Raw genomic sequence first — 142,223 nt, forward strand, 5'->3', positions numbered from 1 at the left:
TCAAGCCCTATAGAGCACTTAGAAGGATATCCAAAAGTGTCATGCATGACCGTCTCGTATCCATAGATATATACACCGACATTCTCGAAGCTGTTAGACAATTCAAATTCTTTCTTTGAATACCAAATCGTATGAGATCTGGGCACGCTTCTCTGCAAAAAGATTTCCAAGCACTAGCTTCTGATCCACCCCCGTCACCTTCTCTCTTTTTCATAAAGTGCCCGAATCCACCTCCACCATTTACTAGCTCTACCCTCTATATGGAAACTGGGAGCATTGGACTTCACAAAGATTGGCACATTTCAGGTTCTCTGTCCTTCTTAGATTCCCCAAGCGATGCCTAGATAGAATCCAGAAGCACATGAGTTACAGGATTCTTCAATGTTAATGCATCACAGTAGCAGCAGTAGTAACAACCTGAGTCAGTCAGATGCAAATACTTGAGTTCCCTAGGATCCCACTTGACGCTTTCCCACTTGAGTCGAAGACAGATGATTCCAGCATATAAACATAGGAGGAAAAATGATGCATAAAACCTTAGGAAAGATGTCGTAAAATCAGCACAATCCGATCTTGTATTTTTCATTTTTCTGATTCGTTAACTGCATCTGAGAAAGCAAAATGCCCTCCATGAGATTCGCAACTCTTTTCCTGATAGGCTCCAGCTTACGAACCTAACGGATTTTCTAAGTTCGGGTCGGGCCTTAGGTTAGAAATTCAAAATTTTTCAAAAATCAAATGAATTAGGTTAGGTCTGATCAGATCCAAATTTAGTAAATCCAAACTTGTCTAAAAAATAAAATGGGTCCAATCTTAAAATCCGACCCGACTCCATAAGTTCTTTAATATGAGTCGATTCGGGTCTAAATAGGTTGGATCAGATCGGGTCAACATGTTCCATTTGTAGCTTTGACGGGTCTCAATAATGGGATCATCAAAAAGTCTCCGTGTGGTCTACACGAAAAGTCGGCTCCCATGTATCAAAGATTAGATCGGTTCTCCGTAGCAGCAACTCGCACGCCTGATGACGAAACCTCGGAGATTTCTGGAGACCCTCGTCAGGCCCTGGTTGCATCATGAAGACAGAGGTAGGTCATGGTTTTAGAGATCTCATCGCATTTTTGGCTTGTAAATTAATTAGTTAATTATTTACTTCCAATTTGGATATATATATATATTTTTTAATGGCGTTATGGAAGAGGTTTTTGATCTGGATCGAGTATTATAAAGCAGTGGTGAAAGAGGAGGAGGACTTGGAGGCGATCGCCGCGGAGAAGAAGGTGTTCAAGTACGGGACGCTGGCGGCTGCCACCCATAATTTCCACCCTAAGAAGAAGCTCGGGGAGGGCGGATTCGGGCCAGTTTTTAAGGTACGTAAGAAGGTACGTGATGACGGAAAGGTGTTCGAGAGAAGAAATATTAAATGGAATTGGATCGGGCGGTCACTGGTTTCCAGGGACGGCTGGAGGACGGGCGAAAGGTGGCGGTGAAGAGGCTGGGGAGGGGGTCGATGCAGGGGGTGAAGGAGTTCACGAACGAGGCGAAGCTGCTCTCGCGGGTGAACCATAAGAACGTCGTCAACCTCTACGGCTACTGCGCCCACGCCGATGTCAAACTCCTCGTCTACGAGTACGTCCCCAACGAGAGCCTCGACAAGCTCCTCTTCTCCCCCCGTAAGTTCCCCTCCTTCCTTCTCCTCCTCGATCTCCCAAGGCTCCACCATTTCTTTTTCTCCTTTTTCTCACCCTACCTTCGCTTTAGTTTCAATTCATCTGGATAGGTTGGTTCTGGGTGATTAATTCTCTCGACTGTAAGGCTTGTCCGAGGGGTTACGGACTCTTTCCGACGTTCTTCCGGTCTCTCTGCGTACTCGGTACGCGTTTACCGTAGCGGAGGATCGAAGGAAGCGCACGAGAAATAAGGAGGAGAGTAAAGTGGTCATAAGATATTGCGTTTTTGCGTGTACGGGGAAATCCATGGCTATTTATTTTATTAATTTCTTCCACACGTTTCGCTTATTGTATTAACCCATGCCTAAGCCTGCTAATGGGTCGGATTGACCCATGAACCAACTCGACCTTTTTTAGGGAATTCATGAGACCGGATCGGATTTTAAAATTAGACCCATTTCATTTTTTGAATCGGATCTGGATTTACTGAATTTAGACCCGATCTAGTTCGACCCGTATGAATTTTGGTTATTAATAAGTTATTGCTGCTTTTTAACAATCTCAATATGATAGCACACTACCGCCACTTGAACCAAAAAGTCTTGAGGTATGAGCAATAATAGATATGCGCAACTTTATCATTTTGTTTTTGTCCCTGCCCGAATTTTATTAAGAATGGAACACATTAATATATTGCAAATTAACAGTTTAAGCCTTTTAAAAAATCACCAACAAAAAAAAAGTACAACAGATTGATTCGGAGGAAGACAGTTTTGGAATAGTTGCGTACAATAATTTGATACTGCAAGAATGGGTCTATTCTTTTGGAAGATCTTAGCTTTCTTGGATGTCATTGGCTTTCCAAAGAGAAACAAGGAGAGGTGATTTAACTCTGCCGTCATTATAGAATTTATATATGTTGCTGGTGAGAAGCTTCAGAATGGACTTGGATTCCCCCAATACTACATCTGTGGTGGTCCACAACATGGAATTTAAGAGGAGGGCAACTAGTTGAGTTTGCTCTAATTAAACTTGAAATGTTGTTGGTCCTCCGAGTTTGAACTGCCAACTTTCCATGCCAACATGGTATAGTCAACGCTTAGACAACCAGGCCGTATAGAACATCTGAGCTATAGGTTTTAAAAAGAAAAATATGGTTTTCACTGTGATGATTTGTTTATTCTATTGTATATAGTTTATTTTTCTACTTTGTAAATCCTGCAATAGATTCCAATGTTCTAACCCGAACCGGACCCTACTCGAACCTAATTTTTTTGGGTTGGGACCGGATTATACATGAACCTGACCCGACACGAATGACCCACTGAGTCAGAAATTTTAACAATGGATCCGACCCGATATTCTATTGAATTGGGTCTAGGTCCAACATTAAGACTCGAATAAGAAACCGGATTGAGTCAGGATCACTCATGACCCAGTCCAACCCGATCCATTTGCACCCCGACCCATACCCACTTCCACCGACTGTTATGATCCCCTTGTAGGATTAAGACAGTCAAACTAGTAATCTTCCATCTTTCTAACTAATTAATGCCACTTGGAACCTCAAACAGCCATCCAATTATTCGACAAGTACAATGAATTAATAAGCTCGGTATAAGGTTGAAAGTGGATGAACCTATTTTCGTATTCGAATATGATAGGAGAAATATTGGATATCTTGACCTCGACTTAGATCAATCTCTTTGACCTCGGCATTAACCGAGGTGAACAACTTCGGTGACAGTCGAGGTGCCCCTCTATTTGTGCTAATAAAAACTAGTAGTTATAGTAACACTACAGTCAATGCATAATCGGCATAATTGCCGCCGTATGCTACTCACGTTGGACGGTTACCACGTTGTGAACATGCAGTCGACCGTTACCATACAATTAAACTACGTTGCGCTAAATTAGGTAACGGATCAGTATACTACCCTATATAAAGGGGTGGCCCGAAAATCCTTAGGTAAATTCATTTTGGAGATTCCATTCGATGAATTTTCTCTCTTTCACATTGTTGCTCTACTATTTTAACCTAAGCAGCCAGAAACCTTCTAGCAAGCGGACTTTCTGCAAGTTGGTCTCGGCGACATTCAACTTATTTTCACATCGGCCACATCTGACCTTACTTCTCTTCAGTTGACACCAACTCTAAAGCAAGCCAAGCAACTGCCAGCCTCGGTGTCGAATTTAGAGGCAACATATTGGCGTTAGAGGAAGGGCTTTGCACCGACATCTAAGAAGAGGAGAAATTATCATCATGAGGTCACGAAGGAGTCGTGAGCACCCAATGCCTTGCAATGTTGAGCTTCGACCTCATGAGGTTCACTGCAGAGCCAGGAACACACCCCGTCGACACAACCCGCTGCACTGAGCATTTTAATCTGCTTGTATAATAGGTGCATGCCTTGACTGCAGCAGTTCAGGGCTTATAGCAAACAGCAACATAGCCAGCACCAACCCGGCCAGAACTTGTTCAGCCCAATCACCATTCTCAACAACCAATGTGCCATACATGCCAAATTAGCCACCATCCAAGGCCCCGAAGTCCTAAGCGGTCTTAACAGAGTCGGCACACCCGTCATAGGAGTCCTGTTCAGGATGAGAAGTGGCATACTCCATGCCTCCATTCCAACAAAGATTCCACTCTGGGTCATTCATCTTCCCATCGGATGGAGTTCCAGCCCCGATGAGATGCCGACCTTGATCAAAAGATCTAGGAGATGGGTCGCCAGATTCCAGCACTTGAGGGGCAGTCTTTGAGGTCAAATAATGACCTCAACTTCTCTATGGAACCTCCTTTTTCCGACAGATCATGAAGGAGCCATCCCATCTCGATTCAAAATGCCTTAGGTGGAGCCATACGATGACACATCTGATCCTATGGATCATTTAGAGAGATTCAAGGCTCTATGTTGCATGGAGCCACCGACGCTATACTATGCAAGGCCTTTTCTACTACTCTTCATAAAACAGCTAGGTTCTAGTTATGAGGCATCAGTCTGGATCGATTCATTCTTTTGAGCAGCTCAGATGCCACTTTATAGTGCACTTCATCTTTAGTCAAAGACAGCATCATGGTTCTGATGCATTGCTCGATGTGAAAAATAGGGAAGGAGAGTCCCTCAGGAATTACGTCAATGGCTTCAATGCGGCGATGTTGGAAGTCCGCGACCTAGATCAATCGATCATGATTTCGGCGATGAAGGCCATTTAAGACCGTTCCGCTTCATTTTCTCTTTGGAGAAATGCTATCCTATATACTTCGCCGAGATGTTGGCGTGGGTAGAAAAGTATGCCAATGCTGAGAAAGCTATCGTCTCCCATCGCAAGTCGGCAAGGAGACAACCCAGCCAAGGAGGTTGCCGATCTGACTAAAGCCATATATGTCGAAGTTCTGAAGATGCCAAGCATCAAGGAACCCAAGTTCATGATGAACACCACAGTCAAGCTGAGCTGGATGGATCCTCTAATCGACTATTTAAAGGACGAAAAATTGCCTACAGGTCGGACTGGAGCCCGCTGGATAAAGCATCAAGCTTCCATTATGTCCTTCTAGATGGCAAGCTATATTGGAGATCATTCTCATTTCCACCTCTCGAGTGCCTCCATCCAACCAAGAAAGATTATGCACTTCGAAAAGTATATGAAGGAATCTATGGCAATCATCTGGAGGGTAGATCTTTGGCCTACAAAATTCCGCAACAAGAATATTACTAGCCGACCTTACAGTAGGATGCAGCCAACTTCGTCAAGAAATGCAATTGATGTCAACACCACACTAGCATTCAACGAAGACTAGTGGTACCATTAATACCAATCAATGCCTCTTGGTTGTTTTCACAATGGGGAATTGACATCTTCAGACCTTTTTCAGTGGCAACCAGACAACACAAGTTTTCCATCATAGCAATAAATTACTTCACCAAATGGGAGAAAGTTGAACCGATAGCTCAGATTACCAAGGTAAAAACTTGAGACTTTGTTTGCAAGGCTACAATTTGCATGTTTTGACTTCCTCAAGTAAACATTATAAATAATGGGCGTCAATTTGACAATGCTTGGTTCAAGAACTTCTGTCCTCAGCATTGATCACTAGTTTACTTTGGTAGCGCATCTCTAAATCAATGAAGATACCAAAGTGACCAATCGGCCGGTTCTGCAAGTTTCAAAGCAAAAGTGGACCAAGCAAAAGAACTATGGACCGAAGAATTATACACTGTCTTATGGGCATACCGAACAATATATCGACTTCCTACAGAGGAGACGCCCTTCAACCTTGTGTATGAAATAGAAGCAATAATTCTAGTGGAGATTGGGCTACCATCACTTTGGGTGGAATGCTTTAACGACCGCACAAATTTAGATCAACTTCGAGCTAATCTTGATCTTCTAGTAGAGATTAGAGAACGAGCTCAAATTCGTATGGCAATATATCAACGAAAGATAGCTCAGTATTATAATTCAAATGTCAAGGGAAAGCTCTTCCAATCTAGCAACCTCATCCTAAGAAAGATTGAAGCGTCACAACCAAAAAAAACTCTAAAAATTGGCCCCAAATTGGGAAGTACTGTACCAAGTAATCGAAGCAATACGACCAGGGACGTCTAAGTTGGAGCATCTCAGCGATCGGTCAACTATGACTAATATGTCTAACTCAATAAGATCAGGGATATCCTAGGAATGCTTGGGCTCCGACCTAAGACTTTCGAGGTAAAGGAGAGCTCAATAATGAAACCAGCTACTCTTGTGGAGACACCTCGGACATATCAGGGACCTTCGTAGGATGAGATCACTTGGAATTTGATTTGGGGATGAACTCCGAAAACTCATATGAGGATAACCCAAGATTGGCTGAAGATCCTTGCTGATCCTCTGATTGGAATTAAGCCTAAGAAAAGGCATCAAAAGAAAGAAGTTTAGTACAATAAATCAAACTCAAGCAAAACAAACTGTGCAAACCAAATTCAAGTATAGAGAAATTTCATTTTTCTTGACTTGGAAGAGTTTGTAGAAAAATCTCAGAATACCCAAGCCAAAACAAGATACAATGAGCTCGGCAAATCCAAGTGAAAACAAAAAAGGAAAAAGCTTGACTCCTCATCGCCATCCTTAACTTCATCATGCTCATCACCGAGGTCGATGTGAAGACTGTTGAAGTCCATCTCTGGATAAAGTCGAAGGACTTGAGCTCGAAAATCTTCGAAAACTTTGGCGAAGGCATTGGTGGCATTTTCAACGGACTCTGCCTTGAATATGTCCGAAGAGAGAAAATTATTAACCGCTTTAGCAGTTCTCTCCCCTACCCTACTTTCCATCTCCTTGGACTCAGCAGCCTCCTCAGCTTGAGCAATTTTCGCAGATAGCTCTACTACTCACTATTTAAATGCCAAGAAAGCCTCCTTAGCCTCAGAAAGATGATTATCGGAAATCATCGTGCAAGTCCAAATGGATGGGGCTTAAGCTTCTACCGACTTGATCTTTTCCTCAGCCTTCCTCGCCCTCTCCTCAACTAGCCGAGCATGCTCCTCTGTCCACTCGAGATTGGCCCTCGATTCACCTCAACCTCCGCAACTTTTCGCTCGGCAGCCTTCCAGTTCGCCTCGAAGTTTGAGACATGACACCTAAGCATCATAACAGCCTTGTACATAAAGTAAGCTTCATGGGCATGCTGCAGAAAAGAAGTGATTAGTATTCAAAGTAAAACACTATGAAATTTGGCATAAAGATACTTACCCAAATGACCAAAGTGAAGGTCCCGTCGATCAGTTCGTTGACATGAACATCCCTTACAATGCTTTTCTTGGCCTGCAATTATATAGCACGAACAATAACTTTGGCCACCTGAGGAGATGTCAAGGCCGAGTTAGTGGCTTTCACCGACCACCTTGGAATGTAAGACTCGAAGGTAGGAGGAGCAGAAGAACTTGGGGCAAAGGATGAGCTCGAGTCAGCCAAAGCTGAAGTAGTTGCCTCGAATGAGGACGAACAAGAGGTCAGAGCAGTGGATGATGGCTGATCGAGGACAATCCCCTCTGGAGGAGCCGACCTGATGGGTGACATGATCTCGACCTTAGGGTCACTCTCCACACTTTTTGTCCAAGGTTCCTGCAACTCGGAAACAAAGGCCTCAACTGTAGCTTCAAGAGGAGCCGAGGTAGATCCTCCCTTTGTCTTCTTTTTCTTCTTCTTCTTCTTCTTAGGGCCTTCACCCCCAGACACTGCAGCTACTCTCTTGTGCATAGCTTTTCGGATCGATGTCATCACCACATTAATAGCGCCTCAAAAAAACTCCAAAATAATGACATCTCGGGTAGCCCCGATATGATGGTGCTTCGAGAAAATCAATCAACACATTAAAACTTCCTTCTAGATGTTTTATCCTCGATCAAGATGACGATACAACTTCCGTCACTCGAACTAAGATTTAGTTCAGTCTCAGAAGTTGAGAGCAAGTGATGGAGAAGACATTAGATATCTTGACCTTGGCTTGATGACCTTTTTGACCTCAGTATTAACAGATGTGAACAACTTTGGTAAAAATCGAGGTGCCACTCTACTTGTACTAATAAAGATCAACAGTTATGGCGACACTGCATTCAATGCATGATCAGCGTAATAGCTGCCTCGTGCTGCTCACACTCGGTTACCACGTTGTTAACATGCAGCCGACCGTTAACATACAGTTAAGGCACGTTGCACCAAATCAAATAACAGATCAATATACTACCCTATATGAAGAGGTGGTCCGGAGATCCTCAGGTAAGTTTATTTTTGAGATTCCATTTGATGGATTTTCTCTTATCCACATTGTTGCTCTACTATTCTTGCTTAAGTATTAGAGAGCTCCTCACCAGAAACCTTCCGGCGAGTGGACTTCCTCTAGGTTAGCCTCGACGGCATGCAGCTTATTTTCACCTTGGCCATATCCAACCTCACTTCTCTTCGATTCACACCGACCCCAAAGCAAGCCAAGCAACTACCGACCTCGGTGCAGAATTTAGCGGCAACAGAATCTGCCCGAATATTGATAGAAATATGAGCATCCACTTAATATCAGCATCTGTATCCATTTCCGTCAAAGAAAAATGGATACAGATAAACAACTATCCGATCCGTATCCAAATATCTGATTCTATTTATAATCTTATTTAATTTTATATAAAATTTATTAACTTTCAAGAAAAATATATAACCATATTAACACGCTATTTATTTAATTTACCATCCACTTAGTAATATTTTTGATTTTGTGGTTTAATTATCCAACCTATATCCGTGCGTGTGTATATATATAGCTCCAATATCGAATTTATATCCGTATCCGTTTAAAATAAATATAGATATTAATTTTTGCATCTGATTATTATCTATATTTTTATTTGTATTCATCAAATAAAATAAATACACTACAAAAGAAAGGAAATCTCCCGACGCTTTTTTTGGTCTATACCGACGCTTATAAGCGTCGGCGAATTCCAAGCCCACGCTTCGCAAAGCGTGGCTCAGACGTCGGGCAGGTGGGCGTGGGTCGGGTTTAACCCGACGCGTTTAAAAGCGTCGTTGGTCTATGCCGACGCTTTTAAGCGTCGTTCCTTTTATCAAACGCCGACGCTTATAAGCGTCGGCGAAAGTGGTTGCTTTTCCCGACGCTTTTAAGCGTCGTTTCTTCTACCAGACTCCGGGGAGAAGGGTTGGTCACTACGAGTTTAGGCCGACGCTTAAAAGCGTCGTTACAGGCTTGCTTTTACCGACGCTTGTAAGCGTCGTTTATTCTATCATACTCCGACGCTTATAGGTGTCGGGGAGAATCGTTGGTTACAGCGGGTTTAGGCCGACGCTTAAAAGCGTCGGCAAAGGCGTGCCATTAGCTTTTTCCTGTTGCATTTCCCGACGCTTATAAGCGTCGGCATTAAATTTTTTTTTAAAAAAAAATTTGTAACAGTAATTTTTAAATACTCTGTGTACATTAAATTCTTACAAAACAATAGAAACAAATACACTGAATCACATATATAACAAAATATGAGTCACAAACAAGAACTTTGATTGCATTCATATTATCATATTTGATTACATTGTACTTCAAAAACATTCTAAAAACATACAAGTCAAATTCCTAAGTACACAATCTACAATATGTATCAAGGGTCGGCATCATCATCTCTACAATATTGTCATTAAGCTTGGGGCGAGCCCAGTCAACCAAGCTCTACTCCTTGCTCGGGCGAGTCTTGTCCACAGACCGGCGTCCTGTTAAGAGCTTAAGAAGGGCACACCGACGAGTTGTGTGGTCTGAGATGGTCAGGAGCTGGGGATTTGCTGGCCAGTGGTGGCAATGACAATCTTGTTCATGTCTAGGAATCTTCAAGCATGGGATCCTCCAAATACCTGCATAAGTTTACTGATCACTGTGCAGCTGTAAGGGCCCTTGCTTGGTGCCCATTTCAGTCAAATATACTAGCATCTGGTGGCGGCACTGCTGATCGATGCATTAAGATTTGGAATGCCCGGACAGGGAAGTGTACAAAAAGCATCGACAGTGTTTCCAAAATGGGATAGTGTTTCCAAAATGGACTGCTCATCACCTGCATCGATTTTGGAGTTCTGGTGTACACAAGCAAGACAAACTTAAGGCCGTGCAAAGCAGAAGAAGACAGTGCATAATCCAAATTCAACAAGGGCCAAGACATGCGCAAACAGTTTCCAGCAACTGCTAAATTAGTTCCATCCTGATAAACAAAAAATGGCTCTGCCATACACAGCACAGCCACCTTAGCAAAAAAACATGGAATTGCACACCTTTTCATGCAGCCTGGGTAACTCTGGAACAGAGTAACCCCCAGCTGCTGAGAATCCACCATGGCTTGAAGAAGTATCGGACATGTCGTCGAACTTGATAAACTGACTCAGCTGCGTCGCCGCTAGGTGGGCATAGCAAACGGGTGCAACTGGGAGAAATGCAACACTTCGGGTGTGAAAATTTTGAAACCAATCATGCATTCATATATTAAGACATTTTTTCAAAAAAAGGTAATGTACGACAAATATGTAAGCCACAGAGATCAGTAATCTCTGTGCCTGTACATTGAAAAAGAAAGCAAAATGTAAGTGTATCATGTTTCAAGGATCTTGGAGGTTTCAACCACTGAAAACTCAAAAGTATATTATGAAATTAAATACTACAGTTCAAGCTTAAATAGGCATACCAGGTGGAACATTCTCTTGAGGGTTATTAGCTTGGAAAAACTTTGTGTGATGATTTTTCTGAGCAATTATCACAGTGAACTTAGGAGACCACTGTTCATCAAGATTCTTGCAAGCCTTAAATAATAAAACAGAAAATGACAACATAAGGACCTTTGAAAAAAATCAAGGTAAATCTGACATAGTTTGCCCTGCAAAAGAAAACAAGTTGTGCAACTATGTACCTCAATAATTTGATCCAGCTCGATGTTTAAGACCTGATTAAACTGCGACTCACTTACTCCATCCCTAAAATCCAACTACTGATTTCAGGTAGAATTAAGTGGACAACAATGGAACCAAGCACATTTATGGTGAAAAAAAGATATAATTGCAAAGGTGCAACCACAACCACATATAATCAAGAAAAAGTAGAACTGGAAAAATCAGCTAAAATTTTCTGCAAATCTGATTTACAATAATTATGCAAGAAAACCAAAACGCAATGCTCTCACTTTACACCAAATGTCACCTTGACCATCTTTTACAACTTAGGAGTTAAATTAGTAGTTCTTGCAAATCAGTGAAAAGATGACATGATAGATCCATCAGAACAAAGCAAGAAAGGTTACTATAGGTAGCAATCAACAGAGATAAACAAATGATATCCATAAAATGATAGTAAAATTCAATGATCATAACATTGCATTCAACCAGGTTAAAAAAAAGACAGGACTTTGGGACGACCTCGGCAAAAAAGCATACCTGAAAATAATAATTTGTCCAGGCTTTCTTTTCGCAGAACTGGTGTAAAAATCAATCAGCAGTTCCCTTTAGTTATCAAATGAAATCAAGTGAGCAATCGAATAAATCATGTCAGCAGATAATACTGATGTAAAATTTAAAAAAAAATTGAAAGACAGATAATGGGCATCATGTTTCGTATAGGATATTTTTTTTAACATCAAGGCAACAAATTAGATTTCATAAATAAAAATCACAGACATCTGAAACTCAACAGCCTACAAGAAAAGACATAAGCCATCTGAAATTCCTAAGTACACAATCTACAATATGTATCAAGGGTCGGCATCATCATCTCTACGAGTAGATGAAGTATCATCAACCTACAAGAAAAAAAAATATTTTAGAAACTAAAAATACGAAAGTCATCACGCTCATACAAGAATACATTATAATTACATAAAATATTCAAATAGATTTAGTTATGTACCGGAGGAGCAAATCTCTGCAAAAAGGATGAAATATGGTCAAGCTGGTCCTGCAAAGATTGTATCTTCAACTCTTGGCTTTGCTTCAACTCCGCCATATCAGTCATATGACTCTGCCTCATCTCCTCTATCCTTGTCTCATATGACTGCTTTATCTGTGCCATCTCTGTCTTCAAACTACTTACCTCATATAAAATGCACCACGATATAAAATGCAGTCATTCGGACAACTGTGTATCTTCTCATATCCAAGGTCCAACTCTTTTATCAGTTTTTTGGCTTCGTATGAAGATGATGGCAGAGTAACACCTTCCGGAAATGCATCCTTTAATAATTGAAGAAGCATGGTAAAAGACTTGCTGGACCACCCATTCAAATATTTCAAATGTAATAAATGCAGAAGAAAAGAAATCTTCGTAAAATTCTTACAACCCGGATACAGTTCTTGATCACAATCTTTCACCAAGTTATCATAATGAGCTGTGTCATCAGCATGTATAGATTCCTCAACATGCATGGACTGATCAATAACTACACGCTCATCTTCTCCTACAGTTCTGATATTATGTCCAAGAGCATCTCTAAGTAGGCCCCTTATATCATCTTCTTCTACAGAATTTTGTTCCGTGTCACTACATCCAAAATTGAAGGTGTCTTCTAGATCGGAGGGTTGGTTACATGAAGGTATGAACTCTCCATGGAGTACCCATTCAGTATAACCCTTTAGAAAACCATTCCATACCAAATGTTCTTCAACAATTTTTGGATCAAGAGCAGAACCGTTTACACATTTTTGACATGGACATAAAATCTTCCCGTTCATATTAGATTTCTCAAAAGCAAACTTAATGAAATTCTGAACTCCATCCAAATATTCAGTACTAGATCTTAACTTATTTATCCAACTTTTGTCCATTCTATTAGAATACCGATTGAACTGCAGTTTTTAAAAAAAAAGATAAACAAAATTAAGTAAAATGCAACAGAAGAAGTATATTATGCAGCTGAATGGAATGAGAATGAGAAAGAGAAAGGTTACCACTCAGCAAGCTTAAAAAGTTTACAGATAACAGTGTCGGTGAAAGGGGTGAAAGAGAGGGCTCTTCACCTACAATCCCTGTGGATGTACCAACACAAGCATGAACACATGAAATTTATTTAAGAATGTCAACAACAACCAGTTCGAGAAACATCAACTCACCTACTGTTTGATTTCTTATCCTTGCAAGTTGTTGATATGTTTAAATGTCCGAATATGTTGTCTGGAATGAAGATAATGCTTCTCAGAAGAGCATGTATTTTCGTATTTCATGATGCTCTATTTGAGATGCCAATGTCGTAGCTCTTAAAAAAAACTCATAGCTGGTATCCTAAACTACTGGGATACCAGCTATGATAGTTAAAGCAGAGATAGTAGCTAGACAGGCAGAAAAAGTTTTGCCAGAATATTTAATTCAAAATCATGTTCTCAAGAAGAAAGCTACATTAAATATAATATAAAGTATATTCGATGATATTGATACAACAAGAATGTCTCCCTGCATCTACTGAACAACTAGAATATAAGATTCCTTTTTTGGTCTAAACTTTGCACTTATCCTACTCTAATTAAATAAAGAAACTATCTATTATATTTCTTCACAAGAAAAATAGAATTGGTGAGAACTAACCATAAATAGTAGCAAAAACAAGACCACCAGTAACAACATATAGCATCATTAATTTGTAAGGCATCAAAGTTTTTGAATCAGTCATGGGCAATTCATGAGTAAATCATAAAATCTATGATAATTGACATGATTTATCCTTCTTAGACTTCTGCTAAAATACTATTATTGTCAGTCAAATATACTGAATTAATGCAAACATTGAAGTGGCCTAAAGCAAACTAAATGTTTCAAAAATATTTTTATGTTAACATACAAACATACATAAAGAAAGAGAGAGGTGAATTTATACATTCTAATCAAAGAAGAACAAGTAAGAATCTGTTTTACAAAACAAACACCATGCTTAGAAATTAAACAATACGTACACATTGTCAATTATAGGCAACAAAGTGGAAGGCAAATTTGAAAATAACTGCAAAAGAACTTTAATTAATCAAGGACATGTACAGGTGTACCAGATGTCACAGAGCCACCAGGTGAATTAATGAACAACTTTATGTCCTTCCTTTGGTCTTCCGCATCTAGAAATAAGAGCTGGCTGATAATCAGATCAGCAGTCATAGATTTACTCATAGAAGAAATAAATTGATAATGATTTAAGAGAACATAAATATGTGATGAAGGATAGTGTATACATGTATCAAATGCACACATATAGACACACACATATTCACATGTGCATGGTTGTGCGTGTGTCGAGGGAAAGTTGGACTCCACAATAAACTTTAATTTTTTTAAAAAAAATATTTAATGATTCAAAACCAATGGTAGGCCACCCAAAGTGAAGATCCAAATCATTGAACATGACCTACACCAAAAAAAAAAGATAAGGAAAAAGAAAAAAAATCCTAAAAATAAAAAATCATGTGTTTTGTTGTCTTTAACCTAAGCATCAAGTGGCTGAAAATGGATGGTTTTAACAACATGATATTATAGGTTGATATGTTCTAATCACAAAAACCTATTGAATTTAAATTTATCCATGTTCAAATGTATAAAATCATGATCAATGAAGTGGATTTTGAATTATGTGTCCTATCATGTATTTTAGCATACTAGCTCAGTAAACGTGTAGGTTTTATTCAAGGCATTTTTAGAGATGAAGATCAATATCAATTGCATGGAGCTTCAATTTGGATATCCCATCATGGATTTTGAAATGTAGTCCAGCCAATATACAAAATCACACACAAACACACAATATATAAGAGAGAGAAAGAGAGGGAGACTTCCATAACAATGCCAATGCATGCAGCTGCAGTAAAAGTTTCTCAAACAAAAAGAACTAATCCTCTTTGCAACAATAGCAGACAACAAGAAAATATAATGTTTTCTCAAGAAATCTGACATAGCTTGTGTGAAGTAAATATCAGAAGAATACATAACATAAAAACAGAAGCTCTGCAGTGATCACTACTAACTAATAATAGACGTACCTTAAGAACTTGCAGTGCTGTCAGTGCCTGCCCCTGAACCTGGTCAACTACTGCAGGAACTAAAACTTTTCCAGGAGGCACCTGTAGAGCTGCAGGGATAAGAGATGGAGCAGGTATACCAGCATGGGACCAAGATAGTGGAGAAAATATAATTAAGCACTATGCATTCTGCAAAGGCCATACCAAACACAAAGAAGAAAATCTAATATAGTGGAGAAAAAAATCATGAGAAGTGATCCAAGAATCTCAGCCTTCTTACCGAATGAAGCTATTGAAAAGATGATTTTCACATAACATAGTCTCTCCAATCCCCCTATCTTTCTTCCCGATGGCCCAGCTGGATCAGGAGTAACGTGAGGGAAGGAAAACCAAGACCAAAACCAAAAAGGTGAAGTAATCCCCCTATCTTTCTCCCCTCTGTTTCTCTCCACCCAAAACAAAACTATACCGTCCCCAAATCCCTCGCCGCTCTCTCTCCCTGCCGGCCCAAGAAAACACCCGACGAAGGAGGAGAAGCCCCCGACGACCCCCGGCGACCCTCGACGACCCCCACGACCTCGGCGAAGGAAGAGAAGCCCCCGACGACCCCCGACGACCCTCGGCGACCCCGGCGAAGGAGGAGAAGCCCCCGACGACCCCCAGCCACCTCTCCCTCTTCCTCTCCCTCTCCCTCCCGGCCTCTGCTAAATTCCTGGGTTTTTGCCTTCTCCCGGCTGGCCTCCAAATTTCCCGATAACCCCCGACGACCCCCGGCCACCTCTCCCTCTCCCTCTCGGTCTTTGCTAAATAAATGGGTTTCTTCTTCTCCCGGCTCGCCTCTAAATTTCCCAACAACCCCGACGAGCCTCGGCCACCTCCACCTCTCCCTCTCCCTCTCCCTCCCAGCCTCTGCTAAATCAAATTCCAGGACATACCTTGGACGTTGACGCCGAAGAGTTGAGCGAACGAACGAAATGGCGAAGCGACGTGCCGGAGAGGAGGTAGCGCCGGAGACGAGGAATGGGGGCTAAGGCAGCGCCGGAGACGAGGAATGGGGGCTAAGGCAGCGCCGGGACGAGGAAGATGAGCTTGAGAGGAATGGGGGCTAGGGCAATTTTGCGGGCTCGGGGTCGGCCGCTGGGTATTAAGTGGGCTTCGGCGACGCTTATAAGCGTCGTTTTGTGTTAGGTCCGCGACGACGCTTTTAAGCGTCGTTGATTGCTTCAAATTTCCAACGCTCCAACAAAGCGTTGGAAAGAGTGGGCGCGGGAGCGGGATTTGCCGACGCTTTTTCCTAGCGTCGGCAGATAAGCGTCGGCGTTTTATTCTTTTACTGTAGTGATATTAATATGGATATACCGTTATTCGATCTGTATCCGATTTCAGCCCTACCTCAGTATAAAAATAAAAATAAAAAAAAGTAAGCCAGTGGACATGAACAAGAATGACCCAGAAGCCTTTTAATAATAATAATGATAGTCTTCCTTTTTGAAAAAAAAATCAAATTCAATGACATTATGTATACGTGTGGCAGGAGGAAGAGGAGACAATCCGGAGGTTGGCCTGAAGCGGGCGGAGCCGCTGGACTGGAAGCGGCGGTTCGAGGTGATGCGGGGGGTGGCGCGGGGGCTGCTGTACCTGCACGAGGGCGCGCACACGCCCATCGTCCACCGGGATATCAAGCCCGGCAACATCCTGCTCGACGAGCGGTGGGCCCCCAAGATCGCAGACTTCGGCCTATCCCGCCTCTTCCCGAAGGACCTCACCCACGTCAACACCCGCGTCACCGGCACCAACGGCTACATGGCTCCCGAGTACATCATGCATGGCTCCCTCTCCACCAAGGCCGACGTCTTCAGCTTCGGTGTCCTCGTCCTCGAGCTCATCTCCGGCCAGAAGAATTCCTCCTTCATCCCCAAACCCGAAGCTGAGAGCCTCCTCGAATGGGTATGTGAAGCTCCTTCTCTTTCGTGCTTCTTCTTCCCCCTCGTTAGCTCAAGTTAGCTGCCATGGAGATTTGGATTTAAAATATATTATTTTATCGACATTGTAAGTTTTTCTTTTTCCTTTCTTATAAAATATTCAACTGGTTGAATCTTCCGAGGGTTAGAAGCTAGGAAATTTCCAAGGAAGTACGATGTCGGGCATTGATTAGTTGACAACTTTAATGTTTATCTTTGGAGTGGGAAACATTTGAAGTGTCTGAATGGGTACTGATCATCAGGCTTATGCACCCTCTGGACCAGGTTTCAGTATTCCTTACATTTTGAGGTGCAGCTTTAATTATGAGACTTCCATGAGCAAGAAGATAGATAATACGATATTGTCATGTTTGACCATTAATCAACTAGGCCAGAAAAAACTTCAAATACCTGTATAAAAGAGATCACGTCTGTCCAACTTGGAATGATCTTCCTTTTTTTATGCATTAAATGCGGAACTAACTTCACCGTCTGCTTTTGTGCCGCCTAGCTGATAGTTAGAAAATTGAGAGGAGTCCATGTGCAAAAGGTATTTTAGGGTTTGTTTGGCGTAGTTGTTTTTATATTTTTGTTTCTATGCAAATTAGTGAAATACAGCATAGAGATTGATGTTGAAGATAGAACTTGCACAAAACTTTTGTTGTTTTTTGATTCTATTTTCACTCTTTTCTAAAAGCAACAAATATATGTGACTATAAAACACTTAATCTTCATTTTTAATGTTTGATAGCACCATAAAACACTACAGTTTTTCGAGCTTTCAAGAAGATTGTAACAACTCAGGATCTCACCCAAAAAGGCTAGCTGAAAGGTATTATTTAGGTTCTGCTAAGGGTTCAAATTCATTTAATTCTAATCACAAGCATCAGAGAAAATACTCTTATTTAGAGAAAACCTTTCACTAGGGGATCAATCCAGATGACTATATCAATGTTAGAGAATATACATAGCATGGTAATCCGTTGAAATACAGAGTCAAGGTGGTAACCGCATACACCCTTTCGTCTAAAAGCTAAAAAGGATCGAGAAGAGGAACAACAAAGGGGGATCCTCCATAGGGTATGCATGTCAAGAATGACGATCTTGGTGCCAGCAGCCTTCACAAGGGGCAAGAAGGTGTCCTTGTTGACATCAGTCACCTACCTGACGGCCGACGCCACCGTCTCCAGGCTCAACAAACTCACCATCAGTGCCCCCCTTGCCTGGCAGCGCCCTTCGACAACCCCAAGGCAGCCACTCCCGTAGCTCTCCGGTTGGCCCATTTGAAAGCCGGGTTGAGACAAAGAGACAAAGATGAAGGAGGAAGAGGAGGAGAAGGAGAAGGAGAAGGAGAGCATCAGGGAGCAGGAGAAGAAGAGAGAGAGAGAGATCTGAAGAGCCATCATAGTATCAAAGATCTTCGGGGCTAAAACTATGGAGAGAGCCATCATACTCGACACAAACCTCGTCGGGGGCCTCCTTTTGGAGCACCACCTCTGCCCGCCGCCTCTTGAGGCATACCACCCCGATTGGAAGGGGGTGAAAATGGGGATGATAGCAGTTGGGTTGGAAGGGGTTAGGGATTTATTGGGAGGCGATTAGGCCTCCAACGACACTTATAAGTATCATCTTAGTGCAGTCTAAAACAACGCTTATAAGCATCATCTTAATGCATTAAGGCTTCCGACGATGCTTTCTAAAGCGTCGTTTTAGCTTAGGTTTCCGACAATGCTTATAAGGGCCGTCAGACCTTACCCTCCCCCACTTCTGACGATGAAAGCGTCATCTTAGCCTAGGCTTCCCACGATGCTTTTAGCAAGTATCGTATTAGCTTAGGCTTCTGACGATGTTTATAAGTGTCGTCGTAGCTCTCTTCCTACTCCCAACACTTTTAAGCGCCACAATATACCAATGCTACTCACTCACGTCGGCAAAATTTGGCATGGTGACTAAATTAGCAATGCTTCTTTATAACATCGGCGGATCACGGTCGGAAAACCTTCATTTTCTTGTAGTGTGCCCTTTGGAAGCTGAAATTTAAATATAGGAGATTAAACGAGAATCTTCTAATTAACCAAGCTGATTTACTGTAGGATTTACCTCTTGAAAGTTTACTTGTGTGATTTAGAAGGACGGCTTCATACATATAGGATACAACATTCTAATTGCAAAATTTGGATCTTGTTATACTATCATTTTAAGAAGCCCATGCTACTGGCCTTTATTATAAATAATGATCATGGAGACCTCTCAATTACATTATTCAGGTTTTGCCTCTTCATTCTCTAATTTAATTATATAAGGGCATGAAACTACATTTTTTTAGGAGATAATGAAACCTGACATAATCTAATTGATAGGTTCATTGCATAGCAAAAAAATCAGAATCAATTTTTCATCTCTCTTTCTTATATAATCAAAATCACTATTCGGGCTTTCATGTTTTATCTGATGATAAACAAGAGACATAACATCGCATAAAGTTCTAAACATGCTATGTTTACATAAATATCTTGAAATCATGTAATATCATAAGATGACAACCTATTGAAAAGAACAACATGATCATGGCAAAGCCTTCCAAAGAGATTGTGCTGAACATAAATTCTAGAGGTTTTTTGTGTTTACGCTTATAAATATTTCAATTTGTTTATAAAGTGGATACCCTAACCAATTTACTAGTTATTTGTATCGTCATATTTTTTTAATGTCTACCCTTATAAATATCTAAAATTACATTACTAATCAAGACGAAAAGCTAAGGTCAGAATTTGCATAGAGATGATAGGTGCTTATTGTGGAGCTCGATAGTTTCTTTTAAAATCGCTACCGATTCTTGTGTTAATTCGTATAAATTATTTCTTTTGGCATTTATACCTATATTTTGGAGCCCAACAAAAGAAATAAAGGGAATGAGATAGGGGACAAGAAGCACACCTTATTTAGACTTGGATCTTCCTTCAATCACACTGAATCAATATAATTCTGCAAATTGAGGAAATGAGGAGTTAGGAGACCTCTAAACATTACAAAGAATAAATGTTGGAAGGCCTCAAGCCTTCCCAACATTTTCTTTTAACAAAAGAAGGAGAGAGGGAGGGGGCCCAATTCCGAACCGTCCAAAGAAGCTGACTTTGGACGGAACTGGCCGATTCGGTCTAGTTTCGGCCTTTTTCGATTGATTCAAGCCGGTCCTAATTTTAATAGGCGAACCGACCTGGTCCCTCACCGAGTCAGCTTGGTTTGGGCTAAACTGAGCGGTTCGGTCCGGTTCGGCCGACCTTAAACCCAAATATTGATGTGGAGTCGTTACTCCAACAACTAAAAATGATATAGCTAGCATGTTGTTGTCACCAAGTTCAAACTTCAGTTGACAACAAACAATGACATGGATATATCCAAAATTTTGACCGAACAATATGAATTCTTGTGTATTTGTATCCAAATTTCTCTCGCCATCTGTCTTTTGTGGCTGCCATTTATGTATTGATAGTGTTGCCTTTACTTTATGTTTTAAGTGGTGCATTGGAACTATCTCAGGCTTGGAAGCTCTACAAGAAAGGACAGAGCCTGGAGATGATGGATCCTGCACTGAGATCCACTGCAGTTCCAGAACAAGTAGCAATGTGTGTGCACATAGGGCTCCTTTGCACTCAGGCTGATCGCAAGCTGAGGCCTGACATGAAGCGGGTGGTGGTGATTCTGTCCAAAAGGCGAAGCACATTAGAAGAGCCCATCCGGCCTGGCATCCTTGGGTCCAGGTACCAGAGAAGAGCTTATGGATCCCGAGGTTCCAACCTCGCCTTGGGTGAATCCTCAACGGGCACGACCAATGCCTCCAACTTTGCTTCTACCTTTGTCTCCACCTCCATAGCAAACAGCAGGACTACAACCTCGACTACTACCACCAATGCAAGAACCCAGACACCATCTTTCTATCAAGAACAACACTCGACACAACACAAGCATTATGCTTATTTCTTATTCTTTCTTGTATTATATTAGTAGGTGGTAGTTTTATTTAGTTATCTAGTTTTGCATGTAAATTTTTTTTATCGAGATTGCTTGGTTTGAGTCTAGATGAAGATGCAGGAAGTGAATACTCTTTTGCTCAAGAAAAATATTGATGCTAAAACTTCTTGTTATTTTATCTGTTTTCATCAAGGAATGTATGTGCAACACCTATAGCTCTGCAAGGTTGGGCAAATGGCATGAAATGGATGCGTTTATGCCAACAATCGACTATCATAAATCCTTTACTGAAGCAGGTTGCCTTTAAATTTAGTGTACAAAAAATTTTATTGTATCCATATCTTGGTTGGTATTGGCACATGGCTCTAGAAATCCTAGAGAAGCCACAGTTTCTTGTCTATTTCTTTGACAAACATTACATTCAGAGATATGGTTAAAAACATCATTTCCCTTTCAATAAAAGGACTATGCAAACATTTGATGACATTGTGCACTCTTGAATGCCCTTCAACCAGATTGTTTTAGATTTTTTTTCGAAAATGCAGACCTGTGGGGAGGTCATAGATCCCGCCACTAATTGGCCTTTACAGCAGAATTCTCTGGAGAATCTGAAGTATCAAGGTTGGATTTTTGAGTCAACATAAATCCGCTCAATAGTTAAGAGCCTCACAGTTCCCTCTTCCCTTGTTCTCTCCACTTCCTCTCTCTAATTTCTCTCTTCTCTCTCCACTTCTCTCTCTGCTTTCTCTCTCTAGAATGTTCAAGAAACTCAGAGTTGGGTCATGTCGACCTGATCTGCGAACTCAAGTTAATCCCTAAAAAAAGGCCTTGAACTGCCTAGGTGCCTAGGGTCGCCTACTCGACCAATCACCTAACCTTGTCAAGGTCCATGGAACCCACTAATGATGAAGGCCTAGTGAAGTTTGACGATTTAAGACGAGAGGTAAGTAGATCTTGCACTCCTTATTAGTTTTCAAATGATCATATTTTCTATGCATAAATTTTGCTTATGGAAATATCATATTTTTCTAAAAATTATAGATCAGCATATATATTATGAAAATCAGTTTTATTATGAAAAATAGTTTCATGAATATTTTGATGAAAATAGATTTGTTATGAAATATAAATCTGATCATGCCATTTAGTGTTTTTTACCTATTTATGTGTATGTTTTAAGAAAAAAATAAGAGCTTTCTAAAGGCTCTCAGATTGCTATGACCGCCTCTATAAATAGGGGTCAATTGACATCCTGGAGCTAGCATCTAATGAAAACGACCCTTTGCCAACGGGTTAAAATTGGTAACGAATATAAACTATAATATTTTGTCGATTACGAAAATGACCCTGTCACGAGTTATAGTGACTATAGCACAAATATCTATGAGCAATATTTTGATCAATGATAGAAGTACATGACATAAAGAACGATTTATAAATTTAATTGCAGTATAAACTTGGCACTGTGTTTATGAAAGATGGATGATTTGTTCATGCATGATTTACTTTATAACCTCTTTTTAATATATTGCATTATCAAATACTTGTTTTAGAATATCTGTTATTTTTCTTAAATGATGCATTAGCATAAAAACTTATGCTTAATCCAGTAAGGTAGTGTCGCTCATATACCTCTATTTTTTTTTCTCTCCAAGCAAATAGGATCAGCAGAGACGAAGGTTGGTCCAGGCTTAGAGTTCGTGCTAACAAGCTTGACAATTTTGTAGAAGAATTTTAGTATTGACCATAAATTTGTAGCTAATGATTTTTTTGAATGTTGAAGGTGATGGGTTTGGGTATTGATGTAGGATTTAGATGCTCTGAACTAATATTAATTTTATTTAATGGATGATGAAATTAGATATTTAATTATTATATTTTATTGTAATGGATTTGAAAGCTAAAAGTAATGTTGGCACGTCATGTTCTGGATCTGGGGTACAACAGAGACCGGTTCATTGATCAAGATTCCTCCCCAAGTCCTTCTAATGCTCCCTTCCTCCCCCACTCCCCACTGCCAAAAGAAACGCCAGAGCTTCTCTCTCTAATAGCTATCTGTGTAATGTTCTCTACTAGAGTTGTACAATGAAAATTTTGAGGCATTAATTTGGGAGAGAGGGGTATCGAATGGGAGAAGAGGGAAGGGGAAGGATTGATGGGGAATGGAAGAAGGGAGCTGGGGAGAGTTGGAAGGGAGTGATGTTTTGGTTTGGGCTGGTCTTTGGTTGGTGCTTGTGACATCATGGATTCTGATGAGTGCCCCCTCTTTTAGTACGGTCGTGCTCCATGGCTTCCTTCCGATTGGTAACCCTCAACAAAAATTAACGGTATTTTAATCATTTCACTTTTAACCTTTACAGTTTTAAGCAGATGATTGGGCTACATTATAATAATTTTGAAGCTCTAGAAAATTTAATCGACACTTTTTTTAACTTTTGGGACCTAAATATATTCGACCCAAAATTGGAAGGATGCCTCTGTAGTTTACCAAAGAAGATGGTGGTCCAAGATGGTAGTAATCAGCATTTACCTCGATTTAAGTAGTTAACTTCAAAATTATATTTCTTTCACCGAAAAATGACTGGATTAATTTTACTAAAAAAATGACTAATTGCTTTCATATGACATGGATGATTCAATCTTAATTTCAATTTTCTTAGGAACAAGACTTAACAATTGACAAGTGAAGAACAGAGCATTAATAAAAATCTTATGCAGCAGACCTAAGATTGTCATTCTCAGCATGCACCTTGATTTGAATTTTTAACTTCCCAATTGGATTAATTTACTTCTTTGTTTTGTTTTTTTCAGATATAAGAACTATTTTCTTTCACATCACATGCAGGTCTGATCACAATATCAATTAGATATAGCATGTGTTTGGTGACATTTACAATGATGTTAAGACCAAAGATTACTCCTCGGTATGTACCTCAATTTAATTTCTTCACTTAAAAATTAGGTTTCTTTTACTAAATAATTACTTTGGATTGTTTTACTATAAGATTAGGTTATAACATGTCTAGTACTGACCTTCAGTTGCAAGTAACTTGATCTTAATGCATCTGCATGAAACCAAACAACCTATAAAACGAAGCAGCTATTTATAATCGATGCAAACATAATTTTACTTATGGTCCTCAAATCTATTAGAATGAAAGAAAAAAATTGATATAGCCAACCTAACTAGTGTGAAATTAAGACTTAATTAAATCAGTTTTTTTTTTTTTTTGTTAAAACGGTTGACTTACACAAATCTAGTATGAATATATTTCTATTCTAAAAATCAGAAAATAAAATATTTCAAAAAAAGAATAACAAGACAGCATCACCCATTCATAATATAACCTATTCTACTACTTCCCTCACAGTAAATATGTCTCGCACATGCAATCAAACTTTTATGCGAGTCTGAATTTTGCCTCGCAGTAAATATGACTCGCACTTGCAAGCATTAGATACCATGCACCTAGTCCAAAAGTGAAACTTTCCCTTGCAAGCACGTGCAATCCAGCTTTTTCTGCGAGTCCGAATTTAGCATCGATTTCTTGACTCGCACTTGCAATCTCTAGCATTAGGTGCAATGCACCTAGGCCAAAAGTGAATATTTCCCTTGCAAGTGCGAATTTAGTATCGATTCGTTCGCTCCGTGATGCCCGTTGAGGAAAGGCAGGGGACCACAGTCGCCTTAAAAGAATCCAACCATCCCCCAATCGTACGGATAGAGGGATAAGCGTATCTAATGGTATTTTTTAACCTACATTCCCACTCGCCGACAACACCCACGTGTCGACGAAGCAAGTTGGCACGTACCATACGAAATCGGGCCCCGCTTGCCAGGTGGAAAGCGCGCAGTGGGGGCACGCGTTACTACCTGTTCAACGGCCAACACGTATTCAATAAAGCAGCGAAACGAGCGCACCGGGTCCGCTTCTCCACCTCGATTATAATACTCCGCAGGAACCCTCCATCATCATGGCATCGCCCAGATATTTTCCCACAGCTCGATCCCCTCCCTCGGGAGATGGACCACGTGGAAGGCATCCAGTACACCAGCTGTCACCCTGCATCGCTCCTGGGTAACACTTTATCGATTCCGTGGATAAAATACCTTGAAGTGTGCACCATTTCCGTTTCAAAACTTTCGAGGGTTATAAAGAAATAGAGGCGGCGATGTGGATGGAGATCGACCGCTGCTCTCCTCCATTTATTTATACCCTTGGGAGCACATGACCCCCCGAGATATTTTGGCGTCCCTTCGGCTTTCCCTCTCCATTCTCTTCCGGTTTTTGGATCCAATCTCTCTCTCTCTCGGCATTCTTGTAGAACGTTTGATACGTCGTTGCTCTGGCTTTCGCTTCTTGTTGGATCGGTTGTCGCGGTTATGCGTGAATTTGCTGTCGGATTGTGGCCGGAGGGTCGATCAGTTTGAGTCTGAGAAATGGAAGAGAGAGAGAGAGAGGGAGAGGGAGAGTTATCGAGAGGATCTGAGGGTGGAAGTCTTTAGCCTCGGGAGGGGATCTCAGGTAAAGAGGATTTCATATATATGTTGACTTCAGATGTGCTAGTGCGAGATTAAAATTCGGTTCTTGAATATGTTATGTGTTTCGTTGTTATTGATTTGATTTATTCTCGTTCGCTTCTTTTGGTTGTGATTTTGGTGTGGCTTGAGTTAATGCATCAACCCCCTTTTCCCCTCTCGAAAGGAATAATGGCTGAACTTGCTTTCTTTATTTCTTCTTCTTTTATCCCTCTTGCATGTATATAGGATCAACCAATTCCGTCATGTTACCCTTTGAAGAGTTTCCAATTCCGTGACAAGCTAATCTCCTTCAACCCCTATATTACTACTTTCTCTCTCTCTGTGTGTGTGTTACACGCACGCACAAAAAATTCTTTTGCTTTATCTGTTGTTAATCTAATACTATTAGTGTTATCTGTGCACCACAATGTTGAGCAACCAACTAGAGTACATTAATAGATGTATTATGGGCTGATTGCTGTGTTCTTGATAGAATTCTTTAGCCATAGATTGGCTTTTGTGAGCTAGTATATTGGCATAAATTTCATTGAGTGGGTAGTTCCATGTGCTTATTTTTTGCTTTAATTAAATTTACTTTGAAACCTGATTTTACTTAAGCATGCAAGTTTTAGTGAGTATCAGTTACCAGTACTGTTATGGAGTGATTTTAAGACTTGGCTGTATGGATTAATTAAAGATGACCTCATAGAAAACTATTGCCACTTTGAGAGCTAGTTGTAAACATATTTGGACTTTGATGGGTCATACCTTGATTTAGAAAGCCAAACCTTTTAGATTAGATATTGCCTTTTTCTTAGGACATGTACTGTCGGACACTCTTCTTGTAATGTTCTCTAAAGCAACACTAAATTTATTTGTTCATTTCATACATAACCGTCCATAGGTTACATGCATGACATCATTGCATGTCAATGTCACACTCAATAGTCATGTTCACACACTAAAATTGGTGGGTAACCCCTTTTACTAACACTTAGTAGTAGCATGGCTATTGTCAGATTGCTGAGTAACTCCTGGCAATTGTTGTTTGGATAAAATTTCTGTTTCATTATTTTATAGATGTACTCACATTGAAGCAAGAATATTACAGCAAGAGATGCACATTTAGGATCTTGTTGACCACAGCTAGCAAAATCTTAACGTACTAACCATGTTGGCCTAAAATTTGGATTTGTATCTAACATTCATCATGCATAGTACGGCGCAATGACAACTTTAAAACACATATTTTGTCAAGATGGGGAGCAAAAGATAAATCAATTTGTAATGCAGTTTTTTGTAAGTGATGGAGGAGGAGGAGGAGGCCAGTAATGCCTTCCATCCTGAGGGATAAGGATAATTTCTTGTCTACACATTCAAAAGGATAAGTTATGGTCAGTAATCCTCCATTATGTATGTTTTGCCTAATCTATAAAATGAGTCAAGGTTCAATGGTGAATTAGATCTAAATTAGTATGTTATACATGTTTTGGCTAGAGCTGATCATGGACCGGGCTTGGACACAAGAAATATCAAATTTTACATAAGCTTAGCCCGAAGCCCGATTAAAAATGAATAGAGTTTAGATCCGAGGACCAGCCCATGATCAGCTCTAATTTTGGCTAATCCATAAAATGTGTAAAGGCTCAAAGTGAATTAGGTACAAACTAGTTATATATTTCAATATTTCTATATGTTGTTGTGTCTGAACTTGAAAAACTGGCAGATTTATCAATCTTTTGTGTCTAATAATCATGGTCAGTCGACAGAACTAAGCAAGGTTAATCAAGAAGGTATATGTTTAAAAGATTTCATTTCAAATTGTTCTACTGTGAAACACCAAATATTTTGTTGGTTATACTGAGATAGAAGAGACACATTAATTGCCTATGATATAACTGAATAACTTTGATGGTGTCAAATTCTGATATATTATTTATGAGGTAGACGGAAATTGACATGTCAAAAATAGGAAACATCATACTCTTCTCAAGAAGGTGCCTCAACACAGTGGGAAGAATCTAGTCTACCTTCATCGTTAACTTAGGCATCTTACTCTTGGACCAGCCAGAGCTACTATTATTTTGAATCCTTGCTTGGTGGAATGAGAAATGAATTTAAAAATGGTGCATAAACTGAATTCAGAAACACTTAATGTAATAAAACTTTGAAGAAAGATACACGAATCTAAGAAGCAACTGTGTGGAAATGAGACATGGTTCAATAGCTTTTCTTTTGAAAAAAAAAATCATAATTAATTAATCATGATAAAAACCTCAGAAACTCATCTAATATGACAATGTTGGTCTAATATAAGGGCAATTTCTCGTATCATATCTCATGCAAGTCTTGGATTTAAGAAAGGGATGACTCACAATATCAATTGTTAGGTTATATGATGTGTTGGCCTTATGCTTTGAAAATGGATGTTCTCATTATATTCATTAAACCTTGATAGAGATACCATAATAGATTATAGACGTTCAATCAAACAATATGTTCTCATGCTTGGCATGCCAATCTTAAAATAGAGCCATTTTTTGAATGTTGAAGCTTGTTCCATTTCAATTTATAGCTCAGATTGAATGATGCGTAGATCTACAAATTGAAGATGGTAGTGAATTGTTATTTGTTTTGAATCTGATTTGGTTGTCATTTGAATTCAACATGAATTAGTCAAACTATATAATTTTAAGGGACTAGGAATCATTATATGCATCCATGAATAACCCCAATTACTCATCTTTTCTCATACAATCAATCTTATTCAAGTTCTCTTCTATTCTTGTGTGTGGTGTGTCATTGTGAGACAACTCAGAATGGTAGTCTGTGGAAGGAAAACTTGGTGAGGGGCAAAGTCTTTAACTGAAGTCCCACGAAGACTAACAATGTGAGGTTGAGTGTTGATAGCACAGAGGATGTGCAAGACCTTCATCCTTGTTGGTATAACTTAACCTTTAATTGCTATATATTATTATCCTTGACTTTATTGTTGTTTTGCTTGTGTGATTGTTTTTACTTTAATCTTTATAGGAAGAGAAATCTACCTGAACTTTCATGAGATTGCTATTAAAGGAAGTTGTTCTTGGTTGTTATCTCACTATTGCAACCAATCTTTCTACCTCTATTTGTGTGGTAGGACGAGGGCTTCTTGGATTCCAAGCATAGTTAAATCTTGGCTTTGTCTTACTTGCTAGCAACTGTCATGCATGAACATTGGCCTGAAATAGCAGACCTTTGCATTTGTTGCATGACAAAAAAATTTGCTTGATTGTTTTTTCAAAGCATTTTTGCTTGCTTCAAATTAGATTCCTTTCTAAATAATATATTTAAATAGGAAATTGTAATTGTGACCTAGTAACATTTGATTCCTCTAACACAGTTATCTTGTCCTTGTATCCTCAAAGAGTGAAAGCAGGCTTTGAGTTAAAGTTGAATTGGATTTTAAATTTCTAATATTTTGTAATCCAGTCCTTCATAAATGTCTTTTGTAAACAATGTCAAATTGGAATTGTTGGATGAAAGGCGATAGCATTTGATCATAAAGGAATAGAGGGGATTGGTTGTAGTGAAACCCTATTTGATGCTTAATAGAGGGGATTGGTTGTAGTGAAACCCTATTTGATGCCTAATATCTAGACATTTGATGCATTGGACATGTCAGCCGTGCAATATACAGAAGACACTGCAATTAGAAGCGGTAATTTGAGTTAACGTCCATCTTTTGGACACTTTTAATCTTTAGATGCGAGGCTTTCACTATTCTATTTTGCCCCATTTTATGTAACCATGAATGACCCTATTGAAGATCTCAGAGCATTGTGTATTGTGAATTTGAGAAGTATGTTGAATATACGGCTTGCAAAAATGCACTAAATAGTGGTATCCTTTTGGAAATTGATTTTAATTTTTCAAGAGCTTCAAGCTATCAGCTCGGCCACTAGTATCAAACAACCACTTGATATCCAATGTTTGACATAGTTTTGGAGTCAAATGAAGTTAATTCTAACCTCAATCTAAATTTGAGATGACTAGCTTTGATTTCCTAGTGACGAAGGGAAATATGCTTAATCATTTCCATTTAAGGTCTCTAACCTAGGTGTTGATGCTTTTACTAAATTGCTAGTAGAAATAAAAGATTGTTTATCTAGATACAAGATGACATGATCCTTGGTGTGGTTCATCCAGTGAGAACATTATGCCAATTGATATGTTGAGAACATCACTATCAAAATGTTAGGAGGTTCAGATATATTTTCACCCCCAATTATAGAAACAAGTTGGAGAACAACTCTAATCAAAACAAGGACCATCAACCATAGTGGATTAAATCGAGTGGTTGACCTTATAAAAATATGTAACATCTTAGATATAGGGGAGCTTCATAGCTCGTTACTGACATGGAGTGTGTCTAGAGATAAAGGTGGAATTTCCCTCTTTAACCCAATCCTCACTGATGGAAATTCTGACAAGGCCATGCAGTTGGTGGAGGCGATTTTCCTTTAGATAGCTAGGAAGCCAAGTTCTTGAGTCAGGCAGTTCTCAAATAGATTGTTGTCTACTTGCCAACCTTCTATGAAGATTGTTACTCACACCACTCATGTCTAATGCACAGAAACTAAACATGGTCAAAAAAATTAATTAAGTTGTACATGAATTAGTGGTGGTTATTGGTCAAGGTGGCAACTGCATAACTTGCAAGAAATTCAATAAAGAACTTAATGGAGTTTACAGTTTTATTTGCATGGTAATTATTTGTCAAGTTGAATCTATACTTTCGTTGGACTAAACTATTGATTGTTTTCACCAGTCAATGCAGGTGGACGTAACAAGCTCGAGGCGGCAACTGCATAACTTGCTAGAAATTCAATGGTACATCTATTTTCCTTGAAGGCCTTAACATGCTAGTCCATTAAATACAATAATTAGAATCAGGATATTTCTATCGTGACCTACAAATGTCAAAACTTTTGAACTTTTTGGTAAAAGAGTATGTCTAGGGCACTCGATGGTACCTCTCAATTTGGTTCAAGCCTATGGTTGAAAATTGTTCAAGGTTACCTTGCTAAAACCATTCAGAAATTTTAATTGATAGAATAATATGATCAATTTGAAATGTATGAGAATGTATGATTACTAAATGAAGATTCAATACTTTGTTATCTCAACGATTATGTTTTCAAAAACCAACTGGTTTGGTGTCTACATTGTGAGCTGGAAATTTGATTTCATGGTCAACATTTTCAAATATATGCCATGAAAATGAACCATTCATTAACTTTAGCATGGTTGACCACATGCAGCTATATGCACTATTATTTAAATTATTACATTAGTTTCTTATGTTATCGTGGCGAAAATAAGTTGAGGGATGCCAAATACTTATGCCAGGAATCATTTAATGGAAATTGCTTATTTTTTTTCTTTTGGGTGAGCTAATGAAAAGTTTCATAAAAATATTAACATTGATAAGCACATTGTTGTTCACAAATCTCTCTTTGTACAACTAAGAAAGTTATGGATGGCTTTGAGCAGATGGCATAGAGCGAGAACTGTATAAAGCAGATTATTGTTGATGTATGCGAGATAAACACAACTTGACATGGAAAAGTGAATTAAGTTTTTCAGTATGAGGAATTCTTTTTTATTTTTGTTTTTTTTTTGGGCGGTTTTTTGCCTTCTTATTTAAAATGAATTTTTGATGTTAGGAGATAATTCTTTGGAAAAGTTAGCTGATATATGTTGACAAGGTACGTCGTACCTGTCCAAACCGGATGGTACAGGGCGTACCAACACTTGGTGCGCCAAAAAAGCCCTATACCATACAATACCGACACTGTGCTAGGGTGGCACCGGTACGGGCTCCAGTACCGAGATGGCGAATCTTATTTTTGACTTATGATGGTTTTTCTTATTATAATATTTTGTGGCATCTTTATTAGGCTGCAAACTGCTTCATGAATCAACCCTTCTTTGTGATGTTGGTGGCATCGTTTTGTATCTCCACCTGCTAATCTGATGCATTCAAATGAATGTCCTGACTCCACCTATTCTTTCTAGATGCGGAAGTAAACATTGTGGTATTTATGTTGTTTATCAGTTGTATACACTTGTATTAATGAATTTCAAATGTGTTAGATGCATGAAAAATTTGATATTTCTGGTTCCCCATGACTTTCATAAAGCTGTATGTTTGGTAGCAATAAGCATAAAAACCATCAATCTCTAAAGGTTTCATGGTCATTTGGTCTTTTTTTTTCCCCTTCCCCTCTGCTTCTGTCTAAACTTTTGAACCCAAAGTTTTTCTTTTGTGATGTGATGTTTGCACCTTGAAATGTCACTTTAGTCTTCTGTTTCTTAGAATCTCTTTTCTAATTCCTACCCATGTCCTCTCTTTTTTTCTTTGCTTTACCTATTTTGTCCATCCTCATGTTTAGTGGATAACGTTTGGATTTTGATCAGCCATTTGTGCTTTTTCAGATATTATAGCCTGCTTAAAGAGTACACATGTTATATGCTGCTATTTGTTGTTTGCATATTTCTCATGGGAATACCTTCTTTGTAGATCTATCTTATTTTGCTCTTTCTGATCCTATTTTCTCCTATTGTTATCAGTCTTATATTGCTTTGACATGCTGTTTCCTTGTTGATCTTCCATTATATAAGACTGCATATGTACCTGTTTATGAACACTTATGCCATTAATACTGCATGGTTCTCTGTTTTCTCTACAGCTGAGGAGCCCAGCTCTCTGGTAACTCCTACTGGGCATGACTATCTCGTGATTCGAGACTCATATACCAACTTTCACCTATTTTTATTTTTATTTTTTTGTAGTCATCCACAAGCTGGGATTACTCATCAGTACCATGATATGGCTAATAAACTTGTTCATTATTGCACCCCGAGACATGTGATGTTGTTCCCTTCTCATGGGAAATCCTATCTCCTGCAAAATAGGTCTACTAAACTATATTTGAATTGGTAATTCATATTTGGTCTGAGAACTATGTTATAGATTAATGAGACTTTGCTCCTGTTTCCTGGATGATTATTTTGTGGTTCTGGATAGTTGTTGCAGCTCTGCAACCAGATCTTTTATTACCAAGATATAAGTGATAAATCTCTTCATGATAAATGTTCAAGTCGAGTTTCATATGCTTCCTCCTTATGGTCTTCTACATCCTCAACATGTTTACAGTTCTTGTTTGGCAATCTAGGTGATTATTGTGGTAAGACTATTCTATAGTAAGCATGACAATGATATGTTTATCCACTTTTCTACCTAAGGTGAGACTGGAAGGCATTATATCTTCATTGGTAGTTTGATGAGAATGATCTTGGTCAACTTCCTTTCTTGCTTGGCCTTGAGTAGGCCTGTATTTGAAGGACATTTTGTGGATGGAAGTCATAAATATGAGAATGTCCTGTTGAAGATCACCAATACAAACTACTCGGGGTTTAAATGAAAACTCTATCAAAGTTACAAGAGATTTAAGGTTGAGAATACATCAAGACATAGTCAGATTTGGCATCAATTATATCCTAATTTCTTAAGAATCTTAAGAATCAGACTGATGGCTCAGTTGGCCTTTTTATGAGAGATGCCTAAAATTGATTTTTGCCATCGAGAAAGGACCTAAGGACAAAGTTGGATTTTGTGTTTTTTTGGTAATTAAATGAAATTTTGGTTTATTGGATTATTGGTTGTTATCAATGGTTAGAATTGATGCTTTGTTTAGTTTATAAAGTTCCTTGTTGACTACAGAAACAATCTTACATTGGCCTTTTGTTGTAGAGATGATTGCTGAGAGTTAAGTATTTAGTGAAGTTTTGAGTGTTCTGGACTGGAACTTTTCCATGTTTGTTTTCTTCTGTCCTCATTCCTTCTCTTATTCTTTTCCACCTTAATTTCCTTGAAGAGCTGTCTCCTGTTCATGTTGAATTTGCTTAGGGATATCTGCTTTCTTGTCAGTAATCCTTTTGAGATCACTGCTTGTGCTCACTTGACGGACGAAAGTTTATAAGACTGCATGATTAGGAGTGCCTTCTAGCTTGTTGAAGCGCTGGGTATTTAGAATTATGTTGTTCATTTTCCATTCTAGTTTTTTGTTACAAAAAGGGATGATCATTACTCTATATGGTCGTTTGCATCTTCTGTTTTTCAGTAGCACCATTGTTGAAGTCCTTTTGTCTCATCCTTCACTACATCTCCATGCCTAGTCATATGTTGATTGTGTTAGGGATGTGATTGATTGTGTTACTGCATCTTCTTAGAGACTTTTATCTTCTATACAGTACAGAAGCAAGCTTTGAGTGGATGCTTGAGATATGGATAGAGTGTTGCACTACAGTTGAATCCTCTTTAGAGATGTCTACTGCTGGTACTTTCTTGTTGAAGTAGGCTTTTATTGGCACATCTACCAGTATTTATTGCAAGGACTAGTGTTATTGAGATGGAAAGAAATGCAAGATATCATTACATGCTTTGCTAGTATTCTCCTCTTATGTTGCTCAAACAGTATTTGCTGCTATTATAAATTATTCATTATCTTTTGTTGCTTTACTGGTTGTGTGAACCTTTGCCAAAATGGTTTTTGTTTTGGGCACACAACCCGACATTATTACAAGAAATCCAAGATTTCATGAACATTCTATCCAGTTATCAGTGCAGACCTCTTATCTTCCTTCTGGTAGGAGGCATTATTGTGTAATAGTAATTGTCTTTTGTTGCTTGCTTTACACTTCCTAAATAAGCACCAGTAGTCATGTGCCCTTGAAATTTATGTGTACCACCATGTTTTATGTTCAGGATTCCAATTTTATATGGTTCGTTTCTATGTTTTGCATCAAGGTGTAGTGAACCGTGCCGAACCAGCTGGTTCGAGGCGTATTGAATTGGACTGATCAGTTACTGCATGGTTCAGGGGTTCTCGTCAAAATGATAACCTCCTCCCCCTCCAGATGCTTCAAACCCTTGCCTCCCCTCTCTTTTGAATTTCAATCAGGTCATGTGGTTACATAAAAAAAATTGTTTTCTAGGAAGGCCCCTTCTTTTATGCTTTATAGTAAGGCAAATTCTGCAGGAAGAAATCTGCTGCTTCTGTTATCGTTTTATATATTCATGAGAGAGATTTATTGGTATGGCTGCATGACCGTGTTGCTCCTTATCAGCATATTCTAGAAGGGAGAGTAAATCAAGCATTTAAGGAAGTTCATTTGAAGGGCGCGACATTTTCTTATGTATAACCTACTAACTTGAATTCAGATGGAGTTGGTTTTATAATTTCAGCAAAATGATTTAGCTTGCTTGTATATAACTCTGTTGGGCTGGAGAGTAGGGATGCCTTTCCACCTTATTCTTTCACTAATGGTGAATAAAATAGTTTGTGCAGATTGTCGTGGTTGCATAATTCTCATGATTTTTGGTACGTGACAAGTGAAAAACTTGTTTTCAGCATACAGTCCATCTCTAGGCATCAATCCTCTCAATGTAAGCATCATTAAGGCAGTGATAATCCCATATGCCTGCAATGTAACTTGGGAGTTTCTTGATCATATGGCTTAATGACTAACTTAAAACATGGTAATACACTTCTAAATAGGCAAATCATTGATGTTTGAAGCTCTTAAACTGAAATTCCTGGCGCAGTCATCACCTTTTTATAGTAACACAGATTTACAGAGTAATTAGTTATTCTGATTATTTTACACCATTTTTGGGAAGTAGATCCTTATCTTCCTTGTACACCACAGGTTATCATTAATAACATGCTGTGGTGACCCTTAGAACTACACTGACAAAAGATCACAAGGAACAACCCATGATTTGTGCATCGTCTTGTCTATGCAATTGAAGTCGGCTGCAACATTCAGCGAAATATTCTATGATTAAACTAGTAATTAAAAAATATTATTCAGTTTGAGTTTAGGAAAGAAAAATTACCCTGGCTTTGGTGCTGCTGCTTGCGCTCCATCTGTTTGCAATTGTGGCTGGCTTAGTTCGAGATGAATGGGTATATTTACATCCTCTGTGGCATTAAAACCATATGGAGTAATTGGACCTTTATCAATGCCATTTACGCCCCTTGTTGCATAAACCTGAGATGCAAGATTTAATGCTTAGCTTGTGCTATACCTGCAACTTACATAATTTACCATGGTCGAAAGGATTTCATTACAGAAGTCTCTGTATGGATGTATCAAGTCTATTCGTTCTCTTATTCAGTACCTTCTTCTGTAATTCCATGTTTTCTTGACGAATGAGGTTTACCTTCTTGTATAGTTCCATATTTTCTTCGTGAATAAGGATCCCCTGTTATGAACCAGTTAAATGTTAAGCAGTTGATATTCATCACCTAAAACTTAGAAGAGGAGATGTGGTAAACACGTGTTTTCCAACCTTTCGGTTTAGATCTTGAATTTCATCGATCAAAAGTTGGTCCTGTAGAAGCAAAAAATTAATACGTTGAAAATGGCTATTGTTAGAAAGGACAGCAAATCAATATTGAATGAGGCAAAGATGACCAAGACCTTCTTCATTCGGATACCACGTAAGCTCATTTCAAGTTGGTTCTCTAGATTTTGTAGATCTTTGACACTTAGGCCAGAAAGCTCTTCTCCCAACAACTGCCTGCAATCATTGAAATGTTGTTGTGTATGCCTTGCTATGCCAGTTATATATTTCTATTTAAGGTATGTTTCAAATGATTTCTCTCAATTTGATATTAAGCACTTATTTGAGCTTTGCTTACACAGAGACATAACCATGAGTTCAGTTTGGGTTTTGGTGCATGATGGACTTAATCTTCTTATGGTTGGACATTAAATGTTGTCAATTGTAAATATGAGAGTTTAGGATCTAGATGGATATTGTATATGTAGTATCGTCTTTAGAACTCTTTTCTTGTCATAGTGTCTGGTATATTGAGTGCACCGAGTATCGCTTGGGATACAAGTGGGAACTAAAGACTCATGGTTATTTTGTTGCGATTTCATCAGTCACTACTTACTATTGCTATAGACCTAGCCATCAGATAAGGTTTTTTGGAGACCTTTGTTTGTGTTTCTAAAGCTAGTCAATAGCTAATTTCTCTGATGAAGACCTTAGTCGCTCTAGGTGGACAACATTGGGGATGTATTTTGGTGTGGGAGTGGAAACAGACAACTAAGAAAATCTAGGATGTCAAACTTCCTAGGATGCATCTTTGTAAAATAATTTGAGATACTACAAAATAAATCTAACCATTTCTTTGTATTTTAAAGAAATACAAGTTTTGATCAAAAAATTAATACAGTTATCCATATGAGATTAAACTATAGTTTTTTTTTTTTAAAAAAATAAAGAATGCAGAAGTACAAGGTGCTTAATTGAAGAGAATGGAGTGGAACATTATTTGGATCTTTTCAGAAAAGTGATTTTCTAAAGGTGATATGCATTTACAAAATAATGGTGTTTACCAAAAGTAGAAGTTACAAAAAAGAAAGCAGCAGCAGAAGAAAGAAAAGAAAGAGACTATAAAGAGATGAAGAGATGCACTATGGAAGATTAGAAGGGATATGAGCCCCTCCTAAATGGGGTTCTGTTATTTTGGTTTTGCACAAATCCCTACCATCTAAACTAGTTTAATCACTTTATTCTCAATTATGCTACTTCACCTCCACTAATATACTTTTTTTTTAATCAGTTGTTGTTTCCCAGGCATATGTGGACACCTAGACCAAGAAGCATCTCTTTGTTTTGTTACACTGGCTCTAACCTTATTAGAAATATTTTCTTTTTCTTCATTGTTATCAAAACTGAGAACTTGGCAATGTTCATGCACTTTGATTAAGATGTTGTTGCTGTTATTTCAATGAATTTGTGCTTCTTTCATTATCATTTCTGTTGATGTTGCTCTACAGTCTCTATTTTTGTCCTATGGGTTTCTAGAAATGTCTAATTATATTCATCTGCTGTATTTAAGATACCTCATTGTTTTTGAATTGCGGAATAATAAAGTGAGATAGAAATTCTACAATTATAGAGAAAATGCTTTTACTATATTTCATAGACATAGTCTTATGGTCTTAAGAACTGATTTTTGGAGCGGTACGTGTGATGTGTGAACCAATCCCCTTCGTTTTTCTTGTGCTGGAATGATACATTTTCTTCTACTACATTTGCTTCATATAAGCTTTTCTTTTTCTTTTTCTTTTTTTTTTTTGATACGATAGGTGAGAAGACTGCTAATTATCTAGTTCATTCTAAAGTTACCCACAAACTTGAAATTGTTATCTAGACTTCAATAATACTCTCTTTTAAGTATTAGATCTTAGTATGTTAGATATTTAAGTAATTTATTGTTGGAGACATTTTATCCGTCTGCCATTGGCATTTCTGATACTATTAATCAGCTTGACTCTTAGGGCATGTGATATGCTAGTGCCTCTGAAGTGGAATATGTCATTTCTAGTGTCACATTAAAATAGTATTATATATGTTACAAGATGATGAATAATTTTTAGCCTCCATATGTCATGTCACAACTTCCTGAATTTAAACCACTTGGCAGAAGTAACAATATGCTTATTTTGAGATGAACGCCTTCTGAGAAATAATGCCTAAAAAAATCTTATTTTATGCAGGGTGAAGTGAGCATACCTATGACTTTCTTGCAAGTTATGCAGTTGCTGCCTCAAGCTTGCTGCCTCCCTTTGCCAGAACTAGTGAGTACAGTGGATAAAGTTTAGCCTATGCAACAGATTCTTTTAAAATACTATATTACTGCTATGGAGTGATTATGTATTACAGTAACCAGGTTCAATAAAGAAACATTCTGTTAGATCACTTATAATCTGAAGTTTGTTCCTCCAGTTTTTCATCAAATCTATTACAAATCCAGTTTCAAAGCATCAAGGTTAAATACTTCTGAACCTCTACTAGATGACTTACTGCTGATGTAAACTACAATTTCTCAACTATAACTTTTTGAATCCTTATTGTTATGCATGCATGCTGTAGTGATCTTTGAATGCTCCTGTTTAAATAGTTGATGAGCTATTCTGATACTTTTGGTGCTTTGCCTAACATCTGTTGCATAACCACCCACCCAGTCCCCAACAAAAAAAGAAAAAAAGAAAAAGAAAAATCAACACACAAAAGAAAAAAGGAAAATAATATATTTGATAAGGAGACTGTTGACAGGAAGAGGGGAGGAGGATAAGATTTGCATTTAAATTATTTGTATGATTTATTCATGTTGCGTGACTAATAAATGGTGTAATTTCCGCATCATTATTATGGAATGTAGAGGCAACATTCAAAAGCTTCGGTATCTGGTTTTACGTTTGTTGAATATTTAAACATTACATGATTTCTGATTATAGATTCAACATTTTGATTGCACTGCATTAATCTTTCTAAACAATCTAAATTTTCTTAATTACATCACAGAAAGAAGTCTCAGGATCAAGTTCTTCAAAAAGTGGATCCTAAGCTTGTACTCAGCACCACATGACAGCAGGTTCTGTAATACTTTTCTTTATTAATGGGCTCAAACCATAGTATGCTGTACCGTATTGAACCAAACGATACCGGATGCACCGTACCGTACCAATTCGGTACCCGTACCGGTACTAGTGGCGTACCGACATTCGGTATGCCAAATAAACTGCATACCATACCGTACCGACGCTATATTAGTGTGGCATCGATACGGGGTCCGGTACCGAGATGGCGAACTTGGCTCAAACACAACTATCCCTAAAGATATGCAAAAAGTTATAGCAAGCAAAAGAGATACAAGCAAGCACGAGAAATAGCAATAAAATATTTATTTTACATGGCTACCTCCAAATTATGCATCTAAATCAAAAACATATTAAATTTCTTCACTAGAAATGCCATGACCATTTATAATGGGAAGGCAATTCCTTTCTCTTGGATGGAAGCATCCTGCACCTCCTAGGAAATTGCTACTCCACGTGAAAGCTGCATTTGGTTGTGGTTTGTGGAATAAGTCAACCTAGATGAAATTGGTTTAGTTGGTCCTGACCCTCGTTCTTCCAAAATAAAATACTCCACACTATAATGTGCAATATTTTTCTTTGCTTAGGTGGGAAAATGGCTTTACAAACTTTTTAAAAATACTTGTTTTGATTTCCAAATAAATGGTCATTTTTTTACCATTTGACAAGTTAAAATGGAACAAATGGGCTAATGGGACCTTTGTTCCATTTACTCTTCTTTAACCCGCAACCTGTTGTAGACTAAGAGAACCATATGAGAACCTAACTCAAGAGAAACCTCAAGATGGACATGAAGTTGCAATGCATAGTTTGTTAACCTTGACAAAAAACAATGAGAGAATGCCTTCATCTAACCTCCCATAACCATTTCTTCATTTCCCACGTCATTTGCTTTGTAATCTTACCTCCGCTTATCTCACAATCCTAAATCTACATTCTTTTATTTCTCTCATTTTGATCAGTCATTCCTATGTCGTGAAACATATTCCATAGTGGGAGTTACTCATTGGCACCATTAATTGGATCAAGTACTCCATATGCAAAGATTAGTTTGCCAAAGGTATTTTACACCACAGGTTCTAATTAATATAGATCAAAGGGAACATATGCCACATGGCTTTTCCATAATATACAGAAATACCACAGATGCTTTTTTCAGGGCAGATGTATGGACAAAATGCAACCAGCAAATCAACATGGAGAAGTGTAGGATGACTTATTGAAAGAGGGAGAGGCACGATGCCTTCATGTTGACATGCTGTAACTACATTCTTCCTTGGACAAGAAGCAGGTATGATCGAAAAATAAAGGTATTGAAAATCTGCCTTCTTGATTCTTCCTTCTTTTGGTGTTGTAATGTTGGAAAGTACGAGTTTTTGGATAATTCTGAATATGTTCTATGATGTCAGATAGCTTGGATTCCATTGACTATCATCATAATTCATAAGACCTTCATGAGGTGGAAGATCACATGGATGACGAAGACAATGATTGGGACTTCTAAGGCCATCAGAGGTACTTTGATATTTTGAAGAGGTTTTATGTTTTACTGCATATATTCAGAGAAAAGAGAATAATGATTACAATTTTTTATGCTTGCAAATTGTTAATCGATAACTTCGTCTAATTTTGAGACACTTGTACTTATCATTGAAAATTGGAGATTCAAGATTGAAGTGCTCCAATGACATCTTAATTATCCAAATCATAGGTTGTCATATATGATGATCGAGAGCTTGGATTTAGTTTCTGAAGATCTTCTATGAAAGTTCACTCTGAAGAGCTATAGATACTGGCTCCATTTATTTGTAAATAAGAAAATTTTCTCATCAAGCTACCTTGGTTATTCTTATTAAAATTTCATAAACAAATGTCCTGATTTTGTTGTTCTAAATGAGACTTAAGCAATAGCATATCATAGGGAAATTGCCCTCCCCCGCTACTCATCTTGTTAATGATATGGTTCCTAAGGGAGCTTGGAACCTAAAAGTTCCCACAAGTTTCTCATTTGCAAATAAAATGAGTAAAATTTGTAAAAAAGATAACAAGAGGATGAAAACTACAATAACAGATCAACCATATAATCGATTGGTCTTTATAAGCTACGACTTAGTTTTTTTTTAATTTATTTCTTTTTTTTTGTGAGAAACATGGTGGCAATGACACCATCTGCTTCAAACACAGGACTTCTATCAAGGAGGAGAGAGGTGTCAAGCAGCTGACTCAAGTCTAGCAAATTCAACTGCAAAATGTTGTCAATTTAATTTACAAAATTTGGATTTATTGCCATTTCTTGTGGTCTCCATGTGATGTTCTTTTCCTAAGAATATTCATTGCCAATCCAAGGAATGTACTAACCTAATTAATTGTATTTGTTGATTTAACACAGTTTGAATACTAATATTGGAATTCATTTTGAGGTCTAAATGACTAAGAGATACATAAAACTCATGGGGCAAAAAGCAAAACAAGATTGCAAATTCCATGCATTAGAGAATTCTTTAAAGATGAAAATGAGTTTACCATCAATGGTAACTTACCATTTAAGGCAAGGTTTGCCATACCAGTTGGTACTAGTGCATGCCAACCGTACCGTACCATACTAGTATCGAACCAATACGTTGTACAAAGGGTGCACTTGGTATACCAAACTGGCTCCTATACCAGAGTACCAACACTATAATAGAATGGTACCGAGGGGATGTCTGGTACCGAGATAGCGAACCGTGATTTAAGGGTTGGAGAATCACACTAAATGATGATAAAAGTTCGATTAGTTTTAAGCTATGTCAATGAACTGCACCATCAAGATTTGATTAATCACGTGAGGCCAGAGGAACATATGGATGCAAGTTGAGAAGGGTTGCCAAAATAATAAGAGAATAAAATAATTTGCGATACAGAAAAGAACTAATCAAAGTGATGAGGAAGGGGGAGAGTAGCAATATAGATCCATGTGTTTCAAAGCCTTTTTTGCTCTTGAAAATCAAGTGGCCTTTAGAAACTTGCTCGTTAGCTCCTTAAAAATTCACCAAAGCCTCCTTTGAGCTTCTTTTGATCCAACACAGGGTTGACAAAGAATTTGTCATGCAAAAGCTGACAAATAATATAGTGGTAAATTTGATTGTATAATGAATAAGTTTCATTAACTTGTAATTTGAAGAACTGGGGATTAGAAAGATAGATCTCAGACCTCCACACTGACCTAGGACTCTTTGAGACCTGAGAAATTCTTTAAAAAGACATTAAAAATTATTGAAAACAACTCAAGATTTTGTTAAAATGATGATCTATATTGATGGAATTACTAAACCCCAATTGGTGAAAGAACCATATCTCCTCCACATAGTATCAATATTCTCCAAGCTATTGAAAAATTTTCAAATTTCTCTTACTATTCCATATTTGAACTGTTTTCCATACTATTCCCTGTAGACAAACAAGTTCATAATTAATCAATTGTTCTCAATTTTACATAAATTTTATGATTTATTGATGAGTTAATCTTGATTACTTTAAAATTCTGTGTTACAGACTAAAGATACAATCTATCATTGGGGATGGTGTTAGTTTGCTACCATTTATTATTCTCTCCTTCTAGTCCTTGTTTCTACATAATGAAAATTAAATATTTTAGAAATCTCACATTTATTTTATTTTTTTATATATGTTCCAGATTTTTGGTTATCCACACTCTTTCCTAATTTTGGTGAATTTGCCAGATATAGCCAAATTTTTCTCAATGCTGAACTTTTGACCATTGGCCCTCCATTTATTATTTTATTCATTTCTTACACCATTAAAATTTCTATTTGATAAACCTTAGTGCACTTTGTTGTATCTTTGTTATTGCTTGTTTGAAACCAGCTTGAACTTACATTTCTACCTACCACAAGGAGTCATGACTAGTTATGAATTTATGATATAAAATAAAATAACAAGTAAATTATGATAAATTTTAAAGGACAAGAGCTGATACTTGGGCATCTCTACACTTAGCCTTTTAATGTATTCGAGTCATTCATGATCTCACGAGCAATTCTTGTCACTTCTCATGAGCATCTACAAGCATTAAAGTTGTCTACTTGTCTCTTTTGCCGTGTCATCCGCCCCAGCATGAGCAATGTGACTTTTAGCAATTGAAGCTAGGTTGAACTTTATAGGCTTCCAATTTTCCTCTAAATAATGTATGACATCTTGAAGTCACGCAACTCTTGTACATCTCTTAGCTCTTCCACCAGTTTATTATTAATTTCTGTTTGTCATGCATTCTTTTAGCTATAGCCTGTATCATACCATGATTGCTATTAAGCTTATAAGTTGGACCAAGGCTTTAGATTAACAATCCAAATGTCTATTAAGATTGATGAACTAGTGCAACATGATAGAAAATAATTAATAAATTATAACTAAATTAAGACTTGAATTAGTAATTTAGCATCTTCGCGCATAGCTCCAAGCATGCTTCAAGATATCGGTACTAAGCCCTGTACCGATTTTGGCCGAGTTGGGATGATATCAAGACACTACCATCTTAACTCTTAGGATGGTTTGGTGTCCCAGTACCATACTATTATGTCAAATTTTTTGTTCAATTTTTATTTTTTTGTCCTAAATGAGTATTTGAATGATTATTGATATGGTTTTGAATCAACGAGTGCTGGCACCGGTGCCAATACCTCAAGGGTAGGTGGATCTTTCCTCCTAGTCGACTCATGCTTGGTACCGGCTGAATCGGTCTTGGTACTGGCTGATCCTGACTAGTTTGAACCAAGACGAGCAGGATGTCTCAGCCCATAAATAGATCGGTGTCCCACAGATGTCCTGGGTCCTGATTTCCAGTAACGGTATGGTACCAACCCTGCTGTCTCATTTCAGCAAGTCATACATCCTTGGCTCAAAGCTATCTCCAATTTGACAGGTAGTCCTCAATCAATGACCAATGCCCATACGTAGGCCTAGGGAAACGTTATGTATATTGAGTAACTATTGTGTTATACAATTGACTCTACATGAGAAGAAGTAGTACAATCCTTTTCTATAGGGAAAGTGAGCAAAATCCTAACCTAAATTGAAAACTGATTTTGAACCATGGATTATTAGGCCTTTGGAAAACAAAAATCACCACCATCAACTTTGCACCATGTTCACTCAATATTTATCAAAGGAAAACTCAATTATGGATTTTACACTTGTAAGTCCTGTCAATTGCCAAGTCCCAATTCTTGGTAGTTAATAGCTCTTGTAAAATTGTCATGGTTCTTCATCACAAGCTCTTGTTTATAGATTTTTAAGCTGTGGGTTGGGGTTATAGGAATGCATTGGAATGAGGTAGATGCTTTCATAGCATTTCCAATTCAAGGTCATCATTTCCTGGATATTAGACAGACCAACTCACTTCAAATTAGTATGGCCAACAATTACGCACCAAATTTGTGAAAGCCTGATGAGGCCTCAACCTTTGCTCTCTCCTAACAAGACTTGGGAAGATCAACTCATAGTGAAAGCAGCCCGGTCTTCCCGTCAGTTTCCACCCTTTGAATAAGATGGTCGAATTTACCTACATAGCAGTTAATAGTATACTAATTTTTTATGGTGAGTCAATGGTTCAAATCTCCAGTAGTAGGCAAAACTGGTTGACTGCCCATGCAAACATGTCTGGTCATGATTTTTCAGTGGCCTTATGTCTCCTGGAATAATCCTAATGTGGTCTTATTTCACTAGTTGCCTTTTTTCAATCTTGACTACTCAGTGGTTGTTAGGATTGCTTTGTTTTGCTTCTATAACTCTTCAACTTATAATTTAGGACACCTGAATGCATCTCCAAATCATTGCCAACAGATCGGTGTAGATTCTAGCCGTATAACTCTGGATGACCACTGTTGATGACTACAGAGTAACATTTTTATCAAGGATGATGAATAGCTCACCATCAAACATACTAAGAGAGAACATTTTACCACAAAAATGTCCTTATTCACTTTACTAACTAAATTCCCTATTTAGGGGATGATCTAGAATTCTTCCCCTCGACTTGTGAACAAGTGGGAGCCATTGGATGGTATGATACTTGACTCTGAAATACAGAAGCAGAAGCAGTGGTGTGATCATCCAACTGAAAAGCTGCTAGCCAACACTAGTAATGATTGAGATTACTGGCTATTGGTAATTATCCATGATCATAACTAGCAATCAGCAATTAACTATACCAACCGACAAGTAGCAATCTTGTAGTAATTAAGTGTGACAATCAAGCAACTAGCAGTACCGCCCACTTAATGGTTGATGGTAATGGCTACTATATGGTTGAAAAAAAAATGATCAAGCTTCCAATATTAAAGTGAATTAAAAAGGAATCAGTTTGAAATAGCTAGCACCATAGCAGCATCAAAAAGTGAGAAATCACATCTGAGAAGACATAGAATGACCATATGCAAACATGCACATAGTTTGGTTCACAAACCACCATGCTACTTTCAGAGCTAAGAAAGTAACAAAAATTACTTAGGGATGTAAAATTTATAATGAGATTGAGGGTATAAAACATGTATAAGTAGAACTCTTGCAAGTAGATAAATCATTGTTAAAATTATGTTATCTTCATCTCTTGCTTCTTGCAATCATAGTGTCTAGATATCAGACTTAGTTGTGAATTAGTTTAGTGTTCTGCTTTGTATTTTAGTCCATGTAGCTTAGCTTTAGACTACTTTGATTTAGGAACTACACATAGTACTCACATTTTACCCAATATAACCAACAACTATAGATTTTTTCCTTCAATTCTAGGTAATTCTCCATTTTCTCCACTTTGTTTATTCTATTTTGACATCAAGATCCTATTTCAAATATTTTGATCAATTAAAAATTGATTCATAGACTATTTGGTTTGAAATCATGAAGGTAGACTTGTAGTTAAGCATGAAAGATGTCTGTCACTAATCTTAGGCCTCATTACTCTTGACCTTGCAATTATGTAGCATAGCTATGAGCAGGGATCTTGTGAAAGCTCTTATTAGTGACCAAAATTGTTTGGGTAAAGGAGGAAGACTCCATCTATGCCAATCTATGACTCATAGTCGGACCTGGATAAACTAAATTTTCATATGCCAAGAATGATACTTAGAGTGAACTAATTCTCCACTCCATAAATAGACTTTTTCAAGGTGGTGATCTAAAACAATTATGTTTGATACTTTAAAGCTAGAAAAATTGTTAAGATTATTCTAATATGTGAAGATCTGTCTATTACAACCATCCAAAAAAATATACCTTGGTATGCTTAAAAAAAAAAGTCAGATAATATGTATTTTTAAAAAATCTGTATTTGGTTTCCTTATTGAATGATTACTTAATTAATTATTGTAAACATAGCCCCTTTTTTTCATGTTATTTGCTTGAGCTATGAATGAAATTAAGAGGACATTTTAGGGTGTGATATTTTCAGAAGAGAAGTATATAAATTTGAGCAACAAAAAGAAACTTGAGCCTAAGCAGTGCATGTTCGAGCTATTTAGTTGCATTTTTGCTTGAAAATAGTGGGAGAACCATAAAAGTCAAGAATCTAATGTCAAGTGGTTGTATTGGCTAATTGTAAAAGCATGAGTTAGAGAAAAGATTACAACTTTAAACTATTTAGGGGATGTAACAAAATATACTTGTGCTTAAAATGTACCTTAGCCTCTGAACTAGCATTCATAACTAGATGATGCTCCTCTCGGGTCTTGTTGTAGCGTTCTATCACTGACTTCATGCTAACAATAAAAGGTTTGTTAGTTTATTATTTCAAAATCACAAGAATCGAGATAAGTATGAATGAAGATAATCATATCATTATCATTGTGAAAAGATAAATGAATGGTTACCTTCTATATCAAAATGACAAAGATGAAACGAATATTACAGAAAGGAAATCTCTATGACCTTTTTGTTTTTAACACATAGAAGTAACTTTTTTCCCAACATAATGCTTTTTCATGTAAAAAATGCTGGCATAAAAGGAAAATTGTAAAAAAAAACACTAGGATGGTGTATAATGTTATATTTTATCAAATTGATTAGAGCACAAAGATAAAGTTAAATACAAGTATTAGGTCTCACTCAATATTGGCTCATACATAGTGTCCTATATCGGACTGGTGCTCAACCAAGTCCTAGGATGGGTTTATGACTCTGAGCCATAAAAATAAGTGTTCTTGGTGCCGAGCTGATCGGCTACCAAGTGGGATAGGAAACTTATTTCATCCAAGACTAACCAGAACGTAGTTAGGTGACTCCTTATTGTTTTTTTCTTTCCTCTTTTATTGCATTGGATCATGGGGAGGAAGAGGAAGGGAGAAAAAGAGGAAGAAGAAGAAAACTAGATAACAAATTTGTACTAGGACTCGCACAATGTCATAAACCCAACCATAGGCTTAAAAACTCACCTAAGCCTAAAGAAACATTTGAAAAAAAAATAAAAAAAAATATCAAACCAAAAAAGAAAGACAAGAAAGGAAAAAAATTGAAATTCTAATATAGTATTGCTATTCCCTACTTGAGGATTTCTATGTATGATAAACATACAAATATCATTTATGATCATACAAGTTGTAATCTAAAATGTATTTAAAAGATATATGTATTAAAATTTGCAATTGAAATGCAATTAGGCGAAGAAAAATATATTTCAAATGCTATTTAGAAGTAGTGAAACTTGCAATTCAAAATCACTTTTAGCTTTTCAAAATTTGTATAGCTTGCCTAAAGTGCAAAGACATTACATGCATCTTTTTGGAGCATTTACCATATTTCTTTTGATACAACTTATCTTTTTTCTTCCTATGATTTCAAAATATGTTTTAAACATTTATACATAATTTAAAATAAATAATTTTTTTATGAAAATACACTACCTATCATGGAAAATAGTATTTAATAATCTAACTTTAGAGCTATGTTTCAACTTATTAAATTTTAAATATCTTGTAATTAATTCTAAAATAATTTAAAAAGTTTAAAATTATACTAGAAGTTATTATTTTATTTAGGGCTTTTATAGATTGGCCCCATGTGCACAACATGTAAAAAAATCAATCTCAAATTAATGTCTTTTTGTTGGATTGATTAAAAATTGTGAGGGCCTCGAAACTAGCGGAACCTAAGCATGTCCAGGTTGCATTCATTGTACCCCAAATTTTGGTAGCATGCGCACATTATTGGTGTAAGCATGATATCTTTCCTCTAGAAATTATAATTTTAAATATAAATTAACTTCTAGAAAATTCTGTTTTTAAATAGATAGCCTAAAGAATATTTTGGTAGCTTTCTAGATAGGACCTTTCTTGTCTGCATTTTCTGAAAATCTTCTTTAGCAAATGCATAGCTTGGGTTATTTTCTAATTTACATAATTTGGGTTTTGGGGGTCAATCTAAAATCCCAAAATTCATTAATTTTGAACTTGGATTCATACTTTGGGCATCGAGCAAGTGAACTGAGAAGGTTTAATCTCAGCTTTATGGAGGTTTTCCTTAATTTTACCGACTACTCTTGAATTAGTGTTTGGATAATTGATGAAATATAAAAAAGATAAAATTAAGAAAATTATCTAGCTGGAATTAGTTTCTAGCTCAAAAAAAAAAAAATGGTTATGGTTTTGTCAATCCGATATGGTACTTACCTGGTGGTTTGCCCTAGACTACTTGTTACTTCGACTCTTTATGGTAATAGGTATGATCAAAGTTAAAATTCTATTAGCATGCATATTAGACTTGTCCAAATCAGGCCAAGTTTCTCAATTTTCTCTGCAAATCTAGTGGATAAGGACATTTAACAATGGCAAAATAATAACTTCCAGTGATAAAGCTTGAAGCCATTACTTTTGATTCATGAATGTTTGGTGAATAAGTCCTGAATAAATTATAAACATTTAATAGTTCTTTTTAAATTAACATAATGCATAGTATCTGTCAGCCAAAGAAAAAGTTGAGTGGTTTTAAAATTCATAATACTTTGACAAAATATTGTTACTATGTTGCTAATGAAGTTGCCCATGTTTTGATTGTAGGAATGCTTATAACTTACGAGTGCCTAGATTATTGCCTGGGAATTGTAAATAATACTTCATATATTCCTCCATATTAAGTATAAGCTTCATCTAAATATAACTGATGATTTTCTTGTGCAGGTTTACGAGTTCATGAGATGCAAGTCAAATAATATGCCGGGATAAATTTTTAAAGATCGGTTTATTGCCTTTTAGAATGGGTGTCTCTAATTCCCAAGTTCTTCTTCAAGTTACTACCTCAATTCGGCTTAAGCATAATATCTTAGTCTCCTGAACATGTGTAGGATTGGATAACTGGTTTGTTCTAACAGGGACCAAGTCAAATCAATGATATTGCATTAATGTATTTGTTCAATTTTTGAGACATTCTCCGCACATTAATTCTATAGTGTGGGAAATCAAGGTTCTTTATTGAAATGAAACAATTTCTTTCATATTTGATTGGATAATTTATGCTTGACAAGGTTCCGAGTTATTTTTCTGACTCATACTCACTTAATCAGAAGCATCTAGGCCTTCCAAGCATGCATAACATTATGTATTTATTAACAAATATCAGCTGTTTTTTTTCTAATAATAATTCCAATCAAACATGAACTAGAGTCATTAAGTTATATGCTTTTCTTTCCTGTTGCTTCTATGGCACCTTAAGCCCAATAATATAGCTAATGTTATTGGAAATGAGGTAGCTTGTCACTTGCCCTAACCTTATCACCTTGGCCTGATTTCAGTCTATGATAAACTGAATTACCTTTAGATGATGGGCATACTATCTTGCAAGGGAAAGACTTGATAGAATCCTTTCTTCTCTTGATTGGTGCATGAAGTACTCAAAAGGCACAAGCAAAACATTTTTCAGATCATACCCAAATTTTAATAATATCCCAGGCTGAACACCATGGTCATCAAAGAAGGAAAAGGAAAATGTTTAAATTTGATAGGTCCAGACTTACGAAGTGCTGCGTGAGAGCCGGAACATGAGTCAAGGAATGGAAAGAGTTACGGAGAAACTTAAGATAACAAAACAGGAACTCAAGGTTTGAAACCGAAACAGATTTGGCCTTGCTTATGAAATGCGTTACTTACATGACTTATTCTATTCTCATTAAAAGGAAAGCAAACAGATTATTTTTTCCATCAAAAGGTCTCAGAAGGGGGAGCCTATTCTCATTACTTTTCGCTGATGATTATCTTCTTCTGGCCAGGGCGCGGGTTCTTGATGCACGGATCCTCCACAGAATGGTGGCGGGCTACTGTGCGGCATCCGGTCAGAGAGTAAACTTTCTGAAGTCAGTTATCCATTTCAGCCCGAGTACGGAGAGCAGAGTCAGATAGAAGATCCGGAAGATTCTGCAGATACCAGAGCAGAAAGGGACACTGACCTACTTGGGAGTCCCCATCACTGGTTGGAGACTACGGGTGGCAGAGTGTTCCGATCTGGTGCAGCGGGTCCAGAGCAGGTTGGAGGGCGTCCTTCCTATCCATGATGAGGAGATTGACACTGATCAGCTCAGTGTTGGGATCCATGCTGGTATATCTCATGGCCAACACTGTGGTACCGAAAACGACTTTACTGATGATCGAGCGACTCCTTTAGTGCTTCTTATGGGGGTCACACGGTGGAGGCCACAGGGTGCATTTGGTGGTCTGGGAGCAGGTCTGCCGTCCCACCAGTGAGGGCAGTCTAGGGGTGCAGTCCCTCCTGGAGCGACGTGAGGCTTTCATTGCTCGGCATGCTGTTCGGTTTCTGTTAGAGCCACACGGGCTCTGGAATCAGATGATGGCAGTCAGATATGGTCGAGGGGGCTCAGAGGTGGCACGGAGTGGTCGTCGAGTCTCCTTCATGTGGTGCGAGATCGGAAGGTACTTGCCGATTGTGTCGGCAACCACCAGGTGGTTGATAAGCGATGGGCGGAGCATCGAGATGACTGTTGACCCATGGATGGATATCCTTCTCCTGAGGTGCTGGCCGACCATGGTTGATACTGAAGCAATGGAGGGGCTACGGGTGTGCGACCTCTTAGCCCCAGGAGGGGCAGCGTAGGATGAGGCCAAACTACGACAGTTGTTCGGGGTACACCTAGCTGAGAGGATCCGATCTCTTCCGATACTAGGATATGCGTGGCCAGATGTCAGGGTTTGGGGCACCTCGTGCAGGGCCAGTGTCAGATTGAGAGACCTCTTCTGTGTCATCCAACAAGAGCATGAGCCGAGGTAGGACTACACTTGGATCTGGATGTCGGGGCTTCATCCGAGGGCAGCACTCTTCTTATGGAATGTGATGTGGGACCGCCTTGCGACGAAAATAGTGCTGAATAGGCATAGCTGGGGGATCCCCGCGGAGTGCAGGATATGTGATGCTGAGGAGTCAGTGAATCATGTACTATTCCAGTGTACATTGGCGAGGTTGGCATGGCAGTGGACAGGGATCTTGCAGGAGGCCTAGAGTAAGAGGCTTCAGTTTCTATAGGTAATACGGCAGTGGTTGGCCATCCCCCAGAAATATTAGGAGGCCATCAAAGCGACTTGCATAGCACATCAGATCCAGCTGGTGAAGAACGCCCGCACTTTTGGTGAGCGCGGAATGTCACCGAGGTTTGTTGCGGAGTTCGCTCGAGCACAGACGATGGAGATCAGACCCACTCTCTCTTCAGATAGATCTTTAACAGCTCGGGACATTCAGGGTTCCCTCTCTGCTCAGGCAGCTCCTCAGATGGTGTTTTTCACTTGGGAGCTCCCATCCCCGAGTTTTCTCAAGGTCAACTTCGACGGATCGGTATTGGATGGAGGAACGCGGGGTGGTGCGGGGTTTGTTATATGGGACCCGCACTCCAGGATGGTGGCAGTGGGTGGCTACCAGTTGTTTGACACGTCAGTTCCGGAGGCAGAGCTGCGAGCCTCCTGGGCTGGTCTTCGACATGTGCGGCAGGTGCTGCAGGCCAGCTCGATCATTCTGGTGGGCGATTCGGCCACGATTGTCGGGCGAATTTAAGGGAGACCGAGGGGTGAGAGCACGGACCACCCCCTGATCCGAGACATAGGGATAATGATGAGGGATGGGGTGGCCTTTTAGACCAAACATGTATTCAGAGAAGCCAATGGGGTGGCCGACTGGGCAGCTGCCTATGCGGCTTACCACTTTGGGTACACCCTCTGGTCAGGGAAAGAGGAGCTGCTACAGGCACTCTACGAGTTGGTGTTTTTTGACTTAATTGGATGTATTCGTACACGTATTGTATGAAGAACCCGCTTAAGCCACAAAAAAAAAAAAAAAAGGGGTCTTATGAAAGTAATGGAAAGAAGTCCTTGGAATTTCTATTATCAAAAGAGGGCTAAAAATATCTTATCTTCTCTTTGCAAAGACCATTCTACTATTTGCAAATGCCAATAATGAAGAGGGAAGAAATGTTGAGTATTATGTATTGTATGTAGTGTATATATTGTATGCATGTAACCTTGATGGTAAGCTCACTTCATAGTTATTTTAACCATCATCTTTATATGATTCTCATCTTTTTTTGGTAATTCTAATACAATACCAATAGATAGAATGAGAGGTCTTCATAGCCCATGCTCTTAGCTTCATGCACCTCTAAAATAAGCTTTCCTCACATTTTTGGAAATGAGCTTCAAGACAAAGCCTCGTAATACTGCTTGAAGATTTTGACATTATCAAACTTTGCTGGCCGCAGACTCAATCTTGGGCTCTCTAATTCTTTGGAATTTTCAGTTCCACCATTCATCTCCGATGGTTCGCTATCTTGCTAAAGCTTTGGGACATCCAAGTCTTTATCCATAGATCCCTATGTTATGCTCAATACTGCACCCACCAGCTACTCGATAATTGGTCCAAACCACCCAAGCATAATATCAGCCTGCGGCCATCTAAAAGTCATCAGCCCATGTTGGCATGTGAACTAAAGTAAGTTCTGCTGAATTATTCTTGGATCTCTATTGGAGCTGATCCATGCCTTGTTCCAAATATCTCCAAGGCACCTGGACCAGCCAACACCTAGAATAATTGCGCATTTGCTCTTTTCATGGTTTCCATGGTCTTCCATAGACAAGCTCTCATGTTTATGAATATCTGAATGAGCTGCTATAACATTGCATTTCAGTGACAGCAACTGCAGATTACATGTTTGATGATTTGCCTCAAATTAACTGCTACAGCCTACAATCATACATTTGCTTGACATTGTTAGAAGCTGCCACTGCAAGCCATTTGTTAGCAGTCACTCCAAGGGCAAAAGCCACCTAAGGTATCATGAATCAACAACCAACTTCTTTAGCTCCTTTGGGCACTCCTTCAAGTTCGTCTTCAGGAGTTCTAGGAGCCTCCTCACCTCCAGCTGTGAGATCTTCAACCAATTCCACCATCACTCTAGACATTCAATTAGATAGTTATGCCACCTAAAAGTTGTGGGCCGTATCTATTCAACTTCAACTATTTGCTCATCAGCTATGGGGCCATATTGATGGGACTACGCCTTGTCTGCCAGCTGGCTCGGACCCTAATCTTTTATTTACATGGACAATGGCTGATCGTCGTGTCATTGCTGCAATTTCTTAAAGAGTCACATATGCCATTAGGCTTCAAATTCTACATCTGATGGAAGGCCAGGATATTACAACCAAAGACTTGTGGGATTATCTTCGCTAATCAAGCTCGTACATACTTTATATTTCAAGAGCCCTCTACTGCTCATCAACAGGACTACTCTATATTGGAGTTCTACAATTACATGCAGGAATTGTGGCATCATCAACTTCACTCGGTTCAGCATCATTTATGCTCTACTTGGTCAATCTGCACTTGCTTTAATGAGCAACGCAAGGCTCTTGATCAGCAACATTTTTTTCAGATTCTTATGGGTCTCCGATTTGAGTTTGAGACCATCCATAGTCAATTGCTCTATTGTGCGCCACTTTCTACTTTGGATGCTGCTTTATCTGACTTGATAGCTGAGGGGACCCATCTTCGTATCCTACAATCTCAGATTGGCGAGCCTACTTCTATTTTGGCTGCCCATAGTATGCAGCCTACTAGCATTGGCTCTTGTCCCACTTTCCTTCCTTCTTCTGATGCTATGAAAAAGAGGAAGAAGTTGTGCCGTTACTGCAAACGCACTGGACACATCATTGAGGAGTGCAGTATTCGACCACCACGCTACAAACAAGCTCTAGGCGCTACTCCTAAAGAACCAGTTGTTGCCGCGCCTGCCATGGATTCTTCATTTGATGCAAGCTCTAGGTCTCTCATGGCAAGTTCATTGACAACTTCATAGCACTGATGCTTTACCCTCCGGTCATGCATCTTCAGCCTTTTCTACAGATAGATCCTGTTTCACTTGGATCTTGGACTCTGATGCATCCTTTCCCCACATGCTTCTCTTCTTGTTTCCTGTTCACCGCCTATGTAGCTTCATATTGTTACAGGTGATGGCACCCAATTACACACATCTCAGCAGGGTGATCTTAAGACCATCCATTTTACTGTTCCTTCCATCCTCAATATTCCTCAATTATCTGTTAATTTACTATCTGTTAGTCAACTCATACTACAGCAAATCTGAGTTTTCTCGACGCTAGAGGGAAGCATCGGGAAAGTTTAGCTCAGCGCCAACCTTTGCCGACGCTTCCCCGTAGCGCCGATAAAGCTTAAGAAACGACGAGGCTTAAAAGCGTCGTTAAAAGTTTAAGAAACGATGATGCTTAAAAGCGTCGTTAAAAAACTAAACATAAACCCACCAGCTTCGAGCGACCGCGCGTCCGCAACCTCCTCTTCTCCTCCCTCCTCTGCGGCGCCGACCGGGAGAGCCCTAGAGGTATTATGTTCTTCCCCTTTTTCGATTCCCATCTTCTCTCCTTCCTCTTCCCCTTTTTTGTTCGCGGTGATCCCTTGACTTCGTTCGGTTTGATCAGATTCACTACATTATATGCTGCTGCTAAGATACTATTCATGCATTACTCAAATTATTAGGTGCTTGTGTGTCTTGCGAGCAAAAATCATGTGTTTATTGCTCCAGAAAATGCAAAAGGGAAGGAGATAATAAAGATCATTGAAATGTTCTTGTAAAGTTAGTTTTCCTGTAGTGTCACTAATCATGGTTGCCTTGTCTCCTTTGATGCATCCTCTTGCTTTGTGATGGATCAACAAATCGATCGTCTGATTGGTGTTGGCCATCGCCATAATGGAGTGTATCTGATGGACCACCCACATGTGCCCAATTCTCCTGCCTCTACCCTGGTAGATGTTTCCACTTCTACTTTCGAGATCTATCATTGTCGTCTTGACCATCTTTAGGGTTCCCATCTTACCACATTAATTCATAGTGGTGTCATAGGCTCTATATCTAAGGTTGTGTTCTTGGAAAGCATGTGAGACTTCCATTTCACTCTAGTAATTCTATAGCTATTTCACTTTTTGGTTTAGTTCACCCAGATGTCTAGAGTTATTCCCCTTCTATTTCTAAAGATGGAAACTGCTATTATGTCATATTCATTGTTGATTATTCTCGCGTTACATGGGTTTATTTTATGCAGTCTCACTCTCAACTATGCCAAATTTATAAAAAGTTTGCTACAAGAATTCAAACTCAATATCCATTATGGCCATTTGGTGTGCTGGGTAGATGTCTTTTATTTTCTTTTTTTGGTGTGCTGGGCAGCTATCTTCTTACCCTTCATGTCACTCGCTGCCTATTTATTCTATTTGTCACTCTCTGCTTGCTTATCCTTCGTGATCCTGTCTGTCTAGCTATGTTGGGAGGATGTATGTCACCCTCCTGACCGAGTCGATCGAGTAGCATAGTGGCCTCGTCTAAACATCTCTCGATTATATCTCTAAGAGGATGTCTTGAACAAAGAGTCATATGGTGACCGGCTCCTCTATGGTTGTGGCTAATCGGCTGAAGGATGCATAAAATATTGCTCTCTCCCCATTGTCCTGCATCAACCCTAGCCTCACTGGCTATGAAGCTGGCTGGTTGCGGAGGCAATCCTCGCTTATCAAGCTCTGGCTCCTGCTACTGGCCCACAAGCCATTCGATCATAGGATCATCCACATCATCAACAAAAGCACTATAGATTCAATTTCTATACTTTAGCTCCACTTTCTCTTGAATGTACTTCAGTGTCAACCTCAGATTATAGAAATATATACAAGATTACTGAAACACTTCTATGTCAAACGGTTTCTCTGCTTGTTATGGATAAGGGCAAAGGTTAACTAGTTGCGCTCACAGTTACTCGAGGAGACCGTTTGGAAAAATATTTGAATAGCGAACTGCTTGAGATTTTTTGCGGACAAACCAAAATGGATCCACCGTTCGACTGTAAAAATATTGAAAAAAATTGTATATAAGATATTGTTATATTAGTAACCATCTATGGCCAGGTAAAAATTCTCCCGATGTGTAATATATCTAGATTCATACTTTTCTTACATACGGCAGCTGTCGAAACTCCAAAGCTATCAGTGCTCCCTCTCAATATTTTGGTCTATAAAAAAGAATTGTATTGTAATATGTTAATAATTAAAAATACTAGTTAACTTATACATGTCACTTAAATTAACTTACCTCTTTTAGACATAGGGCGGCGACTTTTGGATCATGCTCCATCTTATAAATCGCATTATGCAGAGCGGCCAGAAGTTCATCATTTATATCGATTCCAGCTATGGCATACTAAAACTGAGGGTTCAAGTAGTATGTTGCACATAGAGTTCGTTATTGTCTAGTAAAATTGTATAAGTACAGGAGCAGTCTAATTTTCAATGTTCCTACTTACTTGTTACATGCAAGTCCCTACCCATTTAATAGACCCATCGCCGCTCAATGATGTCGATGTACTCGTAAGCATACATCGGATCTGCCTCCATGATATGAATTTTTGCTCTCACCATCGCCCATCTGGGGGTATCTCTCGTTGTCTAGAACCCGAAGCACTTCATACAATAGTCTGATAACCTTCACTATTGCAGTGCTTGTTGCCAGAATGTCTGCCTCATCACCAAGTCCTTAATAATGCTCTAGCATATCTACTTTTCTACCACTCGAAATTGAACAAACATTTGACGTAGGACCGCTTTCTTCTCAAGAAAGCTATCAAGTGCAACGTAGTTGGTAGCAAACCATATGACTCTTAGTCTCAAGATCTCTCACCCTGCATACCTCCTCATTAGTGAAAGAACCCACGTATGGTTAGAAATATATCTGGTGATACTTTGAGCTGTCTCCACTGTCTGCTGCACCCTATGAATCTTCACAATATTTGTCAACATGATGTCGATACAATGTGTAGCACATGGCGTCCAAAAAATATATGACCGTCGCTCCATCAAGATCTTTCCGGCGGCGTTATATTATGGCTCATTATCAGTGATGACCTGCACGACATTCTTCTCTCCTACCTGATCAATCACCTCTTCTATCAGTTTAAGGATGTACGTAGCGTCGTGCACCTGATCAGAAGTATGAATTGACTTGTAGAAGAAAGTCTTTGTATCAGAATATATCGGAAAGTTAATAATGCTCCACTTGGTAGGACCGGTCCAACCATCACACATAATTGTCAGTCCATATGTGGGTCACTTATTCTTATGTGAGGCAACCCATATCTCTAGCTCCTCTTTATTATTGTCAAAACGCTCACCGTAGATGTTCTTCGGGCCTGGAGGATTTACACCGGGACTGACAGCCTATATGGAGGAAATAGCAGACCTATAGTACATGTTGTTTGCCACATACGCTAGGATGTGGCTGAAGTAGAATCAGGATCAAATAGCTCGCCACATATCTTTCTTGTTATCCTTCTTCAGCATTGTGTCAATCCTTCACTGCTTTGAATCTCTACGGGCGAAGGCATATGGATCTAAATCATGGATTAATACTTCTGATGGAATCTCTCTGGATGATTTGTTTTTGCTACCAAAAGCTTCCAACATAGATGCAATATGCCATCGCCTCTATTGACGGCCTCTTTAACTGAGGAGGCCTTGAACTCTAGATTTGCCCTGCTGATCGTAGAACCAGAGCCTGACTCGTAGTATGAGGGCCCTAATAAAGCCCTTTGCCTGGCTATCGCATCCTGCTGTCACTGTCATCCAGGATCGCCTGCATGACAGCTTAGATCTATGCCTCCTCGTCATCTAGAGCGGATGTCTTCTCTAACTTCCTAGAGTAATAGAAAAGTGGCTCTGCTGCTCGGAGTCCACCTCTGCCTTCTTCTTAGAAACTCTCTCCTTCGCTGCTCTGAAATCGGCAAAGTGCTTCTTCATCCGCTACCAAACCTTCTGACGGCATTTTCGGCACATAGATACGTCGAGGTAACCACCAGCTAAGTGCTGCTTCAACATGATTATTCCTCCTTTAAACTCTATGTTGCACCAGTTGCACTTTCAATGATGCCGACCTAAGAACATTTGCCCATGATTCCAACCAATATCATACTCTGGCTCCTTTTTTCTTAATGGTTCTATTTCTGTGAGTTTATCATGTATGTTAGTTTTCAATTATTTAAAAATACCAAAATTTTGTTACGATAAAGATAATTTTTTACCTCAGAAAATACATGTAGTTTATCTAATACATAATATGAATATTTCATATTTTTTATTAATCATCCCAAAATCTTTCGGTCAGGGCAGGCATATGCCAAACATGAATACCCCCTTTTATATATTTATAACAATGTTTAAATTTAAAATATGTTTAAATATCATAAATTCAGAAAAATATGTTTTCTACTTCATAAATTACTTCCAATGTACTACCAATTTTTCATAAGTTTTGGTATAATTATATATTTTTAATTATTTTTTAAATTTAAAAATAATTTTAAATGTAAATATTTTAAAAAAATAATTTCAACTCAGATCTACGTAGAATCCAATAATAGATGCTACATATATTTTTCTAGGCATGTAGGCATGCATTTTTTTTTTGGTGTAATGGCGTGTCACTACATAAGGCCGTGAGCACGCCCTGAATAGTCACACTGCAAAATACACTCTAGTGCCAAATAGGCATGCATTAAAGGCTACTTATTTCTTAAATTTTTTTCAAATTTAGGCCTCGGCTACTATGCGCGAGATCGCATCAACTTGAATAAATAGACACAAAATATAGCCGAAGAGTAGCTTACATGCTCCTAAATATACTTCTGATTTTTTATTTTTTTTATTTTTTATGTTTTAATCCAAAAGTATATTTTTAATTTTTAAAAATTATATATAATCCAAAAATTAAAAATTTTTATGTCATCGTGTAGATCATCTATAGATCTACAATATTTAATAAAATCAATGCCAAATCAAAAATTTTGGCAAGATCTTTTCTTATTTTATAATTTTTGAGCTATTTTTTCAAAAAAATAGAGAAAATGAGATGGAGAAGAGGAAGCACATCTTATTTAGGCTTGAATCTTTCTTCAATCATACTAAATCAGTGTGATTTCATAGATTGGTAAAAAAAGGGAGTCGTTTAGAACGAACTTTCAAAATAAACTATTGGAAAGGCCGAAACAATTATTTTTAACAAAAAAAGGAGAGGGGCAGGGCCCAGTTCCGAACCGGATTGACGCGGTGCGAAGCGGATGGTTCGCACCAAGTTCGAACGGAATTGGCTGGTTCCAAACGGTTCCGACCGATTCAGATCAGTTTCGGCCAATTCAGTCCAGTTTGAGTCTTTTTCGGTCGAGTCAAGACATGTTCCGGCCTGTTCGGGGCCAAAACCGATTTCTATAGACGAACCGACCCAGTTTCTCACCGGGTTGGCTCGGTATAGGCCGAACTAAATAGTTCGATCTAGTTTGGCCTACCTTGATCATGATCCTACCACATTTGTCAATTCTTCTTCACGTGGTCAGACTTTTTTTACTGCTTTGTGTCGATAATATAATTATGACCGTGGATGACCTAAAGCATATTGCATTTGTTATGCAGTATTTTAGTCAGCAACTTGCAATGACCACTTCGGGATTTCTTGGACCTTGAGGTTGCATATAGCTCTAAGAGCTACCTCTTATTCCAATAGAAATACAATGCCGACCTTCTTTCTAGAGCTGGTCGATTGCCACACTGCTAATACTCCATTGGTGCTCCATCATAACTTTAAGCCTAGAGTTGGTGCACCTCTTTCTAATCGTACTCTCTATCAATATCTCATAAGTAGTCTCATTTATCTCATTATTTCCAGGCTAGATATTGTTCATGCTGTGCATGTTTTGAGCCAATTTGTTTCAGCCTCCACAACAATTCTCTATTTCCATCTCTTGTACGTGTTGTGTTTTCTTCAAGGTACCATTTCACAAGCTTTGCTTTTATCCAATTCTTCCTAGCTTCAGCTTTATAATTTTTCCAATGCTCCTTGGGCAAGTGATCCATGCAATTTTTCAAGGCTGCTTTTTCCAATGTATTTTTTCTTGGCACTTCAGTAAATGATCATCTACTAAAGCTGTACTCTGCGCTATGGCTACTCCTACTGCTGAGATCATTTGGCTTCATTAGCTTCTTGCAAATATGAGTGCTATCCTTTCTGAGGCGACTCCTCTCTACTATGGTAATACCAGTGCCATTCAAATTGCTACCAACCCCACCAACCATGAGCTCACCAAGCAAATTGGTGTTGATGTCTTCTTTACCCATGATCATCATCTTGCAGGGACACTCTCTCTTCATTATCTTCCGAGGCTCAGCCTGCTGATTTACTTACTAATTAAGCCTCAGACGAAAGCTCGAACATCTTATCTTCTTTCCAAACTCATGGTCTACAACCCACCATGAGTTTGAGAGGGGTGTAATTAGAGTATTAGGTATTGTATATAGGGTATACATTACATGCATGTAACCTTGGTGGTAAGTTCACCTCATGTTTTTGTACCACCATGTATATATGATTCTCTCCTAATACAATGCTAAAAGATATAATGAGAGTTCTTCACAACCCATTCTCTTGGCTTAATCCTAACGAGAAACATATTGAACTTGTTATAGAGATATGAGAAGGCTTTGGGGCAAATGATCAACTTGGATAAGTCAGCCATCACATTCAGCAGAAGATACCACGAGATGTAAAGGAAGAAATTAGCAATTTAATAGGAGTGAAATTATTTAGGGCTTCCAACTATGATGGGGAAATCAAAGAGAAAATTATTTATTGAAGATGATCACACAAGCACTTCCAACATATGTAGTGAGTTGTTTTCTTGTTCCCAAACAAGCATGCAAGGAGTTAAATTTATTACTGGCAAAGTTTTGGTAGGGGCAAAAGAAAAGTGCATGAGAAGGTTCATTGGATAAACTAGAATGATAAACTGGAATAATTTTGTTTAGTAAAAGAGAAAGGAGATGTGGCTTCAGAGAATTACAAGCTCTCAATAGAGCACTACTAGCAAAAAAAGAATGGAGATTTCTACGGTGGTTGAACTCTATGTTGTTTCAAATATAGAAAACCGTTGCCTGAAGCAGGTGTATGCTCACAAATTGAACATGAGAATAGGGTAAAAATTTGGAAGTATAAATGGCTATCGGTGAAAACAGCCTTCCAAGTGGCCTGTTAGCATCTTGAGCCCTAAAGCTACAGTCGGTATTTTGATGGGCAAGGATAGAGGGTGCTATAACGAGACAGTTATTAATCAGGTATTCTTTGCACAGAACATTCTTAAAATCCTAATTAGTGATAGATTAACAGATCATAGATCGATATGACATGATACAAAAAATAGAATTTTCACTGTTAAGAGTGCTTTTCACTTGATACTGGAGCAAGAAGATTTAAAGAAGGCAAGTAGTTTTAATTTTCATAGTTCTGGTAGAGAATAGTAATTTTTGGAAGCTACATAATCCAGAAAAATCAATTTTTTTATGTGATATGCTCGCAAAATTAAATATCCTTCCAATAAAAGCAAATTTGAGTAAAAGGAAAATCAAGTTGTAGGATGAATTATGTGAACTATATTACGAACAGAATGATACATGAGTGGAATTTTTTGATATTATTAGTTTGCACTACAAGTTTGGAGTCTTGCATCTCTCCAGATGAGAACCAAGGGAAGCAAAGCTGAAAGCATTTGGGTTAGGTATAAGAGCTTTAACAAATTGGAAATGGAAATGGAAGGATTAACTACATTTGCTATTATTGCTTGGGCAATTTGGAAAAGCATAAATGACTTCATTTTTGGAGGATAAAAGCTCAAGCCATGGAAAATAGTTAATAAAGCTTGTTGGCTATTATAAGAATTCCAAAGTAGTCAAGAGATTAATACTAGTATAAAAGTTCAAATACAAGAAAGATGGTCTACCCTGCCAAAAGGTGTATATAAATCAATGCTGATGGTGTATTTTTTGCAGATGGAAAAGCTGATACTGGATGTGTAGTTTGAGATAGCAAAGGGGAGCTTATTGGAGCTAGGACAATAGCAGAATGTATCAAAGCATTTACAACCAGGGAATGTTCTATATGGGCCGGGTCGCATTGGGACTTCACGATGTCATATTAGAAGGAGACTTAATCAGCATCATGAATTCATAATGCAGTGGACACTATATGATTCCTTGCTTGCATCCTTCATTCTTGAGGATGCAAAAGCTTTAAGGATTTTTTTTTTTCAAAATGCATATTTTGTCATGTTAGAAGATAAAGCATTTGAACAGCGCATAAACCAACAAAGCATCTTCATTCTTGAATTGAAGATTCACCAGATTTTATTACTGATACATGGAAGCAAGTAACAAACTACCCTTCTTGATTAGAATGATTATCCTTTCTATCAAAAAAAATATGCAAAACCCATAGAATATGAAAAACAAAGAGAATCTAGTTATTATCATGTCCACTAACTCTTCTAGACATATCTCAACAATATATGTTGTATCATTATTCATGATCATGTAGGAAGAATGCTTGTGGCACATTCCAAACAGCTCTTCACCTGCTCAATCCCATTGGTTAAACTTTGAGAATAGGAAAGCTATAAATATATCGATAATGTCTTACATACTTAGGATGTTTAAATTGAAGCAAATTCAGCAATCATCTTTTCTAGATCACGGATGGAGGCTTTTCATCTTGTAGTTTGAACTAGATATAGACTTTCACATTTGCAAAGAAAGTAACTAAACCACTGATTGCTTAGTTAACTATATATGCTACCAAAGTTGCTCAAATGGTAATTTTTTTATTACACTTTTCCTATACCAAGTTGAATATGGCTTGGGTTTATTCTCCTTCTCTTGTCTTTTGAAGGTAGTTTTAGATTGTATTTTCCTTTCAACAATCAAAAGGAGAGACAGAAAAGTATATATCAAGAGGAAGTTCCAAGGTTCACGCAATATGTAGGCGATTTTTTTCCATCAAGAGCATGCATCTGAATGATGCTACAAGACGAAATAAATTAGTTTAACTCTTCAGTCATAATGAAGGCAACCTTTCAGACCCAAAAAATAATGATGGTAACCTATACCTTACAAACTAACAAATTTCTCCAATTAGAATCTAATAATTAACCTTAAAATGATACTGTTTCCTCTCAATTGATCCTAACGACACTTTTTCGTTTGTTTTATCTTGAAACTCTAAACAGCTACTTATAGACTGCTTTGTGAAGTTATAATGTATGACTACCTAGTTTTATGTAATGTTACATCAACATCACATACAGAAAATTGTGTAGGCAGTACTTCTCGAAGGAGGTTTTATTGCGCACTTTCATATATTCTGAATGTTATCGGATCTGATAGTGAGATGGATGCAAGGGAAGTATGATGCATTAGACTATACATTAGACTATTTAATCTTCCAATATGGTTCCCGCTACACATCCCACTTTAGAGTAAGCTAGATCAGGACGACTCAAGCCATTAACTTGTTCCCAAGTTTCATATACTGATGGCATAACTTGTAGCGGTTATTGCATCAAATGATCAAATAGTCCAAGGCACGTCAGACCTGCCCCACTCCCACGTTCAGTACCATCATTGGTTGTCTCTCTTCCTTGGACAAAACCATATCTGTATAAATAGGATGCATTCACAAAAACAATGATAATCCAGCTACGGCTTAGCAATTGCGGTGCATGCCTTTGGAGGATAGCCATATATATATCCAAGCTTCTAACCCTCAGCATCCCTTCCACTTCTGAATCTAAAAGTTCAGCTTTATTAAAATAACATTTCACACACTTCAAAAAATACATGCGTCCTCATGTTCGTTGCCTACAGTAATAATGTGAGAAGTAAAATATTTAATTCTAGTAGTTTTACCCTGGACTTCGTCCTTGTTATTCTCGATATATGTTCAGCGCTACCCTAACTTCACAAATGCGCACGTGAATGGATGATTATTTATCTTCCTTAACAGTGCCCCTTCGTCACATCCAACAGTGTTCTGAAGCAGAAGATGGTATGATCAGTGGCTTTGGTTAAAGATGAACGTGCATGGAGCATTTATCATTTGATAATTTTTGGATTGATTGGGGAAAATCAGAAACTTGGAAAGATGAGAAGTGTCAGATGCATGAGAAACTGCCACATTCTTATATTGTTTTTTTTTTCCCTATCCCACTTCAGTGTTCTTACAGACTCGAAAAAACCTTCAGGCACCTAACAGGCTTACAACTGACATTCCTTGGATCAACTTGCAATTTTTTTTGATTTAGTACTCTAGGAAGCAATATCATGCCTTATAACATGTAAGTATAGAAGACAAGAAAATAAATCCACCAAATACACTCTTGAATATCCGAGAAATGAAGTAGAATGGAGTGGGGAGCGAGAGAGAGAGAGGGAGAGAGTTTGTCTAATGAAAATCTATGCGGAGAGAACAGAAATTGGAAGAGAGATATACGACATGAGCATATAAAAGCACATGACAATGTTACATAAAAAAAAACATATGACAATAGTTCTTGCTAACATTAAACTAAGAATAAGAAAGCTATAAAAGAGAAGTGATACTTTCTCGAAAAAATAAAATGAAATAAATAAAATAAGAGAGAAGTGGTGGGGGAGATACACCATTCCTCTTTTCTCTAGTTCTTTCTCTAAAACATATCAGCTAAACCATCTATGCAACAAAGATAATCAAAACTATGCAGCCGACCACCTTTTCTAACATGATCGATAAGTCCCATCCATATCTATCATTTCAATGTAAAAATACTCTTCCATAGGTTAGACTTACTCCCAGTCCATCCATGCAATAACCTCAACAAGACCTTACGAAAGACTGATCGAATTGAAACCATATCTATCATGTAGGATGACATAGAGAGTTTGTAGAAGAGGAAGCAAGCACGAACCTGGTGCTGGCAAAATCGTAAAGCCTGCCGGTGCTGGAGAAGACCATGAGGCCGACCTCGGCATCGCAAAGGATGGCGAGCTCCTTGGCCTTCTTCAATAGCCCGTTCCTCCGCTTCGAGAACGTCACCTGGCGGCTGGTGGAGTTGTCAATCCTCCGGATCACAATCTTTCCCCTCCCCATATTTCTTCTCCTCCCTCCTTCACTCAAACCACCAAAAACTCAGTATCAGATGTATCAGATCTGGCTATGGAAAACTAACAACAAGGAATCAGAAGGATAGGGGTAGAGAGAGAGAGAGAGAGAGACAACGAGGTGGGAGAGAAAAGGAAAGGAAGAGAAGGTCAGAGAGAAGATCTGGTGGAGAGATTGTAACCTTAATTTCCGGGAAGACAACTGGAGTTTGAGCCTCTTTCTGTATTTGGCTTTGGCCTAAGTGGTGGGTGGTGGTGCCTTTCCTATCAAGTCTACTATTTTATAGACAAAAATAGAAAGGAAAGGAAAAGGGTGGTGGCCAATAGGCGGGCTTGGTTCCCTCTCTCCCTGGCCCTGCTTTCCTTCCCTTTGACGGAGGGACGAGGCGATTGTTTGGGATGGCGAAAGGAATCCATATATGTTCACCAAAAAAACAAAAAAAATCCATATGAAACCCAACTATTCTGAGCCCCCGCTCTGCACTCGCTTCCTTCTTTATACACTTGTTTATCATGCTTATTTTTGTTTATGTTTTCTTCGTGGTCCGTAGAACGACGGAGCTCGTTTCGCTCGTCGACTGCTTTTAGATTTATTGAGACTTTTGAGACCCGCCGCCTGCCGTATAGATCGCCGACGCGTGGTTGGACGAGTACGTGCGTCCTACGGTCCCAACTGGCCCGTGGTTTGGCGATTCCGCTTTTGGTTTACGGTATTCAGCGTTACCCATTTCTTTGAAATGGCCAATTTGTCCCTCAGGAAGGCTGAGTGTTGGAATAATTGGAGACAGCATGGTTGGCCACTCATCATTAGTACAAAAGATCATATTTAGATAGTTGATCACTAAAATTAACTATCTGAAAAAAATTATTAAGACAATAAAGAGTTATTGATATAGATAAGAATTTCATAGCTCTCGTATGTACCATAATGAGCATCAAGAGAATTTTGTATGTCTGAAGTTCTCTATCATGAGATCTTATCCCACCTTGGAGGTGATTAATTGAGCATCCAGATGATTTTGCATACTTCTAACATAAGAACAAAGAGTCAATTTTGTTGATGTATAGGAAGCATGATTCACATCATTCATTCATAGAGGTACAGATCTTTCCATTTTCAATCTAAATCATTCATTCATAGAGGTATTTACTTGAGTAGAACCATTTACTTGATGGTACATTGCAGTACTTCTAACATAAGAACAAAGAGTCAATGAAAGAAATTATTGTCAGCCTCAACCTTATGCCATGACCTACAAAACAAGAGATGGTATCAAATAGACATTTTGAATGGGGCATAGGCCTCCCAAAACATCACGAAGGCATGCAAAGGTTTCCTCAAGTTAGATATTAGGGGCACATGCACTAAAAAAGAAAGAGCAATTAGGCAGTACTGGTCAAGTTTCAAAAACTAATAGCCTCTCTATATGTTTTTGACCATTAGACATAAAAGGCTTTACATTTTTGTACTCAAGATCTACCCAATGTGTAGCCAATGTGGGACTAAATACATTTTTGTACAAATCCTTACATACTTTCTCCATTTAAGCCCTGAGTTTGCTAGATGGATTTCAATTCAAATACTACTCTATATTGGAATTGATAAGGCCCAAAATTTGTCAAACCCTACTAATTATAATCTAAAACACAAATTATCCAACCTTTCTACACTCATTATAAACCAAATTCTATGGATGAGAAACCTAGGCTTTGATTTCATTGCTATCAAAATATCTAGTGATCCTAAATTTAAGCTTTAATACCATTTCTGTTATAATCCCTACTTATCTTAAATTTAGCTCTCTTACCACTTCTATCACAACCTAGGACCTCCTCCATGAAAGCTAGCTAGAAGGTATTATTTAAATTTTTTGTTCCTGTATAAGTATCTAAGATCTACCTAGTATATAACCAATATAGGACTAAATAAATGCCCGCATGGTCCTCACAGTTTATATCAAATAAACATTGTTAATAGGCTTATAATAAAACTAACACCATAGTTAACATATGTGATCAATCAGGTATAATAATATATCATTATGATCGATTATATGTATTAATAATCTGCCAACTATAATATAAAGCTCAAATCTATGATATGGCTGATAAGCATGCTTGGTCAATTTTAAAATTTTAATTTTTATCATGGTTAATAGGCATGATTTAGGGGCTATATGTTAGTCAAAATATATGATTGACCAATCACATATAATAGCTTATTTCTATATGACTAATTGGTCGATTGGGTAATAACATGCTTGTTTGGCACAAGAGAAAATATTCATTTGATTGAGCCACAGTGAAAATCTTTACCACTAAAAATTAATCAATAATATTACATTAACAAAGATCTAAATAATAATTTATATCCTGACACTTGGAAAGATCATAGTTGGCAACCTATCATTTATACAAGAGATCACATTTAGATAGTTGATCATGGAAATTAACTACCTTTAGAATAACAGGATATTATTCATGTAGGTAACTATTGGCAACCGCCATGGGAAGACTTCATTCGAGATCACTCACACTCCACCACGTAGACATTTGACTACCCTAATATAGACAAGGCTTTTGTCTCACCAATATACCATAATGGGCTTTGAGATGATTTTACATCCTCGAATCTAGACTAATATTCTCCAATATGAAGTCTCACTCCATCTTCAAAAAGATGGACTGAACATTAAAATGATTTTGTAACCTTGTCCCTTATCGACATATCCAGTTCTTCTTCGATACATTGACTATTCCACTCAAGAGTTATTACTATATGCAAGTTATTACTCCCTTATTTGTTTTCTTTCTTTGCAAAACTTTCATTCCATTAGATATTTAAATCTTCTTACTAAGGCAAACCGAACCATGCATGTCTCCTGGTTGACTTAATTCTACTAACCAACCTAAGCATTCTGGCATGTTAGATGCTCTGTAGACCAGTAATTTATGCTTTGTAGCAAACAAACTATATTTCTATTACTATTCATTTGTAACAAAAATAATAATTATCTATACTTTTACTAATTTTATAAATAATATAATATTTAAAGCAAAATTTTATAATAATTTCTTTCAACAAAGTTTTTACCATTTGAAATAATAATAATTATTTATAAATGAATAGTAATTTGATCATAACACTGCCATTCTTCTATTGTTGTTTGTTATTTTTATTATAATATTACAGTGGTTAAATATTTTCAAGTCATACATTTTGAGGTAGAGAGAAACTCTTAAAATAATATTATCAATAACAATTTTGACGGGTGTGTGTTATAATTGAAAATGTTATTATTAAAATTTAGTATCTAGCAATTGCCAAAAATAATACTTCACAAAACAAGTTTAGCACCAAAACAATTCCAGTTAATGGTAATGGTGGCCCTCCATCCTATAGCTAGAAACTTTGGACAAATAAAGAACGTTTTGTGGTAAATGACACATTATCTAAAGAAGTGATCGATGCTATTAGTCTTGTGCATGATGTCTTTGCCTTGATTAGCAGTATGTGTTTGATTTGAGGACACTAAGAATTTTCTCACGGTTGGTTAACTAAGAAATTTATAAAGAAAGCTGTTGAGCAACTAGCTAAGATATATATGACTAAGTCATGTCTTGAACCATTGCCTACATTCATTTTACCTCAAAATCATGACCTTTTGGAGGAAAAAAATAAGCCTACTATACAAAATTTTGGTTGTTTGATTTTGTTTTCTCGATTTTTTTACCACTAAACAATAGAAAAGAAGATTTTTTTTCCTAACAAACTTTTTCTTTCACTTTTGGCAGCCAAGCCGAGCCTAACTCTAATTTATCGGCATGTTAGTTTTCCTCACTCAATTTTTCGAAGACAATCTAGTAATTGAAGAGACATGCATAATTAGCCATCAAAAGCTCCTCCCCCTATAAGTACAATTCAAGGAAAGGATATCAATTTCTATTTACATGTCTTATTAAACATTTTTCTTCGATAAGATGGAGGATACATGGTGATTTTGAGCAAAAAAATAATCTAAACCAGGCTAGTATAATTACTATCCAACTACAAGTTTTGAATAAAAAATAACAAAAATATCAAAAAAAAATATTTTTCGGCCAGTGGAGTGCTTTTGATCTTTGTTTTTAACACGGAATGAATAAGAAGGGGAGAACATGTAAGTGAAGAAGAGGAATCCGAAGCAACCGAGGTCCGCATGGCTAGTTAAGGATGGTGACAATAAGGAGATGGGGTGATTGTCTTAGGACGATGGCAATGAGGTGGCGGGATGAGTTTGAGGTCTAGGATGAAGGATGAAGCATGCATTGAAACAGAAGAAAACAACTAAGGTCTTCTATGGCTCAATAACATATGTTTTGATGCTAATTTATCCCATTAATTTAATAAAGGATCTAGTTAAGTTCACAAGATTGTACTTGTTTTTTTTTTATGACACCCGGTATTTATTCAAAGAAGTTTCACAAGACTGTACTTGAAAAAAAAAAAAAAAACTTCATTGAACCTCATACCTTTCTACAAATTAAATAAACCCTTATTGTATCCTTACCGTTTGATTCTTCTCACTATTTAGAATCTCAAACAACTCGAAACTCCAGGCCTCTAATAACTCGGTAGACTCTAAATCTTATCTGTCAGATACAATGTAATTTTAATCGCTTGAACATGTACCAAGCAACAAGCTTATATATCGAGAGATTTAGATAACCCTGATTCAGAGACATCAGAAAGAGTACAACGGCTAGATTGACCAAGACTGGCTCTTTGCCATTTATAGCAATAGCAAACTGCTTGGTTAGCGAGCTCGCTACTGACATCTGGCCCTGTTTCTTTTGTAATCATACGTCGACCTTCCTTTGATGCTTCACTGTCAAGTAATTGGCCTGGCGAGTATTTTGGAAGAAAACAATGTTACAAACCAAATCCTATAATAAAAACGCTGTCTTTCTTGAGCTGATGGGCACCTAAAGAGCGAATGAGAATAAAGTATCAAGCAGTTAATTAAAAGAGATGGATAAGTTCAAGTGACCTGGTCTCAGAACTCTAGCACTGAACTTCGTCATGCTCCGATCACTCTCACGCACGTGTCAAAACCCTAGCAACCGGCATGCACGCGAACGACATGAAACCTTATCCCGTCCACCATTCGAGAGCTCTCTCCGCACGCTTACATCGAACTCAGCCATCTCGCAGGGAGGCCAGTGAAAAGAATGGTTGGAAAGCACCCACGAACAGCATCAGCATCAAAGTTTGGTGCTTTGGAGTTGTCCTGGAGAGACAGATGATTTGATAGCTCCCAAGTTGGCCATGATCACGTGGACACGATTCGATCCTCCAATGAGTTGTTCAGTTGCTTTTGGAGCTAAGTAGGATTCTTCAGCTATTGGTTTGCTTAAATAGAAGGCGCTTGCTTGACTAATACATGGAAGTTACATGGATTAATCAATGGATATTAGTCTGATGTGAAGATAATCTAATCCAATTCGGATTGAAGTTACATGGATTAAACTTAGATCTATATAAACAAGACTTCCTTTAAATATCGATCTCCACTTCGAACCCGAATGAATTAATTTAGACTAAAACAAAACTGATGAACCGCATATTTCAGATTGTTCCTTAAAAGTAGTGTTTGATTTCGATTTCATTGTATTGAACAGACTATCCACACCTCGATTTTGCTATATTGGCTGAGATTTTGGACTATATTAATCCTCTTAAAAATTTTCTCGCGTATCATCTCGGCCAATATTATAAACACAATATCAATGAATGATCAAGATGGCTGATTTTAAAAAATTTTAAAACCTGGAATCGATGGCTTTTACTATGAACTATAAAAAATATACTCCCAATGCCTTTAGTTAATTCCAAGGCCAGGTGTCAATCATCGCCTTATCATGAACCAAACGCATGCCAAGAAGAAAGGCAGCCTCATGGAAACTCCCAACTTCTTTACAACCTAAACAGTGCTAAGTGTCCCCATGTTGGACTCAGCAGCCTTAAAAAAAGGAGTTCTATATGGAGTAAAAGAATCTTTCAGGAGTTGTGGAAGATTTACTCTTTTTTTTTATTCTGCATTCTTTCAAAACCAGAAATCCACAGAGCCAAGTGGGAATAACGCTTTGGAGGGAGAGGTATAGGTCTCGGTTGGCGCCTCCACTGCATGTGACCGGAGATGGCACTAGGAAAGCACTGGCCAATGTGTACTTGGGAAGGTACTATCAAAAGGCACACAGCAACCACGGGGAGGGACGAGGACGGGGGGGAAAAGATTCTCTTACCTCCTTAGCTTTCTCAAATGTATCTGCTTGACTTGAGAGCTTCTCATTCTTTCTTCTAAGGATTGAATTGAATAGTGACAAGTTGGGAATTTATAATACTATTATTTGATTACTTGTGATGCATCTGGTTTGTCCGGGGACTGCTGTGATCCCGAGTTCTGGAGTAAATTTGAGAAATATGTGTTTTTTGTCTAATTTCATGCAAGTATGATACCTGCGCAATAGAAGAATAAGCAATTTTTCAGAAAAAAGGATGACATATAAATTGTAACAGTTGCCGATGTTTGTTATATAGTGATTGTTGTCTCAAAATAATGACCACATAACCAATATAAATACTTATCAGGTCAATTTGGTCCAAAAATTAAAGGTTACTGGACTTAGAAATCATATATATTATTGTATGCTATCATGATTTTGTTGTTTTGATGAACATTTATATATAGTACTCAATCAATTTGATCCAAAATAAGTTCTTAGATAATATCTACATGCTATTTAATTAATTAGTTCTTGCTTATAATTTGTATTTGATTATTTGAGGCTCGATTTAACTTTAAAAATCAGATATATTAGATTAATAATAAAATAAATCTTAAACCATTAAACATTAATAATAAAACAAATCTTAAACCATTAAACCATCACAAGTATGGTGCCCGCGTGATGCGTGGGGGGGTAATAAAATTATAAACGGGAATTTATACAATTGAAGAATAAGTAATTTCTCAAAAAAAATGACATATAAAGTGTAAGTGGAATGTATTTAGTAATTGATTTATAATTTTAGTTCGGGCATCTCATTAGTAAAATGATGAACATTTATAGAAAAGATAAATTTGAACTTTTATAGACTAACAACTACAAAAATAAGTAAATAGAACTCTTATTTAAATAGTTATTTTATAAAAGTAATATAAGAAGCTGTTCTATTTATGAACAACAAAATTCAAAATCAAGATTAAATGGAAATTAAGGAAAAGTCATTTGGAAGGATGTATTGCATGTTAAGGGTAGGACTCCTTTCCTTCTTAGAAAATAAAAAGGACAAAATTCCATGGATTCTAAAATCACAAGATTTTCTTTTATGGAATTTTCTGTATTGCTATCAATTCTCTCGTCTCATTACCACAATATGTTTATTTTTTATTAGAAAACAAAATACTTTTGCTTCCGTCCTACTTATCCAATTAGTGACTTCCTCTTTCTCCCCATATTTGACATCTCCTACCCCACCCTTTCTCTTTTCTTAGTTTAAAAAGTGTTCAAATGCTATACCAAATGTATTTTATCTATCCAAGCTATATAGTTTTAAAAAAATTAAAAATTTATGCACAAAAATTAAAAAAATAAAAGTAGTGGATCATATGATTATTGATATACGAGAAGATTAAAAATAGCAGATCACATCTGAGGATGATAGTGGTATTTTGATGATTAACAAGCAATAATCAAGAGTATGTTACAAGTTAATTCGATACTTCATTTATAAATCTGTTACTCTCAGTATATTTGTACAATAAGATAAAAATGCATTTCATTGTTTATTTGGATGAATCTAACCTTGAGTTGCAGCAAAGTGTGGATTGAGTCGACCCCAAGGATGATTGGGTCGACCCCGGCACATCAAGAAAGCATCTGGCACACTTCTGCAAAAATGGCACGGATGAACAGTAGTTGGGTCGACCCAAGAAAAGCATGAGTCGACCCAAACCTCAAGCCTCTCAAAGACTCAAGAAAACAGTTCTCTGGAAACACTAAGAGGGTCGACCCAAGAGGAAGTTGAGTCGACCCAAGCTTGAGTTGACCCAAACACTGAGAGGGTTGACCCAAAGGCAGTGACAAAATACATTGACAGAATAGATTCTCTGGAAACCCTGAGAGGGTCGACCCAAGTGAAAGTTGAGTCGACCCAACCGAACCTTGAGTCGACCCAAAGAAATGTTGAGTCGACCCAAGTGAAGGAAGGCTGAATTGCAAGTTTCTGTGGTTCTGAGAGGGTCGACCCAAGAAAAGGTTGAGTCGACCCAAGTGAAAGTTGGGTCGACCCAAGGACAGGTTGAGCCGACCCAAGCACGGGCAGAAACATAACGGCTAGTTCTGCAGAAGTACTTTTTGTCCTTCCAACAGTGAGTAACGGCTAGTTTTTAAATTCTAACCATTGGGGCTTGTCCAATGGATGAAGAAAACTATTAAAAGTGGCACTATTCATCAGAGAGAATATCCTTGTGCAAAATATCAAAGAGTACACAAGAAAGACAAAGTGCCCTAATCTTCTTCATCCAAGTGCTTCATTCAAGAGTCAAAAAAAAGTGGTTGAGCAGATTCCAAGAGTTATCAAGAGCTTCATCCACCCTTGAAGAGTGAAGCATCCTTGACAAAGAAGAGAGAAGTCACATCAAGCGATAACTATTCTCTAAACTCTTCTTTGTAGATTATATTGTTATATTTGCTCATCTAGAAGCTTAAATCTTCTTACTTCGTTTATTAAACTCCTTGTAAAGGTTAGTTGGTAAGCCCGCAAAACCAACGGTGTAGGTTGATTGGTGAACCCGTAAAACCAATTGTAAAGGTTCGTTGGTGAGCCTGGAAAACCAACATAGGTTCGTTGGTGAGCCCGTAAAACCAACATAGATTTTTGGTGAATCCGGAAAACCAAAGTGTAAAGGTTTTTGGATTGTGAGCCCGGAAAACAATCCAACTGTAATCCGCGGAATTATAGTGAATTCCCAAGGGATCGCTTGGGGAGTGGACGTAGGTGCTTAGGAGAGCACCGAACCACTATACTTCTTGTTGTTTGTATTGTGATTTGTTTTGATTCCACTAACTCATCAATTAACATAAGTAAGATAGTTAAAATTAAGAGAAACCAATTCACCCCCCCCCCCCCTCTTGGCTTGTCACCTTGGGCAACAAGTGGTATCAGAGCAGGTGCTCTAATATTAATTATTGATCTCAAGATCAAGAGCTAAAGATCATGACAACTCAAATAGATAGTTTTCTAGGAGAGGGACAATTAATTGATAGACCTCCACTTTTTAATGGCATAAACTATACATATTGGAAAGCACGCATGCGCATTTTCATTCAAGCACATGACTATGATTTATGGAGTATCATAGTTAATGGACCACACACAAGCACTAATCATGATAAGAAAATGGATCAGCAAAATGCAAAAGCCATGAATGTGCTATTTTGTGCATTAGATGATAGTGAACTTAATTGCATATCTTTTTGCACAACTGCTAAGGAAATATGGAATATGCTTGAAGTTAAATATGAATGCACTAACAAATCTGAAACATCATGTGTAGAAGAAGAGCAGCATCATATTGCAAATTCATGCTTAATGGCACATGAAGATGAGATATATGAGGTACATGCTAAAACTAAAAATAATTTTACATTTGATGAACTTCATGATGTCTTTTTTGATTTGTATTTAGAACATAAGAAACTTATTTGTAGGAACAAGAACTTGAAGAATGAAAATCAAATCCTAATAGATGAAAAACTAAAACTGACTAATGAAATTGAAATCTTAATTAAAGAAAATAAGGAACTAAATCAGAGAAATCAACTTCTCACTGAAAGCCATGATAAACTTAAGAAAAACAATGAATTGCTTTCAGAAGATAATGAAAAATTAACTAAAGAAGTTGATAATTTGAAACCTACTGTTGAAAGATTCACTCTCAGCTCTGAAAAACTGAATTTAATGATAGAAAAATCAAGAGCTGTATATGACAAAGCTGGATTGGGATATCAACCTCGGTACACTCAAAAATCTTTCGAGAATATATTTCTTAAATCCTCCACTATTCATCCTAAAACAATTTTTCACAAATCTGGTGAAACTAATAAACAGAAACAGAAAACTAAAAATTCATTATCTGTTTTTGCTAAATCTATGTTGTTTAAATTTAGCAAGAGTATGCAGAAGTATATTACTTGTAATCCTAAAACCTGCAAACTAAGAGACAAAATGGTAATTAAGAGAATATGGATTCCAAAAGAAACAATTATAGCTAACCTGCAAGGACCCAAAAGAGTTTGGGTTTCTAAGTTGAAAACATGATCATTTTTAGCAAATGTGTCTAGCTACCCAAGATTCCAATGAAAGATGTTATCTGGACAATGGGTTCTCTAGACACGTGTTAAAGAATGGAACTTAAAATATAATTAAGAAGAGTAACCAAAATGGAAGAAATAATGAAATTTAGTAATCCTTGCATCCTCTCATATTGAAATTGTAGCTAGTATTAATCATTTCTGTGATATAAGTGATACTTTTGGTATGAAAAGAAAATATATCCAAATCACTCCATCTTTCTATATTATGCTTCAGTTATTGATGGATAATTTACTTAATCAATACTCTTAGAATAACTCTTTGAATTCTCTATATACTTGATTGAGAGTTCTTATCCTCGGCATTATCTTCTATTGATCATAAACACAAGAATGTCTACTTGGTATATTTTTTTTTAATATATACATTAAGAATACCAAGATTAAATAGACTAGTTTTGGCATATAAAATCAACTCATACTAGTATGGACTTAATCTCAAAAGACCTTGTCATTGGTTCACTTAGATTAATTTTTGCAAGGTCAAAGTTTGCTATGTATGTCATCTAGAAAAACAAACTAGAATCATTTCTAAATCTGAAAATATTGTTTTCACCTTTAGCCTTTGAAAATTCTCCATAAGAACTTATTTGGATCTCTAGGATTGTGAACCTAGGAGATAAGCTTTCTGATTTTGTAATTGTGGATAATTTCTCAAAGCTAATATTAGTTTTGTTCTTGGCACTTAAATTGAAATATTTTCTGCATTAGCACAAACTTACAAAAGATTTCAAATGAAAAAGGTTTGCAATTTGTTAATAAGGTTTGCATAGAAAATAATATTGAATACAATTATTTTTGCACCAAGAACACTATTGCATATAGGGGTTATAAAAATAGAACCTTGGTTGTGTAAGGACAATGCCTTGTGATAGCAGTTGATTAATGCTATCATCACAACTTGTCATATTATAAGGTTTCTATTAAATCTATTTTTGAAGAAAACCCTATATGAACTAATGAAAAACAGAAAATCAAATGGTGCATACCTTCATGTTTTTCAGTTATACATATTATGTTCTCAAGAATGAAATATATGCCAAATCGGATAAAACAAGTGCTTCTTTGGATATTGCTCTTTAAGCAAGGCATATAGAGTATTCAATAAAAGAACTCTTGTAGTCGAAGAGTCAGTTAATATCATATTTGATGAGTCTGATAGTGAGTCTACTAGGAAAGAAAATATTTTTGATGATGATACAGGAATTATTAACCTTGAAAAGTTGAATATTGATGACGTGCCAATTCAAGATAAGAGAGATGATTGCATGCCACCACAATCTCAAAACTTGCCAAAGGAATGGAGGTATGCATATGGACACCCTAAAGACTTAATCATTGGTGATCCATCTCAAGGGGTAAGAACTCGATCCTCTCTTAGAAATTTAAATGATTATCTTGCTTTTGTTTCATAGTTAGAACCTAAGACTTATGAAGAAGCTGAAAAAGATACCAATTAGATAAATGCCATGCAAGAAGAATTAAATCAATTCAAAAGAAGTAATGTATGGACATTAACTGAAAGACCAAAGCATAACTCTGTAATTGGAACAAAATGGATCTTTAGAAATAAATTAGATGAAAATGGGTTAGTTATAAGAAATAAAGCTAGACTTGTAGCTAAGGGATACAATCAAGAAAAAGGGATAGATTTTGATGAAACATTTGCTCCTGTAGCTAGATTAGAGGCTATTAGATTACTTCTAGCTTTTGCATATTTCATGAATTTCAAATTATATCAAATGGATGTAAAAAGTGCATTCTTAAACGGTTTTATAGAGGAAGAAGTATATGTAGAGCAACCCCCTGATTTTGAGAATCATGAATTGCCAAATCATGTGTTTAGATTACATAAGGCATTATATGGATTGAAACAAGCACCTAGGGCTTGGTATGATCGATTAAGCAAATTTCTACTAAAAAATGACTTTAGTAGAGAAAATGTAGATAAAACACTGTTTTTCAAAAGAAAAGACGAAAATCTATTAGTGGTACAAATATATGTGGATGACATAATCTTTAGTGCCACAAATGATACTCTTTGCAAAGAATTTGCTGATTTAATACACGGAGAATTCGAAATGAGTTTGATGGGAGAACTAAGTTTCTTTCTAGGATTACAAATCAAACAAACTAAAGAAGGTATCTTCATTCATCAAACTAAGTATACAAAGAAAATACTAAAGAAGTTTGGGAATGAAAATCATAAGGGAGTAGGCACTCCAATGAATCCTACTAGTAAGCTAGACAAAGATGAGAAAGAAAAGAGTATTGATATTAAGCTTTATAGAGGATTAATTGGATCCTTGCTCTACCTTACTGCTAGTAGACCAGACATCGTGTTTAGTGTAGGAATATGTGCTAGATACCAATCAGATCCTAAGGAGTCACATTTAAGTGCTGTTAAAAGAATCCTTAGATATTTAAGAGGAACTACAAACATAGGATTATGGTACTCAAGAGACTCCTGTCTAGATTTGCTTGCATACTCAGATGCTGATTTTGCTGGATGCAAATTAGATAGGAAGAGCACTAGTGAAACATGTCAATTTTTAGGAAACAACTTAGTATCATGGTTTAGCAAAAAGCAGAATTCAGTGGCACTGTCAACAGCTGAAGCTGAATATATAGCTGCTGGCAGTTGTTGTGCTCAAGTACTATGGCTTAAGCAACAACTAGAGGACTATGGAGTTAAGCTAGATAACATTCCTATTAAGTGTGATAATACTAGTGCCATCAACCTCACTAAAAATCCGGTTCAGCATTCTAAAGCCAAACACATAGAAATAAGATATCATTTTATTAGAGATCATGTGCAAAATGGAAACATATGTATTGAGCATATATGTACTGAGAAATAATTAGCTGATATTTTTACAAAATCTTTGAGTGAAGATAGATTTTGCACGCTTAGGAGGGAATTAGGCATATCATGTGATCCTTTTTATTGAAGAGATATAAAAGGGAGCAAGCAGTCTCATGATACATTCCTTCCATTTCTAAAAACCCATGAAACATGAGTCAAACTTGTCATCTATAGATTTCTTACTCATGTATCATTGTCCCAGAAAGAATTTATAAGGATTGGAAGCAAAGAAAATTTTTAGAAGGGAAAAGGAAGAGAAAAGAAAAAAAAATTCTGAACTTGGGTCGACCCAACCCAGAATAGGGTCGACCCAACGTTGAGTCGACCCAAGAAAATCCTTGAGTCGACCCAACGTCGGGACCCCACTGTTAAAAGGGGGACCCGTGAGCTATCTAGGGCACTGTTTTCACTTTGTCCTCTTCCGAAAATCCTATTCCCCACTCTCAAATCTCCTCCAATCATCTCCAAACAGTAGATTACTTCAAGATCTTGGAAAAATGGGACCCAAGAGAGCCGTAGCCAAGCGATCCGGGAGAGTCTCACGGATCCAACGTGCGGAAAGAAAAGCTACAGAGCCGTCTACAGTGTCTCCACAAGGTGAGACACGTGTAGAGCCACCTCCTCCTCCCTCCCCTTCAGTACAACTTGCAAAGTTTGCGGGGAGACCGGTTACAATGGGGAGAAGGATCCATTCCGAGTTCTTGAATCAAGAAGGGTGATGCACCAGAGGGTGATGCACCAGATATTGGAGACCCTATCCCTGAGGATGAGGAGCATACGGATCATCCTACTGCACCTTCAGAGGCTGGACCATCGTCATCTGTTCCTGCGGGAGACACAGATGAGTTCTGGAGTAAAATGACTGAGCTTATGTCAGCTCAGGCGAGGACTATCACTGATGGGCTGACGAGCAGACTAGATATCATGTCTGCTGAGATCAGTGATCTTAGAGAGCAGATAGGAGCTCTACGGAGCGAGAGAGAGACTCATGGACCATCTGTGCCACAGGCAGCTGAGTCAGAGATTTCGGCATAGAGTCATCCAGCTCACCGTGCTCCACGCCAGACTCAGTCTCATCAGGCTCGACCTCCCCTCGCCACTTATGCTAGGAGGATGAGGACTAGATCACAGCCATTAGATACTCCCTAGGCTGATATTAGCATTTCTGTTTAGAGCCTAGGATATGTATCTAGTTCTCATATGTATTTTGTGTTGATCATGTATTTTGAACTTTGATTGAGGAACATTGCATTTGTTTTTGTTTTGGCATTATTGTACTAAAATGTTCTTATTTTGATCAATGAAGTTGAAATGTTTGTTAATTATTGTGTCTATTCCCATGCACCTATTTGATGATAACAAAAAGGGGGAGAAGTAAGGGAAGAAAAATAAGAGAAGTAAGGAAAGAGAATAAGTTGTCAAACAAGTTAAAAATTATAATAGGAAAGCATATACATTTAAGGGGGAGCAATTTGTAACAATAAAAATGATCAAATCTAAAATTTCTATTAAATTTTAGAATTTGGCACATAGAATTTTAGAATTTGGCACATACCTTTCACACCTCGATACATAATCTGAAACTCATGCTTTATCTCAAATTTTTGAAGTTTCATCTTTTATGAAATATAAATGAAAGGGAGAGCAATTCAAAAAGTCAAATTGGAAACATTTAGATGAAATAGGAGGAGACTTCACTCTCATATTTGAAAAGCTGAAATTCAGCAAATTGAGCCCTTTTAAAACTGATTTTAAGATAAGTATTATTGCTGGTGGTCCAAACCGAGAACGATTGACACGACGGTGTGAACGGGGTTCCGTCTGAGTTGCCTTGGTTGGTGTTGGTTGCGCTCCACCTTCCACCGGGAGACCTGCAAACAAGCCTCGCACCACCACTGGGGTAGTGGGGGCCCTCCGACGATCAAGTCAGAGGAGATTGGAGGGGGAGGAAAGATGATAATCGCAAATAAGAGAATGCTCTGGGAGATGTTGCTTACCCCCCCCCCCTTCTCCCCCCATCCGCATATATACCTGGCTGGGGGGTCTCTCCGGGGGGTTTGTCATCGTGGGGCACGATGGAGTGGCCACTGACATGGCCGTTACAGGGCGTCGTGGAGCAGCACCGGGTACGGCCATGACAGGGCGTAGTGGAGTTCCGTTTTGTACGGCTGATACAGGAGATCGTGGAGCAGCATCGGATACAGCCGTTGCAGGGAGTAGTGGAGCAGGAGGCCGCGGCGTGCCTCTGGGGAATAGCCTGTCATTGTCGAAAGATATCCGACTCGGGGTCGGAGTGCTGGATCAGGGGGCAGCCGACTCGGGGTCGGGCTGCGGAGCCGAAGATATCCGACTCGGGGTCGGGCTGCGGAGCCGAAGATATCCGACTCGGGGTCGGAGTGCTGGATCAGGGGGCAGCCGACTCGGGGTCGGGCTGCGGAGCCGAAGATATCCGACTCGGGGTCGGAGTGCTGGATCAGGGGGCAGCCGACTCGGGGTCGGGCTGCGGAGCCGAAGATATCCGACTCGGGGTCGGAGTGCTGAATCAGGGGGCAGCCGTGGTCTTCCTGGGCGCGCGTGCCGGTCCCGTGGGGCATGGTGGCTAAGTTCCCCCGTAACAGTAGCCCCCCACTCCCGAGCCTGGAACCAGAAGGGGAACGGGTGAAGGGAGTGATGCTTCGAGATTGCCACCATCCCTCAGAAAGGCGCGCGCTCTTTGAGTTTCCCGCCTTCTTTATGGCGTATGGCGGTTGTCGCTGATCTGGCAGGCTGAGGATTTCGGCGGACATCCTTCCTTAATGGTGTCGATTCGCCTTTGGGGCGCGAGCGATCCTTCGGCAGCCAGGCGTCTTCTGGCGTCATCGAGGCGTCACCCGCCTTTCCGCCTATTTAACCGGGGGCCCTCCCCCGTCCGTCTTCCTCTTTACAGATATTTTCGAGTTTCTCTTTTGCGCTGCCGTTGTTGCCGTTCTTCCTTCTCTTCCGGTGAGTTACCCCATTCTTCTACTTAGGGCTCTCCATACTTTCTCCTTTTTTACCAGTGCACTCCAGTCGTTCCGGTCTTTCCCCCCTTCTTGTCCCCGTCCTGACCGTAGGATTGGCCATTAGGAATGGGCGAAGTGAGAGCAGACCACATTAAGTCGGAGCTGGTCGCCAAAGACTTAGACAAACTCGTGGCTCGGTACCACCTTCCCGAGGCCTGCAACGTCACGCTCCCGGGGCCTGAGGAGAGGATGTCCCATCCTCCTCTAGGGAAGATCGCCATTAATGAGGGCATTCTCCAGGCCGGGTTCCGCTTTCCCCCTTCGGACTTAGTCGTGCAGGTGCTCCGGGGTTTAAAAGTGGCGCCGACGCAACTGGTGCCGAACTCGTGGCGTGCCCTGACGGTCTTCCAGGTTCTCTGCCGTATGCATGAGATTCCCGCCACCCTGAATGTTTTTTGGGAGCTCTACAGCCTGAGCGGGCACCCCTAGGACAAAGGGTGGTGGTGCTTTGCAGCGCGGCGAGGGTGCGGCCTCGTCAAGGAGGCTCCTACCTCCATTCACGGCTGGAAGGAGCGCTTCTTTTTTGTTGATGCAGATCCCTCTTGGGAAATCAGGGCGACCTGGGAGACACCGATGAAGTCTCCGATCGGCCTATCGAGACTGTCAAGGGAGGAATCCGATGGCTTGGCCGCCTTGAAGGGGTTGGTTGCCGAGGGCCAGCTCCCCCCGGTGGCCCGCCTTATTTCTGAGGACACTTTGGTGAATGTCGGTCTGAGCTCGGTCCCCACCGACCGTGAGTCCGCCACCGATTCTTTCTTGACTTCTTTCTCTTCTTTCGTCCCGTTCTTTCCTTTTTTTAGCTCTTGGTTGCGTTTTGCCGACTTCTGATTCCCGAAGTTCTTCCGGCGCTAAGCCAGGCATCCGAGGGTTAGGCCTCAGGAAATTCTTCCGGCGCTAAGCCTGGCATCCGAGGGTTATGCCTCAGGAAACTCTTCCGGCGCTAAGCCAGGCATCCGAGGGTTAGGCCTCAGGAAACTCTTCCGGCGCTAAGCCAGGCATCCGAGGGTTAGGCCTCAGGAAACTCTTCCGGCGTTAAGCCAGGCATCCGAGGGTTAGGCCTCAGGAAATTCTTCCGGCGCTAAGCCAGGCATCCGAGGGTTAGGCCTCAGGAAATTCTTCCGGCGCTAAGCCAGGCATCCGAGGGTTAGGCCTCAGAAAATTCTTCCGGCACTAAGCCAGGCATCCGAGGGTTAGGCCTCAGGAAATTCTTCCGGCGCTAAGCCAGGCATCCGAGGGTTAGGCCTCAGGAAATTCTTCTGGCGCTAAGCCAGGCATCCGAGGGTTAGGCCTCAGAAAATTCTTCCGGCGTTAAGCCAGGCATCCGAGGGTTAGGCCTCAGGAAATTCTTCCGGCACTAAGCCAGGCATCCGAGGGTTAGGCCTCAGGAAACTCTTCCGGTGCTAAGCCAGGCATCCGAGGGTTAGGCCTCAGGAAATTCCACTCGTTGGTCAACCAAGGCTGGCGCAAGCCAAGGCGACCGGTCGAGGCTTCAGGCTAGTCTGCTCCCGGGATGGTCATCGGGTTAGCCTGGCATCCGAGGGCCGAGCCTCGGGACATTCCACTCGTTGGTCGGCCAAGGCTGGCGCAAGCCGAGGCGACCGGTCGGGGCTTCAGGCTAGTCTGCTCCCGGGATGGTCATCGGGTTAGCCTGGCATCCGAGGGCCGAGCCTCGGGACATTCCACTCGTTGGTCGGCCAAGGCTGGCGCAAGCCGAGGCGACCGGTCGGGGCTTCCGGCTAGTCTGCTCCCGGGATGTTCATCGGGCTAGCCAGGCATCTGAGGGTTGTCAAGCCTCAGGACATTCCACTCGTTGGTCGGCCAAGGCTGGCGCAAGCCGAGGCGACCGGTCGGGGCTTCCGGCTAGTCTGCTCCCGGGATGTTCATCGGGCTAGCCAGGCATCTGAGGGTTGTCAAGCCTCAGGACATTCCACTCGTTGGTCGGCCAAGGCTGGCGCAAGCCGAGGCGACCGGTCGGGGCTTCCGGCTAGTCTGCTCCCGGGATGTTCATCGGGTTAGCCAGGCATCCGAGGGCCGAGCCTCGGAAAATTCCGCTCGTTGGTCGGCCAAGGCTAGCGCAAGCCGAGGCGACCGGTCGGGGCTTCTGGCTAGTCTGCTCCCGGGATGATCATCGGGCTAGCCAGGCATCCGAGGGCCGAGCCTCGGGAAATTCCGCTCGTTGGTCGGCCAAGGCTAGCGCAAGCCGAGGCGACCGGTCGGGGCTTCTGGCTAGTCTGCTCCCGGGATGATCATCGGGCTAGCCAGGCATCTGAGGGTTGTCAAGCCTCAGGGAATTCCGCTCGCTGGTCGTGCGCCTGTCACTTGCTACCCGACGGGATTTCTCCGTGGCCAGCTGCGATCGTGTTTCTCCTCTTCTCCAAGCGTTGCCTGGGGAACACCAGAAGAGCATTAAACGCTAATTAGTGCGTTACCTGGGGAATCAGATCGCCAGTTGCTGCTTGTGAGGAGTGTTAGTTAAGCGGCCGCGATACGCGCGTTCTTCGAGGCGGATGCGGCCTGGACGCGAGCGGGGATAGGTTGACCTAGGGGTACATGCCACCCGGCGTGTCCTGCACAAAGAATGGGATTAAGGAGAACGACGCTTAGGAAATCGCGGAGAGATACGCCTCGGGAGCCGGAACGGCTCCAGATCCAATGCGTCCGCATTTATTGGAGCCACCCGCATCGGAACGACCAGGGGGCCGCAGTTCGGCTATAAATACAGGTGTAGGTACGACGGAGTTTGCCAAGCCGGAGCTGTTCAGGTTGCCATGGATCGTGGACCTCCTCCTTGGCATATGACTGAGAGACTCCTGTCGAAGGAAAGGGGAGGCGCTCCCCTTGCGACTTCAGCCAACTAGCCGTTTCATCTGGGATCAACAAGGAGGGTCTCCCCGACGGAACTCCGCTCTAGGCGTTTCATCCGGGATCACATCTCCCCTCCTTGAAGTTCAGCCTCCCGATTGAGCTCTGCACCAGACGCTCAATCCGGGACCGCGCCTCCATATGCTCTTCCCCCTTGTATCCCTTCTCTTTCCTACCACTGGGGAGGATCGGAATATCCTTTGGAGGCGGCGTTCCCCTGGGGGCAGCGGGAGCTTCTTCTGCGGCGGCTCTTTGTCTTCTTCGTGAGGCGTGGATGGCGCCTCCGGTTAGAAGCACCCACTTCCGGTGGGATTGCAGCCGCTTTGGGTTGAGGGTTTGGGATCCTCGATCCTCAGCTCCACGGAGTCCCCACCTCTTCTTTGCTTTCTTTACTCCCTAATTCCCCTTTGGGAATTCCTTGTAATCACACGAGCACGCCATTGTAACCAGAAATTATTGAAATGAAAAGTGTTATACATTTTCTTGATCTGTCTTTCCGGCTTCTTCTTTCTACTGGTAATATACCCGCAGGTTAGCGGAGTTCCAGCTCCTCGGAATTTCTCGACCATCTAGGGCCTCTAGCTGGTAGGAGCCAGGTCGGTTTACCCAGCGAACCCTATACGGGCCTTCCCAATTCGGCGCTAGCTTCCCACCTTCCGTAGGTTGAGATGCTCTAGCTCGCCTTAGCACCAGATCTCCGATTCTGAAAAGCTTCGGTCGGACTTTGGAGTTGTAATATCGGGCCACCCTCCGCTGATACATTGCCATCCGAACCAGCGCCATTTCCCTTGCTTCTTCCAAGAGATCCAGGTTCCCTCGGAGTTGCTCCGAGTTGGCCTCGGATCGGTGTGCGGCCACCCGAGGTGAGGGGAGTCCGAGCTCTACGGGGACAACGGCTTCCGTGCCATAGGTTAGGCTGAAAGGCGTTTCCCCGGTAGGAGTCCGATGCGTGGTCCGATACGCCCAAAGGACATTCTCGAGTTCCTCGACCCAAGCTTGCCCCGTCCGCCCGATCCGCGCTTTGATACCTTGGAGGATTGTCCGATTTGTGACCTCGGCCTTGCCGTTGGTTTGGGGATGCGACACGGACGTGAACCGATGCTCGATCCCAAACTCCTCGCAGAAGTCCCGGAAATGCTTGTTATCGAACTGTCGACCGTTATCCGAGATGAGGACCCGAGGTACCCCAAATCGGACAATGATGTTCTTCTTTACGAACTTCCGGACTTGCGCCTCCGTGATAGTGGCCAGTGGCTCTGCCTCCACCCACTTGGTGAAGTAGTCGATGGCGACAACCAAAAATTTCCGCTGGGCCGAAGCGATGGGGAATGGTCCGAGGATATCCATTCCCCACTGTGCGAAGGGCCAGGGCGCGGTGATTGGCGCCAAGGGAACAGAGGGGACTCTCTGGACGTTGGCGTGGCGCTGGCAGGCGTCACATTTCCGTACGTGATCCTTCGAGTCCTCCAACAAGGTCGGCCAATAGTAGCCTTGCCTCATGATCTTATGCGCCAAGGACCTAGCCCCCAAGTGCGATCCGCAGATGCCTTCGTGGACTTCGCTGAGGGCGTAGGCCGCTTCCGAGGGGCGGAGGCACCTTAAGAGGGGGGCGGTAAACGAGGTCCGATACAGCCTCCCTTCATAAAGTACGTAGTGGGCGGACTTCATAACAAGTCGCCGAGCTTGGTCTTCGTCTTCAGGAAGGATCCCTTCGGCGAGGTAGGCTACAAGCGGGTCCATCCAAGATGGCTCTGGATCGATCGCCATCACCGCTCCAGCCTCGCCGATGCTCGGGGCGTCTAGGGTCTTCAGGTATATCGCCCTTGACAAGTTGTGTGCGTCTGCGCCCACCAAGCGGGACAGCCTGTCGGCCCTGGCATTTTCGCTTCTTGGGACCTGCTGAATGTCAACATTGCCGAGGTCTGGAATGAGTGCTTGCACCTTCCGGACATAGCTCTGCATGGTCGGGCTTCGTGCCTCGAACTCCCCTCGGACCTGCCCGACCACCAGCTGGGAGTCGGTGAAGACCTTCAGACGCCGGATGCCGAGCTCCTTGGTGAGTTTGAGTCCCGTGACTAGGGCCTCGTACTCCGCCTCATTGTTAGTCACTGGAAATCCGAACCTCAAGGCATACTCGGCTATCACTCCATCGGGACTGGTAAGGACCAGCCCAGCTCCTCCACCTTCAGGGTTCGACGACCCATCAATGTGGAGCGTCCAGATCGGGAGGTCGAGGCTGGGTGTTTCCGGCGGCCTAGGTTCCGCCTCCTGCACAGTGCACTCAGCGAGGAAGTCCGCGAGCACCTGGGCCTTGATGGCGGGTCGGGGCTGGTAGCGAATGTCGAACTCACCAAGTTCTACTGCCCACTTCACCAGCCGTCCAGCATTCTCAGGATTGCTGAGGATCTGCCGCAGTGGTTGATCGGTCAAAAGGGTGACAGAATGAGCCTGGAAATAGGGGCGAAGCCTCCTGGTCGCAGTCAGCAGCGCGAAGGCGATCTTTTCAGCCTTCGTGTACCGCGTCTCGGCATCCCGGAGGACTCGGCTGATGTAGTACACAGGCTTCTGAAGCTTTGCCTCTTCCCGAACCAATACTACGCTGACTGCGGTTGGGGAGACCGCCAGATAAAGGTAGAGCATCTCCCCCTCTTGCGGCTTGGACAGCAGGGGAGGAGATGCCAAGTACTCCTTGAGCTGGTCGAACGCCACTTGACATTCGGCCGTCCAGAGGAAGTCTTTCGGGTGCTTCAACACCTTGAAGAACGGTTGGCAGCGTTCGGCCGATTTTGCCACAAATCGTCCGAGCGCGGCGACCCTTCCAGCGAGCTCCTGAACCTCCTTCACTTTGGTCGGAGGGGACATATCTTGGATGGCCTGGATTTTGTCCGGGTTGGCCTCGATCCCCCGCTGGTTGACAATGAAGCCGAGGAACCTCCCGGCCGAAGCACCAAAGGCGCACTTCGCTGGGTTTAGCTTCATACGAAACTTCCGCAAGGTGGCGAAAGTCTCCTCCAGATCCGTAATGTGCTGATCCGCATGGCGGTTCTTTACCAGCATATCGTCCACGTACACCTCCATGTTCCGGCCGATCTGCTCCTTGAAGATTTTGTTGACGAGGCGCTGGTAAGTAGCGCCAGCATTCTTCAGACCGAAGGGCATTACCTTGTAACAGTATAGCCCCCGGTCTGTTATAAAGGCCGTTTTCTCCTCGTCCTGCGGAGCCATCATTATTTGGTTGTAGCCGGAGAAGGCGTCCATGAAAGATAGCAGCTGATATCCGGAAGTCGCGTCGACCAGTTGGTCTATTCGTGGAAGCGGAAAGCTATCCTTGGGGCACGCCTTGTTCAGGTCGGTGTAGTCGACGCACATCCTCCACTTCCCGCTCGCCTTCCGGACAAGTACAACGTTTGCCAGCCACTCGGGGTAGCTCACCTCCCTTATGAAGCCTGCTCCCAAGAGTTTGTCTACCTCCTGGTCGACCATCCGGATCCGATCCGGGGCACAGTGTCTCTTCTTCTGCTTTACGGGTCGGTGGGTCGGGTCGACGTTGAGGGCGTGAGAAATGACCTCCGGGTCGATCCCAGGTACATCGGCCGCCGACCAGGCAAATACATCAGCATTGGCTTGGAGGAATTCCACTAGCCGGAGCCGAGCTTCCGAGTCGAGATTGGCACCGACCCGGACCGTACGATCTGGGCGACCCTCTTCAAGGGGAACTTCGATTACACCCTCGGCCGGTTCCCCGTGCCGCAAAGCCACCTCGTCTCTGGCGTCAAGGGACTCGACGCTTAGGGCCTCCGCGGGCTTCTTTCCTTTGAGAGTTGCTGGGAAACATTGTCGTGCGGTCGGTTGGTCACCTCGGACCTCTCCAATCCCGGCCGCCGTGGGGAACCGCATGAGCAAATGGTATGTAGAGACTACCGCGCGAAGGGCGTTCAGTCCGGGTCGTCCGAGGATTGCGTTGTAGGCCGAGGGAACACGGACGACCAAGAACCCGAGCCGCACCGTGGCTTCTGCGGGTGCGACGCCCGCAGTCACAGGCAATTCAACGACACCTTCGGCCGAGATAGCGTCTCCAGTGAATCCAATGAGGGGGGTGGATGTTTTGTGCAACAGTTGTCGGGACAAGCTCATCTTTTGGAAGGCCTCGTAAAACAAAATGTCAGCTGAGCTTCCACTATCCACAAGAACACGCCTTACATCATAATTCGCCATAGTGAGGGAGATCACCATGGCATCATCGTGGGGAGTCTGAACCCCCTTTACATCTTCATCACAAAAAGTGATTACATTTCCGACCCGCTGCCTCTTCGCGACGGCCACCCCTGATGCTTCCGCCGAGCCCCCTGCGTTCCTCACGGGCCGAGAGCAGCCCCCAGTGATGGTGTGGATCACGCCCGCGACGGGCCGATTCTGCTCTCGAGGCTCCTGAGGGGCCGGGTCGGCCGGACGCGGGTCTGCAGGGGGACGTCGGTCGTTTACATATCGGCCGAGACGCCCTCGGCGGATGAGAGCCTCGATCTCGTCCCGAAGCTGGAAGCAGTCTTCGGTGTCGTGGCCGTGGTCCCGGTGGTACTCACAGTACGCCCGAGAGGGCCTCCTCCCAGGGATCTTCTTCATCTGCCTCGGGACCGGGAGGTCCTCTCGCCCCTTGACCTCCATAAGGATCTGGGCCCGGGGAGCCAGGAGTGGGGTGTAACGGTCGAAGCGTCGGTGCGGAGAACGAGGGCGTGGGGCGCCGTGGTTCCTCGCTGGTGATGGGCTTCTGCGCCGACGCTGAGGCGTCGGGCTTCTCCTCCGGGATGCCTCTTTTCGCCTTTTCTTCCCGAGCTTTAGAGGGGTCTCGGCAGCCTCCTTGCTCCGGTGGGCGGCCGCCTCCTCGGCGTCCGCATACTGGTTCGCCCGAGACAGCAACTCCGGGAAGCTCCGTGGCAGGCGTTTGTCCAGGGAGAAGGTGAGTCTGCCCTTCCGGAAGCCACGCTTCAGGGCTGAGAGAGCCACCTCCTGGCTCAGGTTCCGAACCTCCAGTGTAGCCTTGTTAAAGCGGGTGAGATAATCCCGCAAGCTCTCTCCCTCGTTCTGCCGGACATCGAAGAGGGAGTCGGAGACCAGCCATCGCCGGCTACTGACGGCGAAATGGCTGATGAAGAGGCGGGTGAACTGGTCGAAGGACTGGATAGAGTTAGCCTCCAGGCCGGCGAACCATGCCCTTGCCGGGCCACGGAGGGTTGCCGGGAAGGCCTTGCAGAGGAGAGGATCCGATGCTCCATGGAGGAGCATAAGAGTCCTGAAACTCTCCACGTGGTCCCGCGGGTCCGCCGCCCCGTCGTAGGGTTCGATCGCCGGCATTTTGAACCCCGGCGGGTTTGGGGTCCGCAGGATCCTCGAGGCAAGCGCCGGCTGGGAGGAGATCTCCAAGTCAGCGAAGGGATCTTTGGAGTGGCCCTTCAGGACCTGGAGTTGTCTGTGGAGGTCGTCCACCCGCCGGTCCAGGGAGCGCGACCGGTGGGTGGGAGATAAGGAGCGGCGCGAGGGCGACCGGCTGGAGTGCGGACTCCTTGAGGACTGGGGTGTCTGGGAACGCGCCCGGGTCCGCCTCTCGTACCCCGCGCAGCTCCGATGAGAAGGTCCTGGCAGAACGGACCGCACTCGAGAATCCTCCTCACGCCGGCGCTCCTCTCCATGGGAGAGGAAGGAGCGCGGGTGGTGAGGGACAGGCGAGCGTTCGGGGAGCAGCGGCTCCTGAGCCCGCTGCGGCACCCGAGAGATCACACCCTGCAGATTCTGCACTGCCTCTGTGAGGGTGCGAACCTGCTGGGCTAGCTGGTCGAACTGAGCAGCTTCGACCGTCTGAATGGGAGGTGGGGCGGTGGAGTGCTGCTGAGAACGTGTTAGGGACGCAGCAGCCTCCCGGCCGGAAGCGCGAGAGGTTCTGCGACCAGAAGCATTGGAAGCTCCACGACCACCTCGCCGTGCCATTACGATCGTTCTGAGATTCGGGGCCCTCCTTCTAGCGCCAACTGTTGCTGGTGGTCCAAACCGAGAACGATTGACACGACGGTGTGAACGGGGTTCCGTCTGAGTTGCCTTGGTTGGTGTTGGTTGCGCTCCACCTTCCACCGGGAGACCTGCAAACAAGCCTCGCACCACCACTGGGGTAGTGGGGGCCCTCCGACGATCAAGTCAGAGGAGATTGGAGGGGGAGGAAAGATGATAATCGCAAATAAGAGAATGCTCTGGGAGATGTTGCTTACCCCCCCCCTTCTCCCCCCATCCGCATATATACCTGGCTGGGGGGTCTCTCCGGGGGGTTTGTCATCGTGGGGCACGATGGAGTGGCCACTGACATGGCCGTTACAGGGCGTCGTGGAGCAGCGCCGGGTACGGCCATGACAGGGCGTAGTGGAGTTCCGTTTTGTACGGCTGATACAGGAGATCGTGGAGCAGCATCGGATACAGCCGTTGCAGGGAGTAGTGGAGCAGGAGGCCGCGGCGTGCCTCTGGGGAATAGCCTGTCATTGTCGAAAGATATCCGACTCGGGGTCGGAGTGCTGGATCAGGGGGCAGCCGACTCGGGGTCGGGCTGCGGAGCCGAAGATATCCGACTCGGGGTCGGAGTGCTGGATCAGGGGGCAGCCGACTCGGGGTCGGGCTGCGGAGCCGAAGATATCCGACTCGGGGTCGGAGTGCTGGATCAGGGGGCAGCCGTGGTCTTCCTGGGCGCGCGTGCCGGTCCCGTGGGGCATGGTGGCTAAGTTCCCCCGTAACAAGTATCAATAGGCTCATACTCTATATTTTGTAATCATCAAAAAGAGGGAGATTGAGGATGATAGTGGTATTTTGATGATTAACAAGCAATAATCAAGAGTATGTTACAAGTTAATTCGATACTTCATTTATAAGTTTGTTACTCTCAGTATATTTGTATAATAAGATAAAGATGCATTTTATTGTTTATTTGGATGAATCTAACCTTGAGTTGCAGCAAAGTGTGGATTGAGTCGACCCCAAGGATGATTGGGTCGACCCCGGCACATCAAGAAAGCATCTGGCACACTTCTACAAAAATGGCACGGATGAACAGTAGTTGGGTCGACCCAAGGAAAGCATGAGTTGATCCAAACCTCAAGCCTCTCAAAGACTCAAGAAAACAGTTCTCTGGAAACACTGAGAGGGTCGACCCAAGAGGAAGTTGAGTCGACCCAAGCTTGAGTCGACCCAAACACTGAGAGGGTCGACCCAAAGGCAGTGACAGAATACATTGACAGAATAGGTTCTCTGGAAATCCTGAGAGGGTCGACCCAAGTGAAACTTGAATCGACCCAAAGAAATGTTGAGTCGACCCAAGTGAAGGAAGGCTGAATTGCAAGTTTCTGTGGTTCTGAGAGGGTCGACCCAAGAAAAGGTTGAGTCGACCCAAGTGAAAGTTAGGTCGACCCAAGGACAGGTTGAGCCGACCCAAGCACGGGCAGAAGCATAACGGCTAGTTCTGCAGAAGTACTTTTTGTCCTTCCAACAGTGAGTAACGGCTAGTTTTTGAATTCTAACCATTGGGGCTTGTTCAATGGATGAAGGAAACTATTTAAAGTGGCACTATTCATCAGAGAGAATATCCTTGTGCAAAATATCAAAGAGTACACAAGAAAGACAAAGTGCCCTAATCTTCTTCATCCAAGTGCTTCATTCAAGAGTCAAAAAAAAGTGGTTGAGCAGATTCTAAGAGTTATCAAGAGCTCCATCCACCCTTGAAGAGTGAAGCATCCTTGACAAAGAAGAGAGAAGTCACATCAAGCGATAACTATTCTCTAAACTCTTCTTTGTAGATTATATTGTTATATTTGCTGATCTAGGAGCTTAAATCTTCTTACTTCATTTATTAAACTCCTTGTAAAGGTTAGTTGGTAAGCCCGTAAAACCAACGGTGTAGGTTGATTGGTGAACCCGTAAAACCAATAGTAAAGGTTCGTTGGTGAGCCCGTAAAACCAACATAGGTTCGTTGGTGAGCCCGTAAAACCAACATAGGTTTTTGGTGAACCTGGAAAACCAAAGTGTAAAGGTTTTTGGATTGTGAGCCCGGAAAACAATCCAACTGTAATCCACGGGATTATAGTGAATTCCCAAGGGGTCGCTTGGGGAGTGGACGTAGGTGCTTAGGAGAGCACCGAACCACTATACTTCTTGTTGTTTGTATTGTGATTTGTTTTAATTTCACTAACTCATCAATTAACATAAGTAAGATAGTTAAAATTAAGAGAAACCAATTCACCCCCTTCCCCCCCCCCCCCTCTTGGCTTGTCACCTTGGGCAACAACATCCAACAGCTTGGATTCATCGATATAAGACCTCCATTATTCAATATAGAATAATACCAAGCAGCGCAATATAGATTTTTAGGATTCTTTGTTAGATATATATATATATTACTAAGTTGTTTAAACGTAAGTAAACTTGGATTTTGGTCATGCCTAGAAAAATATCTAAGTTTTCTAAAAGCCAATTGGTATTTTTATTCTTATTTGGCTTGTATATTAACCATCCATATAGCAATAAAATCATCTTGTTATAAATTTTTATAGTCCTTACAATTACAATTAATGTTAGTATATGTGTCATGCTCCAGATTTGGAGCCTGATATGGCCGTGCTACCGAGGGGTACAACCCACGATAATACAAAGTCAAATATTTTATTTAACTTCCAAATTTATCTCAAACATAATATAATAAAGAAATGTCTAATTTGATTATCCATTAAATGCAACCAAAACTGGTTCGAAGCGTCTAAATCCAAACATAAATACCAAACCAATAATCCTCAATATTCAAAAAATCATTAAGTAAATATTCATAGTCAATTTAAAATACTAAAATTCTCCTAAGAAATCGTCAAGCTTGTTAGCACGAACTCTAAGTCTGGACCATCCTTCATTCCTATCGACCTTATTCGTTTAGAGAGAGAAAAATAGAAATAAAGATATATGAGTGACACATCTCACTAAGTACACCTTTCACTATCTTACCAGATCAAGCATAAATTTTTGCATGAATCAATGCAACATAAAGTGAAGACAATAATTATTACAAGTAAGAACATCTCATAGTATCATATGATAAAGTAAGTCATAAAGTCAATCATACATGCAATATTATCAATATGTCATAAACATGGTTTCAAGCACTACAGCAAAATTGGTTTTCGCCTAAAAAGCCAGAGAAGGTAGTAACACTGCAGAAGTTCGTCATCTTCAATCAACTATTGAAGAGCTGAAGTAGAACCAAGCAAATTTGCAGTCTCAGCTTGAGAATATTTCATCTATGTTGCAACGATTTCTTCCTTCTCAGGTAAATAACTATATATATTTGAATACTTTACATATTATCAATTATGATATATGAGTTAATGTATCACATTATTCCTAACTTCTAATATTTCTCTCTCTTTTTTTTGTAGATTCCTAATACTTCAAACGCTCGTAGAGATGATGATGATGGAGTTGAATCCCATCCCTGATACCTTCTAGACTAGTTTTTATGAGTTTGATATATATATATTTCTTATTTTCAGAGTACATTGTAATGATCAACTTATTAAGCAAATTTTTAATCAGATATGACAATATTCATATTTCGAATGATCTAAGTGTTTGTGTCAATGTATCAATGTAATACAGATTTATACTGTTATAATGTATGTTTTATAATATGAATGTGTGCTCTTATTTTTTAAAAATAAAATACAATTTCCAACGCTCATCGGTAAAAGACGTCGTGGCATACCCCGGCACGCTTATGCCGATGCTTTAAATGAAGATATCCCAACGCTTAGAAGCATTGGAACATTCCGACGCTTATAAGCGTCGGGAAAAACTAGGAGCAAAACCGTGACGAATTTGGCCGTTGGGTTATCGCCGATGCTTTATAAGCATCGGCAAATCCCGATTTTTGCCGACGCTTTTGTCCGGCGTCGGCAAAAAGTTTTGCCACTCGGGTATCGCCGACGCTTTGGCGACGCTTCGCTTTGCATCGGTGAGGTTTTAACCGATACTTATAAGCGTCGCTAAAGGTCCCAAAAAGTGCCGGGATAGGTTGTTTTTCCTGTAGTGAAGCAACATAAGTTGTGCTGGTATCGGGTCTCGGACCAGTTGCCTAGTGCACAGGTCGGTACGGCCCTGTGCTGGACTATGTTGGCCCTGTACCGACACAGTGGAGGTAGGAGAGAGGAAGTACAGAAGAAAAAAAGAGAGAAAAAAGAAGGCCGATGGAGGCCGGTGTAGTGCTAGTAGAGCGTCGAGGAGTCGCCGCACGGAGAAGGCGGAGGATGGAGAGCCGTCGTGCGGCGGGGACGAAGGCCAAGGATTCGCGAAGGCGGGGCTCCACCTCTGGTTCGAAGGTGAAGCCCCGCCTCCACGGCTCCTCGACCTCCACCTCTATGCTGAGGCTCCCCGACCAACCTCTCTCTTCTTTCCTCTCTCTCCCTCTCTTCTACTCTCTCTCTCTTTCTCTTTTTTCTTCTCCTTCTCCCCCTCCATCGCCGATCTCGGCTTCATTGCTAGAACTATCCTGGTCTGTCACCGGTACAGCTCGAGAAGCTCCAAACCGAGCAGTTCGAGATAGTTCCGCCGACCATGGTTCTAGTTGTATTGCATAAATAAAATCATAAATTATTTACCATTTAACCATATAATTAATCAAAATACTTCCCTCAGCCTAAATGCTAAAGTTACTATTATATCCGTGACAGTGTCGTAATTGACAAATAGCAACTACTATTATCCGTTGGCAGGTCGTATGCGAACTACTATTTCTCGTTGATAGGGTCGTATGGAACTAGCTTTGGATGTCAATCACCCCACTTTCAGAGGTTATACATAGCTATCTCAGAGCCTTTTGTTATAGTTCTTAAAATAATTTTTCTTAAGTGATATTATACATGAATATAATACTAAATGAATTTTTAGAGTTCATAATCCATAAATAAGCGTTTAGCAATAGAATGAATAATCATGAAATTATTTTTTTCATAAAAAAATACAATATTAACAAATGTGGAAATTATAATTCATAAACAAGTTGTTAATATTAAAATATTCGTGAAACTATTATTTTACAATGCATCATGAGTTTCATAATATCATATGCTTAATTCTTAATTTTGAGAAAACATAATATCATCAATATTTAATACTATCTTCATATTTTTATATAAATTATAAGCAAGAAAAATGTGTAGAAATTTAAAATCTAATAAAAAGTGTCAGAGTTACTTACCTCTTCCATCTTAAACTTTCAAAGTTCACTAGGCGAACATGCTAAACTTATTCAAAGATATTAAGAGTAAGATTAATTTTCATTCGATAACTTTAATAGTATTGAAATAACAAGACAAAGGGAACGATTGGCCGGATGACAATGGCCCGATTAGGTCGGGTCTAAGCAACTTGATCAATAAATCATGGCGCACATACTAGATTAGGGCTAAGGCCATTCGACCGGGTTCATCAATACTAGGTTTCATAGGCACTTAACAGGGTTGGGGTGATCAGTCTAACAAGCTGCCCGGGCACCAGGATAGATCGGGGCCCTTTACAGGGGTCAACACGAGTCCATAGGATAGGAAGATAGGAATCGATTTATGGATCCATGGATCTTCTTATAGAGAGAAATAGGGAGATGTGAGAGAAGGTAAAGAGAGAAGAAACAAGAGAGAGAGAGAGAGATCTCTCTCTCTCTTCTTCTTCTTCTTTTCTTTTCTAACTTTTCTTCTTCTTCTTTTTTTCTCTATCGCTCTCCCCTCTTTTCTTTGAGAAACAGGGGAGGGGGTGTGAGCCCACCCCACCAAAAAATGGGGGAGGCAAGGAAGGGGCCTCCAGCTCGACAGCAGCTACGATCGGAGGACCGGCAGCTGAGGCCCACTAACGGTGACCAACACAAGAGAGAGAGAGAGACATGAGGATTTTCGAATGATCTTTTCCTAGATCTCAGTCAGTGCCGGATCGATCGAAAAAAGGAAGAACAAGGGAGGAGCCAAGGACCATACCTTGGCTTTGCGGCCACAATTCCAACGACATGAAGACAAGCAACCACGAGTTCAAGAGAAGAAAAGAGAGAGAAGGAGAGCTAATGACCATCGGTGGAGTGCGTAAAAGGCGTTTATATAGAGGAGACCTAGGGCACCGGTGGCCTTAGGTCTCCGACTCCTAGTTGGCGCCATCAGGAACAATGGAGGAAGGAAAGAATCCTGATGAGAGTCTTCCATCCATCACATGGAAAGCACGCGCGGGGCTAACATGGGCCAAGCCCAGTTGGGCCAGTCAGGCGAACCGGGCCCGGACGAGCCTTCACATTCGTCCCCCTTAAAAGAGTTTCATTCTCGAAACTTAACGTTCCTAAATTCTTAAGCAAATTGGACTACTTAGTCTTTAATCTAACATTCCACGATGCTTCCGCCGCACCACTCTAATTGAAACCAACTCTTCTATAGCTCAAAACTCTAGACTGGTTTGTGTTAATCCTAGCTTCCTCATCTGAGTGATGCAATTTTTAAATACAACATCGGCAAGAACAAATTCCTTAGAAGGAGTGGCAGCATAGTGGTTCATTCAATTCTTTAAATTTGCAATTTAAAGAGGTATCAACTCGAAAGATGCAAAGGGATTAGAAGATTAACAATCAAATAACACAAGAACATTTATGGAGTTGTCTAGAATGATACTTGTCACTGCTTGATCACTTGCACCGGCCTTGTGCTGGATCAAAGCGAACATCTGTGCATTCTCTTTCTGTTTCTAATTAGTAGGTTTGGTGGCTTAGAGTCATTCTTTTTGTTAAGACAATTCCACGCCAAATGTCCCTTCTTGCCATACTCAAAGCATGCTCTAAGTATCTTGAAACAAGGCCCATCATGATTCCTACCGCAACCACAAATATCAGCACACTTCCTTTGTCAGAGTTGTTCCCTGAATTTTTCCACAGGTCATTCTATGTTCTCACTAGTCTAGGCCTCTTCTTATCACTTTCTTGTTCATATCCCGTTATGTCCAATTTAACTTTCAAAGCCCATTCTAGCACATCTTTATAGTTGTTAAAAAGATGAGAAGATAAACGAGATCAAATCTCATATCTTAAACCTTGTTCAAATCTGTTTGCGTTGCTTTGTTTGGACTCCATGAGTTGGAGGCAGAATCGGCCTAACTCGTTAAATTTTTTTGCATACTCTAATACTGTCATGTCATCCTTCTAGCTCAAAGCCAAGAACTCATTCTCCTTTGCTAATATTGTTGGCTCAAAAAAATATTGCTCATAAAATATCTTCTTAAACTCCTCCCATGTCAACAGGTCATCCTCATACCCATTAGTAACTCTTATAGCAGTCCACCAAAACTCAGCATTTTCCCTCAACATCGATATGGCCATCCTAACTTTTACATTCTCGGAATACTGTAGTGCATCGAACATCTTCAGAGATGGTGCATGTCGAGGAGCAGCCTACAACTGCTATTGCTGCTGAAGGAGCTAAGCTGCCACTTGGCACACTTCAGCAATGTCTGCCCGAGTGGCTGGCCCATTTGAAGCTTGCTCGACTGGCTAGTTGGCATCTCCTCTTGCGGTCACTCTTGCTCCTCTCCTTCTAGCAGCAAAATTTACTAAGACTCTCTCTGTTGCTCATTGTCACCTATCAAAATACTAACTGTTACGAGGGAACTTAGCCACCATGCCCCACGTGACCGGCACGCGCGCCCAGGAAGACTACGGCTGCCCCTTGATCCAGCAATCCGACCTCGGGTCGGATATCTTCGGCTCCGCAGTCCAACCCCGAGTCGGCTGCCCCTTGATCCAGCAATCCGACCTCGGGTCGGATATCTTCGGCTCCGCAGCCCGACCCCGAGTCGGCTGCCCCTTGATCCAGCAATCCGACCTCGGGTCGGATATCTTCGGCTCCGCAGTCCGACCCCGAGTCGGCTGCCCCTTGATCCAGCAATCCGACCTCGGGTCGGATATCTTCGGCTCCGCAGCCCGATCCCGAGTCGGCTGCCCCTTGATCCAGCAATCCGACCTCGGGTCGGCAATCTCTTGACAACAACAGACTGTTCTCCTGAGGCACGCCGCGGCCCCCTGCTCCACTACTCCCTGCAACGGCCGAATCCGGCGCTGCCCCACGATCCCCTGTAACAACCGTACAAAGCGGAGCTCCACTACGCCCTGCCATGGCCGTACCCGGCGCTGCCCCACGACGCCCTGTAACGGCCACGTCAGTGGCAACCCCATCGTGCCACACGATGACCAATCCCCAGAAAAACCCCCCAGCCTGATATATATGGGGCTGGGGGGGAAGGGGGAGGGTAAGCAAGATTCTCCATAGCATCATCTTACCTGCTACCTCTCCTTCTCCTTCGATTCCCTCTAACTTGATCGTCGGAGGGCCCCCACTACCCCAGTGGTGGTGCGAGGCTTGCTTGCAGGTTTTCCGGCGGAAGGTGGAGCGCAACCAAAGCAATTCAAAGTGAACTCCGTTCACACCGCTGTGCCAATCGTTCTTGGTTTGGACCCCCAGCAACAGTTGGCGCTAGAGGAAGGGCCGGATCTCAGAGCGATCGTAATGGCACGGCGAGGTGGTCGTGGAGCTTCCAATGCTTCCGGTCGCGGGGCCTCTCGCGCCACTGGCCGGGAGGCCGCTGCATCTCCAACATGCTCTCAGCAACACTCCACCGCCCCACCGCCCATTCAGATGGTCGAAGCCGCCCAGTTCGACCAGCTAACCCAGCAGGTTCGCACCCTCGCGGAGGCGGTGCAGAATCTGCAGGGTGCGATGTCCCGGGCGCCGCAGCGGGCTCAGGAGCCGCCGCTGCCTGAGCGTTCGCCTGTCCTCCTCAACCCGCGCTCCTTCCTCTCCCATGGGGAGGAGCGCCGGCGCGAGGAGGATTCTCGAGCACGCTCCATTCTGCCGGGACCTTCCCACCGGAGCTGCGCGGGGTACGAGAGGCGGGCCCGGGCGCGTTCCCAGACCCCCCAGTCCTCGAGGAACCCGCGCTCCAGTCGGTCCCCCTCTCGCCGCTCCTTGTCTCCCACCCACCGGTCGCGCTCCCTGGACCGGCGGGTGGACGATCTCCACCGACAACTCCAGGTCCTGAAGGGCCATTCCAAAGATCCCTTCGCCGACTTAGAGATCTCCTCCCAGCCGGCGCTCGCCTCGAGGATCCTGCGGACCCCGAATCCGCCGGGGTTCAAAATGCCGGCGATCGAGCCCTATGACGGGGCGGCGGATCCGCGGGATCACGTCGAGAGTTTCAGGACCCTTATGCTCCTCCACGGAGCATCAGATCCCCTTCTCTGCAAGGCTTTCCCGGCAACCCTCCGCGGCCCGGCGAGGGCATGGTTCGCCGGGCTGGAGGCTGACTCAATCCGGTCCTTCGACCAGTTCACTCGCCTCTTCATCACTCATTTTGCCGTCAGTAGCCGGCGGCGACTGGTCTCCGACTCCCTCTTTGATGTCCGGCAAAACGAGGGAGAAAGCCTGCGGGATTATCTTACCCGCTTCAACAGGGCTACGCTGGAGGTCCGGAACCTGAGTCAGGAGGTAGCTCTTTCAGCCCTGAAGCGTGGCTTCCGAAAAGGCAGACTCACTTTCTCCCTGGACAAACGCCTGCCGCGGAGCTTCCCAGAGCTGTTGTCCCGGGCGAACCAGTATGCGGACGCCGAGGAGGCGGCCGCCCACCGGAGCAAGGAGGCCGCCGAGATTCCTCAAAAGCTTGGGAAGAAAAGGCGGAAAGAGGCACGCCAGAGGAGGAGCCCGACGCCTCAGCGTCGGCGCAGAAGCCCGTCGCCGGCGAAGAACCACGGCGCCCCACGCCCTCGTTCTCCGCCCCGACGTTTTCACCGGTACACCCCTCTCCTGACTCCCCGGGCCCAGATCCTTATGGAGATCAAGGGGCGGGAGGACCTCCCGGCCCCGAGACAGATGCGACCTCATTCCCGACCTCGGCAGTGTCGACATCCAGCAGGTCCCCAGAAGCGAAAATGCCAGGGCCGACAGGTTGTCCCGCTTGGTGGGCGCAGAGGCGCACAACTTGTCGAGGGCAATCTACCTGGAGACCCTGGATGCCCCGAGCATCGGCGAGGCTGGAGCGATGATGGCGATTGATCCGGAGCCGTCTTGGATGGACCCGCTCGTCGCCTACCTCGCCGAAGGGATCCTCCCTGAAGACGAAGATCAAGCTCGGCGACTTGTCAAGAAGTCCGCCCACTACGTACTCTATGAAGGGAGGCTGTATCGGACCTCGTTTACCGCCCCCCTCTTAAGGTGCCTCCGCCCCTCGGAGGCGGCCTACGTCCTCGGCGAAGTCCATGAGGGCGTCTGCGGATCGCACTCGGGGGCTAGGTCCTTGGCGCACAAGATCATGAGGCAAGGCTATTATTGGCCTACCTTGTTGGAGGACTCAAAGGATCACGTACGGAAATGCGACGCCTGCCAGCGCCACGCCAACGTCCAGAGAGCCCCTTCTGTCCCCTTGGCACCAATCACCGCACCCTGGCCCTTCGCACAGTGGGGAATGGATATCCTCGGACCATTCTCCGTCGCTTCCGTCCAGCGGAAATTCTTGATTGTTGCAATCGACTACTTCACCAAGTGGGTGGAGGCAGAGCCGCTGGCCACTATCACGGAGGCGCAAGTCCGGAAGTTCGTGAAGAAAAACATCATTGTCCGATTTGGGGAACCCCGGGTCCTCATCTCGGATAATGGTCGACAGTTCGACAACAAGCATTTCCGTGACTTCTGCGAGGAATTCGGGATCGAGCATCGGTTCACATCTGTGTCGCATCCCCAAACCAACGGTGAGGCCGAGGTGACAAACCGGACAATCCTCCAAGAAATTAAGGCGCGAATCGGTCGAACGGGGCAAGCTTGGGTCGAAGAACTCGAGAACGTCCTTTGGGCGTATCGGACCACGCATCGGACCCCTACCGGGGAGACGCCTTTCAGCCTAACCTATGGCACGGAAGCGGTTGTCCCCGTGGAGCTCGGACTCCCCTCGCCCCGGGTGGCTACGCACCGACCCGAGGCCAATTCGGAGCAACTCCGAGGAAACTTGGACCTCTTGGAAGAAGCGAGGGAAATGGCGCAGGTTCGGATGGCGATGTATCAGCGGAGGGTGGCCCGATATTATAACTCCAAGGTCCGACCAAAACTTTTCAGAATCGGAGATCTGGTGCTAAGGCGAGCCAAAGCATCTCAACCCGCGGAAGGTGGGAAGCTGGCGCCAAATTGGGAAGGCCCGTATAGGGTTCGCTGGGTAAACCGACCTGGCTCTAACCAGTTGGAGGCCCTAGATGGTCGAGAAATTCCAAGGAGCTGGAATTCCGCTAACCTACGGGTGTATTACCAGTAGAAAGACAAAGCCAGAAAGACAGTTCAAAAAATGTATAGTCCTTTTCATTTCAATAATTCCTGGTCACAATGGCGTGTTCGTGTGTGTTGCCCAGTAGATACAACCCAAGAGGGGGGGGTGAATTGGGTCTTTTAAAACTTTTATGCTACTTCTAAAACTTTTTGATTAATTATGCTAAGTTGTATATATGCACAGTGAAAGTTAAACTTAGCGACAGTTTGATGTATAGAATGTGACTTGATTGAGTATGCTTGCAACTAAAGAATTCGCGGATAATAGTTAAGCAAGCAATTTATCTAAGTGAGTAAGTGTGTGAGTTAGATAATGACAAAAAGCATTACAAACACAGCAAACATATAGTGGTTCGGTGCACCCCAGCACCTACATCCACTCCCCAAGACTTCTTGGGAATTTCACTATAATCCTACCGATTACAGCTGGTTGTTTTACAAGCTCACAACCCAACTTGTTGTTTTACGAGCGCACAACGAACTCGGTCGGTTTTCCCAGGCTCACCGACTAGAACCTCCCCGATTGTTTTCCCGGGATCACAATCAAACCCTTACACGTTGGTTTTACCCTCGGCTCACCAACAAACCTATCACCGTTGGTTTTTCCTTTGGCTCACCAACAAACCTTAACCCCTTGATTCAATCCCTTGATTGAATCAAGTTACAAGATATTAAAACAAAGTATAAAACAAAACAAAGCTTCTTAAACAAGCAAATATGACAATATAAACAAATAGAGTAAAGAGAAGCCCTCAAACGAGTTTTGAAGATGGAGGAGCTCGGCTTCTTCTTTACTTGATCCTCCTCTGATTTGGCATGAAGTAAAGGATCCCTGAGGCAGCACACGGATGGAGAGGAAGCTTTCGGATTCACTTGGATGCTCTTCTTCTCTCTATTTCGTTTTGGATGGCCCTTTTGTGCTTATGGGAGATTTCCTTTGTAATCTCTTTGAGATCTCTTTTCTAGATGATCTCTCCCACTTTCATGAGTTCTCCCCTAGCTCTCTTCTTGTTTTTATAGCTTTAGATGGCGTGGAAACAAGAATATAGCCGTTAGAGATAAGAAAAAGAGCCGTTGGACACAGTCTGCATTTCCTGACAATGTTACCGTTGGGATCGGAGTCGACTCGCGCGATCAGGAGTCGGCTCGCCTGTTGCAGGAGTCGGCTCGTGTTTTACCGAAGACGACTCGGCCACTGTTCCAAATTTGAATTAATGTGCTTGCCTCGACTGGGAGTCGACTCGTCTTAACCTGGAGTCGACTCGCCAACTTCTGGAGCTGACTTGGCAATTTCGGAGTCGGCTCATCCACTGAAGTCCGTGGATCCAATTTTGAATTTTGTCCTCTCGAGTCGACTCGACTGTCCTGGGAGTCGACTCGAATCTCAGAGCCCGAACTCCCGATCCTCTGTCTTTTGGCTCGTCCAGTCTTGGAGTCGACTCGAACTTCCTTGGAGTCGACTCGGCTCTCAGTTTGCAAAACACAGCCTTCTGCCATCTTGGTGTAGCGCTGCCTTGGAGTCGACTCGAATCTCAGAGGCAGTAACTTGGTTTTCTGTCTGTTGATGGTCGCGGAGTCTCGGAGTCGACTCGTGCAATGCGGGAGTCGACTCGAATCTCAGAGTCCCAAAAATGCTCTCTGACTTTTTCTTTGTGTTCCGCTGAGAGTCGACTCTTGCTTTCTTTGGAGTCGACCTACCAACTATCAGAGTCGACTCGCGTTCCACTGGAGTCGACTCGAATCTCAGACCCGAAAACTGCTCTCTGACTTTTCTGCCTGTGACTCCTAGGAGTCGACTCATACTTCTCCGGAGTCGACTCATGCTTCTCCGGAGTCGACTCGAATTCCACTGGCGTCGACTCGAAGACTGTTCTTTTGAATTTTTCTTTTGATTTTACTCCTCCAATTTGAATCCTTTGAACTTTAAACTTGGGCCAATAAATTGTAGCTTTCTTCCAACTTGAGAGCTTTGGAGGCCTTCTTGTGTTCTTCCAACTTGCTATGTTCCTTGCAAAATAAATATCTTTCTCCTTGCAACATAAACATTAGTATCTATACTTCAAGGTTTTGTGATCATCAAAATCAATCTATGAATCAATCTTTGGGTCATCAATCTCCCTCTTTTTGATGATGACAAAACTTGGAGTATATGCAATATAAAAGATATTGATTTCTAGAAGTAATACATAGCTAAGTTGCATGAAGTGGAAAACATATATATTTAAAAACATACTTCATGATAATGCTTTAGATTTAATCAGCTTAACACAATCAACATATTTAAATTTTAAACTGATTTATATTCACTTCAAAGTAATAAAGCATTCTGAGTATATAGCATATACTTAGATATTTCTCCCCCTTTTTGATAACATCAAAAAGATAGTGAAACATTAAGTACAAAGATCAGAGCAGAACACATCGAGTGTGAATTCAAGAGATTTTCTAATTTGATACCACAGATAGTTTTCTAATCAAGTGTAGGTAGAATCTTCCTTAGGTTAATTCAAGAAGTACCACAAATGATATTCAAGGAAAAATATGAGTGGAAATCTAACCTCTCTTCACTAAGTATGAAAGCTTGTTCATTTAAGACCTTTTGCCCAATCTATTAAGTATTTTATCAACCATGAGAGCAAATTAATTAATTCTCTTAATGACTTCAATGTTCTTTTATGATAATAGGAGCATTGGGGCACAAATATCAAAATATACATTCATGCAATTTTTGATACATCTTAGAGCTCTTTTAAAGACTTTCTTTTATTTCTTTAGAAAATAAGCACAATTTGATACATAAAATAATGAATTTGCACAAAATTGAAGTTCCAAAAAGCAAGCCAATTAGAGCTCATTAGTGAAGTTCAAAATAGATTTTCTAAAAGATACTCAAGAAAATTTTACACGTTATTCTCCCCCTTTTTCATTAAGTTAGAGGCTCTTTAAGCTCAACTTGCAATTTGGTTCATGATTTATGCATAAGATATACTAACCAAATAACAGGCCTCAAGGTGTATCATAAAGATTTTCAGATTAAATTTCAGATGATACATATTGGAGAGTATTAGGATCATTTTTCATTTTGTATTCTTCCTCTCTCCTTTAGTTATAGATGTATGCGATTAAGTTCCGTGAGACCTCTCCTTCTGAAATTTTCTTTCTTCCCCTCTATTGATCATTCCATTTAAGAGTTTAGAATTTGAAGATAATGTTCAATAAAATTGTCAATCTCAAAAATATATTTTCTATAAGTTTCAGCTCATTTTCATAAGACTCAAGGTTTGAGATAAGACAGCCTTTATAGAACTCATCTCAAGGTAATTAAAGCATGTCTTGCAATATAAGGAGGTTCATCAAAATCAATCCATAAAATTCAAGGTATGCATCAAATTAATGTTTCTTTAGGATAAGATACTGAATATCTAAAGCTCCCCCTCAAAAGATGCATTCTTCTTTAATCATTCTTTTCTTTGGTTGAATTTCAGAATTTAATAATAAACGTGAATAAAACTGAAATTCTATGTTATCGAGAATGTAGTATCTAAAATTATTCAAAATTTATAGTATTCACTCTATATATATATATTCTGATGATAGTTTCTAAGAATGTAGAAGAGAAAAACATATAGATGATCATTGAGGTATGTGTATTTATAGAACTCAATTTTCTAATCACAGTTTTTCAGCAATGTATACATGAAGCTCAATAAAATTTTTAAATATTAAGATAAAGTCATATATTTTAAAAATATTTACTTGCAATCAAGATCATCGTAAGACACATCATTTGAATCAAAATTAGTATACTTTGAAGGTAAGAAATGATATGTTTCGGATGCGTATCGGAGCAATCAAAATAATTTTTTTTTTTTACATTAACATTTTATTTAGTAATCATATGGAGTTTAAACTTTTATACAAAATCAGATTCTGAATTACATAGGATTTTCAATAGAAGCTTTCTAAGTCATAATATGAGATATGTATCTTTCACAATGTAGCTCTACGATTGAAAAATACATATTTCAATAACATTAAAGCACTTTCAGAATCTCTGTGTTTAATTTTGAGTTTCGATACAAAATAAAGGATATTTTAACAAGTATTATGTATCAAAGTTAGGCAAGTAGAAAGATAGATCAATATCAATTTATTTTCCCTAAATAGAGATGTTCTTCTCTTCTCCTTTCTACAATTTTATTTAGCTTTCAGATTTTAACAATGATTGTGAATGACAAATCTGAAATTTCTTTTCAATAAAACTAAACAAAAAATGTTATGTAGCAATTCAAACATTCAATCAAATTGTTCAAGTATGAAACATTACAAAATATTGAGAACCCATAAATCAAGACATCATACCATATGCAAAATATACCATGTGTTAAGTCATGCATTAAAATACTAAGAACAAGAATGTCAAGGATCAAAATCAATTCTTTTCAAATAAACTCCCCCTATTTAAATATAATCTTGCAATGATTTCATCCTTAAAGTGTGTTTTCAAGTGATTAAAAATTTGACTTAATTCTACTTTCATTTACTTTATTTTTCATTTATAACTTTCTTATGCTCTATACTCTATTTGCTCCCTATCCGGTGGAGTTGGGAAGGGGCACGAGGTACTACCACTAGCCTCCCTCTTGTGCCGTCCCTAATATGCCCTACACCGAATAGTTGGGTCAAATAGTGCCGGGTACTACCACTAGCCTCCCCATTGGCACCATCCCTATGATGAGCAATATAGAAAGGTTAAAATGTTTACTTCAAAACCTCCCTATTTAAGTGTAATTAATTATGGATTTTATCCCTTCCAAAAGAATGCTCACACAAGTCTCACAAATGTGTCGAATATATTAAGTTTGTTTTGCTTTTCCTTAAGGTTGAAGTGTTTGCCTCTACTTGGATTTTACTTCTCTTGAATAATATCCATTTTCTTTTCTTTATCTCTCTCTTTTTGTTATTCTCAAGTAATTTTCATGAGAGAGCAGAATAGAGAATTAATCTTACGTATCATATATATGTATATCATGCAAACAACATTTTCATTATGCTCAAGGATTCATAATTTCTCACAAGTTATTTTAAATCAAAATTTTAATCATAAACTTGTGTATTTCATAGTTATGGCATAGACAAAGATATATTATAGTTTGGGCAAGCCATGAAACAATTTCTAAAAGTATAAGTCAATCAATATATGTAGACATGATATCAAAAATTAATAGTTAAAGACCTTAATCATGTCATAATAAGATTTAAGTTATTGACTTTGCTCAAGAAGTATCTAGAATTATCAATTCATTCTCCATTCTTCAGTCAAATACCTACTAGATTTCTTACGTATGAACCTTTGGCTGAAGAAAGTCCTTTCTCTTGTTTGCATGTGAGAGTTTATTGTATCTTATGTGGAGGTGTCCTTCAAGCTGAAATCTCTCATTTTTCTTTCTTGAAGGAGAGTCATTAGTTTCTTTAAGATACAGAGCATTCATCCAACATATATATATTTTTTAATTAGATGACTCAATATGAGGTATGATAATAATTGCATGTTGAGTCACTTTACTCAAGAGATTGCCTAAATATAAGCAAGCACATATCATTTGAACTAAAGGGATAGATTCATTAACCAAGATAGTTCAATGACAAGCATGTGAGGCAATAGAAAGATCTATCAAGGTCAAATGAATTTAGTTTAGATTATATTTGCTTAAGATAATTATCAATAAGATATGTTAACTAAGTTTTAATCAATTTATCTTAACCGTTTGTTTCTATCAAAATTCAGATTATGATTTATTTGTTATCAATAAAATATGATTCATTAAAGTTGAATTGAAGTCTTGCACAAGGTCACATAATGAGCATACAACCTGGTCTACTAGCTGTATGATAAAATAATTATTCTATCATGCTTCAATACAGCTTTAAACAGTAGATCTACTTTGCTCATCCTTTTCAAATTCTACAAGATGGGGTCATAGACATACCTTCTTCATGCCAATCTTCTATAAGAGTTTTCTTGTGGACTAACTTTGGTCAATGAAGATCCCCTTTCTTGTTTGTCTTAATTTGGAGTTTGAGAGAAGATGTTAATTCATTCATCATACATATTTCAAACTCACCTTACATGAGCTTAGTAAAATCTTCATATAACTCTTCATTAGTAGAACCAAAAAAAAATGAAGTCATCAATGCATGCCTTGAGCAAATAAGATATCACAAATTCTTCTTTTTGATGCATAGATTTATCACTATTATTTTCTATCAAAAAGGTTACTTAAGCTTTTATGTATCATGCTTTTGATGCTTGTTTCAAATCATATATTGCTTTATCATATTTGTAATGAGTGTTTTCAAATATGGTGGTTATTTAACATATATCTTCTTTAATAAAGTAAGCACATAGGAGTCCATTCTACACACTCATTTGATGGACTATAAAGCTCATAAAGCAAGCAAATGATGATGGTGATCTTTACTTCTAATCATGCAAAAATTTCATCAAGATCTATTTCATCTTTTCTTGATTTAGTCTTTTAGTAGTCATCAATTTTTCTTCATTAAGTGCATTTCTGAAAAACTCAATTTGGTTCTAATTATTAACATATTTTTAGATTGTTATATGTAAAAGATTAACCATATACATATATAATTTGATCTTAGTATCTTGATAATAAATCATTAGTCTCATAAAGAATAAAATGACTTGATATTTCTGCAACTAAAATCTTTTCATTGAATATTCTATATGCATTGCTTGATGAATGATATCCAAGGATAGACATATCTCTATCAGATTTGGCATTATTTTCATAATAACATGTACGACTGAAAAATATGAAAGATATGCAATGGTTCATTTTTCATTTTTCAGAAGATCAAAATTTTCATCAAAAATAGAAATCATATGTATGACAAGCAGTGATGATAGTCTTTTAAAAATTATTTAAGTAGATGACTATCATACATAATTGTCTTTTTCATTTCTTCAAGAATTCTATTAATCCTATTTTGCTTATGGTGTCCTTGGTGCTGAAATCATTGGATTTAATATTATTTTATGTATAACCTTTATCAGGATTTTGGTTTTCAACACTGTGCCATGATACTCTTTATCTTCACAGTTTGGAAACCTTTATCATTTGAACCACTTTTACAAGATTTAGTAAATACAGAAAAATACTTCAGTTTTATTTTTCAAAAATAAATCCAATGTAAGCTTTTGAAAAACTTGAAGATGGAAACAACATCTTTAGATTTAGAAATGATTTTTGTTTGTTTCCTTAGTTAGCATGCATAGCAAAACTTTGACCTTTAAGTAGATAATCTAAGTAAGCCTATGGCAAGGTCTTTTGAGATTAAGTACATACTAGCATGAGTTGATTTTATATGCCAAGGATGGTTTCTTGGTATTCATAGTGCATATATTCAAAAGCATACCAAGTACACATTATCATATCTATGATCAATAAACAATAATGCCATGAATAATAACTCTCAATCAAGCATATAGAGAATTCATAGAGTTATTCTTAATAAATTGATTAATCATTTAGCAACTTATCCAATAGTGAGTAAAGTATACTAAAAAATGAAGAGATTTGATTATATTTCCAAAAGTATTTTCTATATCACAAAATTGATCACTACTAGCAAATCATATCAAATACTAAAGCACAAATAATGATGAGATGCAAGAATTACTGATTTCATTATTTTTTTTTTGTTAATAACTTTTTAAGTTTCTTTATGTTCCATAGGTACCTTGGTACACCTATGTGTACATCCTCATTTTCTCATTTTGGGTACCCAAGCTTGCTTGAGTCCTTGAGAGTTAGGACATATGGTTCCTTTTAGAACCCATATCTGTTTAATAGTAATAACTTTACCATTTGATTTAATTATACTAGAACGATAGGTAAAGTTGTTATTCCCATCCTTTTCATTTTTGAAATAAGTTATCTTATTTAATGGTTTGCTTGGTAAATTGATAACCTTTTTCTCTAGAGATTTATGGCTAAGTGAAGGAGTCAAGCTAAATTTTGATTTATCAAAATCAGCATGTTGGCTTTCAAACATCATTTTTAATCTTTCTGAACTTACAGTGAATTTGTTAATAAAACATCTTAATTGGTTAATTTCTTTACTTAAGTTTTGATTTTCTTTAATTAAGCTATGATTTTTCTGAATCAATTCTTCTGAAAATGACCTTAAGCTTTCATTTTCAGAATTTAGTTTCTTAAGATTTTTATTCTTTACAGATAATTTTCTACAGTCACTATACAACTCATGAAAAGCATTTAATAATTCGTCATAAGAGAATTCTTCTTGAAAATCATTTGAGGTAAGAGTAGATTCAGATTTTACCTTGTCTTCTTGTGCCATAAAGCACAAGTCAGTTACCTCTTGTAGTTTCTTAGAGCTAATATCATCATTGTTGCTCCTAACCTTTATTTTTTGGCTTGACTCTTTCTTGGTCAAGGCTTTCTTCCTTTTTATCTCTTTCTTCCTTTCTTCTTGCTTCCTCTTTTTCTTTGTCTTTAGGAAGCTGATTTGCCTCGGAGTCGACTCGGACCTTATTGGAGTCGACTCGACTAACTTGGGAGTCGACTCTGAGCTACTTGGAGTCGACTCGACTGAGGGAGATTCATCACCCTTTTCTGCAGTCTCATTGTTAGTATATAATTGAAGCATATGAGAGCTAATCTGAGATTTATCATAAATATTTTCTAAAGTATCCCAGATCTCCTTAGCAGATAAGCATGCAGAAATTTCATTAAACTTTGTTTCTTGAATAGCACAATATAATATGTTCATAGCATTAGCATTTAATTGTGCTAAGTCCTTCTCATTAATATGAGAGAGTGTGTGAAGGTCATTTATTATGATTTTCCATAGATAGTAGTTTTGTGATTGAATAAAGATGCGCATGCGTATTTTCCAATGTGTATAGTTTATGCCATTAAATAGTGGTGGTGTATCAATTGATTGTCCTTCTCCTAGAAAACTATCTATTTGAGTTGTCATGATCTTTGGCTCTAGTCGGTTAAGACTACAAATAATATTTGAGCACCTGCTCTGATACCACTTGTTGCCCAGTAGATACAACCCAAGAGGGGGGGGTGAATTGGGTCTTTTAAAACTTTTATGCTACTTCTAAAACTTTTTGATTAATTATGCTAAGTTGTATATATGCGCAGTGAAAGTTAAACTTAGCGACAGTTTGATGTATAGAATGTGACTTGATTGAGTATGCTTGCAACTAAAGAATTCGCGGATAATAGTTAAGCAAGCAATTTATCTAAGTGAGTAAGTGTGTGAGTTAGATAATGACAAAAAGCATTACAAACACAGCAAACATATAGTGGTTCGGTGCACCCCAGCACCTACATCCACTCCCCAAGACTTCTTGGGAATTTCACTATAATCCTACCGATTACAGCTGGTTGTTTTACAAGCTCACAACCCAACTTGTTGTTTTACGAGCGCACAACGAACTCGGTCGGTTTTTCCAGGCTCACCGACTAGAACCTCCCCGATTGTTTTTCCGGGATCACAATCAAACCCTTACACGTTGGTTTTACCCTCGGCTCACCAACAAACCTATCACCATTGGTTTTCCCTTTGGCTCACCAACAAACCTTAACCCCTTGATTCAATCCCTTGATTGAATCAAGTTACAAGATATTAAAACAAAGTATAAAACAAAACAAAGCTTCTTAAACAAGCAAATATGACAATATAAACAAATAGAGTAAAGAGAAGCCCTCAAACGAGTTTTGAAGATGGAGGAGCTCGGCTTCTTCTTTACTTGATCCTCCTCTGATTTGGCATGAAGTAGAGGATCCCTGAGGCAGCACACGGATGGAGAGGAAGCTTTCGGATTCACTTGGATGCTCTTCTTCTCTCTATTTCGTTTTGGATGGCCCTTTTGTGCTTATGGGAGATTTCCTTTGTAATCTCTTTGAGATCTCTTTCCTAGATGATCTCTCCCACTTTCATGAGTTCTCCCCTAGCTCTCTTCTTGTTTTTATAGCTTTAGATGGCGTGGAAACAAGAATATAGCCGTTAGAGACAAGAAAAAGAGCCGTTGGACACAGTCTGCATTTCCTGACAATGTTACCGTTGGGATCGGAGTCGACTCGCGTGATCAGGAGTCGGCTCGCCTGTTGCAGGAGTCGGCTCGTGTTTTACCGGAGACGACTCGGCCACTGTTCCAAATTTGAATTAATGTGCTTGCCTCGACTGGGAGTCGACTCGTCTTAACCTGGAGTCGACTCGCCAACTTCTGGAGCTGACTTGGCAATTTCGGAGTCGGCTCATCCACTGAAGTCCGTGGATCCAATTTTGAATTTTGTCCTCTCGAGTCGACTCGACTGTCCTGGGAGTCGACTCGAATCTCAGAGCCCGAACTCCCGATCCTCTGTCTTTTGGCTCGTCCAGTCTTGGAGTCGACTCGAACTTCCTTGGAGTCGACTCGGCTCTCAGTTTGCAAAACACAGCCTTCTGCCATCTTGGTGTAGCGCTGCCTTGGAGTCGACTCGAGCTGTCTGGGAGTCGACTCGAATCTCAGAGGCAGTAACTTGGTTTTCTGTCTGTTGATGGTCGCGGAGTCTCGGAGTCGACTCGTGCAATGCGGGAGTCGACTCGAATCTCAGAGTCCCAAAAATGCTCTCTGACTTTTTCTTTGTGTTCCGCTGAGAGTCGACTCTTGCTTTCTTTGGAGTCGACCTACCAACCATCGGAGTCGACTCGCGTTCCACTGGAGTCGACTCGAATCTCAGACCCGAAAACTGCTCTCTGATTTTTCTGCCTGTGACTCCTAGGAGTCGACTCATACTTCTCCGGAGTCGACTCATGCTTCTCCGGAGTCGACTCGAATTCCACTGGCGTCGACTCGAAGACTGTTCTTTTGAATTTTTCTTTTGATTTTACTCCTCCAATTTGAATCCTTTGAACTTTAAACTTGGGCCAATAAATTGTAGCTTTCTTCCAACTTGAGAGCTTTGGAGGCCTTCTTGTGTTCTTCCAACTTGCTATGTTCCTTGCAAAATAAATATCTTTCTCCTTGCAACATAAACATTAGTATCTATACTTCAAGGTTTTGTGATCATCAAAATCAATCTATGAATCAATCTTTGGGTCATCAGTGTGATTACAAAGAATTCCCAGAGGAGGATTGGGGAGTAAAGAAAGTAAGGAAGAGGTGGGGACTCCGTAGAGTTGAAGATCCGGGATCCCGAACCCTCCACCCGAAGCAGCTGCAATCCCACCGGGCGAGGGTGCTTCTCCCCGGAGGCGCCATCGACGCCTCACGCAAAAGACGAAGAGCCGGCGCGGACGAAGAAGAAGTGGACGAAGAAGGAGTTCACACTGCTCCTAGAGGAACGCGACCTCCAAAGGATATTCCGGCCCTCCCCAAGAGAAGGGGAGGGAAGGAATACAAGGGAGAAGAGCGCGAGGAGGCGCGATCCCGGATGAAGCGTCTGGCGCAGAGCTCAATCGGGAGGTGGGACGGAAAAGAGGGGGGATGTGATCCCGGATGAAACGCCTAGAGCGGAGTTCCACCGGGGAGAATCTCCCCATTGATCCCAGATGAAACGGCTAGTTGGCGGAAGTCGCGAGGGGCGCACCTCCCGTTCTTCCGGCAGGGGCTTCCCAGCCACGCACCGGAGAGGAGGTCCACGATCCATGGCAACCTGAACAGCTCCGGCTTGGCAGGCTCCACCGCACCTGCACTTATATTTATAGCCAAACTGTGGCCCCCCGGTCGTTCCGATGCGGGTGGCTCCAATAAATGCGGGCGCATCGAATCCGGAGCCGTTCCGGCTCTCAAGGCGTATCCTCCCACGACCTCCTAAGCGTCGTTCTCCTTAATTGCATTCTTCATGCAGGACACTCCGGGCGGCGTGTATCCCACGGCACACGTATCTCCACACGCGCCCAGGCCGCATCCGCCTCGAAGAACGCGCGTATCGCGGCCGCTTAACTGGCACTCCTCGCAAGCAGCAACTGGCCGATCCGATTTCCCAGGTAACGCCTCAATTAGCATTTAATAGCCTTCTGGTGTTCCCCAGGCGACGCGTCGAGAGGAGGAGAAATACGATCGCAGCTGGCCACGGAGAAACCCCGTCGAGCGGCAAGTGATAGGCGCGCGACCAACGAGCGGAATTCCCCGAGGCTCAGTCCTCGGATGCCAGGCTAACCCGATGATCATCCCGGGAGCAGACTAGCCTGAAGCCCCGACCGGTCGCCTCGGCTTGCGCCAGCCTTGGCCGACCAACGAGCGGAATTCCCCGAAGCTCGGCCTTCGGATGCCAGGCTAACCCGATGATCATCCCGGGAGCAGACTAGCCTGAAGCCCCGACCGGTCGCCTCGGCTTGCGCCAGCCCTGGCCGACCAACGAGCGAAATTCCCCGAAGCTCGGCCTTCGGATGCCAGGCTAACCCGATGATCATCCTGAGAGCAGACTAGCCTGAAGCCCCGACCGGTCGCCTCGGCTTGCGCCAGCCTTGGCCGACCAACGAGCGGAATTCCCCGAGGCTCGGCCCTCGGATGCCAGGCTAACCCGATGATCATCCCGGGAGCAGACTAGCCTGAAGCCCCGACCGGTCGCCTCGGCTTGCGCCAACCTTGGCCGACCAACGAGCGGAATTCCCCGAGGCTCGGCCTTCGGATGCCAGGCTAACCCGATGATCATCCCGGGAGCAGACTAGCCTGAAGCCCCGACCGGTCGCCTCGGCTTGCGCCAGCCTTGGCCGACCAACGAGCGGAATTTTTCGAGGCTCGGCCCTCGGATGCCAGGCTAACCCGATGATCATCCCGGGAGTAGACTAGCCTGAAGCCCCGACCGGTCGCCTCGGCTTGCGCCAGCCTTGGCCGACCAACGAGCGGAATTCTCCGAGGCTCGGCCCTCGGATGCCAGGCTAACCCGATGATCATCCCGGGAGCAGACTAGCCTGAAGCCCCGACCGGTCGCCTCGGCTTGCGCCAGCCTTGGCCGACCAACGAGCGGAATTCCCCGAGGCTCGGCCCTCGGATGCCAGGCTAACCCGATGATCATCCCGAGAGCAGACTAGCCTGAAGCCCCGACCGGTCGCCTCGGCTTGCGCCAGCCTTGGCCGACCAACGAGCGGAATTTCCCGAGGCTCGGCCCTCGGATGCCTGGCCTAGCGCCGGAAGAATTTTCTGAGGCCTAACCCTCGGATGCCTGGCCTAGCGCCGGAAGAATTTTTTGAGGCCTAACCCTCGGATGCCTGGCCTAGCGCCGGAAGAATTTTCTGAGGCCTAACCCTCGGATGCCTGGCCTAGCGCCGGAAGAATTTCCTGAGGCCTAACCCTCGGATGCCTGGCCTAGCGCCGGAAGAATTTCCTGAGGCCTAACCCTCGGATGCCTGGCCTAGCGCCGGAGGAATTTCCTGAGGCCTAACCCTCGGATGCCTGGCCTAGCGCCGGAGGAATTTCCTGAGGCCTAACCCTCGGATGCCTGGCCTAGCGCCGGAGGAATTTCCTGAGGCCTAACCCTCGGATGCCTGGCCTAGCGCCGGAAGGATTTTCTGAGGCCTAACCCTCGGATGCCTGGCCTAGTGCCAGAGGAACTTCAAGAGTCAGGAGTCGGCGAGACGCTATCAAGAGTTAAAAAGAGGAAGGACGAAAGTGAAATGAGGAAACACTTTGTTTGCATTAACTTTCGTTGCATCAGGGCCGAGACCCATACAACATGGCAAAACGCCAACATACAAAGAAAAGAACAAAGAAAAAGTACAGAGGGTCAGCTTGGAGGAACCCCTGGATCGGGAACGGCGAGCACGTCCGCGAAGGGTAGGGAGACGGTTGGAGAACCGGCAGGCAATGGCATCGGAGGGGAGTCGAGAAGGGAGTCCCCACTCAGGTCAATTCCGGGGTATTTAGTGGACACCCTTGCCAGGCCTTCATCGAAGCCTAAGGCAAAGGAGTCGGACCCCGCATCCGACATGTCACGGATGAACTCGGCGGACTGACGATAGGCCTGTACCGCCTGACGCCCGATTTCTGCGCTCTTCTCGGCCAGCGCCGCCTCCGCTCGCTCCGTAATCTGAGCTTTCGCTTCCATGACCTTCGCCACAATCCGCTCGTCCGCCTCGGAGGAGACCCTCAGCAGATCGGCCCGAGCCTCCATGTGCTTCGCCTCGGCAGCGACGCGAGCAGCCTCAGCCTCCTCCAGGCGCGAATGAGGCTCCTGGTTGCTCGCACGAGTCCCCTCCAAGGCCGACTCCAATTCGGCCATCTTGGCTTCAAGAGATCGGGTTCGGTTGCGGGCGTTGTCGGCCGACTGCTGGGCCTTCTCCCACCTCTCCCGGAAGTCGGCAGCCTTCCGGGACTGCTTTCGGCTCGCTCCTCCGCCTTCCTGATCTCGCTTTCGAGACCCGAGGCAACCTTGAGTTGCTCCTGAGCCTCCAACAGTTGCCTCTCGAGGGCGGCGAAGCCGAGTGCCCGCTCTTCGGCCACCTGGAGCCTCGTCTCGAGGTCCCTGGTCGTTCTCCCCGCCGCAGCCTGGCCTCCCTCCTCTACAGCTTTCAGTCGGCTCTCGGCCTTCGCCAGGAGCCTCGCCTGTTCCTCGTGGCTCTCCTCCAGACGGATCATGTACTGGGCGAGCTAAGAGACAGGAAAAATGAGAGCGTCAAAGGAGGAGCGAACGAACAGTCCGACGGCAACGGCAACAGCACAAGGGAGAAACTCGAGGATGCCTGTGAAGAGAAAGGCGGACGGGGGAGGGCCCCCGGTTAAATAGGCAGAAAGGCGGGTGACGCCTCGGTGACGCCAGAGGACGCCTGGCTACCGAAGGATCGTTCTCGCCCCAAAGGCGAATCGACGCCATTAAGGAAGGATGTCCGCCGAAATCCGCAGACCGCCAGATCAGCGACAACCGCCATACGCCATAAAAAAGAGCGGGGAGCTCGGAGCGCGCGCGCCTTTCCGAGAGATGGCGGCAATCTCGAAGCATCACTCCCTTCACCCGTTCCCCTCCTGGTTCCAGGCTCGGAAGTGGGGGGCTACTGTTACGGGGGAACTTAGCCACCATGCCCCACGTGACCGGCACGCGCGCCCAGGAAGACTACGGCTGCCCCTTGATCCAGCAATCCGACCTCGGGTCGGATATCTTCGGCTCCGCAGTCCGACCCCGAGTCGGCTGCCCCTTGATCCAGCAATCCGACCTCGGGTCGGATATCTTCGGCTCCGCAGCCCGACCCCGAGTCGGCTGCCTCTTGATCCAGCAATCCGACCTCGGGTCGGATATCTTCGGCTCCGCAGTCCGACCCCGAGTCGGCTGCCCCTTGATCCAGCAATCCGACCTCGGGTCGGATATCTTCAGCTCCGCAGCCCGATCCCGAGTCGGCTACCCCTTGATCCAGCAATCCGACCTCGGGTCGGCAATCTCTTGACAACAACAGACTGTTCTCCTGAGGCACGCCGCGGCCCCCTGCTCCACTACTCCCTGCAACGGCCGAATCCGGTGCTGCCCCACGATCCCCTGTAACAACCGTACAAAGCGGAGCTCCACTACGCCCTGCCATGGCCGTACCCGGCACTGCCCCACGACGTCCTGTAACGGCCACGTCAGTGGCAACCCCATCGTGCCACACGATGACCAATCCCCAGAAAAACCCCCCAGCCTGATATATATGGCGCTGGGGGGGAAGGGGGAGGGTAAGCAAGATTCTCCATAGCATCATCTTACCTGCTACCTCTCCTTCTCCTTCGATTCCCTCTAACTTGATCGTCGGAGGGCCCCCACTACCCCAGTGGTGGTGCGAGGCTTGCTTGCAGGTTTCCCGGCGGAAGGTGGAGCGCAACCAAAGCAATTCAAAGAGAACCCCGTTCACACCGCTGTGCCAATCGTTCTCGGTTTGGACCCCCAGCAACACTAACATTAATCAATTTTCATGGCTGAGCAAAAGTAAGGTTAAGAAAATCTATCTGCTCTTATTCAACTAAAGGAGACCTAACTATCTATTGCTAGACTTTATGTATTACCCATGATAAAACCTGTTGCTCTAATACCATTTTGTCATACTCCAGATTCAGAGCATGACATGGGCATACTACTGAGGGGTGCATCCTACAATAACATGAAGTCAAATATTTCATTTAACTTCTAAATTCATCTCAAACATAATATAATAAATAAAAGTCTAATTTGATTATCCAATAAATGAAATCAATACTGGTTCAAAGCATCTAAATCTAAACATAAATACCAAATCCATAATTCTCAATATTCACAAAATTATTAACTATAAATTCATAGTCAATTTAAAATACTAAAATTTTTATAAAAAATCGTTAAGCTTTCTAGCACGAACTCCAAGTCTAAACCATCCTTCATTCCTATCGAACTTATTTGTCTAGAAAAAGAAAAATAAAAATAATAATTATTGCAAGATATAACATCTCATAGTATCATATGATAAAGTAAGACATAAAGTCAATCATGCATGCAATATCATCAATATATCATAAACATGGTCCCAAATGTATAGCATAAATAAAATCATAAATTATTTAACATTTAACTATATTATTGATCCAATTACTTCTCTCAACCTAAATGGTAAGGTCACTGTTATACCCGTGACAGGGCCGTAATCGATAAACACCAACTATTATTATCCATTGATAGGGTCATATGCCAACTACTATTACCTGCCGGCAGAGTCATATGCCAACTACTATTACTCGCTTGCAGGGTTGTATGCCAACTACTATTACCCACTAACAAGGTCATATGCTAGCTACTATTATCCGCTGGCAGAGTCGTAGCCAATTACTATTATCCACTGACAGGATTTTATGGAACTAACTCCGAATGTCGATCTACCCCACTTTTAGGGGTCATACATAGCTATTTGAGAGCCTTTTATCATAGTTCTTAAAATAATTTTTCTTAAGTCATATTTTTAAAATTATATTTTCTTGAATCATATATGAATAAAATACTAAATGGCTTTATAGAGTTCATAGTCTATAAATAAGCGTTTAACAATAGAATGAATAATCATGAAATTATTTTTTTATAACAATAATATAATTTTCATAAATATGGAGTTCATAATTCATAAACAAGACATTAATATTAAAATATTTATGAAACCATTATTTCGTAATACATCATGAGTTTCATAATATCGTATGCTTGATCCTTAATTTTAAGAAAACATACTATCATCAATATTTAATACTATCTTCATATTTTTCATATAAATCATAAGCATGAAAAATATGTAAAATTTGACATTTAATAAAAAGTGTGAGGGTTACATACCTCTTCTGTTTTAGACTTTCAAACTTCACTGGGCAAACTAGTTAAACCTATTTAAAAATATTAAGAGTAATATTAATTTTCATTCGATAACTTAAATGGTATTGAAATAACAAGACAAAGAAAACGGTTGGCCAAATGATAGAGACCCGATTAGTTCATGTCTAAGCAACTCGATCAATGAATCATGGGGCATGGACTAGATTAGGACTAAGGCCATTCAATAGGGTTCATCAATACTGGATTTCATAGGCACTTTATCGAGCTGGAGTGATAGGCCTAGTAGGCTGCCTGGGCACTAGGACAGATCAGGGCCTTTTGCAAGGGTCAACACGAGTCCAGAGAATTAAAAAATAGGACTTGGTTCATGGATCCATGGATCTTCTTAGAGAGAGAAATAGAGAGATGAGAGAGAAGGGAGAAAGAGAAGAAATAAGAGAGAGAAGTTCTCTCTCTTCTTGTTTTCTTTTCTAACTTTTCTTCTTCTTTTTTTCTCTATCGCTCTCCCCTCTTTTCTTCGCGGAACAGGGGAGGGGGTGTGAGCCCGCCCCACCGAGAAATAGGAGGGAGGAGGAAGGGGCCTCTAGCTCGACGGCAGTTGCGGCCGGAGGAACAACGGCTGAGGAGGAGGACCAATGGCACGACGGCAAGAGAACGGCTGCCGAGGTGACCAACACAAGAACGAGAAAGAGACATGGGGATTTCCAACGATCTTTTGCTGGATTTCAGCCATTACCGAGTCAATCGGAAAAAGAAAGAATAAGGGAGGACATGGGGACCTTACCTTGGCTCTGAGGAGGCACTAGGCCATGATTCCAGCGGCACGAAGACAGGCAAGTGTGAGTTCAAAGGAAGAAAAAAGAGAGAAGGAGAGATGATGATCGTCGGTGGAGGGCTTAGAAAGGGTAAAATGTGTTTATATAGACGAGACCTACGGCTCCGGTGGCCCTAGGTCTCCGACTCCTAGTTGAACTCGTTGGGAGAAGAGAGGAAGGAAGACTCCTGATGGAAGTTCCACCCATCACGTGCAAAGCACGTGCAGGGCTAACATGGGCTGGTCTGAGAAAGATTCTCAAGCTCAGTCAGGCCAGTTAAGCGGACCAGGCCCAGGCGGCACTACACAAAAAAAGGACATTACCGACTCTTATTTGCCGACGCTTATTCCAAGCGTCGGCAAAAAAAATTTTCCGTCAACATTTGCCGACGCTTTTTAAAAGCGTCGAATAAGCGTCGGCAAAAAAATTTTTCCGTCAACATTTGCCGACGCTTTTTAAAAGCGTCGGCTAATGACAACGCTTATAAGCGTCGTCGGAGTTAATATGTAATTGACGACACTTTTAACGATGCATTTTAGCGTTGTTAAATAACGACGCTTAAAAGCGTCGTTAAAAGCGTCGTCGGAAGCTAAAAAATCACCTCATTTTAGTCCCACATCGGCGGATCTGAAAAAAAAAAATGTTTATATAGCCAAACCCAACCACTCTGCACGGATGGAATGAAGGTACCGATCGAGAAGGTTGTTTGTATTTCTAAATGGAGGAGAAGATGCAGACCGCAAATGGTAATTTTTTTTGCAAATGGGAATTCGCGACGCTTTAAAGCGTCGGGAATTCGCGATGCTTTAAAGCGTCGGGAAAGAGCGACACTTTAAAGCATCGCTAAATTGGAATTAGCGACGCTTTTAAAAGCGTCGAAAAATATTTTTTCCACTGTAGCATAGGCGACACTTTACCGACGCTTTGGAAAGCGTCGGGATGGTTTCTACCGACGCTGTTAAGCGTCGCTAATAGCCAAAAAAAGCGTCGCTAATGTCCAAGTTTCTTGTAGTGCGGGCCTTCACAATATGTTAGATATGGGATTTATGATTCTCAAGCCCACAATGCAGCAAGCAAGAAACTAGATGATCATTTCTTTGAAACTTACAGATAGTATATGAAATTTAATTGAAATCAATTGTCACTGTTTCTTTTGCAAAGAGCATAAGAAGAAAAATTTGCACAGAAAAGGTTGCCACCAGTTGCAACTTCATTGTTTTTTTCAAATTTTTTGTAATATGAATTGTGGTAGTAGTAGGAAATAGTCTGATGGTTCTACATTGCGTATCAAGTAGCTGCGGGCCAAGAAGACCCTTGGCAGCAACGTGTTGTTGCGGCCTATGCCATAAGGTTCATTCCTTGCCACAAGCGAATAGAAGAAGAAAAGTATGGTCAACGAAAAAATAAAAAAAGATCTCTTATTTGATTGAAGTTTTCAAAGAAAAAAGATTGAAAAGCAGCATTGCTATGGAATAAGATTTTCAAATTTCATGAAAAAAAACCATGAGTGACATGAAAGAACTACTTTTCCACTAGTTAGAAAGTGGAATCTTTTTTTTCTAAAACTAACTTAAGTCATCAAAATTCTTGAATAAGGTCTTTCACTTTATTAAGGGTATAATAGATATTTCACACAACTTTTTTAAAAAGTAGATACCTAAGCAAACATAAGCCGCTTTGAAATGTACCACTTTTCTTTGGTCAACCAAATATGCCAAAATTATTTTTTTATGCATCATATTTTTCATAAATCAGCTTTTTAGGAAAAAAAACTTTTTCCCGCGAATCAAATGAGTCTTTAATGGGTGCTAGAGAGGTGGATGCTACTTTGTCGGTTGCAGCTGAGGATTCTCTTTTATCGATCTTGTCTTAGGGTTGCAGTTAGCTTTGCTCAAAATGGAGGATAGGTGTGAAAGAGTATGCCTCGAAGGTGTCACCTTTCTTAAAACTTAAATCGCTTGTTAGAGCTATACAGACTTGTGGGCCTTGTGTTTTAACCATGGACCACGCCTAAAAGTGCGGAAGTAAACACGTTATCCCTTCGTGGACTGGACTCTGGACCCCCCCTGAATAGTATGCGGTTTTAACCATGGACCATCCAACGCTGCACGCCAAATGTGCGGAAGTTAACACCATATCTCTTCGTGGACTGAACTCTGGATCAAATGGAATTTGATTAAGAAGTCGATGACAACTGCGCAATGATTAAAAAGTCGTTACTACCTGTAATTTGATTTTTCCAAATGGAATTTGGAATCTTTCTCTGGAAACAATGCGATAAAAGTGGGCCTAATATGGCTGCAAACTCTCAATGATCTTGAAGGACGCGATGGGCCCAATATTTATAGCTTTGCAGGTCATAAAGCTCAAATAATTTTCATTTCCCAAAGACAATCCTTGATGAGATTTGTATTCAAATGGCATTGAGATGGGAGTATCCATACCATAGATAGATGTCAAATGCTATGGCAATAGTTCATGTAAAATTAAATAATGTGATTATTGAGATAGTTATCCATCATTCTGCAAGGTTAACCAACTAGGGCTGCAAACGGACCAGATACGGTTCGGATATTGATATATTCATATTTATATTCATATTTTTCAACGAATATGGATACAACGAATATCAAAATTAATATGTATATTTGTTCTAAATGGATACAGATATAAATACGAATCGGATATTAAATATATTTATATTTTCTTATCCAAATACAGATATAAATCAGATACTTTTTCAAATATTAATCAAATTTGAGCAAAATTCAATGATAAAAACTAATAATAATGGTATGATCATAAAAAAAAATCAATTAAAAAATATAATTTTAATAAGTATTTATCAATAATAAAAATAACAAATTTTTAAATAATATACTGCTCAAAGTTGTTCGTAGACAAAATTTATAATGCCTCCAAGGCATCTCACGGCTGTTACCAGTTGCAATCGCTGGGTAGCAACTAAGAAATGGGCGGAACCTTCAAAACTCTAATTGCTTGAAGACAAAAAGGAAAGAGAGATGAAAAGAACGAATAAGAGGTTTAAACCTTCCAGGCGTATGGGATAATTCGAAGAATTTTATTCGAATCAAGTATTCCGTATTCGTGTTACTATGTTAAGTGACGGTCATCTGTTATCTAAATTGTTTTTTAGTTTAGATTTGATTAATCACCTACTTGATTCTCTAATATAACTTAACTTAAACTAATTCTTTTTACTTACCTTACGGATATCCAGGCTTGAATTCAAATCCAAAAAAATTAAGTATATCCGCATCCAGAAGATTTTGGAATTAACTATCCAAATCCATATTCGGATCTGATCGAACTAAAAAAAAATAGTATCCGAATTCGATCCCAATCAAATATAAAAACGAATACGATCGAATAGAATCCAACCAAAATTCAGCCCTGTAACCAACAACACAAATATGGCGATCAACATTAGCTGTTAAAACCTAATATTCCATGCTTATTCCTATTGTTTATTGCATTTATATTCTATGCATTTGACAACATTTATTATCCTACATCACACTTTATAAATATTTGTACAAGCTTACCATTTCTGCTAAATATATAGTTCTTATCGAACAAAACTAGTAGTTGCATGTACAAACTTATTATCATCCATCATATTTATAATTCTCAATTGCAAGTAGTTTTGATTGCCTGGTATCCTTGAAATAATTCTATATTTATGCCACAAAAACAGCGAACCATTACATAAAGCTGAACATACATGGAGCTCTTCTAACTTTAGTCAAGTTGTGCAGGAAACAAGGACTGCAAATGCTGAAGCACCAACAAACCATCGATGCCTGGATATACTCTAATATAATACCTTAGAATGCATCTTGGAAGCCTCCAATCCTCCAAAATAGAAGCGCGCATCTTTGAACTTAAATGTTGTTAAGTTTGAAATTATTTTTCAGTGCGAGTCTTATGTAACTTCAAGAGGACAGTCGCAAGATTGTTTTCCACTATAGGACTCGTAGCAGAATTGCAAATTTCACAAAGCATCCTAGTTTCAGTTGTAAAACAATCTTGATAATGGAGGGCCAGCTAATATTCTCATTGATGCAAAACCAACACAATTTTATTATCATGACATCCATGTTATGCATTTACTACAATCAATCTTGAACATCTTAAAGTAGTAAAGTCATAATGATCAAATACAAGTATTGCTGGCATTGGCGACTTTTGCAAGATCGAACTAACACCTCAAACTCCAAAACACGAGAAACATAACGATGGTACATGGAATATGTCACGTGAATGAATGACCAAGAACTGAAAACTGGTTTACCTCCACAGAAGAATTATAGTGAAATTACAATGATAAACTAGAAAAATAAAATACAAAACTGTCAAGTTTCCAGAAGCGCCAGAAGAAAAGGAATTAGAGGTAGTCCAATCTTATGACCTTACACTCAACATGCAGTAGGTGAAAGTGTACTAACCAAGTGACTTCATGGCTCCTAGTATTAGTCCGGTGAGTCAGAAAAAATGTAACTCAAAGAAATTGCGAGTGGAGCAAAATATATCATTTCATCTGAAATGCACAAGGGAATTACATTAGCAAGACTTCTGGATATAAGTCAAATGCGAATCTCCATCACTGCCCCGAAAGGATACCTAATGATGCCATTTTAAAAACTTCTTCCTAAGATTGGAAAAACTAAAATGGTCAGTTGGTGCATTTGTAAATTACGCGGTTGTCAAAAAATTTAACCTGGACCGCCCTCAAATATCAAGATGCTCCAGCTTGATCATGCTTGCAGAGTTCTGTATCAGTTCCTTCCTGCCATCAACCTGGAAGACAAGCAACATTATGTTAAAATCTAGGGTGACCAATAGATTGCTAAGAGGTGACATAAGAGGGTGGATAAATAATTTTTACATGAATATTGAGAAGAATAAAATTATGATTATGGGTCTTTAAACTTACACGGATACCCATAAGAGAGGAGAATACAACATTTGCCTCCGCAGCATCTTCCACGACTAATTTCTTCAGTAGCCTACTCTCTGGGTCCATTGTGGTTTCCCAGAGTTGTAAAGGCATCATCTCCCCTAGGCCTAATGTTTAAGGAAATGAACGCATCATCAACAATACCGTTTCACTCCATAAAAAGCTTAAGTGAGAAACTCATAGCAGGTGCTCCTCCATGCTTCTAGCATGTTGCATAAAAACTTGGTGGTTAATGAGTTATGTCTTGTCCCATGTGCCAGCAACTTGTGCATGCACTTGCAACACAAGGAAGGTTATAAGCGTGAATCTGGCGAGTTTTAGTAGTATGATGGCCAACCACTAAATCAAGTAACTACTTGTATGCATGCGAAAGCAAAACAATAACCTAGGATGGCAAGGAACAGTTTTAAAGAAAAATAAATTTATCAATAAATAAATAAATAAACTGATTGGCATTGAATGCATATTTTCTGAGTTTATAATGCAAATTCAAGATATTCAACGCACGTGCACCTACTATTAACATAAGTTGGCCACTCACAACTTCTCTTCCCTTGGAACACCCATTTGAGAAGGTAATGACAGCAGAATACAAAGACATTATGAAAAAAAAAAAAGAGCTGTAACAGGAAAATGAAAAATTTGAGACACACAAGAGATTCCAGGAAGATGAAAACCAACACTTTCTATTATACATTAATTCATGATGCGAACAGGAAAATATTTTCCTTGCAAAATTACCCAAAGGTGAAAATGGTCAGTATACATCAAAATCCTTTAGAGGTTATACAGACAAGCACAATTGTTCCTGCATGTATTATACATATCTACGAGCATGCCTTAAAAAAAAAAAAAAAGAAGAAAAAAAAAAGACATGCTGCTCTGTTCCTATATGACATTGAATTGCAACACCTAGATTATGACACCTTTGATTACAATATTTACTATGCTTTATCTTTACCTTTAAATCTTTGGATATTGTATGAAGCATTTGCAGGAAAACTATTCTGGAGGATTTTAAGCTCTGAATCGTCATAACAATAGTGAACATGCTTGCCACGCTCAACCTGATATTTATGGATGACTTATGAGAATTTTTTCCAGAATATATGCATATTACATTACTGTTGCAAGTCAAATTAGTGCAGGAAGGCTTACCTTATAGAGTGGGGGAACACCAACATAAATGCAACCTTCATCAAAAAGCGCTTTCTGCAGCACCAAACACATTATCATACATTTGAAAAACATCATATATGTTTGAAATGTAACCATGAGACTGTTACTGGTTTCTGAGAGAACTGCAGCACCCATGAGCCACCTGATATCTAAAGAAAAATGTCAGCAGGAGAGTTCGAATGTGGGCTCCATCTACATCAGCATCTGTCAAAATGATGATCTTGTGATACCGAAGGGCTTCTTTCTTAAAATCCTCCCCCTGAAATAAGTATAGAATAAGTTCATTAAAAAATGCTGGAAAGCAGACAAGCGGTAGAAATTAAGATGCTGCAACCTTCACTCCAAGTCCAAGAGCAAGAATCAGATTTTGAATCTCTTCATTTTTATACATGGCTGCTTCGTCCTTTCTTTCAATGTTCAGAATCTTACCCCTCAAGGGCAAAATAGCCTGCAGCCACATTGTCAGAAAATCAATCTTCATTATGTAGAATGCAAATAAGTTTAGGGGGCTAATTTTCCCAAATAAGGGTAACAAACATAAAAATGAAAAGTTCTTAACTACAATACAAGAAACTTTCGTAACAACAACCAGTTGGCAACTCTAAACCAATGATTGATGTGCAGCATAGTAATGTCGTAGACCCAAAAGGTTTACCATTCGCAATTTTAATCCACTATCAAAAAGTAATACATGTAAAATGTATCAACTTCTCCCCGTTATGTTGGCTTGTAGAGTCTCCTCTAACGCTCTAACAAATAAGTGAAGAATAAAGACATAACCATATCTATAACCACCAAGACTTGCCCCAACTATCTAGGGCTGGCTTTCAATAAATTTAAGTTTTACATAAAGCTATTACAGTGATATTTGAATGCTTCATAACTTATATATAGAATATTCCTCTGAAGCTAATGTAGAGAACGCCAGTTAAAGGGAAGCTCGTCCAATTCGGGAATTCTGGGGACACCCAAATCCCTATATTTTAAGGATGATAGAAAATCACTATATTTTAGAGATAGTTAAAACTGTTGATGAATATTATTGAATCCAGGACTGTTTTAGTTGTAAGATAATTCAAAGTCATTGGTGGACTTTATATAGTACGTTTCCCATAGTAATCAGGTCAATAGTTAAGGTCGAATCAAGCCCAAATTGCATAACCGGACCAGTTAGGTCACACATACAAACAATCCAGTAATTAGAGGTGTTTGATCCACTCTTTTATAATCAAGGGGTCAGCCCCTTTTATTAAATGAACTAATGTCACATGGATCCCTTTTGGGATTGTACAACACAGCACTCTCTCTCCACCCAGCTTTTTTCTACTTTTGCGTCTTCTTTCCTCCTCTTTCTCTCTTCTTCTTCAATCCACTTGCTCTATCTTATTCTCATTACAGTTCTGTCCAGCTATACATTTACATGGTACCAAAGCCACGTTAGGATTTGCTGGTCCTTTCCTCTTGCTACCTCTTATTTTTACTACAGTTGCTGTCCAGCTATCCATTTACATGACCATGTTAGGCGTTGTTGAGCCTTTCTTATTGCTCTTCTTTATCGAAGAAGAAAAAATAGTACTCAAGGAGGAAGGATTTCAAGTAGGTATTTCTTCCTAATATGAAGGGTTAGTGAATCCTATGTACATCATTAGTAATTTAAACCCTCTTGTTCAATTAAAGCAATTGATGCTGTGAAAAGGTTTGTTCCAGGCTTAGATGTGAACTTTTATATTGAGTTGTAAGCAAGAATGAGGTGTTCTCAAGATAGCAACTGAGACTACTAGATGTTGGTAAGAACCCCTTGTTAATTCTTCTGACCAAGATTTTGAAAACCACCTGAACCGCACTCAATCAGCCGGTTCATATCGAACCATGGCCAGATCGGCCCAGAACCATTGGGTTTGAGGGCAAATCAAGGTGAACTGCACTAAACCACCGGAAACACTCGGGAATCTAGCAGTTCCAACTGAACTACCCCAATGCCACTCCCAAACCCCCTAGTTCAGGAGCAATACCCATAGGCACCTCTTGAGGCAAAAAGAAAGGGTTTTAATTCTTCCTTTTGTCCACTTCTTCATCTAGTTTGTGAGGGAGGGAGATTGGCAACAGGGTTTAGGGCCCAAAATCAACCCTTTTAGACCCCAAATCCATTGATTTGAGCTTCAAAAACCAAATCTTCAAGATGAATTACTTCTCTACTTTTCAATATTTTTTGAAAAGTACAGGCAATTTTGGGGAAAGTACAAAATGTTGTTTAGAGAAAAGTCCTTTGAAGGATTCATGCTTTAGAACATGAATCCAGGTTGGAAAGTTAGGATTTTGGGGAGCAAACCCAAAAATCAAAATCTAATTATCCAATCAATCCAAAATTAATCCAATCAAACAGTATTTTTACGGGTAGATTTTTGAATAATGAGGACCATGTGAGCATGTGCTTAGTCCCGCATCGGCTATATACTAGATAAATATCGAGTACTTATACAGAGCCAAGGAACTCAAATAACATCATCCTGCTCAAGGTCCGCCGTATCAGTACCGGTCGGCGTACCGGTGGCCAGCCGGACCGGTACGGTACCGGTCCGGTCCGGTACGTACCGGCCGGTACCGGTGGTTTCAAAAACCACAGCGCGAGGCGCTGTGGTTCTAAAAAAAAACCGTACGGGTGCGAACCGGCCGGTACGGGCTCCGAACCGGCCGGTACGGGCTCCGAACCGGCCGGTACGCACCCGTACCGGCCGGTTTGGCTAAAAAATCGGAAAATACCGGTTTTTTAGTGGTTCCGGTACCGGTCTAGGACCGGACCGGTACGTACCGGCCGGTACGGGCCGGTACGGCATTCCATGATCCTGCTAGCTTTTTTTGGATAAGGTCCTGGGTTGTTACAAATGGCATCAAAACTCATCCGGCCCATGGCCCATGTAGACTAGGAAACATTGCAATACAGAGCTATTTGGAACTAACCACGGGCTGATCATGGTATTTGTGATTGGATCGTTAGCCTGGCAAAAATACCACAGCTTAGACGGCAAGTGTGTGAGGACCTGTACTATTATGCACATGACTATTATATACTAGATAGATATTGGATACTTATATAGAGCCAAGGAACCCAAATAATACCTTCCAACTAGCCATTTTAGATGAGGCCCTAGGTCATTAGATGTAGGGTATGGGTGATTCCACAAACCTACTAAATATTTTGTATCGACTATTATTGTTTTTTAGAAATAATTTTGCAAAATAATTTTAAAAATAAATATATTAAATTTGAAAGAAATTGGTAACATGTTTGCACTTTTAATTTACACATGCTACCAAATTTTTTTTAAAAAAAGGACCAATTTAAGATGCTCGAGTTCCAACTAAAGATCGCCGAACCAGTACTGGGCGTCGTACCGATCGACGCCCGATACAATTCAGTACTGGTTTGGACCAAACCAAACTGATGCCAAACCGGTTGGGCGTGCGGCATGCTCGTTCACGCACCAGCATACCCTAATTTTTTTTTTGAAAATTTCCTCTCTTCGAACTTTTTCTATGAATTAAATCTAATTTATATTTTTTTTGATATTTTTTTGATGTTTTCTGATGTTTCTATGATCCTAGTTTAAGATAGATGATGCATCTTGTTGCTTTAAAATGATACAAATCATAAAATGAACAATATAAAATATCTTCAAATCAAGATACAATCAATTACATACTTTTACAGTCCAACAGACATACATAAAGATATCTAAAATCGGATGGAGTTGCGATGTCTCTCGTAGATATCCAGATCATCAGCATAATCAGAAGACATATCAACCCATCCCTCTATCCAAGCAGCGTTGTAGTCTTATATGTTCATCCGATAAGGAACGCGCGTCTGATTATAAGCACTCTCAGATCTCTCGCTAAAGTTCTGGCTTTGAGAGATGTCCTCTGGCTGATAATACGGCCATAGAGAGGCCCATCCGAATATGCCGGCGCAAAATCCAACCCGTAAAATATTTCGAGCTATGTAGAATAGTAGCCACCGAAAGATGCCTCAAATGCACCATATCCATATCTGTATCCATATGAATCATAGGCTGTCTGTGGCTGCAAATAAGAGGATCCAGTATAAGACTCAGAACCTAATACGTCTATGGATTCTACTCCATATGCGAGGTCACGTTTCTAATTTTATATTTTTTTATTTTTTAAAAAAATATCTTTTTTAAATCTAAAAATATATTTATAATTTTTAAAAATTATATATAATCCAAAAATTAAAAATTTTTATGCTAGCATATACATCGTCTATAGATCTACAGTATATAAAAAAATCAAGCCCAAATCAAAAAAGTTGGCATGATCTCCTCTAATTTTGCAATTTTTGAACTATTTTTTCAAGATACTAAAAAAAAAGAAGATAGGAGAAAGGAAGCACACCCTATTTAGCATTGGCTCTTTCATCTAATAGCCTAAATCAGTATTATTGGAAAGAGAAAACCGGTTCCATAAATTTAGGAAGGCCGAAGAAGGCCTTCCCCTTTAAGGGTTCGGCTTTTAAAGCCGAATGCTAGGACACAGCCACAGCGAGCGTTGTGGCATGGCAATTATTGCCACAGCAGGCCATTGGCCCCTGACTCGATGCGAACCGACCGTTTCGCACCGAGTCCGAGTCGAATCGGACGAAACCGTCTAGTTCTGGCTGGTATTATTGAGGTTCCGGCCCCGTAGGGGCCCGAACCGTTTTTTATAGCAAATCGACCCGGTCTGACAGACTGAGTCAACTCGGTTCGGACTAAATCGGACAATATAACCTGATTCGGCAATCTTTGGTTCCAACCAAGCCTAATATTGAAAATTAAATTAATTTAAAATTAACCCATAAAAGATACATCCGTTCATGTTGATTTTATATGTATATAGGCTAATCTAAAAAGCCCTCAATTTAAAATATTTTTTTATTATTTTGACTTTAAATTAATCTTTGAATTAATTATTTATGATATATCAAAATGTTACAATTTCAAAATTTTATAAATGATATCCTGGCTAATTATACAGTATTTTTTAGTTTGATAGTGTACTTTAGTCTACAATAATAATTTTTATTTTGAATACACGATAGCAATTATTGGATCAATTATTTATAAATATATCAGAAATATTGCAAGTTCAAAAAATATGCATATAATGTTGGATAACTAGATGTTAATTTCTAAGATAGACGAAGCATTAGCTGTAACTATCGGTAACCCCTTCTATATAATTTATGGTTTCTAGTAATGTGATGGCTTTTAAAATGCCAATATTAAAGTCTATATGTCATATATGTAATTTGAATAGGGTATGACATATTATCAATGTGATAAATATGCATGTTCCTAACTTCAACCACGCACATTCAACCATGACTAGGATAATTACCTCGATGCCCGCATCTTCTTCTTTGCAAAGACAGAGCACTTTTACAAAAAAAAACATCATGAGAAACCCAAAATCAGAATTTGGAGACCAAAATGGCAATATGTACCCAACAATTTCCTTCATTAATTTGATTCTTGAGTTAGTGCCATACGATACCACACTTGGCCAGTATGGGTTCAATCCTCGGTTTTCCAAACCTTTCTTTGGATTTATCCCATGTGTTCACTGACGGAAGGATCAGAAATTTGCATGTCTTGTCTCCTATGCTGACTATTGAAACCTTTCGTTTCATCTATTAGTCTCGAAGTTCTTTATGGCTGCTGATTGAATCTTAATGAATTGTTATTCAGACTTCCTTTAATCAATCTCCATTGTATTTAATATCTTTAAATATGAATCGGTTAGATGATGATGATAAAAGGTTGGCATCTCCATGAGTGATATGTTTTGTGTACAAATGACATCCATAAAATTGTGGGAAGCAAAAAAATTTCTTCAGTGGGCAAAGGCTGTGAAAGTTTCCTTGAAAGCCAAAGGAAAGCATATCTTATCGAAAATCCATCTTCCAATGGTAACAAGATGAAAGAATGGCAGAAAAAAAATTCTCAACTCATCACATTATTGTTGGAATAGTATGGAACCAACATTGAGCAGCAACTTGATGTTTTATGACACTGCCAGAGAGATTTTCCCAAACCAAGTACAGGTACATATTCTTAGTAGTCCCAATATATCTGGACCTTATGTCAATCAATCACCTGATCCAAAGCGAGATCGAAGTACAGGTATACATTCTTCCTTGATACTTGCTTCCTAATGATGACTTAGCCATTGCGCTGAGAAAGCCTGAAAGATCTTGCACTTTATGTCCTATAAGCCATTTTGTGTCATTTGACTCAATTTCTCCTACATCCTTTCCTCTTTTTGTTTATTTTGTTTCTACTCATATAAGTTTTCAAGAAGCTCTTTTAAATCCTGATTGCACAAAGGCTATGATAGATGAAATGGAAGTATTTTACAAGAATGATACATGGGAATTGGTACTGTTTTATCAAGAAAACACCTAAACGTATGATTTTCATTATGGTCTATGTCGATTTTTCTTACTAGAGATGATTTGGCAAAGATAGATGTTGTGAAGCAATTCCTTCAGAAGAGATTTGAGATTAAGGATTTGGGCTGGTTTCATTAATTTTGTGGTATAAAGGTTGCCTAATCCTAAAAGGAGTGGTTCCTTTACAAAGAAAATGTCTTGAATCTGCTTCAAGATACAGAACTTAGGTTAGAAACCCCAGAAACTCCAATTGAAGCAAACTTGGCTATTAATGGATAAAGAAGAGCCACTCAAGCATCCAGTTTCGGCCTTTGGCAGCTCGATTGATATATATAATGATTACCACACCTGATATCACTAATAAAATGGGGATGGTCAGTCAATTTATGCATAGCCCTCGATTGCCTCCCATAGAACCAGTCTATTGTATTCTATATCCTAAGCAAGCATCTGAGTGTGGAATTCTGTATAGCGCACATGGACCCCAAGATGTGGGGACATTTAAATGCTGATTGGGCTGGATCGCATATCTGATCAGAGATCTGCTTCAAGATGTTGTGCATAGAGGGGGAACTTGGTCACTTGGAAAGCAAGAAGCAATAAGTTGTGGCTAGACCTAGTGATGAGGCAAAGTATAAAGCTACCATTCTTGCTAGTTACGAGTTGATGTGGCTTCAAACCTTGCTATCGAAACTTAGTATTTCAGTGTCCCAGCCCATTCCATCACTCATAACCAAGCAGACATTCATATTGCCAGTAATCTAAGCAAACCAAGCATATAGAAGTTGATCTACACTTTATTCAAGATTACATGGTCAACAAGGAAATCTGTAAACCCTATGTTAGATCAAATTTTTAGTTGATGTTTAAAAATACTCAAGCTATCAGATGTGAACACTTAGAAGAATTTTATAATCAAGCTTGGTATATTTTGACAGTCACACTCAAGATTGAGAGGGGGTATCGATGAGTATTACTGAAACCAGGGCTGATCTAGCTGTAAGAAAATTCAGTGTCACTAGAGGAGTTTAAATAGTATTTTCCATTGTAATTGGTTTGATAGATAAGCATGAATCAAGCCCAAATTATTTTACCTAGCCTGTTAGGTTATAAATGCCACGGGAAACTAATTAGGGATGCTTTGGTTCACTCCTAATTAAGGTATGTGCTGGATTCTAAAATGTTAGGTTCATTACAATCTTTCCTTTCTTTAAAATAGATATTGTTTGAATAAAACTATTGTTCTATTATCAAAAAATGAAAGAACGACAGGTAGTAAGGATGTTTGTTATTGCATTGTCGCTTACATACCCATTGCACTTTAGAAAAATTGAAAGGCTTTGCATAAAAAAATGCATGTGGCATGATTGTAAAGCGTATGATGGCATGACCATGTGAAAGACAAATGAAGAAGTGTGTAACATAAACATGGACCCTTTCAATCTATCTTCCTTCTATTTATGAAAAGTAAGGTCACGGAATCACTGCTAACCATGCATTCATTAGGTATCTAGACAAGAAAACTGCTACTCGTCACTCGTATGCGAAAGCTAAAATCTCACCTGAAATCTCCTATCACGACCTTGCTTTGCACTACCACCTGCTGAATCACCTTCAACTATGAAGATTTCTGGAAAATTTCGCGAATCGAGTGCATAAGAGAATGTTTGGTGAGTCTAATCCAAAATGTGTAGAGTATCTTCTGCTAGCTAACAGAAGATAGAAGATTGGCAACTAAGAATAACCAACGCTTAAAAATAATCAGATCAACAGAAACATAGATAAATGCAGACATGAAATAAAATATAGACAAATCTGAATTTAAATTTGTTTATAAAATAAAGTCTCTAGCTTCCTATATTCATAATATCATCACGTCAAGAGAAATATATGACATACAGCATACGAAGACTGGGTGCAAGATTATTTACCAGAACTAACAGGTAAATTTAACGAGAAATGATAGAACTGATATAGATTAGAAAAATCAGAATCATGGAAAAGAAAAACAAACGAACATTAAAAGAAAGTACATCTTACCAAGTATGTTTTTACACTTACAATTGTTACCTCATTTAATCTATGCTAGATGCTTCTCAATGCTCACTGAATGATTTATCACAATTTCGATGGTATGATTTCTGCTAGACAGAAAAAGTAATAAGTAGATTGTGCATGAAGCTCTTATGCTCATCATAAGCTAGTTCTGCAAGACATTCAAAAATGTCCAATCTTTTTTCCAACTGGCTTTCTAAACATATAAATATCGATTCGATAAATGGAACTCAATTCTATAAATGGTTAGTATAATTTGGTATATAGCCCTCCCCAATAAATTAACATCACTGAAAGTCTCCTCAGTTCATTCTGAACTTCTTCAATCTCCTAGAAAATGTTTAAAATGAACGGCAAGAAAAAAATGGAATAAAAATAAAAGAAAACAAAAACAAACTCTAAGAACAATTAACGGGTCATGCCAACAAGGTCAACCAAGAAGAAAATTTCATTGCTTAGACAACTAAATGAATGACATAGAGAGAAGAAGGTATATATATTGATCATCACCACCTAACAAAAGGACATGATGGAGCACCATAAAAGGCAATCTGTAATATAGTTAGCAATGAGCTAAAATGGTCTACCGCATGAAGGAGCACAACCAAGCATGAATAGCTTTGGTTAGACAAATTAAGTTTCACCTATAAACGGTATTATATGAATGACCAACTCTAAGCCTTCTGTATCTTGTCAAACTTGCAACGAATTAAATAGGACGGTTCCATATTTTATCTTAATGGCAGGCATTGCCAAAAAAAAATACGAATATATATTAATGCGAAAAGGAATTTAAAAGTCTGATCGAACTTCCAAAAAAAATAATATATAATTTATATAAAATAGGGTGGCTCTATGTTTTATCTTATTTTTAACCATTGCAGAATTAATTAACAAAATGGGAATATGACTGAACCCTAATGGAATCCAAATGAAAGTTTTTGGAGGATGCAGGTCTAAAAACTAATATCACTAGAAAGGCGTGTTTTAAATTTTACTATAGTTGAAAGGGAAAAAAAAATCAAACTCAAAATTATGGCCAAGAGATGCCTTATGTGGCTGAGAGCCTAGTATACATGGACAACTCACCACCTGTAAGTTGTTAAGCTGATAGGAAATGAGTCAACTATGGATATCAGTCTTGACACTAACCCCAGCCACCCCCCACCACCCCCCCCCCCCCCAAAAAAAAAAAAGAACAAGTATGACCTGGATCACAAACGTGGAGTGACGAACAAGACAGGATAGCAATTGAACGAGTCAAGAAGACAATCGGCGAATTAAATAAATAACTAACCTGGGGGTTATTCAAAGTAGAGTCCATATGCATATCTAAACCATGTTAGCCAGATATTGCATGTAGGATTTCTAAAACACAAAAAATTTTGGACCCTGGGATACATCTAGATCTAGGTAAAAAGTGGCAACCCTTGGCATCCTAAAAAAGGGGTGTCTTGCTTGCATTAACCAAAGCTGTAAGTTGGGGTGCACAAAGCAGGCTAAGCCAGGCCAAATGCCATCCTGCGCTCAGCCAACACTATAGGAGACTTGACCCAAGCTCGGGCACAACCCAGCTTGGCCCCACTTGCACTTGGTTGACCCACAACCCACATGATTATAAATTAAAGTAGGGCTAGCCCAACAAGTAATTAGTGCAGAGCAGGTCCATTTCAGTCCATGAAGAACCAAAGATGGTCTTGACATTTGCTTGCTCCATACATTTTCTTTATTTTATTAGGAAAACTTGATCGCATTAATATGCCAGCATTATCACGGTTGGAATTTGAATTGTATTAAAGTAACTATTGCTGTGTTACACCCTTTGCTTATTATTTATGTAAGAATGCAAACCTATGTCATGCGGGTTGGGCAGGGTCATGCTATTGGCTTGAAAATTGCCAATTAACCCCATCTGTACTTCAACTCAGGCTGTATTTTCCAACCCAATATCAGACCAACATAATGATGAATTGACCTAGTCCATTCAAATTTGGGTTGGGTTGAGCAAGCTCGCTAGTTCAGCTGGATGCACCATAAATGGCACTACTTATGCTTTTTGTGACATAAAACCATTTTCTTCTTTCTATTCAGTGTGAGGTAGCATAAACTTCACTTTCTTTGTAAGTATCACAAGCATTCAATTTAGTAGCCTAATTAATTCCATCTATTTATATATTTATGTTGGAATATATTTGCAATGCACAGAAGCAAAGATCAAGGTAACATTGGATCCAAAGTCAATGACCTAAAAGATAGTCCAATCTACTTAAATATTCCAACATTTTCTAAAACCATGAACACTAAAAAGTTAATGAAGAGACAGAGGAAATCATTTTGATCCTTCAGTCATTATGAATAGCATATAAGCGAGCTGCATCATCTTTTTTTTACTTTTTCTTTGGAGTGGAGTAAATTGATTATGATATTCACCACATAGATCTAGGTTTATCTAGGGCCAAGGCTAGTTGAGGCTGGGTTATATTAAGGGCAATGCATGTCTAACCATAGATCAAAATTGGGTGAATCCAACAAGTTAATTGGATCATGCTAGCTTGCATCTTATTAGGTCAGGGTCTGAGTTGAATTAAGGTAACTTGACAAATCTTTAGCTCTTAACATAAGATCCTCAAGCATACCAATAAATGTTACAAAGCAAATAGCACAGGCAATGATGCAATGCGTACTTGTGACAAGGAATATATAAGTTCAAAAGAACAGTCAGTTCATTGAAGTAAATGATACGTATTGCACAAAGAAGTTTCATAAAAGGGGAGATTAGATAGGAGTTACCAGATTCTTCAGGATTTGTACATGAACAATCAGCTAGTTTTCCAGGAAGGGAAGAAGATTTCAGGACGCTTTTTGTCCTCACCAATTCTCTAGCCCGCTTGGCTGCCATTGCAGCCTACATAAAAATGCAATTTCAGCATCATTTATATATATACAAGTTCATATACAGCATGAACTTGACAAAAATATCTTTCACGAGTCATCAACTTAATCTATTAGAAAAAACCAAATCTATGCTTTTCTTTTGAGAAATAAAACAGGGACACCACCAACAGGGACCTCTCCCAGGTGGGGAGCTGAGCTAAGGTTGGCTCATAAATGCACGTACAATTTCAAGATAAAGATACCTAAATTTGAGGACACAAAAGATGGTTGATGATACACAAAGACTGTCAAGAAAAGAATAGTGACTCCAATAGAGTGACTAGAAAATAATTAACTAAAAATAGTAAATGAACACGTATACCTTGAGAGCATTAAGAGATTTAGAGAGAATTGAATCTAATGTGTCCGGATGCAGCTCCAAATACTCAGTAAGATGCTCTTGAACACATTGATCAACCACTCTTCGAACTTCGGGATTTCCTAGCCTTGTCTGTCCCATAAGAATACATTAGAACAAAGGCACGAATTCATATTGAATAGTAGGCTAACGTTTCATCTAGCATTACCCAAGATAGTAAAACCAAAGCATTTGTTGAAGATATCAGCATTCAGAAGAAATTAAAGTCAATACTACCTTTGTTTGTCCTTCAAATTCTGGGTTCGGAACCTTGACGGATACAATACAAGTTAGTCCTTCCCTTACATGCTCACCACTTAAGCTAATGTCCTTTTCCTGTAGAGATATGATTTTTGTATTGACACAAAATTGGAAAAATTATAAAAGTTGAAGTAACTAGCTGTGCTTCAATACGTCATGCGAATTGCATAGTCAAATAAACTATATGGACCAATTTCATCAATACAAAATTAGGCCAAAGAGAGTTTAATCAAACAATCTTTAGCAAGGAAGGCTATGAAGGACACAAAGACTGAATACATATGACATGATATGAATATGCTAACATGACAACCTTGAAAAAAATAGGATATGAAACGCTAAGTTACATCAATGAATATACACTACATACACAGATATGTATGCATTAAAAAAAAAAAGCACCATAAAGCAAAGTAGGTTATCAAGACCGCATAGTTCATACTCTATATAATAGCATCAACTTTTATAAGCTCATCATCTAGTTGCCATTCAAATCCATAAATCAAAATCCATACTTCATATTTCAATATTAACACCATAAACTACAAAATTGGCTATTTACAATTAAAAGTTTAACATTAAAAAACAGAAAGCAAACGCCCTCCCCCTTGTGATGGTACCGAAGAAGTATGTCAAGTATATCTAGGAAGTCTCTAGTATATTTTTTAATTTGAAAATAAGATATTTTACACAAATATCAGATATAAAAAAGGATGATCCGGTGCACGAGGCTTCCATCATTGTAGGGTCTAGGGACGTTTAGATGTACGCAGCCTTGACCCATTGCATGTAGAGACTATTTCGTGTCTCAAAGCCATGACACCCAAGTCCAAAGTGGGAACTTCTCGCCAATCCTTGATGGGTTGATGTCATAACGAGACCAAGTCAAAATTCTCAATATTGCAAAATTGATCCTAGTTTGAAGGATGGCTTTAATTTTAGTCAGCGCAACCAACTAAGAAATACCTAGTTCCAAGTTTCAGTTGTCTTTACCTTAAAGCTAAAGGAAACTAGTCCAGGGCACAAGGCACACTCTTCAAGGTGATATATTCATATTCTTGAGTTAAAAGACAACTCTATTTGTGGGAGATAAACAACTGGGTAAAGAAGATTATAGTTTTATACTTATTTTAATTTTTTTGAGAATAAAAATGAAATGTGGATTTTCTCTCATCATAGAACATAGAAAAGCAATTTCTTTTTACAATTTACAAAAGTCTTGGAACAATTAGCTTAGAAGAATATAAAATGTCGATTCTCTATAGTTATCTTCTGTTTTTATTTGAAATTTTTTTGAAATTCTTAACCTTTAACATGAAAGCATGCATTGAATTTCATGTGACTAAAATCGTTGACCGCGAAGTAATTTCTGTAGCAAATTTCTATAAATTTTTCATTTTTACTAAAAAATCATTATCTCATGAAAAAAATTCTAATGAAATAGAAGCTTAATACTAGCATCTTAGAAGCTTCATATACTATCTGATATTCACAGTTATTCTTTTCCATTTTGATAAGTTGATAAATAAATTATTAAAAACATGGCACATCATTTCATGTGAAAGATTACTATCAAGTAATATAATAAACTAGAGTAGTGCCTGGCATTTTACTTTCAACATGCAATTCTTTACTTCTGAATTTTTCCTTTCCTTCCAGTTGACATTTTGTATATTAAATGAGTTTGAGTCAAATCGTAAACCTACTAAAATTCTTTCTTTCTCTCGGGCTGGAGCTGAATTTTGAGTTCTTGATTTGATATGTTCTAAGGAGGCTATGGCAGTTCCTAAAAATGTTATGACATGACCAAACAACAGCAATAGATCCATAAAGGCTCGCTAAAATGTTGTTTATACTGATTCTCTTAACTTAATAAATTCATGTAAGAACTTCACAAAACTTGACTAGGCTATTCTTGGAAATGACGTGCAATCACATTCAAAGATGATGGCATAAGAAGAAAGTCCTCCAAAGAATAAAGGTTTCTTGAGCATATGGAATGCAAGTACATTAACCAGTTTAATATTAAGATTAGAAGATAACGAGGAGAAGGTTAAAATAGCTCTTTGCAAAACATCCGATATAAAAACCTAAACCAAGAAATATAACTTCTAAGTACAAGCTTTCAAAATTTTAGGACGATAGACAAGGCCATGAAGAATAATGGTAGACATAGAAATTCTTCTACAATAAACTAAAACCAAGTAATTTATTCATCATCATAAATTAGTAGTCAAATTTAAAGGTGAGAACCTAGAAAATATTGCATTTTTTTTATAATAAGCAATAAAGTATCACCAACACAGCAAAAACAATTACCTTAATTGCCTTGGACTTCTTCACAAGGTTGTTGATTGTTCTAGTTAATGAAGCCTTCATCCCGTCTATATGGGTACCGCCATCAATTGTACGGATGCTATTAGCATACCCCAGCATCATATCAGTATATGAATCAGAACACCTGTTTGAGATGGCAATTAAAACCCAAATGATAGTATATGTTGAAGCGCTCAGATATATATAAGAATTGAAACAAGATTATTTCAACAATGCAAATGCAACATTAAGCTAAAAAACATCAAAAAATGCAGTAAGGATAATTACTAACTGAGATATACTTTGTGTCAGGACAATGCATTTTAGAAGCTTATAATAATCTAAAGCCTCAATACCAATGAATTAGCATGCAAGGATAAAATGCTTTACCACTGGAGGGCTACATCAACTGTGATTCCATCTACCTCTTTCCTGAAAGCTACAATGTCATGAAGTGGTTTCTGGCAACATAGCAATGCATTATCATCAATAGCATAATTGATATAAAAAAAATTAAATGCCACACAATATATAGCAAAAGGAAATTTGTAAAGAAATTTAGAACCAATGGATTTCTAATGACAATATCATTTCAGGCAAAAAAAGAAGATTTGGAGACAATATATTCAGCCTCATTGTGATTCTTGCATAAACATTGACGAATCCGTTGATCATATTCTTTTTGACTGCAATTTTGCTGGAAAAATGTGGCTCAAACCACGTCCTTGGGAGATGATATCTCCACTATAACCAACTTGGACCAGCTACTTAATCATCTCCGTGTTAACACCACATCTTGAGCGAAGACTAAAAACCGGAGATGTGCTGTAAAAATGACACGTGGCATATCACAGATCTTTCCAAAACAACTGTCACGTGACATTATTAAAAGCAGGCCAATAGGTTACACCTAGAAAAAAAAGAGTCGAGTACCAAGACATCCTAGTTAAGAATAAGTTGTGCCAACAAGGACAAGCCCAAAAACCTTAGTGAAGATATATTGACCAAAAGAATGTCAGCTACGAGTATAGGCCAAACGGCAAAGATTCAATAGATAGGCCTAACCTACAAGAAACTGACCGAGCAGGATGAGAACATGTAAAAGGCTAAATATGCACTCAAATCACATACCATTTTATTGCGGCCTAATATGGACACCTAGCAGTGTTAACGAAAATTTGGTTCCAAGGTGGCTACAAGACAATATAATGTGAGAATTGGAAGGACAACTTAAAATTTGAAGTTAAAGCTAGTAATTGACAAAGGAAAAAATGGGATAGTGCTGGTAAACCAAACTGGAGGACAGGGGT

General features: G+C 40.4%; 4 protein-coding genes and 1 long non-coding RNA gene across 60 annotated transcripts in view; 2 read left to right on the top strand and 3 right to left on the bottom strand.

The window, feature by feature from the left end:
- The first annotated feature begins 907 nt into the window (after nucleotides 1-907).
- LOC103715023 (cold-responsive protein kinase 1-like) lies at nucleotides 908-21,305 on the top strand. Its single transcript, XM_017844710.3, has 5 exons — nucleotides 908-1,088; nucleotides 1,234-1,370; nucleotides 1,457-1,673; nucleotides 16,711-17,123; nucleotides 20,678-21,305. Exons 1-5 carry the CDS (start codon nucleotides 1,025-1,027, stop codon nucleotides 21,140-21,142), a joined length of 1,296 nt encoding a protein of 431 aa, XP_017700199.2. The 5' UTR covers nucleotides 908-1,024; the 3' UTR covers nucleotides 21,143-21,305.
- LOC120112399 lies at nucleotides 10,287-16,447 on the bottom strand. Of its 11 annotated transcripts, none has more exons than XR_005513946.1 (10): nucleotides 16,112-16,443; nucleotides 15,457-15,534; nucleotides 15,198-15,365; nucleotides 14,217-14,282; nucleotides 13,293-13,353; nucleotides 13,131-13,208; nucleotides 11,625-11,690; nucleotides 11,105-11,168; nucleotides 10,883-10,997; nucleotides 10,287-10,624 (listed from the first exon to the last, which is right to left on the bottom strand). It is a non-coding gene; the product is annotated as an uncharacterized LOC120112399 (long non-coding RNA). The 11 variants fall into 11 exon arrangements; XR_005513948.1 differs by having other exon boundaries at nucleotides 15,198-15,286; nucleotides 16,112-16,430; XR_005513950.1 differs by having other exon boundaries at nucleotides 15,198-15,278; nucleotides 16,112-16,429.
- A 3,955-nt stretch (nucleotides 21,306-25,260) lies between the features above and the next one.
- LOC103715025 lies at nucleotides 25,261-49,632 on the top strand. 42 transcript variants are annotated; one of them, XR_005513990.1, is made up of 8 exons: nucleotides 25,261-25,635; nucleotides 28,450-28,574; nucleotides 30,442-30,503; nucleotides 38,259-38,339; nucleotides 39,067-39,136; nucleotides 40,300-40,450; nucleotides 40,550-40,655; nucleotides 49,304-49,632. XR_005513990.1 is itself a non-coding variant. In XM_039131697.1 (3 exons), the coding sequence occupies exons 1-3, from the start codon at nucleotides 25,339-25,341 to the stop codon at nucleotides 38,266-38,268; spliced, it is 369 nt and encodes a 122-aa protein (XP_038987625.1). In that variant the 5' UTR covers nucleotides 25,261-25,338; the 3' UTR covers nucleotides 38,269-38,339. The 42 variants fall into 42 exon arrangements, 2 of the variants coding, with proteins under 2 accessions (XP_038987625.1, XP_038987626.1); XR_005513989.1 differs by lacking the exon at nucleotides 28,450-28,574 and adding an exon at nucleotides 33,930-34,015 and having other exon boundaries at nucleotides 40,305-40,450; XR_005513980.1 differs by lacking the exon at nucleotides 28,450-28,574 and adding an exon at nucleotides 40,103-40,200 and having other exon boundaries at nucleotides 40,287-40,450.
- Nucleotides 35,249-66,089, bottom strand: LOC103715026 (MADS-box transcription factor 23-like). 5 transcript variants are annotated; one of them, XM_026807666.2, is made up of 9 exons: nucleotides 65,861-66,077; nucleotides 65,486-65,684; nucleotides 46,813-46,891; nucleotides 38,275-38,336; nucleotides 36,165-36,264; nucleotides 36,034-36,075; nucleotides 35,863-35,946; nucleotides 35,578-35,732; nucleotides 35,249-35,494 (listed from the first exon to the last, which is right to left on the bottom strand). In XM_026807666.2, the coding sequence occupies exons 2-9, from the start codon at nucleotides 65,665-65,667 to the stop codon at nucleotides 35,440-35,442; spliced, it is 759 nt and encodes a 252-aa protein (XP_026663467.1). In that variant the 5' UTR covers nucleotides 65,668-65,684; nucleotides 65,861-66,077; the 3' UTR covers nucleotides 35,249-35,439. The 5 variants fall into 5 exon arrangements, 3 of the variants coding, with proteins under 3 accessions (XP_026663467.1, XP_026663468.1, XP_026663469.1); XM_026807667.2 differs by lacking the exon at nucleotides 65,861-66,077 and having other exon boundaries at nucleotides 35,905-35,946; nucleotides 65,486-65,667; XM_026807668.2 differs by having other exon boundaries at nucleotides 35,249-35,946; nucleotides 65,861-66,083.
- Nucleotides 66,090-124,503: 58,414 nt separating this feature from the next.
- Nucleotides 124,504-142,223, bottom strand: part of LOC120112539 (DNA gyrase subunit B, chloroplastic/mitochondrial-like) — a 24,293-nt gene continuing 6,573 nt past the window's right edge. Inside the window, exons 2-14 of the mRNA XM_039132108.1 lie at nucleotides 141,304-141,374; nucleotides 140,917-141,058; nucleotides 138,574-138,672; nucleotides 138,301-138,429; nucleotides 137,835-137,949; nucleotides 134,552-134,619; nucleotides 126,873-126,986; nucleotides 126,681-126,797; nucleotides 126,518-126,571; nucleotides 126,321-126,426; nucleotides 125,336-125,466; nucleotides 125,120-125,199; nucleotides 124,504-125,022 (exon numbers count right to left, since the gene is read on the bottom strand). Of these exons, the coding sequence (XP_038988036.1) occupies nucleotides 125,131-125,199; nucleotides 125,336-125,466; nucleotides 126,321-126,426; nucleotides 126,518-126,571; nucleotides 126,681-126,797; nucleotides 126,873-126,986; nucleotides 134,552-134,619; nucleotides 137,835-137,949; nucleotides 138,301-138,429; nucleotides 138,574-138,672; nucleotides 140,917-141,058; nucleotides 141,304-141,374 (1,215 nt within the window). The 3' untranslated portion in view covers nucleotides 124,504-125,022; nucleotides 125,120-125,130. The remainder of the gene's footprint in view (nucleotides 125,023-125,119; nucleotides 125,200-125,335; nucleotides 125,467-126,320; nucleotides 126,427-126,517; nucleotides 126,572-126,680; nucleotides 126,798-126,872; nucleotides 126,987-134,551; nucleotides 134,620-137,834; nucleotides 137,950-138,300; nucleotides 138,430-138,573; nucleotides 138,673-140,916; nucleotides 141,059-141,303; nucleotides 141,375-142,223) is intronic.

Source organism: Phoenix dactylifera, chromosome 11 (genome assembly GCF_009389715.1).
Source record: "Phoenix dactylifera cultivar Barhee BC4 chromosome 11, palm_55x_up_171113_PBpolish2nd_filt_p, whole genome shotgun sequence".
Taxonomy (NCBI): Eukaryota; Viridiplantae; Streptophyta; class Magnoliopsida; order Arecales; family Arecaceae; genus Phoenix; species Phoenix dactylifera.

What these genes read in the sequence shown, in the direction of transcription:
- LOC103715025 (XM_039131697.1), top strand. Translation starts at nt 25,339, where the DNA reads ATGACCCCCCGAGATATTTTGGCGTCCCTTCGGCTTTCCCTCTCCATT. An exon ending in GCCTCGGGAGGGGATCTCAG is followed by an intron (nt 25,636 to 30,441) that starts GTAAAGAGGATT and finishes TGTTTTCACCAG; the next exon opens with TCAATGCAGGTGGACGTAAC.
- LOC103715023 (XM_017844710.3), top strand. Translation starts at nt 1,025, where the DNA reads ATGACGAAACCTCGGAGATTTCTGGAGACCCTCGTCAGGCCCTGGTTG. An exon ending in CAAGCTCCTCTTCTCCCCCC is followed by an intron (nt 1,674 to 16,710) that starts GTAAGTTCCCCT and finishes TACGTGTGGCAG; the next exon opens with GAGGAAGAGGAGACAATCCG. An exon ending in CTGAGAGCCTCCTCGAATGG is followed by an intron (nt 17,124 to 20,677) that starts GTATGTGAAGCT and finishes GAACTATCTCAG; the next exon opens with GCTTGGAAGCTCTACAAGAA.
- LOC103715026 (XM_026807666.2), bottom strand. Translation starts at nt 65,667, where the DNA reads ATGGGGAGGGGAAAGATTGTGATCCGGAGGATTGACAACTCCACCAGC. An exon ending in TACGATTTTGCCAGCACCAG is followed by an intron (nt 46,892 to 65,485) that starts GTTCGTGCTTGC and finishes TTTTATTGTTAG; the next exon opens with CATGAAGTCAGTGATAGAAC. An exon ending in ACATGGAATTACAGAAGAAG is followed by an intron (nt 35,733 to 35,862) that starts GTACTGAATAAG and finishes CTTGCATCTCAG; the next exon opens with GTTTATGCAACAAGGGGCGT.